This window comes from Enoplosus armatus, chromosome 19, assembly GCF_043641665.1.
Source record: "Enoplosus armatus isolate fEnoArm2 chromosome 19, fEnoArm2.hap1, whole genome shotgun sequence".
NCBI classification, from domain to species: Eukaryota; Metazoa; Chordata; class Actinopteri; order Centrarchiformes; family Enoplosidae; genus Enoplosus; species Enoplosus armatus.
The window spans coordinates 11,687,024-11,809,767 of NC_092198.1; the positions used below are offsets into that span (position 1 = coordinate 11,687,024).

The 122,744-nt window shown below is 40.6% G+C and overlaps 3 protein-coding genes and 1 pseudogene across 3 annotated transcripts; 3 read left to right on the plus strand and 1 right to left on the minus strand.

Moving 5' to 3' along the window:
• Nucleotides 1–33,579: 33,579 nt before the first annotated feature.
• LOC139301937 (steroid hormone receptor ERR2-like) lies at nt 33,580–67,222 on the plus strand. Its single transcript, XM_070925457.1, has 7 exons — nt 33,580–33,629; nt 43,762–44,177; nt 48,472–48,588; nt 57,582–57,692; nt 58,113–58,274; nt 64,080–64,349; nt 66,978–67,222. The coding sequence occupies exons 1-7, from the start codon at nt 33,580–33,582 to the stop codon at nt 67,220–67,222; spliced, it is 1,371 nt and encodes a 456-aa protein (XP_070781558.1).
• Nucleotides 67,223–86,237: 19,015 nt separating this feature from the next.
• Nucleotides 86,238–105,228, plus strand: ylpm1 (YLP motif containing 1). The gene is made up of 22 exons (XM_070925558.1): nt 86,238–86,783; nt 88,400–88,618; nt 89,989–90,177; nt 90,472–90,983; nt 91,226–93,865; nt 94,164–94,281; nt 94,527–94,671; nt 94,751–94,840; nt 94,943–95,123; nt 95,235–95,258; nt 95,369–95,559; nt 95,771–95,925; nt 96,020–96,082; nt 96,280–96,399; nt 96,552–96,728; nt 96,814–96,897; nt 97,001–97,084; nt 97,170–97,244; nt 103,141–103,192; nt 103,890–104,011; nt 104,221–104,402; nt 104,953–105,228. The coding sequence occupies exons 1-21, from the start codon at nt 86,238–86,240 to the stop codon at nt 104,365–104,367; spliced, it is 5,934 nt and encodes a 1,977-aa protein (XP_070781659.1). The 3' UTR covers nt 104,368–104,402; nt 104,953–105,228.
• Nucleotides 105,229–107,634: 2,406 nt separating this feature from the next.
• LOC139302009 (prospero homeobox protein 2-like) lies at nt 107,635–113,550 on the minus strand (annotated as a pseudogene).
• Nucleotides 113,551–114,588: 1,038 nt separating this feature from the next.
• LOC139302066 (dihydrolipoyllysine-residue succinyltransferase component of 2-oxoglutarate dehydrogenase complex, mitochondrial) lies at nt 114,589–121,229 on the plus strand. The gene is made up of 15 exons (XM_070925638.1): nt 114,589–114,696; nt 116,491–116,524; nt 116,823–116,865; nt 117,116–117,180; nt 117,271–117,345; nt 117,494–117,549; nt 117,631–117,739; nt 118,188–118,331; nt 118,481–118,548; nt 118,689–118,786; nt 118,993–119,123; nt 119,231–119,304; nt 119,382–119,465; nt 119,617–119,784; nt 120,111–121,229. Exons 1-15 carry the CDS (start codon nt 114,634–114,636, stop codon nt 120,243–120,245), a joined length of 1,347 nt encoding a protein of 448 aa, XP_070781739.1. The 5' UTR covers nt 114,589–114,633; the 3' UTR covers nt 120,246–121,229.
• The last annotated feature ends 1,515 nt before the right edge of the window (nt 121,230–122,744 follow it).

A 122,744-nucleotide genomic window follows, 5' to 3' on the forward strand; every position in this document is an offset into this window, starting at 1 on the left:
ACACACACAGACAGAAATTATGTCATCCTACAGACACACACACACACACACACACACACACACACACACACACACACTACTATTCCAAACTGTCTGGGGATTCCTAGACATGATCCCAGACATCACCATCAAAGTTCACTTTTACTCCAAGCGTCCTCCAGTGATTACCTCACTGCTGGGTCAGGTTTTAGTGAGTCATTCTCCGGCAATCTCTCCGTCTCGCACAACACACGGAAAAGGAATGCAGCTGCGGACCGGAGGATGAAAACAAAAACACATGCTGGTAGCCATACAGAGGAATATGTCCTGTTTTTTCCTGTAACATAGGTGACATTCCTGCTAACTGTACTTGACAGAGTGGTTGCTGCAACTGCAGTGCTTAACCTCTTCTAGCAGCGTGGCGATGGGGCGACTGTGTTTACAAAACATAAAACAGTTCTCTGGTTTTTCACGATTTTATCGTGATGGAACCACAATAGATGTAGACAGACTTCACCATCTGACCACATACACACAGCCATACTGCTGAAGACTGGCTAGACAGAGTCAGACAAACCAAATACTGAGCAGCATCCTGCCAGATTTCCCTACTACAGCACATTGACAAGCCAGCACAGTAAAGTCTGCTTCATCTGGGGGTAACAAGCCTATGAGTCATACTTGCGAGTCAGTTGGATAGGAATGCTAACAGGAGACCCCTAAAACCCACACCAGCGGAGACAATGATATGTATATGTCATAGCCATACAACTCAAATGACTCATTTGATTCGTCCACCATCTGTGTTAGTCATCGGTTGTCTTAATACATGTACATAGGAAAGGAATATAACGCCGGCTAGACGATGACTTAAGGTGAGATCACGTGGCTCCAGCAACAGCTTGTCTGTCACTTTGTCATTGTTGTGTCTGAGGTTTATGTCTTTAACTTGCTGCAGTCTTCCAGTTAGTAAGTACAATGCTTACATTTATTACATGGCGACTATCTGCAGAGTTAAAGGCTTATCTACAGTATGTGTTGTGCTTAAGTTTGAGGCAGTGAGCAACTTTGCAGCTACAAATGGCTTCAAATTCATTAAAGTCAGTGGTTGATAGACTCAGTCAACTGACTTTTCTGAACTCTCCTCTGAAGTCTGAATAGCAGAGTTACTGCTGTTACTGTTACTAGAGTCACTGATTTCTGATTTTAAAAAAACACTAAACCAAGACTGTAACTTTTGAGAGAAGAAATAACATTTTTCTGACAAATGAAAGGTTTAATTAATAAGTAATAAAACTCACCACTGCCCAATTCAACCCACCCGGGGGTGTTGCTGCTGTCATATGACTCTCCTCCACGGTGTTTTAGCATTTTCCATTATCCTGTCACTTGTGGCAACATGGATACTGTTCAACAAAAGTTACATAGTCTGGCTTTAAGTAATTATACTGCAGCACTTAAAAGTTTTTATGACATCTAGCTCTTGTTCCTGTGGAGGTTGAATGAAGTTATTGGAGGTCACTCTTGACAAAAGCATCTGCTAAATGTAAAATAATGTATTTGCATTTATTTTACATATCATCATTTTTGGCCACTAGGGGGCAGAAGACCTTCAAACCAGCTGAGAGACACACATCCCTGACATGGCCAACTTGTTAGCGAACAGGTGCTGGCTTGCAGGACACATGGAGGGACTTGAACATCCCACTGAAGTCGTGTCTGTGGCTACCTGATGATGAAGGTGAGTCCAATATTCACTTTACTTTTACATCTGTTTAGGTTTCCACCAACTCCTCAGGGAAATATTAGCATGCTAGTTATTTGACTTCTTCACCAGCTAGTTGCTAACTTTGTGTGTCTGCTGTTTAAACAGAGGTTGTTTGCTGTAAACAGGGTTGATGGGAGGAAAAAGACAAATCTATACTATATAAATGTGTTGGCTGTAAAACAAAAAGAAGCTAAAAAAAACTTTTCTTCCCAAATATTTACATTTAGTTGTTTCTGTCATTTGTTCTTCTTTGCTTTTTGGCCGCCGTGGTCACAGCCGCGGTCTTTGGCAGGCCTCTGTGACGGCTTGCTCCCATAAGACGGCACATTGTGGCGGTCTGATGTCACAGAGGTGAAGACTGTTCACTTTACATCTGGCTCTAAAGGGGCGGGGATCTGCTGAGTTAAGGCCTTTTTGGAAAGCAGAGGACAAGGTGTCATTGGGCCTCTGCATGAATATGAAATAGCGACGCCCATGATGTTGATTCACACTCCAGACAAATACTGTCAAAGCTAGGGATAAACACACTTAGCATTTTTTGATTAGCACTCAGTGTGAGTAAGACGGCAGAAAGTTGCTGTGCTCAGTGACGTTTGTTGTGATTACTAATGGCAGGGTTTGTGCAAATGATTGATGGCAAGAGGCTGTCAGCGATTCCAGTTATGATTCAGCTCAGTTTAATCATGTTACCAAACCACGAGGGATTCTTTTTCAGTGACTTAACTTTCTCCATTTTCAGAGCAGTTTTTAGGCTGTTTAGGTTAAAGTATACTGCGTTCACTACCATATTTACTGCAGATCAGCTGTGTTTAGGCCGAACAAAGAATAAGGAAGGAAAACGAGAGTCTTTCAGTCCTTCTCTAGCTCATCCCTCGCTCTTCAAAATAGCAAGAATTTCAGAGAAAACCACATCAGGCCTTTTTTTCCACTTCCCTCCAACTTTAACCCTCCACACCCCCACCTCTGTATTCCCGTAAGTGCTGCAAGTTGGATAATGAGGAAATTGGCTTTTGGAATCGTGGCGGCATTGGCACGCGTGGCAGAGAAAGTGTCAAAAACACAGAGAAAACAAAAAGGAGCTTTACTGGAAAGTGTCCAATTAAAAACAGACATTGGACAGTAGATATGGAAGGCCAGAGGTTAATGTCTGTTTTCTGGTTTGGACGAGTACAATGATGGTGTGCAACTACTCTTTCTGTAAGACACAGACATAATGTAGATTTGTGCTCACACATACATTAGTGAAATGCACACAAACACAATGGTAATGTGCATGTATGCATACACACACATACATACACACACACACACACACACACACACACACACACACACACACAGCATTGGCCAGGTTAGTGCTGGCCTCCTCATGCAGAGTCTAGACAGGAAGCTGGTCCATGCCAGATTAGGGATTTTCTCCCTCACACCCTCACACAATTACACACACACACATACACACACACGCGGTTACACTGCTGACAGTCATCTTCTTTCAATATGTCTGTGTGTATTGTGCGCTTGGATGTGTGTCGGACGGAGGGAAAAAGAGAAAGGGAGGTAAAAACAGAGACTTGGTGACAGAGCCCTGTGTGTACATAGATTTGCGTGTTTATGTGCTTGTCTGTCTTTGTTTGAACAAGTCTCACACAAAATAAAAAAACAACTCAGCCACAAAGAAACTGATTCCGTGTCAAAAGCTTTTTTTAACTCTTACTCATTTTTCCTCGACTTTCCACCCATTGAAATGATGAGTCTGAGGCGCAGTGTGAAAAGTTCAACTTGTCCTTCCCAGGTACAGGGGCGCACTGCATCCTGTAGCGCTTAGCTAAATTAAACCGAGCCCCTACTGTTCTCATCTGCTCACCTGTAGCCCCTGCCAGGCCCGGTCACGACCTTTGAACCCACACAGATGGGTCTGCATAATAAGACACAGGCACACACGGCTAAGTGCCATCTTGGACATGTTTGATGGGTAGCTATATAGGACCTGGAAAGTCTGAATACCGTATGTATTCGAATGCTAATGTGTTGACCTTTCTGAGCAGGTGAGGGCGTGTATGAATGTGTGTGTTTCTATATTTCTCTGTGTGGGTTTGACTGAGCTTTTACTTGTAAATACCAATACTAATAAAAGTGTGTGCTTACAGTAAACAATCTTTGTCTCTCTACGTTGTTGGCCTGAGGCCAATGGCCCCTGTGCCCTGTGTATGGCAGGCTGGGCTGTACTTTTCACTCTTAACTGTATGAATATGCATGGCCTCCTGGCTTGTTAGACATGGCAGTATAGACATGGATTATAAAGAGCTTTCTTTAAAAATGTTCATATAGCTGAAACTGTTGAAAATCCACCTGGCCTCTAAAATGTATTTAAATTTGTCAAAGGAAGAAAATAATGATTTTTCTTTGAGAAATAGTTCAGTTTGGGGTGAATTTTGCTGTTTTTCCTAGATACCTTTTTATGACCCTGTGTTCAGTTTGAATTGTATGTTGAACTGCTGTTTTTAAGAGGAGTTGCTGTTTGATCCCATAGACTTCTATGAATTCAAATGAGCAAATTTACATAGACATGAAAAATGTCTCTATAAGTTGGTCTGAAACAAAGTAAGAAACAAAACAGTGAAATAAACAGCAAATTTTCCCCAAAACTGAACCCCTTCAGTCTGTCAACTCGGAAGATCCCTGCTGTGAAAAAAAAATGTATATTTTTAATCCGCCTGCATTTCACCTCAGGACATGAAATATTTGATGTTGATACAAAGCAATCCAAATACCTTTTTCATTATATAAGGTTTAAAGTGATATTTTTAGATGGAAGTCATCTCCACCCAAGTCCTTCTGTTCGACACCGCCCGAATATATGAGCATATTTACACCTTGTCTCAGAGAATATATGACATATGTGCACTGGCCACTGCTGCATTAACAGTATAATTCATCCCCTTCTTGGTTCAGTCAGTGAAATGGTCCTCTTCATTTCTCACATGAGTGGTTTTCTTATCATCCAGGCCCCCTCTCGCCTGCCCCAGGGGCTGAGTTAAAGTCGATAAAACACCCAAATATTCTGTTAAACATGGGCGGCCTCTGCCATGTGGCCGCTCCCTGCAATGCCTCCTGGGTAATTATGGTAATAACTCAGCCGTCAGAGGCGAGGCCAGAGGCCCTGGGATGACGAGGTCAGACCGGAGAGCCTGAGACGAGAGGAGTGGAAGTGGGGCGGTGGGGTCAAGGTGAAGCGGGCGGGGCTCTTGCGTTGCTATCACATAAACCCTTGCTGTCACATCAGAGGCCGCTGGATGTATGTGGACATTCCCACTGATCTGTCCTCCTCAACAATCCAGATGCTGATGAGGGATGATGACAAGTGTTTGAGTAGCTCGGTTATTTGTGCGGCCTTGACTGGCAGACGCCGGGCCGGGTGGTCGGTACCGTAGGAAGGTCAAAATGTGCCTCTGTTTTGGACTTTCTGGCAGTTGAAACTAGAGATTCCTAATTGTTGTAAGACGTTTTACTGCAATGGCAAATATTGATGTGGTTTTGAAAAACAGATTGGGCAGTCCACCATATTTTTTTGTTTTCTTTATTGAGACGGTCAGAAAATTGAGAAAGGCACAGGACAAAATGTTCTGGCGGAATCTGATCCATTATGGGTAGACATGGTCCCAGAGACGGAGGTGTACACCATCACTTTCAGAAATTAAAATCGACTTCTTTGTATTCTCTGTATTGTCTGACCGCTTGAACACTCTGACGACAATCTCTTGTACGATGAATGACTGAGAAAGAAACAGAACTTTTATATCAATATATTTGATATCTGCTCATGTTAGGCTTTTAAAGATAATTCAAATGTAAACACGTGTAAAAAAAACAGCCATCTATATTTTAAATACTTTAAATACAGTTTTTATACAGACACTGAACTGTTCAGATTATTGAAGTAAAGGTGATTATGGAAGTAATGCCATGTTTAAGTACTTCTAAGTTGGTATTTTCACCTAATTCTTTGTCAATTTATCTGAAATTCTTCGTTATTGTAGAAGGATTAGAATTAGAAACATCATTACAAAGTAGAAGCACACAGTGACTCACTGTGTTTTGTGTGTGTGTTTCTGTGCATGTACACTTGCATGTGTGGCCCGAGCCTTTCTTGCATAACCTATATTTAGACTCAAAGTTATGCTAGACGAACAGCGACAGAAACACAATATTCCCCCATATTCTGTCCAAATTCTGGTCAGGGGGGAGACCACAGGAAAATTTTCCCTTCTTGTCCTACTCCTTTATCCACCGAGCCAAGGCTTTGTCTAGGTCATTCCAGTCTCTTTGCATAGAAATATCCTTTCTAAAGTATAAATTTGACAGGAAGTGGAGGGAAGTGACAAGTGTAATAATTTCCAGCGACACACATCTCCATTCAGACCGACATTTAATGTAAAAGTGATCAGTGCCAGGGCTATTATCACAGGCATCCAGATGTCAGGGAAAATGAGAACGCTGCATTCAGGGAAAGTGTGAGTAAAAATCCAACAGCACATTGCAATGAATAACCCCATAAGGCACCAGGAAGCGCTCCACTTAAGTCATTTCGAAGCCTACCCAGTATTAGTATTGATAGATATGATCTCAACCTTAATTTGCTCCACAGATTATAATTTTCTTGTATTTCTTTCTGTTTTAAAGTATGAGCAAGTGTCAAGCTTTAAATATCTCAGTTCAAGATATCAGTTTATTCCTGTCCTGCTACATACTGTAGTTTATTCACTGCAATCCACCCTGAGGTTCATTGAGACCCCTGACCTGCAAACAACTATAAATATTTATTTGCGTCGGCTTGTCTAAAAATAACTGTATTACAATAGAGTGTCCTGGAAGGGGTCCAGGAGAGTTGTGCAGCAAGCAGTAGTCAGCATTCAGAGTCCGGCCTCCGTGTCCAGAGAGAGATAGGGCAGTGTCAAGAGGCAGACATATTGATAGCTTTGTGGTCAACAGGAAAAAAAGTCACTTAGCCGGAGATCCTTTGGGTCCAAGGATGTATTTCTGGAACACGCAGACGGAAACAAGGAGCAGTTTGGAGTGATGCACAGCGGTTCTCCAGTGACATCCCTAAACACTATCCCTGTCCTTTTTACAACATCAAAGTGCTGAATTTTAAATGAAAGCAGTGATTCCAAGGTTAGAAATATTATAAACCGTGCAACAGTTCAAATGTGGACAAAATAGACTCAAGACACTCCTATATTGATAGCACTGGCAGTTCAACAACACTGGCTTAATAGAAGAGCTCCCATCTAAAGATTTATGTGCACTAGTCATCATGTGAAGGTTTAGATACAGCCAGTGGGACGCAGATGTCAAATGAAGCTGAATTTAGAAAAAATTAATAGAAATAGAATGAAAGCTGATGGGCATGTGGGGAATTGACAACAGAGAGCGTGTTGCTAAATCTTGGCTATTTATTAATCCTCCATTGTCAAAGTATTCCAGTTTTCTATCTCATAAGTCTATAACATGGTCAGAAAACTATACAGCTCACTCTATACCTGTGAACAACTAAAGGTGCTTGTTAAATAAAAGAGTACCAGTAACGCACACAAGTAAAATATAATTGACTTTCTGAGAATAAACATATTGAATTTAATACATGAAGAGTAGAAACTAATGTGATGAATAATATTCAGCTGGCTCCTACAGATTTGATGGTGTTGGAGTGGTAGCACAGGTCAGCTCGGGCTGACGAGCAGCATATGATGTGCAGTGCTGGATACTTCGACATGTGAAGAGTTGTACGATCCCAGAGCCACAGCTCCGACTGAAGCATGGTCGGCTCAGAGACGAGCAGATTCAAACTCAGCTCTGTGGCGGATAATTCTATTGTCTTCGTATTGTCTTCATTCTGTGCGCCAACTTGTATGCCAGTCGATATCAAACTGTCTGCCAGTTTGGTTCAGTATGAGACACAAGTCTCACTCCGCAACTTGTGCCTCTCCTCCCCAATCCCTCCTTCACCCCCAGAATGCAATAAATGTCCGGCCATCATTTATTTTAATTCACTCCCCTCTTGCACAGATGAAATGGATTCGTAACCTTGTAGGACAAGGACGTGCATGCCGTCTGCCGTCAGTTGCTGAGTTATTCTCTATTCTTCTAGCATAGAGAAAAGAGAGAGAGGGAGAGGGAGAATGAGAGAGAGCGAGAAAGAGGCCCAATGATGAAGAGAAATAGTCTGGCATGCAAATTGCCGGCTGCCATGTCCAATGAGGAGGCCTGGTGGAGACTGTCACCGTAGAAACTCTGGACAGGGTTAACGAGGCTGAGGGAGAGACGGAGCTTAAAAAGACAGTGGCGGAGGAAGGGAGGGAAAAGAGTCTGGGAAAAAAAACCTCAGTGTGATTTATTTGCCAAATCAAGGCACGATGAGTGGATTATGGCTAGCCTAATGAGAAAGAGTGTTTAGGGGATAGCTAATTGGACGTGACCAAGGAGGAGAATGCTAAGAGCAGGCAGAGATGAGGATTGGGTGGCGTATGTCATTCAGCTGAGTTTAACTCAGAGCGTAAAACAGTGAAGTGAGCAGTGGGAGAGAAGAAGAGTACAGGTGTGTAGGGCTGCAACTAATGATCAATTAATCATTTAGTCTATGAATGTTAAAGGCCACGGTAATGTCTTCAATTTGCTTCTTTTGTCTGACTAACAGTATAAAACTATATTAAGTTATTAAATTTACTGTCCTATATAACAAAGAAAAACAGTCATCACATCTGGGAATGTTTAGCATTTTTGCTTTAAAAATAAATGAAACACTTATTCAGTTATCAAAATAGTTGACGAATAATTTTCTGTTGATCGACTAATCTATTAATCGACTTAATCGTTGCAGCTCTGTGGGTGTGTTGCCACCATCTCCAGACAACCCTAATTTAAGCAGGTCAGACTTGAATCACAGGAGCTTAAAAAAAGTTGATTATCATTTGCAGCACAGCACATATTATGTGACAGTTCTTCCGTCAGTGGGTTTTTTGCATTTATGTCTCCTAATTCACTTCACCTGTTTGTGTAATCATGTTGGAGTTCTGTGCAGATCGGCGTCATTTGCTTGTGTGCTCTCCTGGAGGATTGAGTGCATTCAGATATTCAGATACAGACAGACTCTTAAACCTTAGCAATGATCATATTTGTGATTTCTGTGTTTCTGTGTGCTGAATTGTTTTTGAGAGAGATAACAAGGAAGTGAAGATAATCTGTAAAGAACAGTCATCCCTTTTTGAGTAATAAATTGCAGCCTCTGCGTCTTCCAGTTGGGTCATGACTAGACATCCAGCAATGTTGTAATGCCCACTAGAGGGTGGTATTTAACTGCAGGCAGCACTTAATATGTATTCATGCTTTCTGCTATATGCTGCATCCATTACTCGTATTTCTTTACGGTGTTGTTGAGTTTAAATTTTGGTCTCCACGAGCCACTTAAAGCGTTCATGCCTGGATTTAAACGCTCAGAGTTGAGGTCATGATTTTTTGAGTGTAAATGATTTGATAAACAGAAGGACCTCAACTTTTTTCTCTTGACTCATCTCTAACGTTTTGAGCAGAGTGACTCCTAATCCAGTCGTAGTTTTTAGCATCTAAGATCAAAATGGTGTCCAGTAAAAAAGAGCAGAAAGTGTGCAGGGTTCGTTGCAGTTTATTTATTTTATTTCCATTTCAAATTAAATGCATGGATTTGGAAAGATTTATTTAATTAGGAATAGGAATTTATTAAGCATTTTAAGAAGTATGTGTCACCACATGATGTTATTACTGTATAATTTTAAGATTTTTGGAAATGATGTGGTCACACTTTTGGCCTATAGGCTCCTGGTTTAGCATTTTGTACAAAATATTACACATTTTATGATTTAATATTTTATGATTTAATCTTCAAATCAACATTTCAGTTCCACATATATGGTTTATTAAATCAACCTTTGCTCAACATTTTAAAGCTGCCAGTTTCTTTTCTTTTTTGTTGAATGCAGATCCTCTGAGTGATGACATTTCCTTTGTGTGTCCACTGAAGTCCTTGGAAAACATTTGTGTTGCATCCATTTGATCGCCGACTCGTCTCTCTCATTTCATGAGTGCAGCGGCATGCACATTTGAAATGGGTTAGGATACAAATGGGATTAATGCTTGCAAGACATCTCCTAAAGCGTTTCCACCTGTAATGTTGTTTGCAGACGCACTAAATGAGATGTCTCAGCGGGAGCGAACGTCGCTGTATGCAGAGCTACTGGAGGGAGGCCTGCACCAGGCTGCACTGTGACCCTCCTCATGCAGCTCCTACGTTCTGGCTCCAATTTCGACAGGACGTAGCATATAGGGAAAGAGACAACATGGGAAATGTGATTACACGGTTGCCTAATGTAAGGGAATCTCATTTGTTTTGTCGGCCGTTTGATTGTTCCTTTCTGCGCTGGCAAATTCAGGAAAATACAATGCAGATGTGGATGAGGGCGAGCAGTCACTGTTACCACCCAATCTGAGGAAGAGTGTTTTGACTTTGAAAACATCAAACTTATGTTACTGTAAGGCACGGGGCATTTAAAATAAAGCTTCTGTAGATTTATATAGGATCTTTCTTGACACGCTGACATATAAACACACATTCGTCTGAAACTGTGGCGAGTCAGGGATTCTTTTTCTTTTTTATACAGTGCAAAAATACACCATCATGCTCTCAACATAAAAATAAAATCTGAAAACTGGTCTTAGAGAGTGCAGACTGTGGCCACAATGCAGGATTATGACGTAAGATGTCTATTAAAGGAAAGACTTTCCTAACCAAGATGAATGAGTGATATCGAGCTCTGGCATGACAAACGAGGGCTGAAGTGTCGCAAGTGTTTTATGACGGTCCCTAGGGTCCTTATCTCCCATAACCCCTGACCCCTCGACCTTTTTAAACCACAAGGGTGATTACAAGTGGCTGGCCAATGGAATAACTGCTTTACTATGGCCAGTAGAATATTGTTTCACACAACCTCGCACTGCGGTGGAGCCAGTCACTACCTCATGCAGAATTATAGTATAGTAGTTATTCCAACCTGTGCATCATATTAAAACACATCAAATAAATGCATGACGTACATTAACAGGGTAACTTGGTCATTATCTGCAGCCCTCCACCACAAATTTTCCAATATAACAAGACCTGATTTCTGCTATCAGTGGACCTGAGGTGTGTATGCGTTCAGCAGTAGAGTAGCATGCATCGCGTACTGTCTGCTGCCTTAACCGGTCAGCAGAGTGATGAGCAGAGGTCTCACTCACTGCTCATCCACAACACTTGTCATGTAACCGACTATGATATCTGTTCCCCATGGGACGCATAACTGTGTGACACTGGCATTTTTCACCGCAGGCTCTGACAGCAACAGCAGCACTGACCGTTAAAACCCCGGGGCAGGTAGCAGCTTATCGAATGCCACTGAGGTGAAAGGGCAGCTGTGTAAAGTAGAGCAGAGGTAAGTAGAATTTTCCAGCCTTCGGGTGTAATTTTTCTATACAGGAAGTAAATGGTTAGCCTGGTAACCAGATGAATCTGCAAGCCCATGTTTTATTTGCTCTGGTAGATGCTTCTGGTCGCCCTCCCGTTCAGACAGACTTCCAGCTGACGTAGCCCGGGTCGGGCTAATCACAACCGTTTAATTTGTGTAATTGTGTAATTTCCCCCCAGGGATCAATAAAGTGTTTCTGACTCTGATTCTAACATGGGACGGGTTGGATAAGGTTTGACACAATGACTGTACAGAGGAGCACTGTTGAGGCCTTTTCGTAATCAACCAAGATGGCTGCCGCTGATGTGGAACGTTCTGTTGATTCCACCATCGTGTCAGTATTAAGCGAACTGAATGGTATATTTTCTCTAAAAGAAGGACAAACAACTGCACTTAAACCTTTGTTGTTAATAAGTCACATGTTTCGTTGCTCTGATTGGTTGTAGCATCCAGAGGCATTTTGGTTTGCATGCGTTGATGACGCCCCTTGGAAATTGAAAATGAACAGAGGTTCCAGACTAGATTCACATTTGCGATTTGGTCTGGTAATGTCAGGTTAGGTGAATGTGCAGCTATGTGTGATCTCATTGCCAGAACAGTACAAGAGATAAATAAGTTGAGTTGACTTTTGCCCTGCTGCAGCGTTTGATTTGTTGTTTGTTTACTGACAGGATGAATTTTGGGCGAGGACAGGTAATTGATGTACACATGTGCTCCCGCGGATGCAAGTGTAACATGGCTACTGGAGATGTTCATCATTTTCCGTAACATTGCAGTCTGAGATTAGTGCGGGGTCCCAGGGGTCTCGCTCGTCACTCCATTTCCTAAATTGACAGCTGGAGAAACTCTATTCCACCGGACGTGATAAACGACACGGGGCGTCGGAGGAGTGTGTCGCAGAAGAGAGAAAGGAGTGATAAATGGGGGAGGTTGGGAGGAATCAGGGCAGATGAAAGTTGTTGGGCACTGAGAAATGACTGACAGCTCATTATGAAAATCCGAGAAGGGAGTCTAACTGGTTCAGCTGAACAGTTTTCTGTATTTTCTTTTTACCAACCTCAAACACACTGAATACGGACACAAACGTCCACTAATATGGAGGCCTTTAATTCTTTGCAGCTGTTGAGAGAAATTCTGATGCAAGAATAACAAAAATTCAAGACGACAACAAAAACTGAAATGCAAATCCATTCCAACAGGCTACAAATCTCACTGATACTGATAATGATGAAGCAGTGGGTCCGTTGAAGTGGTTTCCCTGTTTACAGTATGAACTGTATGTGTCTAGTTTTCTGTTTATTTGTTCCATATATCATGTACACACTGGATGTTGAAGAGAAGTTTTCTAATGCAAATAATGAAGTAATATTTTTTATTTTTTGATGGATCAAACATTCATGTTTTGCACTGTCTGTAACAGTTGTTTGGTTTTGAGTTTGTTGTTTCAATGCCAGGAGCAACTTTACCTTGTGAAGCTGGAGGTTGCCACTTTTGTCAGATGCTTTTCAGTCACACTTATGAGCACAGGCACTTTTGCACTGGACATAGGTTACTATTTTGGCATGACACCGCCTTTTTTGTTCATTTTTTCCTTATTCTCTCCAGTATAACTCATTTGTCATTTACATTTATAGCGTATACCAAGCCATAAGTCACCCATCAGGACATAAAAAAAGCTCAAGGAAACCCTTGAGATTGCCAGTTGGCATTGCTTTATTGGGTATTTTCCCTCAGTACTCTTACTAGCTTCTTGCAACCTCACTCAATTTAGTTGTTTTAGCCCCCTATGGCCGTGTTGCTGATTTTGAATAAGTGCTCAGGGCAAGAGGGGTCAGCTGCAATTTCAGCCGTAGCTAAACTGGTCTATTCTAATGTGAGATCTGAGGTGACTTTGACTTTTGATTAATGACAGTTCTCCAAAGGACACATCACCAGGAAAACTTTCTACAGCATGAAAATCACTTCCAGTAAAAGAAAAAAACATCTATATTTTTATGCATACAGAATTCAGCACTGACAGACTGCAGTCAATGTGAAATAATACCCAGGTGCCGTTACAGGAGGCAAACACTGAAAGTGTTTGTTATTAAAATATTTGTACTTCTTGGGCCCCAAAGGCCCACTATGCTTTTTCTCACTTATGCATATTTCCATTATAGTGACATCAAGCAAACAGAGAAATGCTGCTGCTGCCTCTCTCCTGTTCTCTCGAGTGCTTCTCTCACAGGCTGTGAAAACAGCAGCCCCAGGGAGTATTCGTATCCCATGAGCCCTTGGGGCAGAAGGCCCGAGGACATGCTATGGGGATGTATTGAGGGGTGTTGTGGGGGAAAGGAGAGCTGCACATCTCAATATGAAAACTATAGATAAATGTAAAGCAGATAGCGGTTGAATAGAATTGGCCCATTTGGGATTTTAGCAAAGAGATTTAGAGATAATGAGAAAAGGCGGAAGCCGCTAGTATAAATACTGGGGCCACAAACAGATGAGCTACTGTTAGAGTTTGACTGATGCAGACAACTGAAAATGATGCCAAAGACTAAAGAAAATGAGAAGTCTCTCCTTCATCATCCTTCAAATTTTAATGGTGGTTGGCAAACCACGCTACTACCACCACTATCTGTTGTGAGTAGAGATGAATAGAGTGTTTTTAAACATTTAATTTTTCATGTCATATTCACCATGTAGTGAGCAGTGTACAGCATATTAGAAATGCCAAAACATCCTATGACAAAGATTTATTGGTCACTGAAAATCAAAAGATCAAAAGTTTAAATTCTGCACCAATATTGTATACTGAATGGTATATGCACATGGTCAAATGGTGTTTGCTGTAAAAAGGACATGAAAGGTAGTTACAGGACATGAAACACGGTTGATAATTAATATTACAATAAGATATTTGTCAGGCTTTGACAAAATAGTTTTTACCAGAGTGAGTTCTTTTGCCAATTCAAAAGAAAAAGCTTAGTCTGTGGGAAGTTTCATTCCGAATAAATCAAGAGATATTAAATTCAACAAAAACAAAAGAAAATCTATCAAAGTTCAGCTGAATTCATTTCCTGTCAGATGTGTCCGTGCTGCACTGGCTGTGCGGTGTTTGTGATGCCGACCAGGAGCTTTACCAGAAGTAAGACTGTTGGATTGTGGGACAAAGGTCTCTGTGTCTGTACTCTCCTGTATGATCTTATTATCTGTCAGCCAATTTAACAGAGAGGCCTTTGGGGAGTGACAATGAGATGTAGGGGAGGAGGAGGGGACGCCCTGACACACACACACACACACACACACACACACACACACACACACACACACACACACACACACACACACACACCTCTGCTCTAATTCACACTGACCTCTGCGGCCTCTCCACAATGCCTGTTTTCGTATTTGATAGAAAAATCGATAGCCTTGCTGGCAGAGAACAACCTCCATGAAGAATTAAAACAAGGAAAGTGTTGGTAGCGGTCAATCATTTTTCTGTCCACTAACACCTAACCTACTGATGCGACGATGAATAAATGTCGCTTGCCGTTTAGAAACGTAGTCATCGTGAAGCGGGACGAGAAATGAAGCTCAAATGTGTCAATGATGCAGGAAATATTTGGTTAATTCCAGGAATTCACAGCAAAATTATTGTTATCAAACCTTGTATGATGTGCTGAAATTAGAGGAGCAAATACTTTGATTTAACTCTGCTTTGCGAGTCATGTTGTGTGCTATAGTATGTCATTTAAAATGTCAAGTTCTTACAGAATGCGATTACTATAATATTTCTCTTGTAATGCTGATGATACTCACCTTTACCTCAAACTCTTAATAATGCATTGTGAATTAAATGATGCTGAAACCTAAATCTGAAAATAACCAGCACTCAAAAGTATTGCACAAAAGAAAACAAAGTGATGCAGTTTACAAATCAATAATCAAATTAACCAATAATGTGTTAAGTAGTAGAGTTGTGGTGAACAGTTTGTAATTTTTCTGGGAGAAGAGTTGCAGCAAAATCAGTAAAGGCTGTTGTTTTTCTTTCTTGAATACATCAGCCAGCCATCAGCCTCTCTTAGGAAGAGGAAAATCCTCTTTTAAGTCATCGGGACCTCTGCTGACAAACTCTGTTCTCACCTTCACCATCTGACAGGGCTGGCCAATCAGCAGGGTCAATAGGTGCTGCCTTCGTGGACTCACTTGTTGCAGGCTGTGCTGTTGCTGCTGTACATGATGTAGAGGTGGATGTCTCTCCATCATATCATAATATCTTGACTACACTCACTTGCTGCAGGCAGTGATAGAGTAGCAGAACATTTTGACTCCCTTCCCCAATAGCAGAGTCGCCAGGTTGTGCAGTGTTGGGCTGTGGCGTGAAAAAATGATGTAATAGATAGATTAGCCAAAATAAGCATGAATGCATGTATATACATTAGATTTGTGTAAAACCCACTCTGCATTTAATTGATTCAATCACATTTTCTCTTCTTTCTAAACGATTCCTCAACTCAGAGAGAACTTGGATATCTCTTTCTAAATGGGAAACCACACGCTTCTAATCTTGAACATCAAAAATGATGTTGGTTGTCTGCTAGATCTGGAAAATGATATCCATGTCTTAACTTTTTCTTGTTTAAACTGTTTTAACTCTCTTTACTCAGCCATTAGTTGCACAACTTATTTTGTCTTGTACAGTTTAATCTACGCTGCATTTTTAACTATGAATTATAGCCCAACTGTTACTGGATTTTTCAGGCAGATACTGATTCGATATCTGTGAATTAAAAAAAAAATCCAGTAACAATATATCAGCTGATACATGTTGATACAGATCCCTTAGATTTTATTTTAAGAATTGTGACCAAGATACACACAGAGCGAGACATTTACAGTGTAAAAATCAAGTTGCTCTCTGGTGGACAAATTACGTAATTTCTAAGGCATTTCTGTACTGCTATTTCTTGTTACTTATCTGCAAATGTATACACTGATATGATATCTTTGCTATCAGCTAATATCAGTCTGGATGATTTATCAGTCTAGCTCTACTATGATTATTAATTTTCCCAAATGTCATATCAAATCACCAAACTTAGGCTTCGATCACAGTCAATTTAAAAAACAAAACATGCCATTTTGCCATGTATGGACTTTGTCAGCTAGTCGTAACTGTGGTAACAGTTATTTTTCCAAATGTGGCCGTTGATCCAAGGTCAAGCAGCGTAGACAGGCCTCTCTCATGCCAGTCTTGAGGCCATTCTGAACAGATGTTGGCACAGCCAGCTGGACATGGCGACCTTGAGTAAATCTCAAAGGGGTCTTCCTTGGCAGCATGGGCACCCAACTCCCCCCCTGGCAATGGAGACCCAGTGCAGCAGGGTATAAGCAAGCGATATATATGTGTGTGTGTGTGTGTGTGTGTGTGTGTGTGTGTGTGTGTGTGTGTGTGTGTGCACGAGCGTCTATAAACCAGCATTGTGTGTCATTCAAGCTTCAGTGAAAAAGTACCAGTGAATCAATCACATGCCCTATGTAACACCGCACTAAATGAAATTCAATGGACTGATTGAGTGAGTGATGGATGATTCACATACATACAGCCAGAATTAAGTGATGGAGAAACACTCAGAAGGAGAGTGGAGGAGGTGAGGGTTGGTTAGACCTCTGAGGACTGCATGTGGTGTGTGTGTGTGTGTGTGGAGAGAGAGAAAATGTAGACGTAGAGTGTATAGACTCTGAAGGCAGAGCGCCCTGAGGAGCGGCTGTGTTCGTACCCCACATCTGCCATCCCAGGATGCAGCAGAATGTGTGTGTATGTATTTACTTGTGTGTGTTCAAGGGTGTGTGTGGTTACCATCTGGGCAGAACATCAGGGGCACGCCTGGACTGCACGGTGAGCCAGTCCACTTTTAATCTGCCCAGCGCCCTCTCCCCACCAAGGAAGGTCAACGCCTCGGCAAGGACAGCACTGTCACCCCCGCTACACCAACAGTGGGGGTCGGCACTGGCTATCCATAATAGATGGCAGCTGGCTTTAGTGTACGTCTTCACTTTGCCTGGGGCAGCGGTGTTAGCCCATCTTTCATTCCCACTACTCCGCCGAGCTAATGTGCTGTGTTAATGCTTGTGTGAATCAGGAGGAGTGCTCAGTCGTGTGTCTCCCCTGTAGCTACCGAGCGCTCATGTCATTGCCAAAATAGGACAGAAGGTGCTTCAACAAAGGAAACATTCATCTGGAGGTATCACAGCACGACAACAAAATCAACCTTCATACATTAAGAGTTCACAACACTAGTTAGTAAGAGAAATGGGATGGGATGAACTTTTATGGGACAACATGCCTTTGGTAAACACAGCCATGCAGGTCCAGTTTACAGAACTTCAAATCAGCGAGTCTTTGAGTTATTTTGATGCTGTAATCATCTGAAAGTTCTTGTTTATTCCTCCTCTTTTATATTAAAACCACAAAATATCTTTCCTATGTATAAACTAGTTCATAAAGTACAGTTTTTGGACCACGACATTTCACACAGAATGCATCAACCCCAATTTCACAGGCTTTTATGTTAAGTGGCTGTTCAGTCCGAGTCACCCATCAAGCATGATTTCCAAGAGCGTGTGTTTTTTTTTTTTTCAACTTGCCAGAGAGACGAAAACCATTTTAAATGCAAATGACCTAAATAAGATTAGCGAGGTAGGCAGTCCGCTCCCTGTTAATTATCACACGCAGTAGTCAATTAACAACGCTAACGATGGGACACTTAGTGAGCGTTAACCCAATTTACCACGGCTAAGAGCCGGGTGGACACAGTTGCAAGGGGGTAACTTAAGGTGGGATCTGGGGGGGGGGGTCACATCTTTATTGAGCTCCACCCCCATTACAGAAGCACAGAGGTTAGAGACATCGACGAGAGCTCAGGAGGAGAGTTTAGCACTTTACTATGAAATTCACAAGAAGTAGAAACTGTTCAGTGATGGTGTGTGGTCCTTTTACGCTCTCGCCTGGCATTTTCTCCCCATCACGATGTGTAGTTGGGCACCATATGGGCAGAAGGAGGAGCAGGACTCTTTTTTGGGGGTAATTAGAGTTACCCAGGATGCGTGAGCAGAGATGCTGCTCTACAGTTAACAGCATTAGCCATGGCAGGGATGGCGGCGTGCTCTGATTTAACAGTTGTCACTAGACCTTGGCTGTGAGAGGCATGGGTGACTGACAGGTCGCATCGAGGCCCTCATTTGTGTGTCTGCGTGTGTGCGCATGTGGTACGTGTTCAGCTCTGTGTATGTGCACAGGGATGTGTGTTTTGTTCTAAGAGACATTAGGGGACGTAAGCTACACTTTAAAGCAAGTGAATGACACCAATTCACGCGTGCAGGGATGCACAATTTTTGGTTGATTTTAGCAGTTTGGCTTTAGCTACCAAGTGATATTTACTGTATATAAATATTGTCATACAATGAGATAAAATAAAGTGAATTGATCATTTGGTTTTGGAGATATGGTGGTCGGGGTTGAGGTTGAAAGATGATAAAAAGACTGAATAAAATTTCTGAAAATGCAGAAACGCATCAATACAGCCACATTCTCATTTCTTCCAAGAAAAATGCTTCTACAGTTGAGAAATTCTATAACATAAACTGTGATGAAGATACTACTGTATATTTGTAATCTATAACGATAAAATATCATCCATGTTACTGCAGGGAAATGATCTATTGCCTTGTTCTTGGTTGCCCGGCCTGTTTGATATTGATTTTGATCTTTTTTTGCTATCTTCCCCCTTCAGTTACTGCATCCTCTTCACTGAGTGTAGTGTCTGTAGAGAAGAGAATTTGGCCTGCAACAGCACACTTTGGCTAAATATTAAAAATCACTTGCCATTACTTGTGAGATAGGCCAAATTAAGCATGTAAGCATGCTTCTTTATCTTTGTCAGATATTCAACCACTCTGGTGTCCAATTCTACACTAAAATGATGAATCTTGTTGTATTTTGGATGACAAATTTATTGACTTAATTGTATTTGATCATCCAGTTTAATATTTACAGCACTTACTTATACAGTCACGCTGAAGTCTATAAAGGTTCGCTTGTTCTTACATTTGACTACTTTCAAAAAGAAAACATCACTGTAAAGCTGCTAAAACTACTCCTTCATTTCCTTGTGAGTTTATTCCACTTTCTGAAAGTCATGATTTGTACCAGTAGATTTTATTATCACGTGCAGACCAGCATCAGTCCATCGGCATGAATGTTAAAATACTCACTCACTGTCCCGGGCGGTGACATTCAGGCATCTCTATCAGACAGTCTCTCTCCAAAATGAAACATCTGCCCCGCTAACATAAATCATCATCACACTCCGGCCCTGCCCACCCATTTTCATCTCTGTAACCAGAGCTCTGAGCGTCAGCAGGAAGTGTATTGGTGAGAGCGGCCTATTGATCATTGATCTGGCGCCATCGATCCAAACCTTGCCCGTGTCCCTCCCACCCTAACGCTCCCTCTTTCCCTCACAGTGTAATCTGTTCGGATCCACGGGGACACTCTTGTTCATCTTTTGACTTCAATCTCTCTATGGAATAAACACATAAGCTCAGATAATGAGAATAAATGGCAGTTCTGACTGCCACCTCGCGTTTGATTTTTCACCTTTAATCAATATTTTTGACGTTAGGTGCAGGATTCACCTTGTGATGCTGCAGAAAGGGTCTCTGAGTCAGTTTAAGTCAATAAAAATCTAGAGACAAACACTCAAATACTGGTAGCCTAAACTTTCATTATCATGTACAACAATCTGACTTTCTAGAAGTTTTTTGCTGATATCTTGCTCACAAGATAAATGTCTTAAGTAATCTAATAATAAGGTGCTGTTGATAATAATAATCTACACAAGGAATGAAAATGTTACTTGATTACCTGATGATAATACCTTGTGATGTTGGTAGAAAAAGGCTCGAAATTTATATTAGTCTTCAATCCTGATCTCTTTATCAGTGGCACAAATGGCCGACAGTAAAAGTCGCAGCTGTATGATGAGCAGATCAATATACACGTAATTTACAAACTACAGGGCAGGTAATCAATGAGTATAAAAGTGTATGAAATATACATTACTGGAATTCTGCTATAGCGCTGACCACAGACTTTGATAAATAGTCGGGCCATTTATTTTTGTCAGTATTGATTATTCAATCCGGAGAGTTCACCAGAATCGTCCGTCTTCTCTTCTCCTTTTCACTCGATCTTCCTCTGAAAGCTGATTTATGATCTATCGGGTCAGATGAGCAGCTGTTGGTTAAAACACCTCGGAGATGAATAAAAGTGATCTGAAGTAAAGAGCCTTTAATGTGATTTTAAAAAGTGGCTTGCTGTGATTGAAATATGGCTTTATCTGGGATATGATTTTAATTTCAGCACTCAAAGCGATTGCTTTTGTGTTTTATTTGTGTAGAAGAGTCTAACATTGTACTGCAGCTATATGGGCCCTTATCTGTCATCCTTTCCATTTTTGCGGTAAAATGCTTAAGTTTCAGTCTCCAAGTCATTCCTCCTCCAAACCTTTCCTTGTTTTTACTTTAAGTCTTTGTCTTAGTTTAGTCCTCTCACAGTTTAGGATCTCCCGACTCACACACAGCCCGAACGTGGCTATTGCTTGTCATTAGAATAACAAATGCACTGGAGCTCCTGATTTAGTGTGGCGCTCTGGCCCCTGATGTATATTAATACCACAACACTGCACCTCTTACCCAGGGTTCATCATTCATCCGGGTAAAAGAGGTGGAATTGAAAAGCAGTCCTTGTTTTTGCTGGAACCTGGATCACAGTCATTTATTGTGTCATGAGACAGGGTGGCCCCTCTGCACGTCCTTCACCCCCATGTGCAATGCCAGCTCCTATTAGATACTAAAGTGTGTTTGTGTGTTGTTTTGTGAAACACACAGGTGTTAACATGGGATGAAAAACTTTAAAAAATAAAGGTGGAATAAGAGTCAAATGTAGTTTATCATCTTGAATATTCCTTGTTGTTGTTGTTCTAATTTTGTACACTAGTGATTCCTTTTTTTGTCAAATTGTGCCTGTTGTCCTACATTCAGATTTTTGAGCTCAATACAAAAGTAAAAGAGTGAAGGATTTGCATTTCATTTCATTTCATGCATATTTTTAATCATGTCTCTTTCGGGCTCTGCCCAGCGCTCCCATTTAAGTCTGGTGAGGTTCTCATTGAGTGAGTGGTGCAGCAGCTCTGGGCTCAGTTAAGTGATGACTGCTGGTGACAGATTGTCCTCCACCACACTGCTAGCACTTCTCCCAGACAGACCGTCCGTCCCTCTTTCATCTCTTCCTGAGTGGACGTGAGGGCTCACCCAGCAATGCAAGACAAATAACACTTCTGCCAGGCCATCAGTCTTTACAGCAACGAGGCAGCTTACCTTTCAGTTGACTGTAGACCAGATAGACCATGTAGTACCAGACTCAGCATCACCTCGGCTTCCTCTCTCGTTCCCTGACCGTCCCCACTGGACTGCCATGAGTCCTGGCAGAATGTGCAAGGCTGAAAGAAACGTCTCTATACATTGAATCAAAGCGATGCATTCTGTCTGTTTCTGGTCATTTCTACCTGCAGTGTGTTTACATTCACTAAACTACCTAGATTGTTGTTGTTGTTTTGCAGTAACATGTTTTCTTAGCCTTTTGCGTTGGTGCAGTGTCAATTTCACCCTTAAAACCGTGGCTTTGTTTTAAAGATATTGTGAGGAGAAATCTGATCACTGACCAACTGCATGTAAATGTTGGCTTCATAATAACCAGGTTATTGCTGTGCATGTAAGCACCTCAGCCTGATTCATCCCAATTTTGAGCTTGAACAATTAAAAATGATCCTTGAACAAGGGGAAATGGAAAATCTTTTTTTACAAAAAGGATCTTTTCAGGGCTTTTCGCCTGAACTGAGTAAATGGGTTGTCTGTGTTATGGTGTGTGACGACTCTACCTGCCTATTACTCAGGAGGATGTTGGTGTGAATATGCTTGTATGAAAGAGGAGCTTCGGCTGAGTCTAGACTCATGATTCGTTAACTTCACAGGCGCTCTCAGGGAATCCTGAGGCCACACTCCCCCTGCCACCGCCCTGGGCAATTATGCTCTTTTGAAATGCAAATGGTTGGCATGTACACGTGTTAGTGTGTGTGTGTGTGTGTGTGCATAGCTGTGTGGGTGGGTGGGTATACATGCAGGTTTGCGTGTGTCTCCGTGCACGTCCGTGGGTGTGCGCGCGTGTCCCCGTAACTTATCTTAAAAGCACCTAAATCCACTGGCACCCTGGTGCAGCAGCAGTCAAATACAATCACATCTGAAGGCTTTGCTACCTTGTGCTCGCTCGGTCCATAGAAGGGACTCTCCAAAACGCAGAACCGACAAAGAACATACCTTCAATTAGCCAAACGATTAACATTTTAGAGGAAGTCTGTGTTTGGGTCCCTTGGGCTCCCTGCACTCCCCACCAGTCTCCTTTTCATATTCAAATCCACGACATAAAAGTTAGCCATATCTAATCCTAAAAATGGGTCTTTTACTATTTTGTAAGGAGATAATGCCTGAAGTTTTTGCAAGCGGTATAATTGCCAGGTTATGGAAGAAGGTGTACCATTATGTTTAACAATCATCATGGGCCATAGGTGCTTCTGTGAGTCAGAGCAGACGGAGCTCTTAGAAGCAGCACAAAGCCGTATGATATTGTCTTTTCTAATTTAGTTGGCGATTAGTCAATCACACTAACCTACATTCATTTAAAGAAGCGCCTCTCTGGGGGTAGCATCAACGCTTGAGTGGATTTGTGGTCATTATCATGTTGTGCTGTGGTTTGGTCTTCTCCATAAGAGACGCCACTATTGATTTGTTTCATTTTTGTGTCTGGCTGCTGTCACTTAAGCATGGCATCTTGGTGCTGTGTAGGCAGGGGTTGCCCATCTGCCCGCCTCCATAACAGAGTGTGACAGGGTACAAAATGGCACCGTGTGGTCGCTGTAAACTTTGTGTGAACTTACACCACACTCCTGTGCCATTAGGACTAGATGAAATTCTTCTCAGACGTGTAACCCGGGGTCAGGTGAAGTGGATTTCTCACAAATATGCCACTCACAGGATGCACAGAGGTGTCTGTATAACCTTTTTTGTGAATTTAGAATCAGCTTTTTCAGACTCAAAATTCATGGCAGTGTGCTGTCAATTCTTATTAATGCTCGACCTCACAGTCAGTAGATTCAAATTCCAACTGCATTTGCATTCATCCACTTGAAACTCTTACGACACCACAACAGATAGAGGAAATATAGGGAAATCATTATTTATTAACATTTTCATTGTAAAATATGAAATAAAAATAGGACATTAACTCAAAAAACAACTAACTCACACTGGTGAATTGAGACATTGACTCAGTCGAAGGAAACACTCTCTGAAATGCTGAAATTATGTATTGATTTTCCTCCTGTCTTTCGCCCCGATGCCTCTGGGTAATTGCCTCTTTGCTGCTGCTGAACTGAACCATCGTGGTGTCTCTGTGTCTCTGGCCTGTTCTGTAGTCTCTTACATCAGGAAGACGACACCACTGACTTCTGTTGCATCACGTGTCTCCACCGTCATCAGCTGGGACACTGCAGGGCCGTACTGTACGTTAATAAACAGTTAAACCTTGTTTGTCAACATGTAAATACATCAGTAAGTGAAAGATTCAAAAGACATATAGTTCTGCTGGATGTTAATTTGGCCTTCTGAGATGGGGACATCCACTTGAACTGTTTCTAGGTCAGGTTCTGTCAATTTTGGTGCCTGCAATGAGGAAATCGGACGCAACTTTGGCCAAATTGGACAACAATCTGGGCATTTTGATCAGTTACTCCTTGTCCATTTTGAAGTGTCTTCATGCTCTGTCTTCTCATTTGCACTTGCTGTAACAGTGGTACAAATGGGAGTTAAACTGACTAACAAAATCTAATTTCTGGGTCCACTTTCTAACATTATTTTGCGAGCTCAGAGGTGGTAGAAGTACTCAGAAGTAACAATACCACATTGTAAGAATACTGCATTTACAATTCTTCTTAATTAAAAGTACATTAGTATTATCAGCTAAATGTACTTAAAGTATCAAAAGTAAAAGTAATCCTAGAGTAAACTGTCCCCATGTGAGTGATATAATAATGTGATCACAAACGTAATTGCTGGTTGAATTATATTCAGAGGAAACTTTGTACCATGTAGCACTACATTTATGTGCTGCGCTGGAGTCTTACAAAGCGCCTCTGACCCTAGAGACTGCGATTTGCATCCACACTCTCATCTGTGGTTATGTTTAGGCAATAAATGAGCTTCGGTTAAGATTCAGGAAAGATCGTGTCTTCCGTTAAATGTTGACAATAGCTTTCTATATTAAACCAGACCGTGATCTTCCCCTAACCTTAACCAACTGCTGCCAGTGCCCAAACATAACCATAAAAGATCTTAAATATGCTGTAGTCAGTAAGACCAGATATTGTAATGCAAGATCGTATTTTTGCGGAAAACAACTTTTACTGGTACGTTCAGTATCAACATTCTTGCGACTTGCCAGATACGTAAACTAAAATTTCCTCAGTATTTTAATAGACCCGGTCATCAATGTGTTTCCTGCAAAACATATTTCCTGTTGCATATTAGTTTCATATAAACGTAACTTCTAGGAGACATCGTTGTTTGGATTACCATAAGGGTTGCGTTCCTCTCGGGTTTCAACAGACATGACCAGAGTGTGGAGGTGAAGCCTTGTAATTGTGCCGTGTCAAAGGCTGTTTGACAGGTGTCAACTTTGGTGCCATAGAGGGGTTCAATAAGCAGGACCTTTATCTGAGAGCTGACACGAGTGGGTCACAAATATTTCTACCTTTTGTGTGACAGATTCTGACGAAAGCTTTTGACAGCTGGTACATTATGTTTTGAACTTGGCAGAATAAATGATTATTTTCATACTGGAGGTCTCATCCCAGCACTGCACTTTAATTCTGTCAGGATGCTTGACTGCCTTCTGAAAATGGAAGACAATGAACTGAAATGTCTTTTTTAGGACAATGAGCCTTGTGGGCTTTAGAGAGACATGAAGACAAACTGTTGATGACAGTCCCCAATTCCCAAGATCTAGAATAAATGTTTTCCTCTTTTTTTGGTCCAGAAAAGAACTCTATCCATCAAGTTTTAGGAGCACTCGTACAAAAAAAAACATGCTCTTGTTTCCAGGTCTAGTTTTAGTTCATTTGGATGAAAGGCACCTAGATTAAGGTTTTTTAAGGTTAAACTATCATTTAATGTGATTCAGAGCTGCCTCTTTAAGGTTCACAACAGTTTTCTAAAGTGACACACGTCTTGGCAGAGTCAGCGAGCGTAGCAAATATCAGACACGAAACGGGTAAAAATTGATTGAAATTCCTTTGATGTGGCATTGTCTCACTCACTTGAAAAATCGAATGGAGAAAGAGCTGTGGTAAATTGCTCTGTGGATGTGGCTGCTGAAACCAATACTGTTTTCTTTGCTTTGCTAATTATTAATTACCCATCTCCATGCATATGTGTTTATTCCTAATTGTATTTGATGGATGAGTGGCAGCTTTGACACCTCATTAGACCAGATTAATTGAACGACACAATATTTATGTCTCGGCAATGACCAGTTATCCTACCATCTATCTCCGAGATGATCTCGCTGATTGAAAACCACTGGTCCGTGTAATCCTAATTATTTGGAATTAGAAAAGAATTTATAGCTTCTTGTGGCGTTTTTCTGTGATGACGGCAAATTGGAAACATTAAATGCATAACGAGGGAGAAAATGAGAGGAAGACACAATCATGGAATTAATGGGGGTGAATGTCGGAGAAGGGGGAAGGGCGCATAAAACAAACGAGGTGCATGCCTTATACAGTCGACCCACAGTTTTTCACTGCACAGCACAGTCGTAGACACAGACTGTCATGTTTTCTCGAGACTCTGGCATAACATTTGTTTCTTTCTCATAATTCTGAAAGGGGAATGCCCACAGGATGCCTATTTAGAAGAGGGCTTTCTTTTTTTCACATTTACCTAAACCTGTATATTCTCAAACTCCCCATCCACTCACTTCCAAACATGCTTCTGCAGAACATCTCGATCCATATTCTTGTCTTTTATTAAAAAGTTGGCTGAGTACTCCAAAAACATTTCCACTGAACTTCATATAACCCTCCTCTAACTTCTGCAAAGCTTTGCCCCTCATGGGAGGAGCACAAACTAAAATCCAGCATTTGAGCTCACAGAGAAGCAACAAGGCCCAGAAGAGTGGAGCTTTTACTATCATACAGTATAGGAAAGCCTCAAGGAACAGACTTCTTTCCCAGGTAGTGAGAACTTCCTCAAGCTTATTTTTCCAACTTTTCAAGTTTCTAACACCATTAGCTGGCTCCCTTGTGGTCTTGAAAGCGGTAGCGCTGATTGAATTAAGCTGTTTCCTTCTTTGAGACATTTTGACAAGCTTTCTTATACAGAAGTCAGTCACTGCTATAACTACACATACCAATATGCTCATGTGGCACTCACACACACAAATGCCTGTATATGTATGCACACGCCAAGATGCACACATACAGTACACATCAAGGCTTGCACACATGTGCAAATACAAACTGAATCTGACAAACTATCTATAGAAATCTGCTGACCAGAACCGCTCAATGGGATATAGACCAAAGACATTCTTAGAAGCTGCTCTATAATGCCATTTACACCATAGTATTTTAATCAATTTAACTGGCCTTTTTAGATATACTTGGCTCAAAACGCTCTTTCTAGTTTTAAAAATAGGACAAATGGTCTTTTGGAATCAACTGGGGAGAAGTTTAATCTCATTGAATGGAGCCAAAGCCAGACGTTTAGCTCCACAGTATAGAATACAAGATTATACCAGCCTGATATAGCCCTTCCACCACCCGTTTATTTTTATCCTCTATTAAGGCAGCGATATCCTTAAAGGCTGCCAAAATTATCCTGTAAAAATGCTGACTGGGAAATATGAAAGGTTCCAGGCGGTTCTAGTAAGCAATCTGCGCGCATGGTGGAGCAATGTGACTGCTGTGCTTGCTATACCAACAGGGGTGACCCCAGTTGGATGGAGAGGTGAGACTAAATGAAAGTCATCCCTGGATCTTAGGGGAGCCAAGTCTGGAATACCAAGCCTCTCTTCAAAATGAGATTTGCTGCCAACGGACGCTGCTTTACATAAATGTTTGTTTTTAGTATTATGTTCATCAGCCCCGTTTAAATAGGCTGCAACTCCTGCAGTTTAAAATCCACCGCACCTCGCTTTTCATATAAAGCTACGTTTGATGCTTTCAAATGTGTGTGTTTGTGTTTGTGTTTGTGTGTGTGTGTGTGTGTGTGCATGGTCAGTAGCTATTCAAATTATTCATTGAAATAATTAGCAGTAATAATTCTCATGCTCAGATGAGTATTGTTTCACAGGATACACCACCGACTCTCTAAGTATTTTGGCGATCCTCTCGTCCATGGAGGTAATTTATACAGGAGCAGCCTCTTTTTATCGTGGGATTTGGACAAGCAAAGAGGATAATTTCCTTATCAAACACACTATAAGTCATTTGAAATAGAAAGTTTTGTACTCAAGTTAAGCGTTCCTCAGAGTGAGGCTGGTAATTGAAGAGTTACGAGTGCCCTGTGGGTGTTCTGAGACGTTGAAGTCAGTATGAGCCCAACCGGCAGCTTCGTGACACGAATTGAATGAACATAAAATTTTCCTTCTCAGACATTTTTGGTAAGACTCACTAACGCACACGTTTATCACTACTGTTATTACACAGATCAATGTGCCTACACACATACATGCATAATCCTCAGTGCGTATTCTATGCAGGACTTTTAAACACAAGCTAGCTGTTGCTTATTAAATCGGTCAAAAAGATGCTGTGTTCTTTGATATCAAAAATTTTAATATATTATTCTCTTAGATTAAACAAAACAAAATAAGAATTTTTTATCTGTTTGTCCAGCAGACGCTTGTGTAAAGTTACCTGCTTCTCTTGGCGCTAGCGGTTTTATCCGCAGGGTCTGAACACAGCAGGCTTGCTACGTACGCAGAAGCGTCATAAAGCTGCAAAAAGCTGACACCACGAGGGCCGTTTTTTTGCCAGCTGCCTTATTGGAATGAACTTGAGAGGAATGTATTGATCCTGTTTCTGAATGGCAATGACACAACCTGGCTTCGCCGTAGAGGTGACTCCTTCCAGACCCTCTTGTGTTATGCTGGTGATGTAGACGAGTCGCAGAGGCTTCGACTGGTGTCAAGGAGCTATTTAAAATTAGAGCATGGTGGCGCAATTGATTTTGTTTATAGTTGATGTGATTAAACACAGTGGAGACGATTTGCTGTTGCCGGAATCACAATCATGGCTTTCACTGGAGCACAGATGCAACGCAGGTTAGAAAAATGTCCTCCAGATAATATATGCCATTTGGCGATTACATTTAACCAAAGTGTCGTTATCGTGATGGAAAACATTTTAATAATGAATGGTGCAGTGAGAACAACTGATAGTGTTGGTGCCACGATACATGACGACATCAATGCAAGTAGACAATAAATCAAGAGTTTATAGGAACAGATTTTCCTTTTAAAATTATGATAAAAGTAAAATATTGCTGTCTCTGCACTGAATGTGTAATCAAAAGGTCTGAAGGCTGCTTACCTATGTAAGTGTCAACTCTTCATCTTAATGTAATTATTATACATGTACACACAATATAAACGGCTACAGTTCAAGTCCAAACAGGCAGTTTAGGAGAAGCTATGGACCTGTAGAAGCTGAAAAATAAGCATCATTTCACATAACATTTTGGACATACTCTGCTCGTTGATCAGTGATATCAGACCATACAACCACTATAATAAATGATCAAGTGTGAATTACCTGCGTGAATATTTAACATGATGCACTAGTGTCTATGCTACATATCCCAGCATACATTTCTTTCCTGCATTGTATGAGTCCAGCTCTCTCAATCAAGATATCCGAGTCCTGCTACGAGTCCCTGATTAACACCACTGCTCGTGTAGTTTTGTTTTAACTGTCCTCAGTTAAATGAGAAATTAAGAGGCAAGAGATAGAGGCTAATAGCATTTATTAACCCAGCGTGAACGGGCAGCGGGGCGACCGCGGTCCTCCAGCAGCCCTGTCTAGTCCTGGTGGCTCAGCCAGCAAGGCCCGGAGAGGGGAGTGGAACATAATAAAAATCAACAAATGCACCCAGCTGATTAATGCAGCCCTGTGGCTATAGTAATTATCCCTCTCCACACTCCTCCAGCAGACGAGCCAAACAAGTGCGTGGCAGAGAGAGGGAAATGTGCAAATGATGTATCTGTGGGATTCAGCGTCTGTTTTAGTGCTTCATGTTAGTAGTTGGATAAAGACACATTTTTGTTGATTTGGTCGACTCCGGAGGTGGAGTTGAAGCTTTTACACTTCCATTTTAGAAGTTTAATCTCTGTAGTATTTTGGCCTGGTTTGCAATATCTATGTACAATATTTTTGTTCAAATTCAATATGTGTTTAAGTTGATGAAAATATAATTTGTATCTTCAAAATATAGGATTGATTTAATTTCTTTACGGATTGACATCGATGTTACAATGAGAACACTAATTTTCAACATGGTCCCAAGATGTTAAAAGACACATAAAACATGTAACATTAACCAAAACTGCATTAGTGTAAAGTAAACCAAAAAATAGATACACCTAAATATAGCAAGAACAGATTAATAGCACAAGTAAAATTCATAATGTGTCACCTTGACCTCTGATAGTCCCTCGCTGTTTTGTCAGCATTGTATTTTAAATTGCTACATATATATTGTTGTAGCTGCTTTATAATGAAATGACTTCTAAGGTGCAACACAGAAACTTTATCAGACTCTTAATATCTTAAATCTAACTATGATTCTATGTTTCTACTATATGTTATTATCTCCTATGGAGATGGAGTTGTGCACCTCATATTTCTCTAGTTTCCTCATTGTAAATATATTGTTAGTTAAATAACATGACTATCCAAAGCTAATGAAAATATTTCTATGTCATATTTTGGTTTATGGCTTCTTTGGAGTTTAGGAGAAAATGGTTTCTCTGAGATTAAAGTCATTTGATAAACTTGCATTCAAATACAAAGAAAAAGAAAAACTTCATTCTATAACTGATCATTTCAAGAGAAAAACATCTCTAACTAAATATTTTAGAGAAATTTACTCTTTGGTTCATTTCTTCCCTCATATAGCTTGTATATTTTCCATTTCATTGATTTTTGTTAACTATCAGTAATTTGATTAAAGCAGTGTAAAGTCATGTGATGAGGTCATTAAAACAGAGTTATTTGAGTGGAGTTTGGTTGATGTGAAATATGAGTAAAAGTTTACATCAGATCCTTTGCAAACTACAGCATTTCTTTGTAGGGAAGCTGCTTTAATAGTTTTCTGTTATTATTCTGTTGTCTGGTAATTAATTCAATCATTTTTGGCGTATATTGATGCGGAAACAATTCAGTTAAATCCGTTTCAGTCTAAGAGTTTTTTGTTAAAAGTGCAGCATTGTCACAAGTTATAAGCGCAGCAGGCAGTCAGGAAGGAGCACACAGTGAGCTTCCTGCTGAGCCATCGGCCGCACACGGTACAGTGTCTGTTTGGAGAGGTCAGAAGGTCGGACATAAAAGACCAGTTTGCTCATGAATCAGGAATTTAATTACATGCAGCCAGTGTGACAGGGAGATTTTGTCCCTCAACTCAAGGCAATATGTAATTACTATTTATTGACAGATAACGATTGATTCTTTTTCACTTTTAAGAAACAAGCTGCTGATTGCACAGACGGTTAAATCTCATCTGCTTTTAGAAACGTTTCAATAGATTACAATTCAGGTTTTATGTGTTTATGTTTTATGTTTCAGTTGTGCATACTGTATAAGCTTTAAGTTCGCTCCGAAAATAAAACTCAATTCCCTTTTCTATCCATCTGTTCTCTGTTAAATTAAGGCCATATTCCAGCATTCAGAGGCACTGGAGGTGGGGAATACATCAGAAACAGCAAATGAGAGCAAAACTATTATGAAAACATCAACTGCTGCCTGAAAATGCACAGTGTTTAGATCCCGGACTCGCTGTGATCTGCTTAAAGAAACACACTCTTGGTCGTAGAGCTGAAAATCTGTGTTGCTTAAATACAGACTTAATGATTGGATTACTGTTTCTTCGTTTGGTGATAGCGTGATAGTGGGATTACAGACTGTGCGCTCAATAGATTTCCTGTCAGATGCCATGAAGCCAGGTGTCCCCTCGCTGTGTAAGCTGGCTGGCTGAGAGGGAGGGAGGCAGATGAGCCTTGGACTTACAATATGGCCCACCTCAGAAACACAAACACAAGAGTGAAGCTGCAGAATTAAAGAAGTGAAATAAAACCACCCTATGATAACGTTTCTCCAGTTAAAAATGTGTTTAATCAACCAAATCAGCAGCTTTACCTTTTATAAAGTTGCTATAGCTGAGATATTTTCTCAATTTTGCATAATTTAAATCTTAAAAAACAACAAAGACAACATTTGCACATTTGTTTTATTTAATTAACGTCTACCTCGGTATTCAACCCTAATGTGAAATCATACATGTCATCTAAGCATTAGTCTCTTTCCTTTTCGGTCTTCTCTCTCTGCCTCATTAAAAACATAAACATATCTCCTCTATTGATTATGTCTGGATGTCTTAATCAGATCAGCCGGAATATCCTGGTTTTCCTCCGCAGGAAAGTACATTAAATGCTAAAATATTGATCAAAAATTTAATTGAGAATGCACAGCTCCTTTTATTAAAGCAATCGCCCTTTGCTCCTGTGACTTTGATATGGACTGACATGAAAAGAAAACGTTCAAATGTATAATTCCTTTTTATTTAAAAGACGGTTGGGAAACAGAGTCTGTCCCGAGGCTTCTGGCGACACAGCAACGCTGTGATCAATAAGAGCGTGTGATGGGTTTTGCATCGATCAGGAAAATGTGGGTTGATGAAGTGGGTTGGAGGGCGGGGGTGGTGGGGGGGCTTTGGGTTTCCTCTGATGGCTGCCACATTACACAGACGTGGTAAAGATCCACTCAAACTTGTCTGTCGTTGTCATCGTTATTATCATTCCTGCCGAGGTCATTATCACTCTCAGTTGCCTCTTTGGGATTGGTAGATCAACTCTCTTCGCTGTGTGATTGGTGAAATGCTGTGGGAAGCAGCTGCCATTACTTTAAAGGAGGGCAGGCTGGTGAAAGCCGGCTCCGTGGTGGAAGGGATAAAAGAGTAAAGGGAACAGTTTAGCTCTGTAAGCTGGCACTGAGCCCTTTAAAGCACACTAAACAGACCTGTTTAAATCGCCTTCAGTGAACGTGCTGCTACTTCTGTTGCTTCTCATTAAATACTGTCTGCTTCACTTCTGCAGTTGTAAATACCAACTGTGACTCCAAACAAACTCCTCCCTCATCTATCCATCCATCCATCTATCTGTCTGTTTATCTGTCTATCTGTCTTTCTGGGAGGTCTGCCTGTGTCTCTGTGTTTTGCAGCGCTCCCTTGTGAATGACTGGACACCGACTGGTCCCCCATTAGCCCGTCCCACCTCAGTAATCTTTTATCCCCATTGGCTGCTCTCAGGACAGCCTTCCTGAAACCGACCAATGGCAGCTGCTCCATATGCACCAAACCACTCCTCCCTGCTCTTAAAGAGCCCCCATGTCTTCAATGGAGACTCAATCCCCTCACTGACTTACTCAGCCTGAGTGCGCTCTCACCACTGCTGCTCTCCATCCATCTGTCTCTCTTTTATTCTCTCTTTTTCTATCCATCACTGCTCTTTAGTCTTTCTCCTCTTCTCTACACTTACTTCCTGTTCCCTCTCTTCATCTCTGCCTCAGGTTCTTCCTCCTCTCCTCTTTCTGTATCACCACCACTCTTCCTCTCTCCATACGTACTCCTGAGCTTGAGTGTGCAGCACCTGTGCAGACTGGAGTTTGTCGGGCCGAGGCAGAAGGTTTTTTTTTTTTTTTGTGTGTGTTGAACAGGGGAGGGAGGGGAGACAACACCCAGGAACACCTGACCAACATTTCCTCAAGATATGTGGAGACTTAGGAACTGATCTCCTCCTCCACCGTTTCCCCAGCTGTTTGTTTATCTGTTTTTTATTGCAACACCTGGAATGCTTAACGTGGACTGATGGATGTTTCCGAACTGTGCATCCCTGACCCTCTCTGCTACCACAACCAGTAGGTGCATCTTTTTCCACATTTGTTCCCCTTCTCTGTTTATTTTTCATCCTTACTGTTGTTTCCATTTAAGGTGACAGAACGTAATTTGCTTCTTCATCTCTATTTAAATTTTAAAGAAGAGGAAAAAATACCAAGGAAATTCTGTGTTTAGATAATTTGTGAAATAAATCTCAGGCTAAAGTAAACAATTTCAAAAACCAGGCAGTTCCTCGCGTTATCTCAGCTCCACCTCCACATGTACGGGACAGCAGAGCTCAGTAGTGTCAGTGAGGCTGCAGCAGTGCAGCCCGCAGGGAGTCCAGGTCGGACGGTTGCCCTACAGCTGTCTAGCTCTGCATCAGGATCCAGGGTTTAAATTCAGCCACAGGGAAGATCCAGAGGCAGATTAATGCAAACGACTGTCCTCTGGCAGCCACCGGCATCCGGTGGTGTCCCAGGGAAAGAAAACTGTGACTGTACTGTCGCCCAGTCTGTGTGAGAGTGTGTGTTCTTGAGAGATCGATAAGAGTATATTTGAGGGGGCAGATAACTGCCTGCCTGTGTTTGTTTGCAGCTTTGATCACTTTTATGTGGTTTGGGATTTTGCAATCAACTTAGTTTTGGTACTAACCCTAACCCTATGTTTAAATCATGCTGAAATTATATAGACAAGGAGGGATTTGATCGCCAAAGTGGCCATATATGTAAACAAAATGCAGTTAATTCTATTTAAATAAAGTATAAAAAAGTGCTGCCCACTTTACATATTGTCACTGTGCATTTAGTTCACAAGTGCAAGGATCAAGTAGTTTTACAGAACCTCAGGAAATGAAAAGTCAAAGAAACTCTCAAATCGCAAATGGAGCACCAGCCCTTAGTATTCTGTACTTCACTGGCGTCCCTGGAAAGACGCTCTTCTTTTGACCAAATCGGACGGGGAGACCCTTTACTGGGATCCTCTTAATGTTGAGCTGTAGATGGGATTGGAAAGGTTTAACCTGCTTAGCACTTTTTACAGGACTGCGATTAAGAATATTTCAAACTCCTCCAGACTCTACGAATAAAAGCAAGCGAAATGATGAAATATTTCTGCATTCAAAAGTAACTTCTTTTATTAGAAGGGGTTAACAACAGTTATTTAAAACGTCGATTTTATACACTTTGCAGGAATCTCATGTTACATTAAAAAGTACGTCTTTTTACATACAGATTTGAACTGCCATACAAAATTGCACTCAAGTAATAAATAGACAACATTGACAATTCAAACAGTTTCCACAGTGAAATGTGCAGTACACATAATGTAAGGATGTACATACATTTAATTTAATAACTACAATAGAATTAATCAGTAATTTCTCAGTGAATGGATAGAAATAGTTTCAGGAGAGTAATGTTTAACCACAAGTGTTTAGAGAATTTGTAAGTAGTTTTGATTTCTCACATAAAAGATCTGGGTTTCATGTTGTCTTAATGTGTTTAAATATATCAGTTTCATGTATTGTCTTTTCAGGCTTTGACATTCAATCTTGCAGTTCCTGTGCAGATTGCACAACGCTGAGCTCTTCTTTTTCACACAATCATCAATTTCCAGAATCTGTAAAACAGCATTTAGTTCACATCCATTAAATTAAAACTGTGGGATTAACTTTTCAAGCTGAATTTGAATTATAAATCAAATCAATAATATGACGCTGTTAACCTGTAGTGACCCTGGACCAGGTCTTAGTGTGTACATTGTGTGTGTGTGTGTGTGTGTGTGTGTGTGTGCTGGTGTGTTTGTGGGACTTTATGTTTGTGTACATCTGCATGTGTACCCAGCATACATGGATGGATGCACACAAAAATGTGCATGTGTATGATGGCGAGTCAGGAGCTGCTTTCCTGTGTGCATGCATGTACACATACATGTGTATATGTGAACGTATGCACACAGTGTGCGTGCGTAAACGTGTTTTCAGATTGCCTCCTCTGTTAACTGCAGGACCGTTGGGTCACATTTGACGGCACTTTTTCTGACACACTGGCTTCACACAAAAACCCCACAAAGTCATGTACAAAAACTCACCACTCCACATATTTGGATTGGTTGTAACTGAGTTCTTCCCAGGATTAATGCTGCATTTTCTAAGGGAGTTAGTTTAAGTTGCTATGTTGGTTATGTTTTATTTAAGGAGAGCAAACCATGAAAAAGCTTTTAAATAATACGTGTCTTTAGTATAAACTGTAGGAAAACACTCTCTTTAGCAAAGAGCATCACAACGGATGCTACAGTATGAGATATAAAGTGAATAAATCTAAAAAGTGTCTTTACCTTTAAGTATTGTTAACCATGCTGTCATACAGTTTACCACCTGGAAGTAACTGTAGTTGTAGTTGTATTTGCATACTGTAAATCTGTGGGTTTTAGTGTCACATAAAGCTAGTTAGGTTTGGCTTTGGGGAATGCTATTACAGTAATAACCCCCTTGAGGACTTCTGGCCCGACGACCAACCTATTGGCCAGAGGTGAGAGGTCCCACGACTGTAGTGTCCAACTGTCACGCCACGTCTCTGCTGCAGAGATACCAACAAACTAATATTAGCTTATCAGGCATCGCACATTATTGCTAGAAATAATTAGTAGTTCTATGTACTCTACCTATTCTATCTAGGCACATATTTCGAAATAGATAGTTTGATCTTTTTAAGGATAACATTAAGTGACTCACAGTTCAGAGATGTTTTATACCACAATGTTTCCTCTGCGCAAAATGAAATTAATTGAAAATTTTAATTGTACATACATGTAAATGACTTAATGTTTCAGTGCTTAGAATCCATGATTTAATTTTGATTAAAATGTCCGCATAAGGAGCGTTTTGGTGTTGGGGATTTTTTAACCAAATTTTAATTGGTGTGTAACGAAAATCCAAATAACTTGCAGCGACTGTATAAGTGTGGATTAAAGAACAAAAACTGGACCAGAGTCCATTAAACTGTGTAATCTACTATTAAAATCTGCCTCCTCAGGTACTTTTCATTTTTTCTGTCATTCAAAATTCTGGGGATAAATTATCTGCTGATAAATTGTTTTCATGGTAGACACTCCTTGTCTTTGGCACATAATAGAATTTTATATCTTCATTATGAAACAGACACTTGATTTTCCTCTTTATTAAATGTTTAACAAGTAATTGTTGGTTTTAAAACGGTCAACCTTATTATCTCTCTGTGATTAGCGTGGTTTCAGTATGATTGGCCAGAACAGTTTTGACAACTGCATCATTTACACTTAAAGTCTAAATGTTGTTTATGTTCAGTTTGCTCCAATAAATCAGATCCATTTTTCTCTCATTCCACCTGCTGTCCCCATAGGTGCCCTTCACAAGCAAACCAACAGGAATGTATAAGCACAAGCAGTCACATGTATGCACACACACACACACGAACGAACACAATCATAGACACATACACACACGTGTGTGTGCACATACGGATGAGACCAAAGAATCACACACTGACCTGGGGTCTAATTTTAGCGGTGCATATCATGGAAACACCTGACTGTGTCTGTTAAGAGAAACACATCATCTTATCATGCGTTATTACACTAGTTATGCACATCGTCATATAGTGTTTATAATTGTAGCTGAGAAATTTTTCCATTAGTCATTAATATCTAAATAAATAATATCTATATAAATAGGTAGAAAGTCCATGGTCAAACCTTTGTCTTGTCAAAACTTGACTGCATATTTACACTTCATAGAGAAGAGATTACAAAAAAGCTCAGTTGATATTTAAAATATAACAAATCTTTTATTTTATCATGTTTTTAAATGCAGTATCGGAAGAATTCATCTTAATTAAATTACAGCAGAATATTAAAGACCTAAGCGTAAGCATATTTCCTGGATTGTGTTGTGTTTTTTAACTGGAAACTAAAAAACAAATAAAAGCATTTTTGTGTACATAGTACTACATTTAATTTTAACGTTTAAGTCTTGGTAACATTAGTCGAAAAGTTGTTTTGTTCCTTGTGAAGGCCGGAGTCCCATAATCTGCTTAATCACTGGTGAGTGGACAGAGTTGGCTGCTTCCAGCACACCTTCCTGCACTGCATGGAAACAGCTCTCACTGCACCGGGGTGTGATCAATCCCATCTTTAAGTTTGATAGTTGGCTGAAGGGACCAGTAAAATCTACTGGGAAGCCAACCGAACCGAGCCCACTGACTGATGGAGGGAGCAGGTGGTGGGACAGTGTTGTGTTACATTGTGGGAAAAAATGCTGCCTCCCTCCAACTTTTCTTTTACCACCAGCTTTCCTGAACTTCCTCATGGAAACTCAGAGATGAAAACAATTCAAAACAGCTAAACTCACTGCTGTATTTCCTCGTGACACTGTTTTCCAAGTGTTCGTACTGACGTGTTTATTAATGGCTGTGGCTGCTGCATACAAGGGTACAGCCCAGCTCTATGGTAAAGTGGTCTGTGTGACGGCATGAGAGGAGAAATAACTTCATTACATGTCATGACCCCTCTTGATATAGATATATCCTTTAGGCAGTCTGTCAAGGACTCTGAATTCATCAGGATGTAGATGGACGCCTTTTTTTTGCAGCCGCTATTCAATCAAAACGTGAATGTGGCTTTCATGTGCTCAGGCTGAATGCAAGCAGCAGAGAGGACTTATTAGAATGAGTTTGTTTTATTGATCAAATGAAATTAACACACACACACATACACACACGCACACACACAGAGTGAGAAGAAGCAGTGCATCTAATCATGGAGTGTGGGTCAGCCAGCATGTTTAATTTAATGGGCCTCATCGTAGCTTCACGAGGTCTCACATTGTGAACTTAATTCCTCTTCACCACGTTAATTTGCATTGTGTCAATTGACCGGAGCGCTTACTGTATCAGCTTGAGTCTCACTTGAAATTCAGCCCATGCCCTAATACCATTAGGCAAATGCAAAGTTGTGTCATTTACACATTTGGAGGGAAAAAAAAAAAGAGAGAGAGAGAGAGAGAGAAAAGCCAATTTGCGCCGGACAAGACTCGCTTGTGATTATCAGTGGATGTTATTACTGTGGAGAAGCAGACGTTTGAAGGTTATGTTTCTGGGCAGTAATTGAAATGCAAAATAACATTAGGATCGATGGCCATCTCTGTTTATTTATGAAATCAATATCGTAACTGTCCCTCATGAGTCCCCCTCTGATTCCCAATGAAGGCTTAAGTCGCTGCTCGTTTATTCTTTCTCCCCCATAACCTCCTTCTTCTGTCTCTTTTTAAAAGGCAGTTAGGGGTGTGTTTGACTTTGCAGGGAAAGCAATTTCCTGGAGGTGGTGGACGTGTATGTAGATGGGGGTTGATACTCCAGGTAAGGAGACATCATCCATGTGGGAAATCTATGCAATCTCTCCTCGTGGCAGTGACATTGAAGAGGCCATATGCTGGAAGTTCTGTGTGTGTGTGTGTGTGTGTGTGTGTGTGTGTGTGTGTGTGTGTGTGTGTGTGTGTGTGTGTGTGTGTGTGTGTGTGTGTGTGTGTGTGTGTGTGTGTGTGTGTGTTAGAGAGACAGAGAAGCAGAAACAACTATATTCATACTGCCATGCAGTATAAACGTAGTGCTGGAGCTTATTTACTTGGGCAGGTGTGGTAACTTTAAAGACTTTGTGAGAAAGTTAATATGTAATTGTCAATATTGTTTCACAAACTGTTACACAAAGAGCGTGAAGATTCATTCTCATCCTTCAGGACACAAATCTGTGGTAAATATTCTAAAGTCTACTTACTTATTCTCAGAGATTTCACCAGTATCCCATGGTTAAGCTATGGAGTTGATTAGGTAGCTAAGTAAGTGGACGCTGCGGTTAGAATAATTACCGCAGCACGAAACACAAACTTAAGCTTTAACTCTATTAGAGCTGAAACAATTAGTGAATTAATCAAATAGTCAATTGACTGAATTAAAGCAATAATGGCAAAAAAATTTCAGCATCTCAATTTTGAGTATTTGGTGTTTTTCTTCTTCTATAATAGTAAATAATATGTAAAATTGTAAATTATATATTATTTAATATCTGAGTTTCAGACTGTTAGATAAAACAAGACGTATGAAGACATCACCATGGTCTCTGAGAACTTGTGATGGACATTTTTCACAATTTTCTGACATTTTATAGAGCCAATGATTAATTCAGACAATCGTCAGATTAATCATTAATAAAAATAATCTTCAGTTGCAGCTCATAACTTTTCTCTAGAGGAAAATGTGTCTGGCATTCCAGGTGAAAGACAGAAAGCACACACTTGAACATTAGAAACATAAAATACTTAAAATATATGATATAAATATGTAAAACATATGCTGAAACCTACCACAAACAATACAAAAAAATCTAAATTAGTCCAGGAATAACATTTTAAAAAAGAGCAATTACCTCTGTTCAAAAGAACCAAGTAAATAAGAGTCTTGAGAAGTTTTTTGTTAATTGATTTAGGTTTGAGACAAAGACAGCAAATGCATCCAGTAGACACTGATTAGCAGACCTAAGAGAACTTAAGGTTCAGAAATGTAGGACTTGATATGTAGTAACTAGAATTTTATATGTAATATTTAAGTTTAGGAGTGTTTGCACTTAACTGAAGCTGCGAGGTTTAAGCAAACAGCCAAAGATGATGAAGATATACACAGCTTGCAGACTTTAATAAACATGGCTGTTTATATTGTAAAATTACCTTGAAATGTGCTTTAAAAATGTATTTTGACAAATGTCTTTTCTCTAAAAACCTACGCAGTGTATGAATCATGCATTTAAATATCAGAACGCACACATTTTTTGATGACCTTCATTTGTGCCAAACGCTATGTCGCGCGCATGTTGTTGTTACTACTTAACACTTGGGCGACACACGCTACCCCATTTTCCCGCTCACAGGACCATTCATTTCCCAGACACCCCGGCCGCGGACTAACAGTGTAATCTATGTGTCAGGCAGGAAGGGGCACTCAGTTTAAAGCTGATAGAGTTTGCCCCAAACAAGGACAGCCTATCATAGAAAGATTAATGAACTAATTTCATGCATGGCTCCTTGCCTCTGTCCTTCTGCGCTTCCATGTTCGACTGTGTGTTCAGCACCGTGATTTACGCTGTGTTCCTTGCTACAAGCTTAACCCCAAGCTTAACAATAATATTTCCCCTCAGTGGGAAAATACATAGTAAAATATGGAGAACCGGGTTTTTAACCCTTTGCTTGTCGAGCCAAGGATAGCATGAGGTCATTGTGGAGAACTGCTTTGAATATGCATTTTAGATTTTTTTTTTTTTGTCTGCTGGTAAAAATTTATGGTGCAGAATTTCAGAGGCTGGAAAATATATTTCATGGTTTAGAGAAGAGGTGGATGGATTCGGGATTTATGTAGGGGAGCAGGGGATCTGCAACACTGCCAGCATTAGGAGGCATGCCAGAATACACACAAACATACACACACACACACACATTTGAGATTTTAAGCTGCTCTGGTGGGACATTTTCACACCCATCACACTTTGGCTCCAAAATAAAAAAAAATAAAAATAAAAAAACAGCGGTCACTGATCTGAGCGTGTACAGCATTTCAGGCAGCGTCTCGGTCATATTAAACGTTATGGACAGTCGTGTCTAGACGCTCTTTCTTTCAGTGTGGGGGACAGACTGAAACCTGTGTCTGCTGCTCCGAGGCGTCCATTGTGGGGCCGTCTGGGCCTCTAAGAACAGCAGAGCAGAGAAGGCAGGTGACCTTCACGTCTGTCTGATGAGTCTTGCTTGTCTGCTCGGTTTGTACCATTTTTCTGCGCGGCGGAGCAAACACTACCCCATTAGATATTAGGTGCAATGCGTTTGTGCGTGTTTGAGTGTGTGTGTGTGTGTGTGTGTGTGTGTGTGTGTGTGTGTGTTGCCAAGGGAGCGGGGCAGGTTGAGGAGAGTCAGGCTGCGCTTAGAAAACTCTGTCTCTTTATAATAAGAAGGGGGAACCAAATTATGAAACTATGAAGCTATTTCTGTCCGTGCGAATTGGTGGTTCGTGCCATTATTTCATTTCGACAGATTTGAAAGGACCCATTAGAAATTTCCATTAAACCTAACAAAAAACATCTCCCCAGCGTTACTGTGTGCTAAGTGTGGAATGAACTACTTTTTACATATGCCACAATGTACTATTCCATAGGGAATACCCCTATCTGGCTGCGATGATGTATTAACTGTTACCACACCGCTCTCTCCAATTCCCTCAGATGGGAGAAAATATGCCTTCCAATTGACTATAGGTGCATGCTGATTGCTAACAAGATTTAACATGAGCCCTGTGAATCTTTTATGAACCGCAATAGCCTCAGAATGAAGACTAACATAATGTTGTATCTCTCCATCTCACACTATGTTAACAGTCCTGACTGATTAAAAATGCATAAGGAATGTCTGGGACCCGTAAGAGGAGGGTTTATTTTTTCATGCCTCATCTGGAACAGGAAGGAAGCCGAGGATCAATAGATCTGATCTGGGCCCAGGGGTAGAGGCTATCTCCTCCTCCTCCCTCCAACCGCTACCCGTTAGCAGTTAAAAGGGAGGTTTCATGTTGTTGGGGCCTGATGACTTCATGGCTTTATTTAAACACTTATCCAAAGAGGCAACAGAGGGAAAATACATTCCTAACCACAACACCAAATCTGAAAACAGGGGCAGCCCCCCTGGCAGCACAAAGGCAAGAAGTTCAGAGGAATCTGGTCAGCATTAACTTCCTGTTAGTTTCAGACATTTTTAACATGGCTTTCCACCGTTCTCACCCAATTTGTACAACTCACAAGCATGTAGGGCCGAAGTTGAGTAAAATCAGCACCAACTCTGACAGACAGAGCCAGCAGGTCTAACACAGGCCCAGGCCTCTTTTCGTGGCTTATTTGAGAGGCTATCATTGAAGCTGCTGCAGTACAACAAGTACAAGTACAACAACATAGAGAATGCACTGCCTTGAAGATACATTTTTGTCCTACAATAGCAGTCGTTATTTATTGTGCCATGCACATACAAGCGCCCAGCCCACATGAGCTTCTAAGACAGCATTTTTAAGCAAAGTTCATAATGTCTTACATAAAACTTTACATGGCAAATAAAGATCTTTGTATCCTCTTTAGGCCCTACAAATAAAATCTGCTGTGAAAAAGGTCCCTTTCTAGAATACAACTCAAGTTTTTTAGCAATGCGGGTAGCAATGCAGACAGTCCTTCAAGAATGGTTTGTTTTTGATCGCACCTGATCATACATGGTACTCTCTATCCTTAGACCCTCGATTTGGAAAAACTACCAAATTTTAAAATGAAATTCAGGGTTAGGGAACTTAATCCCAGGTCAGTGCCTCTTCCTCAGCCCTTCCAACCTCTCACTTAAGTCCACCGTAACCCGGCACCGTCCTTTGGCAAACTAACCGGGACTATTGATTGGGTCATGTATTACCCATGATCCTCCATATGCTGAGTGTAACACCTCTCTCTGTCCATTAACGGCCTTCTGAAGTTTCATTCATTCATTTACTTCTGGCAGCCGACCAACTGTGGGCATTGTTTTGCAAGATGTATGGGGCATCTGTTGACATGGTCGTTAGTTACCATTTTGCCTGAGAGAAATAAGCTACTGTAGTAGATCACTTGGCATTCCAGCACATAAATGGTTGTCTGTAACATAATCTATCAAACCAGCGCGCTCCATCACAGCTGATGAATCTCTTGCTGAATGATCAAGCGATGATGGAGGAACGCAACGCTCAGTACATCTTGTCAGACTTTTTAGTGGCGATAATTTCCTTGATACTGCAGTTTTCTGATGTATGTTTACTTTCATGTAAGGTTCTTTATGTCTCTTGAATATCAGTGCTTATTTTCATGTGAGTTAAACAGGCTCCATTTTCATATCGCAGATGTTGTTCCTTCAGTTTTCTTTTTACTTTAATTGAAAGGTTACATGATTCATGACGAGTTAAGAAAATGTTAGCATTTCTCTGACGGTTTTGGCTCATGGAGTCCTTACAGAGTTTATTTGATAGCTCCCTAGTTTGCACTATATTTACTGTAAATATAGCACCAAATCTGACTGCAGCTCTCGCCCTGTGTTTGTTTCGCCAGGTTGCTAACCAGAATGCCCTCCGAGGACCGACACTTATCCTCGAGCTGTGGTTCTTACGTGAAAACCGAACCTTCCAGTCCTTCCTCCTCGCTAGTAGACACCGGCAGTCACCACAGTCCCAGCGGCAACTCTGACGCCAGCGGCGGCTACGTTCACGGCAGCAGCAGACACTCGCATGCCCTGGACTCCCCCCCAATGTTCAACCCGGCCATGCTTGGAGGCGGCGCCGCCTGCCTACGCCGCTACGAGGAGTGCTCCGGCGGTGTGGTGGATGACTCGCCGATCAAGTGCGAGTACATGCTCAATGCCATTCCCAAGAGGGTGTGCCTGGTGTGCGGCGACATTGCCTCAGGCTACCATTATGGGGTGGCCTCCTGTGAGGCCTGCAAAGCCTTTTTCAAAAGGACAATACAAGGTATTTCCCACTTCTTCTTACAACTTTCACTGGCTCACCTGAGCTGATCTCCAATGTTTGTATGCTCTCAGTTAAACCAGAGAATTATTTTTTCTGTAATTTCCAAAAGTGCTATTTTTCATGATGATTCTAAATACTTTTTATCAGCTTTACCTTGATGGTTGTGATTGCCAGGAAAGCATATTGACCTGATGAGGAATCCATTGTCATGTGTTCTACGTGTTCCACAGTGCTGGTATCCAACCCTCTGCTCTTATGGGACTAATACGAGGTAGTGATTACGAGAGTCCACAGCAGGCATTAGGCCCAGACTGTAAATCTGCTCTGGGTTGTGATTTTTTGATGCGTTTGCATGTGATTTGTACATCTGGCATTGACTCTGCCATGTGTGGGAGCGGTTCCAGAATAATCACTTGGGCAGAGATAATATGCCACAAACTGAGATTGAGAATTTTGAATTTTGTGTCTGTAGACATGGAGTTAGACAGCAGGTTAGTGAGGCCACATTGAGGCATGTAAATTTAAAAAGGGAATGGTTTTCTGTCCAGACCATTCTGAATTACTGAAGCAATACAAAACAGTTAAACATCTTCTCCATTCCCATTTTTTATTTTATTGGCAAAAACCATAATAGTGCATTACTGTCAACAGAAAGTAAGAAATGTGGCTGATTTATACACATTGCTGGTTACTTCACTTGGTCTAAAGCTTTGTGACACTCTCTGTAATCACTTTTTGTGTTTCACTGTAGCCAAACACACTTTATGGTTGTTATGTCTTCCTGTTTCTGCTGTTTGAAGCCACAAGTACAAAATAGAGACTTAACTGACAGCGATAATATTTCCTGTTAACCAAATCTAAAAGTGTTTCCTGAGCTGCTGCACAGATAAACTCTTGATAAACTCAATAGTTTGTATTTTTGCAAACACAAATAAATGTCAGTGATAACACCTCCAGCATGATGTGTGACCGGCTGTATGCACATTCAAAATAAGCGATCACAAAGAAAAAATGTGTCCTCCTTATTAATATTGCTGCTAAGCATACGTTGATGAAAGGTTGACAAGCGAAAAGGTCTTTTTGTGGGTTCAGATGTATCAGTTAGTGTGGACATTGTTTGAGACAACAACCGCTCGCTGCCTTTAAGCTACCTGATTACTGGCTGAAGTCAGTGTGTTGAAGGGATTTATTCAACGTGTTGCAATATTAACATAAGAATATTTTATATTTTAAGAATAAGTGATGCTGAAAATGTACCAACATCCCATTCAAAATGTAATAAATGGCTTCATTTTAGCCACATCTTGAATACCAGTTAATGTTTATTTATTTGTATTTTAAAGGCTGCATGTGTCTCAATCTCAATGCAGCAACACAGTGAAGGGCTGTAAATAGTGTTCATGTGTGACTTTGTGCCTCTTCCTCTTCTTCTTCCTCTCGCTCTCCTTCGTGGAGGACAGGCCTATAATGAACCTAATCTGTCCGTCATTCGTCCTGAGCCGCGGGAGTTTCAGTCAATAACAATCAGTGTTGGGTGACTGTAATTAAGAACCAGACATTTCATTGGGAGAGAGTCGAGAAAGGAGGGTGGGAGGTGTGGATCTGTTCTTTGCCCCCGGGCCCCTCCAGCCCACACCCAAGGGGGAGGAGATGGGGGGCCAATTAGAAGCTCAGGCACGTGTTATCGGGGCAATAACAGAGGAAGGGGAGAGAGGAGAGAGATGCTGAGGAGTCCTCCAAATAAAAGGCAGAGGGACAAGGGACAGGGGACGTGGTCATTCACTGAAAGGAGAAGCCGCTTTAATGGAATGGTAATCAGGAAGGGGGGTCCCGGCCTCAGTAAAGGAGGAGGACAAGGAGAGGTCCAGCTTGAGTGGAGACGAGCGCGTGGATAATAGCATAGCATAACAATATATCAAAATTTAGAGGGAAAATAAGAGAGGTTAAGGAAGGATATTAGAGTGGTTGAAATGTCCTTTGAGAAATAAAGGTGGACACAGGACCTGATTAACTAAGAGGGTATGCCGACAGTGAGCTTTTAGAGGTAGGCAATTTAGGACTATTGTGGACCCCTAATGCAACCCCCCCCCTCACACACACACACATAATCATGAACACACACATACACACAGGGGTTATTTTGGATCCATTCAGGTATAAAATGTTTCCTTTAATAAACATAAGAATATAAATGTGACCTTCTATACTGACAAATCCTCCCTATTCTATTATTTTTTTTATTATTCTGTGTTTATGAATAGAAATATTATGATCAAGAACATAAAATGAAATAAGAAACAAGATTATTAAACTTGGTATTAAACGGTGTACAACGGTGTACGATTGCAGAAAGTAGTGTACATGCCACAGGCGCTACTTTGTCCGTTCCGCTGTGGAAAATGTCCGGGGCTCTATATAGTGGATAAATTTCACACTCAAAATTCGGACCGTAACACGAGGAGCATTAGATAAAGTGTATTATATAGTAAACAGGGAGTGATTTAGGACACAGCCTTGATGTCAATGTACACCACTTCACCACAACATGCTCACAGCAGATGTTGGTGAGACAGCTCGAGGAAGATATTAAAAACAAAAAAACAAATCATTAGATCTTTGGAAAATCATTTCATTACTTTATGAAGTTACAGGATCGATTGATGTCCGGCAGCACACACATTGCATCATTTTCTGCTAGTACAAAATAGTACATTAGTTGTGCCTAAATTCTAATTATATACAGTATTAATTTCTTGTAATATACAAGAAATATTTGTACTTTATCGTCTTTTACGATTTTTTCAAAGAATTAATAGACATTTTCTGTTTTCCAACATCTCTCTTGTGTGAATAAGTTTTGTGCACTACATTGTGGGGCATCAGTGTACCTCAAAAATGAAGTGTTCTTTTAGTGTGTACTTCGTTTACATTTTGTCACTTTTCATGTGTGAACTCATTATATATCTAATACCTGTGTAGAATCAGTATGTAGTGTGAAATTGGGACAAAGTCGTTGAATAGTTGTATTTTAACTGCACAAACGGTACGGTATGATAAGTAGTTTATAGTACAGTACTGCATAAATGCATAAATTAGTTTGTAGTATTGAATTGGTCCACAGCATGTGTCTCTGCACATGAGCACTGTGCAGTATTTTCTCTCTTCTAACGCCTCTCAGTTGAAAAGACTTTACCCACCCTGAAACCAGTAGTAGCCTCTGCCAACATCCTGGCATGGTGCCCCGGGCCCCTCACTGTGCATGTGACCCTGCTGGCACCATCGATGCCAGGGATCCTGACAAATGTTGGCACCTTCTCCTTGACCAACAGGGGATTGTGTGTGTGTGTGTGTGTTGAGGAGGAGGAGGGGGGGGGGGGGGGTGTGCAGCTCTGGCAGATCTGCAACAGACAACACCTGGTTTGCTGTTTTTAGGTACCATTAATACATCTCTGGACTTACGGGGCATTGTTTAAACATTCAATCAAGGGATTTGGATACTTGGGAAAGAGGATTTGTCTTTGGATTCTTGGGGTCACGTCAACTTTTGAAGTGGCCGCGTAATGATCCCGAAAGAAAATTGTTAACCGGGAACCTGGTGAGAAAAACAGGCAGCGGTTACATGGCAGCAGGTTCAATAAGTCTGCCTTTATGGCTTTTTTTGAACCGGAGTGATTAAATTGCATAGGAAATATTTCCATAGTGAGCCAACAACCGTCGAGACGGACGTGAATAATACATCGAGCTTTGCTACATGATATGGGAGTCTTGGATTAGAGAGTCTAACGGCAGCTCTACGTCTTTACTGGAGAACATTATGCAGAGCGCTCGGCTGTGCGTCCATCTCTTAGCCCTTGTGTTGTTGAGGGAGGGCAGCTTTCCCATCATCCTTTAGGTGAAGAAGGATGGGCTGGAAGGGGTCGTGGTGAGCGTTGCAGAGAGGACGCTCTGCATTAATGAAGCTAATTTATCAGTGAATCAGAATGGGGGTGGGACTCCAGGGCGGGGAGGTGCTTTTTACATGTCCCATCAAAATGCCACTAAACCCTCCTCTCCTTCAGCAGTGTCACACGGGGTCACCTTGGGACAGGTGTGTGTGTGTGTGTGTGTGTGTGTGTGTGTGTGTGTGTGTGTGTGTGTGTGTGTGTGTGTCTTTTACTGTCTTTCTGTGCCTGATGTTTACCATTTCTGATTTGGTGTCTTTCTTTTCTCTACAATAATTCTTCCTCCTAATTTCTGATGTGCATCTTTTGTGCTCACAGAATGAATGACAGCACGTGTCTCTAATCCTCTACAGGGAACATTGAGTACAGCTGTCCGGCCACCAATGAATGTGAGATCACCAAAAGGAGACGCAAGTCGTGCCAGGCCTGCCGCTTCATGAAATGCCTTAAAGTTGGCATGTTGAAAGAAGGTGAGTGCTGATTTTATTATCTGGTAACTTTTGTTTATTTATGATTTTCTTATTACTTATTTACACTTCAGTTATCTTTTAAGAGATATAGTGCAAAAATAGTCATTTCATCATCATGTGATGTGATCTGCAACTCTTGACAACCATCCTTTAAACATTTAGGTTAAATATCCGCCAAAAATTATCTGGTTCCAGCTTTGCTTTTCTCTGTGTCATATCATGTCATTCAAACAATTCACCTTGGGCACCCTGGAAAACTGGGAGGCATTTTTCACTATTTTGTGATGTTTTATAGATAAATTAATCCATAATTTAAATAATTGTTAGCTGCAGCCCTGGTGAGGTTTTAAACATGGCTTATTGATCTCAACAATAATGATAAAAGTAGCATTGAAAAGGCAAAAAATATTAAGATGAAATCTTCTGATTTCTGTGTTTTTATTATAATTTAAAGAATTAAGATGTCCTGCATGGGACCAAAAAGCCTCATGATCTGCCAGATTTTAACCTATTAGGTGCTGTCATGTCTTTGTTACCAAGCTTAAAACAAGTGTGTTTTTTAGCTCATGAAGAGTTGATAAATACAAGGTTTTAACATTAAAAGCTAATAAGTAAAGGCATATTACTCAGGGTGTTCTGTGTATTTGAATGAAGAAACAATGGGTCAATCTCGAACTTATCAAAACCTCTGAAAGTCTAGGGGCCTAGAGGAATGGTCAGTGATCAGATATTAAAGCCGGCTGAGGCCCCGGGAGACTCCAGTGACATCACCCACAAGCTTTACTTGCCTCTCCTCACACCGCCGAGCCTCTCAGCTCGGACGGGTGGAAAAAGCTGCTGAGTTGGATGTTCCTACCAAGACTGAGTGAGAAGTGTAACAGTACTCTTGAAAAGCACAGGCTGTTCCCCCAAGACTTCCCTCTCCCCTGGGCTCTGGGTGTCTCTCTCCCTCACCCTCTCTCTCTCTCTCTCTCCCTCTCTCTCTCTCTCCCTCTCTCTCTCTCTGTCTGTCTGTCTGTCTCCCTTCCCCTCTCTTGCCTGGCATATTGATCCACTAAATGCTTTCCGAACATCCCACCTCACTTCCTGCATGTGTTGTTTCTCCTCCACTGAGAGACCTTTGGGAGTACAGAGGGAAAATCTAGCCGATAGATTTTGTTTTCCTTTTTTTCCCAAGGAAATGGGGGGTGGGGGGGGGGGTATATAGTCTAGCTATGCTTTTATAGCGAGTATTATAATACCTAATACTGAATTGGGACTTCTCTGTACATACCTCAGCTGATACATTTTTGAATGCAACCAGACCTCAAAATGCCTTTATGTTATGAAAGTATGGTGTCTGTAACACCAAATACAGCAAATGCAGCTATTTGATGAATTTTCCATGTTCCAACTGTTGACGGTATTCCAGAGCTAATTTTTAATATTTTGTAACATTACAGACAGAATAACAATAATGTGGCATGTAAGCGGACTGAAACGGTTGTTCTGCTGGTGAAATCCATGGTTGTCTCGATTTTGTCAAAAGAGGGGGCCCAAAGTCAGACTTTTAAAGCGCCTGCTTTAGATCCACCGTGCCAACACTCCAGAGTTTAGTGGACAAATAGCAGCTTCATAGTGTTCAAGTGTCTTTGTTTTAATACTTATTCAATAGTACATTATTTGAGCTCTGATGGCATTAACATCCCTCCTCAAAGGTAGGACCAGCATGAGACTCCCCTAAGTACAACATTGTATCCCAGTTTGGAGATAAATTACACCAGGTTAAGTTCTGGAGTTCAGCCCGCTGCCATCCGCACTGATTGTACGATAAATCCCAACATAAAAAGGAGCGTTTCGAGAATTTGTTTATAGGCTCCACTTACAGACACAACAGTCATAAATTTCTTAAAATAAAACCATGGTCACACAGTTTTGTTGTGTTCTGCCAGCACCGAACACGTCTCATAATAGAAGCCAGCAGCAGTTAAGTGCAATCTGTGCTGGTAACACAAGATTGTATGTCAGGCTCTTGGTTCACTTCCACTAATAGAGCTTCACCGTGTACAGACGTTGCTGTGTTTGTTCATCTCAGAATGAAGGGTCATCCATTGTACTACCATTACAACACCATTTATACATGCGCCCACTCTTGATGTCTTCATCCCGGCCCAAATATCTCACACCGAGGATTTGACTCTCGGCCAGAGAAAACAACGTTGCTTCAGAAATAAAGCTGAAACTATTAGCGCATGCTTAGAGGAAAAATGGAGGGGTATTGTCTGTGGCGGGCCGAGCTAAGCCGTTGATGTGGACAGTCAGTGTGTGTGTGTGTGTGTGTGTGTGAGAAGGGAAATTTGGCGGCGCCGAATGCACCGCCTGCTGCTCCTGAGACGCAGCATCACAGCCACCGCGACATGTGGCACAGTAGGTGATTCTCTGAAAGTGATGGCATTCAATTAAAAGGAAAAAGGACATTTAATCGTGTCATAGTGCCACGGCGTGGCCTCTTACAGACTTGGGGAGGGGGGTTTGATCATGGAATCAATGGGGGACAGTGGCTTGCCCTACTTCAATGTAATGAGATCACCGTATAACAAGTGGCCATGGGCTGGTCATGGAAAAGGAATAATCACATAGTGTAATATAAATACAGGTGTCATGTATGAATCAGGTCTTGAAAGATCTGCATTACATCACATCACATGTTGCATTGTAAACCTCTTTTTCCTGTTTTCTATCTTAATATTAACTTCTACTTTAGCATACAAAATTGACCAAATTATCAACATTTTATAGTTATTTCCTCATGTATTCTTTTTACCATTGCCCACATTACAAACTTCCCTTGCTCACAACATCTCAAAGTCACGTTTTTACTTGTTACAGTGCGGCCGCATCATAAGAAACGCCTCGCGCTGCATAAGATGTTGAGAGAACTTATGTGATCAGTCGTTCTAAAAGGATCTTAATATTTCCACCAGGACCCTCTAAGCTCCGCTCTAAGCATGCCGTCCTGAATTATAAAGTGCCAGCTGCCACAGTTATAGACCATGCACCATTGGTGGGCAGGGGAAACCCCTCCTCCCTGCAACACCTGCCGCTAATCAGCTGACTTCAGTTCTCAAGCCCGGTTTGATGGCTTCAGGTGTGTTTTAGAGGCCAGTGTAGGTCCAAATAACTCAACTGTTCTGAAGTAGCAGCTCAACACACTTTAGCAAGGAGCAGGGGAAGCAAAATGTGTCAGTAAATTAAATAAACATTGAGCAGTTTATCCCTAAGCAATGCAAGAGGCCATTGACTGTCTTGTCTTAGGTCTGCTTAACAGTCATGTGTGTTTTCCGTGTGGGTGTACAGTACGTGAGTTTGGATGCGAGCGACCGGTTTTTGTGACGAGAAATGGATTTTATATCTTGCATCCGAGAGGAAAATCCAAGAGACTCCTGGAATGACAGGCTTCTTTCCAGATCCGGCTTTACTGCTGTGCCACGGCAGAGTGCCTGCATGAGCTGGGTGGGAGGTAGCGGCAGGCGGCTGTTTGAGGAAACCAGCCTCACTCAGTGACCCCTTAAATGTCCAGCTGAGGCTGATAAAAGGTCACAGGTCCAATGGAAAAACCCTCACGTAATTACAACTCGCGGAAGGTATGGTGTCAGTCGCTACTGCCAGGAGTCAGTGCCCACAGCTAATAGCAGTGCTAATAACCCCATAGCATTACTGTATGGTGTTAAATGATGCAAGAATCTTCTGGACCAAATTAGCATTTTTTTTTTGACTTCGCGATTTGAGGCACTCTTGTTATTTTCTGCTGAAGATGAAAGGGCTATTTTTAGCTTTTTGTAGTTTTAGTGCCGCAACAAAATCTGCAAGTAATCACATCCTCATGTTAGCAAATCAGCATGTTTAAAAAGTATATCTTATTGAAGCAGAAGCATACCACCCCTGTAGGCCCACTGAATCTCTGTCATGACTGAATTTTGTTTTTTAATTTCAATAAAAGACACCTAAGTCTGAAGTCGAGGCTTGCCGGTTTTAGTGTTAGCTCCGTGTTTCTGTGGTGTATTCTTTGCTTGTGGGGATTTTCTGACACCACTGTAATGTGCTGGATGAATACAAGCTGCCAGACTATTTTGGCAACCTACACCGCTGTCTCGCCCTCGCCCGACCACAGATAGGGATCAGCAGTCTTTCCTGAGCGAACGTGGCTACCGGGGTAACGTTACAGCCTTATTTTCCTCCAGCCACATACACAAAAGATTAGCAAAGCCATATCCAATATCACAGACTGTCAGGTCCCTTTCCAATCAATAGGCTTAGATCAGAAACCAATCTATACACTAAGATTACATCATCAAAATAAAAATATAGCATACGTCTATACTGTATGGGTGCCTTTAGCTGGTACATATGAACAGCATACGTCTACAAAGCTAGGTTCAGTTTTGCAGAATGCCCTCTGACCCCTGTGCCACTTTTGTCTCTTGTACGGCAAACTTGTTTATCTAACAGCACATGTATGGGGCCCTGTTTGCGTTTTAGGGTGTCAGAGCTGGCAGGCCGCAGCTGAGAGTCAGCGCCCACCCAGCGGCTCTGAACTGGCCTGTCCTCACTGTCTGGCAGGTGATAGATCAGACACGGAGGCGAACACGTGTTCCTCTGAAGAAGGGGATTTAGCGAAGTGCTGACCTCTTTACAACCCTCCGATACACACACTCGACTCGCAACACATACATTCATGTGCACACATGCCAAATGTATATCACCACTGACAAGTGACATGGGATCGGACCTTGAGGTGCATGTCTCCTGCTTGGCACCCCTCTCCCTCTATGTCTTTGTCTCTTTCACCTCACTCCAACTATTTGTGCGAACGCCACAAACCGAACGCCTGCGACGCCAAATACACCCGGGATCCTGAATCGACCCGGCCATCTCCAGCCGTGCAGATGTTTTCGATTACAGGCGCATTTGTGGTCAGCATGGCTCAGTAATACACAGTAATACCCCTTGTGGACACGCCGGCTCAGATTTATGAAAAGTGTAAAACATGATAAAGAGAGCGGTGCCAGTGTGCGCGGTTATGGGAGAACAACTCCAGCTTTGTCTTGTCAGTCCATCGGGGGTTAGAGCAGGTGGGACGCCATCGTGATATACCCCCCTCCTCCCCTCGTCCCCTACACATTTTCCTCCCTCTCTCTGTCTCTGCAGCCCACCCAGATTCTACACAATCAAACAAAAGCTGTCCGATGCCTTTAGCTCTTTGCAGGCTTTGCAGACTCGGCCCTCAGGAGTAGCTCTGGAAGGGCAAGGTCCCTGTGCCTTGTAAAGGGTGAGCGACGGTGTAGGAGGGGGCGCACGCTGCATCCCTCTGATTTTTCCCAGCTAAAATAGGGAGCTCCTAATCTCCCTTTGGCAGCGTTAGCCAGCCAGCCAATTCTGACACATTCTCTAGAAAGAAGCGCCCCTGACAGGTGAGGGGCTGAAAATAGTTGCGTGAGATACATACAGGCACACATGCACATGTTCATACAGTAACACACAAGCTGGATACACACTGTATGACCCACATGCACATTTGTGTGATGAAATCTGTTCTCTATAGAGCTTCTTCTGCAGAATGAATGAATCTCGCATATACTTGGTGATACTTTTGGTTGGGACTTTTTTAATTCTGGACAGTTTTTTACATGTATTTTGTATTTCTTGCCCTTCTGTCCACTTTATATCTTTTGTTTGTTTGACTTTTCTAGTTTCCTTTACAATATGCCAGTAGCCGTTGAGGACACTGAAGTCATGTTGTCTATACTTTGTTTGGGAATTTCAGGGTTTTGATAATGGCGGGAAGTAACATGCTATAATTTAAACCACAAACGAACACATGATGGGCATTTCATAGGATGATTCTTGTATGTTCAGATTCAATATTTGTAAATGTTTTATTCCTTTTAGGCCAACCAAAAGATAAATAAATAAAAGTTATTTATTTCTCCCCCATAATTTTGTACCTGGCAGCATGGAGAAGGCGCTTTTAGACCATGTTGCATCTTTTTTTATAACTTTTATAGAAAATGCAAATACACCTTAACAAAATGAATAAAATATGACACATCACAAGTAATTTAGCAAACATTTTAATGAATTTCTTTAGTGACTTTATTTTAGTGTTTGTGTTGGTGGGATTTCATTATACCTAAAATCTTGGGTGCAAATCTGGCGGTATGATTTTTAAAATGTTGTTTTTCACGTGGACATAAAAGGAGGATTGGTGAAGTGAATAGGGATCCAAATAAAGAATAAATGATAAACACCATAAAAGAATTCAATAATTCCACATGGCACATACACACAGCGGCCGCCACATAAAGGAAAACACGGCCGCTTCAGTCAGGAATGTGCTTTAAGGTTGCACAAGTCAATAAAGATATTGAATGTGAAAGGGAAGCCGGGGTCAGGTGGCCGTAAAGATTGCTCCTATGCAAACATGCCTCATCGTCTTTCCACACACACACACACACACACACACACACACACAAACACAGAGCAAGGATGGACTGTCAGCCAGTATCTTTGTGTCTCAGGCCGTTTCTCTCGTAGTCATAACTTATGAGCATGCTGTACAGTACTGTATGATCTTACCAAGCTCATAACATTCAGCACACACACTTCTGCCATCTCCCATTCCCCATGCTCTTTTACCCCATAACCTCGCCCCCTGCATCCATATTTTGGCTGCCACACTTTATGAAGGCCTAGCAACCATAAAAAATGGATCTGGATGCTTTTAAGATGATCTGTGCACCCGCCTGGCCCCCATGTCACAGGCCCTCCTCTGGACCCGATTGTCTTGAAGCGTGGAGGCTGCTGTGGTTTTCGGCTTGAGGTGTGGAATGTGGTGCTGACGATGACACAAACCCCCCCACCCCTCTGCAAGGGGCCTCATCCAGCTGTCTTGTTGTGGTCAGATTCTCAGTACTGTGCCGTATCACATGGGGAGGAGATAATCCCGCACTGGTCGGATCAGGCGCTGGCTGGGACAGGCAGGGCTGTCAGGGAGGAGATGTACAGCCGATGCTGAAAGGGAGAGAGAGAAAAAGAGACAGACGGAAGGAAAAGTGAGAGAAAGAAAAGCAGAGATCGTGCTGAAAACTGATACATTCAGCCAAAAACAGCAGCTTGTTCTGTCTTATTCCCCGGCCCCCCTATTCTTCAACATTATCTAACCCTTTTTTTCCCCTCTCTGTCATTCTCTCTGCCCTCCTGCTTTGGGTCTCTGCCGTTTGCAGCGCCGCTAAGCTGTAAACTGAAACTGGTTAGCGCTGAGCTCTTAATTCTTGTCAGCGTCTATTAATTATGGGCCAGTTGGATGTTCCAGTTCAAACAGCCCCCGCGGATCTTGGAATTCTAACTCCGGCTGTTTGGTCACTTGTCGCTTGTCGCAGCCACATGACCCTGCAGCCCGCAGCAGGGAAAACTGTGTGTGTGTGTGTGTGTGTGTGTGTGTGTGTGCGTGTGTGCGTGTGTGCGTGTGTGCGTGCGTGCGTGCGTGCGTGCGTGCGTGCGTGCGTGTGTGTGTGTGTGTGTGTGCGTGCGTGAGTGTGGATGGTGGTAGATGTCAGGGATAAAACCAGCAACAATGCCCTGTCACTTATAGTCTGACAAGTCTCTGTTGAATGTGAATTTAGGGGATACACCTGCTTAATATGTTTTTGCATTACACAAGCTTATTGCTATGAAAGCCTTTACTAACTGCATATCCCTTTATTAGTCCTATGTGTGTCATTAAATAGAGAGAAGCTAGTGAATTGATTTAATATCTGGAGTACATGCACACAGTTTCCTGAAGCTCAATTTATAATTTTAAATTTACCTTAACCAGGAGTAATGGTGAGAACAACTACTAAAGCTCCATCTACCGCAAAACCCAGTTCCTAGCTGCCTAACTGACTAATTAAAACTGCATCCACATGTGTTCAAAGAACAAGAAGTCTATTTGCAAGCCTTATTGATTACTTTAAGGCGTACAAATGGAAAGCTGTGTTAGGAGAGGGGGCTCTCGATTTAGCTTCAATCTGCCAGGCATAAAATGATCTCACTGTGTTTGCTGGGAAGAATGAGCTCCCTCTGGGCACGGTGGGTAATTAGGTTAGTGGATAGTCGGTGTCAGGAAATTGAAAGACCATCCTAATCGGATTCTTTTGTTTCCAGGGGAATCAAAGGAATTTATATGAGTCACTGGGAAATCTCACACGACTCAATTCCACTTGACCATGTAAAATCTGTTTGCTCTCGCTCAATGCTCAAACAACTTTTAATACAGGAGTGTAAATCCAGCACATGAGGTGCATCTGATGCAGCCTGCGTCCTCTGAGATGGCTTTCAAGATAATCCCAGATATGTCTGTTTGTATACTAACTAGATACTTACACTCTTCCATCTGTAACAAGGAGGTATTGAACAGTACCTCTTTTGGTTAAAAGGTCAAAAATAAAGAAAAGAAACTCAGTAGTCCCAATTGTGGTATATGCATATAGAAATACAGTAATAAATTACAGTATTTGAAAGGCTTCCTTAATGTGCTTGATGTACCAGTTAGAATATACTATAACCAAACATTTTTTGGAAAAGCTGCATATGATACTGAAGAAATGCTCCTCAGTTTTTGGTTGTATAGGTCATAGTCATAATGACTGTAAAAATATTACACTGAAATCATTGAGAGAGATTTATGACTCAGCAAAATATATGCAAAGAGTCTATTATCATTACAAGTAGTTGTAGAAGTAGATTTAATAGCATAACATTGGTCATGTGGCATTTTAACTCAATCTAATGATATCTGATTTGGTTGGTTGAGACAGAATTAACTAGCAAACAGAAGATGCATTTATAAATGCTGCAACTGAGCGGGGCTTTTCGCTCAGATTAGTTCTATTTTATTAAATTCTGCTAAATAGTCAGTGAGTTTTATGCACTCTTCAAAGCTGCCATTTGTACACATACGGTATACTTTGCAGGTGTACGTCTGGACCGGGTGAGAGGGGGCAGACAGAAGTACAAACGGAGGTTGGATGCAGAGAACAGCGCCTACCTCGGCCTCACCATCCCCCCTCCAGCCAAAAAGCCATGTGAGTAACTTAGCATTACCTAAAGTCTTCATTTTGCTATCAAAGCACACAAATGGCACCACTTGGGACATTTATAGAAATGATGGGACTTGGAATTCTGCAATTAGAAATGCATTCATTTTAGAAAACATCTCGTGGAGGAATATGTGCACAGCAACATTTTGTAAATGCGTAGATGGATTTTCACTGTCATGGGACTTTGCGCTATATATTGTGACATGCTAGACGATATTTTAAATTAACACTTGTATTATTTATTAATTTATTAGTTGTAATGTTTGTGTCCCAGCATAATCCAGCCTACGTGTTTGTTATCTTCTTCAAAAAAAGAAATCTGTACATGCTGTTGCCTCAAATTGTCTCACACATTTCTCTCTCTCCTCTCTCTCCATTTCTGCCTCCTTCCTTCCCTCCTTTCAGTGACGAAGATCGTTTCCCATCTGTTGGTGGTGGAGCCAGAGAAGATCTATGCCATGCCTGACCCCACCATGCCCGACGGAGACATCAAGGCCCTGACCACGCTGTGCGACCTGGCCGACCGCGAACTGGTCGTCATCATCGGCTGGGCAAAACATATCCCAGGTAGAGAGACACGACTGCTAATGAATGACTGTGTTCTCTGGGATATGAGTTTCAGAACCTATTTATTTCTTAATTTGACATTTTCAACATTTCAGTACTTACTTAAGAAATCTACTTCTAATGTAGTAATCTAAAGTTCTTGTTCTGTTGGTAAAGCGTGGAAGTAACCCCACATTTGTACTTTAATTTGCAGAAACGAATACAGCATGAGATTACTGAAGTAGTTCACCGACACATACATAAACACCCCCCCCCACACACACACACACACACACATTCATGCACACACACAGGATAATTAACATCTGCTACTCATCTGCACCTAAGGGAGAAGCTAGTCCCATATTCTAAAAACTAATCAATAAAGAGCAGCTGAAACCTTTGATTTGACTGGGTAGGGTGGGAGAGTCTGAGGGGGGGGTTGGGGGATCCGCCCCTATGTCAATGTATTCCATTTCAATCCCAGACTTAAAGAAAGCAATCCTCTTACTTACTTAAGGAGACTACACAGGGCCTATTGTGAAATTGATTTATTTAGAAATACTGATGGATTTCCCTGCTCCTTGTTGACAAATTCTTTAAATAAGACTTGTTATGCAAATGTTCTGAGATCTGCTTTTCTTTTCATCTCTATCAGTTGAAACAGACACTTTGGGCCTCAGTATGTTTAAAGGGAGAGCAGGTTGGACTCAAAGCAGATACATCTTATTGATCCAATCAAGAATCAAGTATAGTATGTACAAAATTGCACATGTGGCCAATTCAACTCAATTCAACATGTTTGAATGCCATGTAGCGCTGCAATAAATCAATTAACTGCCAGTTATTTTCTCAATTAATCAATTAAATGTCTATCACAATTTTACAAAGCACAAGACGTCTTCAAGTGCTGTGTTTGGTCCCAATAACAGTACAAAACCCAAAGATATTTAATTTGCAATGATATGAAACAAAGAAAAGCAGCAAATCCTCACATTTGAGGATCTGGAGCCAACAGTTCTTGAAGTTTTTGCTTGAAAAACTACTGAAACGATCAATCAATTATCAAAATAATATAGTCAACCATAACGCAGTGTCAGGTAGTAAATTATTTTCTCCTGCAACTAGACAACTAAACATAGCAGCTGCAGATTTTCCTACAACATTACCTACTTAGCTCTCTGGTCTGTCTAGGATTAGCTGTAATTGCCGATCAGATATACGCTTGACACCATAATTAATGCAATTTGGAGTGGCTGAAGGTGTGTTGATCCCAAACCTGACCTGGGAACCTCAGAGGGTTGACTTTGCAAAGATACTGGGGGGCTGTGTGGTCTGATTCAGAGATTTGGCTTTGAATGGGCGCTAGGGTATGAGGCAAGGGTGCCATCTCACCAGTTTGGAGCTCTGGGGGACAAAAGGAGCATCACTGACCTGATATTTGAGACCAGATGTATCTACAATCAAATTCTTCAATTTAATCATGGCTACAGGGGCGCAGAAATGAATTCAAGAAATTTACATATAGTCATATTTTTGTACCTCAATCTCGTATCTCAGCGTATAACTATTGATCTTGTGTGCTATGAAGATCTAAATCCAGATCTGACAGAGTTATTAAAGGGGCATGTGACACTCTGGGGACATTTTACCCGGGGCCACCGGGTCAGAGTGTCACCAAGTAACGATTAAGACAAAAGGGGTCCCTACAGTTTAACAGTCCACTCCCACCATTACACTCATAGCCCACTGCGCAAATGGCCTTAACGATGAGGTAATAAGAGTCATTACCGCAGATCGCTCCATTAATGTAAAAGTCCTTCAACATCCAGTTGTGGAGACCTGGGGGGAAACATGCAACGCTGAATAGGTTTTCTGTTGTTGTCATTTTGAAGGCTTAAATATTTGTGGAGAGTAGCAGAGCTCAGGACAACCTACTATGATGTACTTTGATGTGCACAAGTTTGCTTTTTATGTAAATATGAAGTAGAAGCTCTAAAAATAAAACACACTTTGCCTTCAAAACCCAAACTGTAAGGAGACATGTTTTCCTGTGCGTTTGTAGCAGAAGTTGAACATGTTTGCGAGGATATAACTCATCACTAGGCAGCCATTGATTGGATGTGACACACACTGTCATGAAAATGGAAACAGAATGGTTGCACGGTTGTCAGAGGGTCAGAGGTGGCCACTAATTTGAGCAGCTGTTATCACACACACACCATTTCAGACATGCAAGTGCACACAACATGTGTAGATTTATATTCCAGCCAACAGCATTCAGCGCCCTCTGGTATTTAACGTTCACCCAGTTCAGCGCATCGCTTTCTTCCTCTTTCCTCTCTTTTTCTCTGCCACTCACACACACACTCGCTCTGCCATCATATCTTTCACACACACTCTGTGGCTTCCTTGTTCTCCCGTTCCCCTGGCTCTCCCCCTCCTACTCCTCCTGCTCATATAGGGCCCTCTAGTCTCATTATTACCTCTGTCTTTTTATTAGGCCCATTAGGGCTCTTAGGAGGCCTGTAATGATACTAAATGAATAGAGAGTGAACTGCTGTCTGTTTTAGACCTGGCTCTCAATGACAGCTTCAAGCTTCACTGCCAGCCACTCAGTCTCTTCATTGTACTGAATAGGGATTCAATTACTTATCTGATCTGTACCTGTACTGTACTGTTGCATAGACTGTTGCCAGAGCACTTCTCTTCTCTGCAAACAATCACTAACATCTAACGGTATGTTACCTTTTATAGAAATAGACACGTGGTGTAATGTTAAATCATGTGGCACAGTGGTTCAGTACGAGCTGTAACATCGTGGGGTGTTACATGTAGATCTACAGTCCTAGTAACTAGAATTGATTTTCAAATTAATCCCTTAATCGTGCGACAAGATGGACCTTGACACTGTAGACAGATTTAGGCAACAAAAACACTTTGCTTAAGGTCGTGCCTCAGTCAATTTTGACTTTTTCAATATTAACCAAGACTATCATCTTTCCCATACCATACCCAAGTGCTATGAGTGCCTAAAAACAATAAAAAAATAATAAAGTTTTAAAAAAAAGTTTATAACATGCGTTGAGTGGAAATATGTTTGAACATTCTGCCAATACGTTCAGTATTAATGTTTTGCAACTTGGCCAATATGTAAATTAACAATGTTTACTCATTAGATTGATAGAAAATGTAATCCAGACTTCTTTACATTTCTTTCTTTCAAATGCTGCTGTGAATTAATGTATATGAACATAATTTCTAGGAGAAAGGGTTGTATTTACTGTATAAAAAAACACCATCCCATTGAAATGCATAATTAGCTGTAAAATCTGGTTTACTTTTTCAGACAAACTAGTTTAAAATGACAAGAGAGCTGAAAAAACACTTTATTTGTAGATTCTGTCCCCATGGCTTTGCTAAAGATTGTCCAGTGTTTTATCTGCATATTTAAGGCATCCTGTAGTATTTCTTTATATTCAGCCTTAAAAGGTATAAAATAAAGGCATTACATACACAGTTTTAAATTCCTTAATTTCTCCTTGACTTCTCTTTGCTTTTGTAGAGCCAAATAGTAGATAATAATTCCTTTTCTTACAGTGCAGTGGAAACCGGTGGTAAACCTTGTCTCTGTTCATGCTTTTTGTCATCACAAAGGGAGAAAACTGCAGAGACAGAAACGTAGACATTCCCCAGTTTGCTCAATATTGTGTCATGTTTGGTCAAACGGCAGTAAATCAGTAGGGTGAAATATTGATATTTCATCAGGGGGAATCACCCTCCACAGCGACACTTAACTCAGCCGCCTCCGGGCGACGCACCTGAAGCTCCGGGGCGACCCCCGGGGAGCCAGGAAGTCACTCCATCGCTTCAGTAAATTGAGTGGAAAGAAAAAAAAAGATACAGGCTGCGGAAAAGAAAAGAATGATGAGCAAAAGGAGGAGACAGCTGAGGAGGGTGACGGTTCTTTCACAAAATGTGTGAAGGAAAGTAGTATTGCAAAAAAAGAAAAAACTGCGCACATGACAAAAGAAACGGTTCCCCAAGCATAAAAGGTGGTATGAAACCGATTTATTAACCTTATGAGACGTTTGATGTGTTAAACACTGGTAATAAGCATTATTTTATGTGTGAGTCAATGCTCCAGTGCAACTCCAACAGCTTTTCCAAGCTCACTCGTTTTTTTCCAGACATGTCACAAGTATAGTCATTGGTCCTCCCTCATTGTTCTAAATACACCTTACAGGATTAAAGCCATTCATTTTCTTGTAAAAGTGTCTTTTGGCGATGGAGAGTAAATTAATGAATTCCTGGTGCAGCCTACAGTATCTACATTCAGCCATAGCCCCCCCCCCCCCCCCCCCCCCCCCCCCAAAAAACAAAACAAAACGTGTACCGGATGTCCTCCATCAGCTGTCTGTTTGTCGGATCTGAGGCTTGGATCGATCTCCCTTTCGCATTTGGTGGACTGATTACAATCTACTAATCAATGACACCCCCAGCACTCTTTTCTCTCTCTCTCTCCCCGTCGTTTCTCTATTTGCTTGATAAGGACCAGAGGACCTCTTTTTAAGTCAACCTGCCCCATTCCTGTCCATTCAACCTCCGATTTAAGTAAGCAGAGTGGTGGGTTCAAGGCCCTGGTCAATACCCCCAATCACCTTCCTATTCACTATAGAGTGGTGAAAGGTATTGTGGTGCTCGAGGTCCTTTCAGATGTCTGCCTGTTTGATGTGGTGTGTGTGAGCGTTAGAGAAGAGAGTTGATGGGTCGACCTCGAGATCTTTGGATGAATTGTTACCCTGAATTCACAAGGTTGCACACAGAAGAGACAAAAGAATCAAGAAGGTGTCTATCAGGTGGAATATGTTCACGTATTTGTTGTCTTGGACCACCTCCCCATCACCTTTTGTTGGAAATATATTCCATCATAAAACCACTAAGTCACTCTGTAATGTCTACGATAAATAATTTCTCACACAATCTACTGGTGACCTCAACATATCCGTCCTTCAACTGAAAATCATTTTAGTAGAATTTCTTGTTTTTTGAGAACAAACTCAACCAAAAATGGCGTCAAATAGAGCTCCTTGTTTAAACCTGTCAGGCTTAAATGATATAATTATGAACCCAAAATGCCTTTTAATTGTGTCCTCCTTGGACATTCCTGTGACTAACTGATTAACCCTGTGTAAAGAAACTACCCCGATGAAGCCAAAAAAGGTTTGAGGAATGAAGCCCACTGTATTTGAGAAGAGTTTTACGTCTCATTTAAGTTTGATGGATATATTCACATTATGACAGATGGTGACACAAACCAGAAATAAGGGTCGAGTGACTGAGGCCACTTTAATTTCAGTCAGTTTTAAAATCCAGAGTACATTTTTTTTGTTATGAGGAAAATTTCATTTTGTGTTCTTTCCATGCGGAGAATTAGGAGGTGGTTAGGTTTAAGAGAGGATTTGTCCTCTCTAAGCGGTGTCTCATGTGCTTATGTACAAGGCTGCAGAAGGACTGACGGTTGATGGTTGAAGCAGCCCTGGCTCATGTTTCAAAGGCCTCTACTCTTGACTGATTTATATTCTCCCCTTAAGCCACCACATACAGTCATCGGCCTCTGTTTCAAGTTGGACTTCTCTGGGGATTATGCAGTGTTATATACACAGCCCATAAAACATATGGAGGACCTGAGACGGCCAATTACAGTGCAGTGAGGTTAATGGGTTGATGTCATGATTTGTCATGTGGTTATACAGTGTGAGTGCACAGCAATACCTGGAGAGAAAACCTCCAAAAAATAACACATTTTGTTTTTTAATTCTGCAGGTTTTTCCACTCTCTCGCTGGCAGACCAGATGAGTCTACTGCAGAGCGCCTGGATGGAGATCCTGGTGCTGAGCATCGTGTTTCGCTCGCTGCCCTGCGAGGACGAGATCGTGTACGCAGAGGACTACGTGGTGGACGAGGAGCAGGCGAGGATCTCGGGCCTGCTGGACCTGCACGTCGCCATCCTGCCGCTGGTCCGACGCTACAAGAAGCTGCGCATGGAGAAGGAGGAGTTTGTCACGCTCAAAGCCATCGCCCTCGCCAACTCAGGTACAGTTAACCTCCTCAATCCCACTGTTAGTCAGCATAAACTCATGCAGTGCAGCCAAACACTGCTCAAACCCACAGACCTTTATTTTAAATTCTAGTGGAGGTTTACAAAGTTTACAAAAAAAATACTTTTGGCTGAATTTTGGGGAAAAGACATCATCATAATCATCATCTTTCCTTTGATTTGTGTCTTGGGTCTTTTCACTCTGTGTAAACTTTATATACAAGATGATACAGGATATAAACAAAATCTTATTCTACTGTCAAACAATGTGGAATAACATTTTTTCAACCGTAAAGCTTCTGAAAGTAGAAATTAAAGAAACCATACAATAGAAGATTTTACAGCTTACACTGTAGAATATTGAGTGGGTACATTAGATTACTTAAAATAAAAAAATGATATATCTAAAGGTATCATCAAGAACTTTGGCCAAATATCCCTTTAGTTTGCCTTTAGTTTGCATCTCTATGTTAAATCTAAAATAAATCTACATAGTTGGCATTTCATTAAAGCAAACAAAGAAATAAAACAAAAAAATGCCAAGTGGTTGTCTGTATCTGGTGAGCCGATCGCTTCCACAATGAAGGATACCTGATAAGAGGGGACAAAAAGGTCAGAGGCATGGTTGTTTAATTTAACACTCCCGAAGTGTGAGTGTGTGTGTGTGTATCTATATTTTAATTTGCGTGCACATACGTGTGTGTGTGTGTGTGTGTGTTGGTGAGTGACTGTCACATTGCGCTCTCATTCTCTCCATCTCCATAACAGTAGCTGCCAGCGCGCCACAGCCGAGGGAGATATATTTAGCATTTCATTAGGAAAACAGGGGCTGTCAATAAAATGTGTTAAGTGGAGTGGAATGAGCGTTGGGGAGCGACGGGCCTCGTTTGTTCCAATGTGAAGATGCTGCGCCCGTATCGACAGTTTGCTTTTCATGAGGCCGGGCCTGTCCCCCACTAATCAATGCCTGTTAGGAGTCTTTTCTCCTGCCTGACTGAAAAATGAAAAATGCTGAGCCCAGAGCTTTAGTCTTCTGATGACAAACTCTCCATGGGGAAGAGAGGGGCGGATAAACGGGAGGGCTGGAGGGAAGGGGCGGGTGATGGAAAGACGGGGATGTAAAGGTAAGGGAGAAGTGTGAGAGTGGAAGGCAGGGGTTGAGGGGGAGGCTCAGGGAGGGCGAGAGGGCAGCTTCGGCTCGTTTGAACACAGTCTCGGAGAGCTTCGGCTCCAGGGGTCCTGTGGGTGTGACAGCTGTGGAAATTCATGGCCATTGATTTTGTAATTAGCGGAGTATCGACGGGATTGACGCCAGGCTGCTGACGGATTACATGGAAATTGTTTCTTCAAAGTTAGTTTTGCATTCCGCCCCTAACCTCCTCCAACACACACACACTGACACACATTTTAAAACATATTCTCTCTTTCCCTCTCCTCCTCCTCTTCTCTCTGCTTCACACACACACACACACACACACACACACACACATACTCGCACAGCCAAACGAGGATCAGATCAGTATTAACATGAAGGTTTCAAATGAAGAGCGCTGGAACACATGTGCGGTCCACATAGCCTAGTTAATTTCCCAAGATAGAAACGCAATTTACACAGAAGGCGACTGGTAAAAGAGACTTAATCAGTCAGTTAGGAACATAATTAGCCTTGTACTTTCCTTTTTTCTGCCTCATTTACATGTTTGTACACGGTCTCACTTCACTCCGCAACTTTCACGACACATAGCAGAGCTGATCTAATTCACTCACACGCTTCAATCAGCAGCCACGTTTGGTTTAGCTTTAGTAATACAGTGCATTTAGGACGAGATGAGTCCATCTTGTTCTGTTAGGTATACCAAGATGAATTGTTTGGATTCAATTATAATGCTGAATTGAATCTACATTTTGTTGTGCACCATTGTATCCATCAGTTAATGAATTGTGGATATGATACACGCAGAGATTAGACCTGACACTAGAAGTCTGTGCAGTGAAATTGGCTGAATGCAAACCACTGCTTGTCCATTAAAACACTCTGTCAGCTTGTCCTTTGGAGGACAAGCCTGTTTTTTTCCTAACTTGTAGACTTACACATAGAGAGCAGTTTTTAATAAGTCTCAACTGGTTTTATTTTAGAGCCTATACATAAGGGGGCCAACTGCTCTTTCTTATGGAAATGAAGGCCATCTGCCGCCATCATTCAGCTGAACGATATGCTAGTAATGCAGCCATCTGAATTCATTAGCAGGGGGGGATGTATGTGGTCCATGATACCAAAAGAAATGAATCTTTTTCCTGTCCCACCATATATTTATACAGACCTACAGTACCTCTCCCTCTCTCTCCCTAGAGTCCTGGCCACGCACAGGCATTTATTTAAGGAGCGTCATTAACCACTAACACGAGAAAACCTCTCTCTAAAATTGCATGTTTGCAAAGACAGGCTGCAGAATTTAAAGCTGCAAAACAGCAAGTGGTTGTTGCAGCTGTAGATATTTTATCATATTGCAGATCAATAGAAAATGTTTGCTTTTAATTGAATACATTTGTCCTTTAATGTGTAGCTTTAAAATATACATTTTCTTTCTTCCTTCCATCCTTCTCCACCACCCTTCTTCCTCCAGACTCCATGCACATAGAGAATATCGAGGCAGTCCAAAGGCTCCAGGATTCTCTCCATGAGGCTCTGCAGGACTTTGAGGGCTCCCAGCATCCAGAGGACCCTCGACGGGCAGGCAAGCTGCTAATGACGCTGCCTCTGCTCCGCCAGACCGCCACCAAGGCCGTTCAGCACTTCTACAGCATCAAAATGCAGGGCAAAGTCCCCATGCACAAACTATTCCTCGAGATGTTGGAGGCCAAGGCTTGACACCTGGGCCAGATGTTTGACAGACAGCTGCATCACCCAATGGGAGGCGAAGGACAGCCCGTAAAAAATAAAAGGTGGTGTGCCAATTGACAGTAAAAAGGATGAAGCTTGGACTACTGAGTCATTTTAACACTTTTAAATGGTAATAAACATAAAAGGAAAAAGGGACTTGAGATGGTTTTAAAAAGGGTGAATATCAACCTGATTGACATGGGATCATGATGATGTATATAAAGATGTTGTGTACAGAAATCAGGCAACCGAGGTCTTGTTATAACCAGAGACCCATTGCTCTATATCACCTGAAGCTTCTGTGAATTTGTTTCTTATCTTATTTTCATCTCCAAATGGAAGTGTGTTAATATAAATGTCCTAAAGAACTGTACGGCTACGTAGCCACATTTCGTGTTTTTGTTTCTTCCTTTCATATTTTCTAATCTCAGTTGTTAAAGCAATAGTCTCTAACTGGTCTACATATAATATGTGTACTGTATATTGTGTGAAATTGCACTGGGCTGGGGGGGAGAATTGTCAGACATATTCTTATATTCGTCATCAAAGAAAGCAAGAAGCTCGATTTCCTCGTAATATTTACCTCGTAGTAGCTTCATCGACTCAGCCGTTTTAGTCAACTCGGTGCTTCCAGAAGGACAATGGTTGGCTGGTGATCATAGTTCACAAAGAGTTTGCACTAAGCATCTATGAATAACATGGCAATAATGGGTATTGCTCTAGCAAGCTCTGTCTGGTAGCGTCTGAGTCTCAGTCGGTGGTTTTTGCTTATAGTGACTAAACCCCCTCCTCACTCCTCTGTGTTCACTGTCATACATGAATATTGGCAACTAAGCATACTGTGAAAAAAACACACGATAAGCTATATTCTGTGCTGAGAATTTTTAACCTAAACTTGTATGGCTTGTTTAAAAAAAGGTTTATTTTTATTTAAATACAGGTAAAGGACACAATAACGGCAACATCTATGCAATTTAATGCAATCTAATCTGCTCCTTAATGCAACCTGATAGCCCGGCAATAAATACTACCTTTGTGAAGTTTATAATTCAGTTTGTGTCAGACATGCTGAGTCAACGCTCTGGTCATTTTTCTATAGTTTGTGATGTATTAGATTGCAATATATTGTATAGGTTTTGCTTTTCCTTGTACCCCCTCCCTTTTTGTTTAGGTTGTATTCTCAAACAACAAGTGTCACTATATTGACAGCTAATGTCATTAGCCCTTTGTTTATTTTTGGTCAAAGTCATATGTGATACCAAAGTCTGTATGCTAGCCTCACGCATCTAAACATTAAACAGTTTTTATGATCCTGTATTTTGTTCAGCGTGGACTACAGGTTTAATATTGTGACTCTGAGAAGAGAAACTTTGACTTTGCTGTCGCTGGGCAATAAAATTGAGATGTTTTACGTTCTGATTTTAAAATAACTCATTAACACATTAACAAAGGCTTCATGTCATCATGGATGGCTTTTAGGACAATTGCCAAATCAGCAAGGCCAAAACTCACCCATACATAGACAGCCAATAGAGATGTTTTCAAGTACACATAACTGCCACAGCTGATACTTGACGGATAATATGATTCCCCTTTTATCCCTGTGGTCTATCAGGGTATCAGTTTCAGGGTGGCAAGTTCAAGTAGAGCTAATGCACTCTCCTTGATCATTTAAATTAAAGTAAATTAATTAAGATGGCCATTTTAAAACATTTAAACCTCTGTTATAGTGTTATATCCAAACAGTTTTTGCGCAACAATATAATGACACTTGTGTTTCGGAAAAGAACTTGAAACCCTCTTAAGTGAAACAACAATAATGACAGAATACATCAGACCTCAGATTAATGAAGGTGCCAATCATTCAGACTGGCGCTGTATGTACATTTCTACAAACTCTGACACACTGAGGTTCACAAACTAAGATAATAATTCTGTATATTGCAGAAGTGATAGTAGACCTTCATAGCATGATATCTATCAAATCATAAACCAGTTGCCAAATTATTAAAAGAAAGAAATCCGAATAACGTGAGACAGTTATGAACATGTTATCATAAGGTCAAAATAATACAATAATAGATAGTAACAGCTGCTCTTAGAGTTTTAGTGAGACAGATATTGTCCCTTATGAACACTTTAAAGCAGTAGTGTCTTTAAAGTGTCAAGTGCCATTAGCTTCTGCCCAAACAAGAAGAAAAACGTAAAGCGACCAGTAACTACAGACATGGGCCAGTTTCTACACTTTAAAAGATCCCCACAGGAGCAGATGCTATTGATTCACTGTAATGTAATGCATAGATAATTATAACCCAGTACAATAGAGAATATAATTCCCATGATGCACTTCCCTAAATGTGTAACCAGCTAATCCATCCCCAATTGAAGTGAGGGATGTATCACCTCTGTACAGTAGCGAACCAAAGCGTAGAGTCTTCAAATACCAGTAACACTGATGACACTGCTGCATTTTGAGCCGGCCAGTGAAATAAGGATGTTATTCACAGTGTATTATTAATTCTGCTATTCATTTAGAGCATCCTCTAAACCCACAATGGTGGCGATAACAGCTGAACAAGAGTAAAATCTTTCATCATTTTTTGTTCAGACAATATGTGCATTGATTAAACATCTCTTTGTCGGTATGAGACTCTGTGAGACACCAGTGTCGCCCTGTAGTCAAACTAAGAGCTGAAACTACCGTGAAAAAGTGACGTTTGTCGTGTTATGATGGTTAAAGGAGAGTGTTTCAATACACTCCACCAGTTCATGTTGTGCTGGCTGTGTGAAAAACTTGACACAACTGACCAGAGTTCCTTCACATACCTCCTCTGTGCACTTTGAAGCCTGATGGCGGATAATTGTTTCCTAACTTTCCCTTCTTCTCAAATTAATATAAGAAAATAAAAGAAAAATGCTTAATTTATTTTCAGAGTTCTAAAACGGTTCTACTGCATCCAATTAATTCTAATTGTCTCCTAAGCTGAAATTCTCAATAGAAATGGAGCAATTAAATCTCTGCTTTGGCTCTACCTTGGGGACAAGAGACGTTTTATTTCGGTTGACAGTGGGGAGGGTTTGTCTAAACCTTTACAAAGGCGATTTCATGGGTGTCTGTAATAGTTTCATAACAGAGCGATCACTGGGCTATGCAAGGCAAATATGGCCACCTATGTTCCTTGTGTTGTGGAGCATCAGACTGACATTTAGTTGTGCTTTGTTTACAACGTGGACATGCTGTACAGTGCCGTACACTGCAAACGTATTGTGCATTTTTCACTGTACTATACTGTAGCTGCTGTGCGTCGATATAACTATGATCATATGTTTAAGTTGCCCGCTGAATTAATTTCCCATGATGTATTAGCAACTTCAACACAAATTTAGAGCCCACCTGAATAGCTGTGTAATATAAATCACTGTACTGAGTCAAATGAGAATAATAAGTGAGTTATATTTGGTCTAAGGTGGGATACTCTCCTATTTGCTTTTGTCTTTGTGTCTCTCACTGCTGAAACGCACATTCTGTGTTATCGTCGATTTTGGTTATCAGCACAGCAGGACGTATAGCGAGTGAAGGAGTCTAGACCCTATACCTCAATTCATATTTTGAAAATTACACTGGGTTTGGAAACGGGCCATGGGTTCCTCCTGGGAATCAGTGGCACAGAAATAAAGTGACATCACTGACTGGGTATTAAAAAAAATGTAGATGAACCTACTGCAATTGGGGAGCACATTCCTCGGAGGAGAAAGCTGCTTATTCGCTGTTCCATTTGCGGACTTATCTTATCTCCGTGCACTCTGAGATGACGAGATTTACATAAAACATGGAGGAACCTCCCTGGCCGCGGCGTATAAAGGACCCTGCTAGGTGTATGCACCGTAGACATGTGATTACCCAAGAGGTTTACTCCCCTCAAAAGGAATATGTTAGCAATTGTGATATATGATCAAGCTAAAAGGGAGCTTTGGTTCATTTTAATTATAAACTTAACACCCATGCTCGGAACAGGACAGGGTAACTATGCACACAAGTTCACAGTCCTGGTGAGAAAAAGGGGGGAAAAAATGTGAAAATGTTGGAGAAGCAAAAAGCCAACAGCTGGGTTTCACTGGACAGTATTGTGTGGCATTTTCTTGTGTTTTCTTTTGTTGTGTTCATGCCAAATGTACCCATGTGTAAATATATGCTTTTTTTGGAGTGAGTCAGATCTAACAGTGCACTGAATGTACAGTGACAATAAAATCACATGGTTTATGTAATCACTGCAAATTATTTCTTTAAATATCTTCAAGTCAACAAGCATGCAGAGGAATCCATCTACAAAGACTCGCTAGGTTCGAATCATATTTACTGACAAGGTTAATTTAATATATTATCTTTTTCTTCGGGATTACTAGGTTGTTTATGGATATCAAAAAAGAGAAAAATAAATACCCACACACTGCTGTGTCGTTTATTCTACACAGTGGTCTTCGTCTGATCCTAACCCCAACCCTCACAAAAAAACAGTTGTCAGGTTAGTTTTAAAATTATAAATTACTTTCTAAACTTTCTATATACTGTAAGGGTTTCAAAAGAAGCAAAGATTTGTCTTTCTCTTTGACAGTAAGTCATTCTCGCCAAAGCAAAACAGGCTGTTAGTTCTCTTGTCCACTTGTATGTAATATAAAGTCACTTTTAAATGATTTTCTGTAATGTGCTGTTGCTTTTAGCTATTCCATATTATCTGAACAGTCCATTTTTTTTATTCAATGGATATCAACAAAATAGTAGTGAATACTAATAGTAATTTCATGCCCTTACTGATCTCAGGATAAGAAATGTACAGTCAAACGGTGCCTGGAATGAGCAATCATGTATGTGTGCGTCTCCTATGCACTTGTATGTTTAGCAAGATGGTGCCTTGGGGTGTAACGGCATCCTCCTGCCCCGACTGTCAGTTGGTTAGCTGTCTACACAATGTCCCGTTTGACCTTGTGTTGGCTGCAACACTGGCTGAATGCACATCTGACACACTCCCTTCCTTTGTGGTGCAATCCTGTGGAAGTCATTTCATTTACTGGGCTTTCAACTTCAGCCAGTGTGGGGGTTGGGGGAGTAAGTCTGTGTTTAATCAGCCTGCCACAAACCATTCCCCTAAACAAAATCAACTATGATGTCCAGTGAAAAGATCTCTCAACAGAAGATTGAATTAAACATATAAATGGGCTTGTCACTTTTTCATTTTTTATTTATTCTCTTGGCACAGCTACGCCCGCCACTCCATATTACTGCTGGAAATAACAACTGTATATTAACTTGTGGATTGTTCTGCACAGTATGTCAGCATTACCAATATGTTAGTGTAGTGAATGTAAGTGTTGTTCATTAAGGAGTGCTGAGAAATAACCTGCAAGGAAAGTAAAAGCTCAAGCTCAAAAACAGAGGAAAACACACAATCACTTGTCTCATGAACTCCTCATCATTGCAGCTTTTCTCTCGTAGGATTGCGACTAGTTTTTTTTCTCTGTTTTCAGTCTTGTAGAAGGGAATTAGGTTATGGCCCACTGTCCTCAGAGTGACTTTCCATCTTGTAAACCATGTTTTATTCTCCTTAAATCGTCACCAGTCATCAGGCCTGTCTGTGCTTAAGAAGGGGCATTGACACTGTCACACTGCAGTGTGTTAATCAGGCAACCTTGTTGCCTTCCTCTTTCAGAAAATCTATGATCACACTGTTAGTGCAACCTTGTACTGTCACCACCGGCTTCGGCTCCACTACCGTACGCTCACACTCCTTCCTTTGCTTCATGCGAGGATTATTCAGCGGCTGAGGTGAGAGTCCACTGAGAATAGGCTGTAAAGTGTCAGTCATGGTTACCCAGAGTGGTGTTGTCTGAGACAATGTAACTAGGTGAAAGTGAGTGAAGGAGATAGGAAACCATCAATATGCTCCCTGTGTAAATTGAAGAAGGTCATGATTTATGGCTCCCGGCTACAGCATACATACATGCTGAATCTACTCTTTTTTTTTTCCCTCTGTCGCCTGGCTCAAGGACAGGTAAGGGTGCCTTTCTCCACAGCTCATCCCCACCACCATGCAGTCTGAGGCAATTTGTGATGGACAGCCCTGAGAAAGGCCAGTGTTTTTCAAAATGAATTGAGCGCCATCTATAGGTGGCCACAGTGACTGAGTGACGGTACCTCTGGTGTACAGAGAGTGCAGGGAAGAAACAAACGCTCACATCATGCGTTAAAATGGTGCACTCTGCTACCTGTGTTACTCCTCATCCACCTGCCTCTTTGGATTTTTCATCACCTCATCAGTCACGTCCGTCTTTCAGTCTCCTTTTACTTGGGGACTCAGACAGAGAGGGGGCAGCTGTGGGTTTTCTAAGGCCTCGCAACAGCTGCAAACCCCGCATGGCATTGCATCTGTTCAAGTCTTGCAGCATTATGGTCTGTATCTCGACTGAAGCAAGTTACATTACAGTTCATAGTGGGGTTCTCTCTGGTCTTACCCTATTAACCAATGAGCAGATGGAAATTATATGGCAGGGCGTTAGGCCTGAAAATGGACTTGCAAGCGTCTTGCTGTCTCAAGCACGCAGCTTAAAATGGGACAATTTAAATAAGGACACATGAGTGAAATCAGGCTGTAAATCCATTCGAGGTGGCACAATGAATACTATGAAGTCTTCTCGGAATCTTAGTTTATAATTTATTTGGATGATTTATTATGTCTGGGTGCCTCTGACGTTGTTACTTTGCCTTTGGAGGGAGCCAGACGTAACAAATGGAGCGCTCATTAGCATTTGACCTCCACATTATGCTTTGTTTACCTGCCTCTCCTCACCTCTACATCTCCTCAGACAAAATCAGGGCTTTCACAGAACGCTCCGAGTGTGACACAGTTTTGTTGCTGGGCGGTAAAGGTAAGTACCACATTTGCATTGCAAGATTTCTCAAACAACTTGAGCATGCAGAAACAGGGGGGAGGGAAAAAAAAAAGAAGATGCTTCGCTCCTCTGGGACGAAGCCACTCCCAGATGCTGTCGTCTAGGCTCTGGAGTCCTGACAGCTGCTGAAATCCCCAGAGATGATAGAAAGAAGTATGTACAAAAGTTGCAGTAAAGAGTCACAGGCACATCCTGTTGTGTCAAGGGAAGAGACGGTTGTGTGTTTGGATTGGAAGTTGTTCACCACTAATTGCTTATGGCCAGAAATGTCATGGATGCCTGATAAAACATGGATTAACACCTCACGCTTGCAAACAGGTTTGCCTTTCTACACCTGTGACAGTGATCACACAATAAGGTTGCAGAGCCATTAAAAAAAAACAGATTCAGCATTTTAAGGTTTCTATAAGAGGTTCATTTTAGTCTATGTAAATATTTTGGTGTGCATCTTGTCATGTCCAATGTTCATTCATACAATGCAACCATACCAGAAAAAAGGGAAAACACTTGTCATAAGGTACAAGTAATATCAAATCAAATGAAAAAATGAATTAAATGTAGCTGAAAAACTCTATAAAAAAATCATTACAATTGCAATTATATGCTCCGTGCAACATTAACATTTCCACATTTCATGGGCAAGCAGGTCATGCATACAGTGTGTGTAAAGAGAATCGTAAGCAACAAGTAATGGCAAACTGGCAAACATCCACAAAAATACACACACACGCACACACACACATTATATTACCAGACCGGGGGGTGTGGCAGGTAGACGTGTGTGCTGTAGTTAATTGCGCAACGAGAAACTGTTCTCTAATTTATTTCTTGCCTGTCCATACAAGAGTGATCATGAAACCCCATTCATTTCACAGAACACAATTTTCATATTTAATGAGCATGACTCCAATACAATTACAGTAATTAGTCAAATCTCACTCACGGCCAATGGAGCTCGCCACCATTATTAGTGGATCTTATTAATGATGTTGCACATGTGGTGCTCATAGGGTAATTGAGGGCATGTGTGGGTATGGGGACAGGGGTACTGGGGATTGGAAAGCAGTGGTGGTGTCAGTCTGTTTTCTGTCTTTGCTGGGCCTCATGTTAAATAGAGGTCTGCTTGATATTAACTTTGAGATGTTTAAACGTGGTGGCAGGCAGTGCTATTGATTTGACAACATGGTCAACTGTAATGGCTTTTGCCTTAAATGGGATAACCTGAATTCTACATAGATTTGGTTCAATCACTGACTTAGGAAAGACGCATCAGTCCGTTGCTCCATTAGTTGAACTGAAAGTTTGTATTTTACAAGCTGCTTTAAATAATTGCATATCAGTTCACAGCATCACCGCCATGCTCCAGACCCAGGAGGATCACAACAAAAAAGACAAAGGGAGACGCTGGGAAAGGAAGCCCATTTACTGTGAGTGATGATACCGCAGTGTCTGACATTTTGGAGGTTTGTAGAGTTTCTCTTTCCAGACTGATCCTTATTAAACCTATGTATCTGCAACAAGAGCATGCAGCAGCAAGTGACACATTTTTCTTTGTGTTGGTATGTTTGGCTGCTGTGATGAGAAGATTTTTCAAATTTAGACAAAACATTTAGACTTTTGATAGACATTTTGCTAATGTCTTTCAGAAAAGTAGAACCAATACAAAAGGCAATATACAGCATTTTGTATATAAACCATGGTGAAAGCTATGTCTTCTGTAGCTTCATGTGCTTTGAACCAGTTAGTGTCAGGGTTCATGTTTATAAGGAAGCAATAATTTTAATCAAAGAAAAGTGACTTAATGGCCTTTTATCCAATTAAGGGCAGTGTCACCGCTGAGTTAATGAGTGTGACGCCGTAACAGAAAAACCTCTATTAACACAACATAATTAGCGGAACATGGTGGAATTAGACAGCAGCAATGACAGTGCTTTGGTGTTTTTATAATTAAACACAGGGAAAAGACAACAATTAAGCCAGATCTTAAAACCCCAGTCTCATTCAAGCCAGAGAGGACGCGTATTGTTTTTGGGAAAGCTCTTGAGACGGGGGCTGCTGTTGTGTGAAGTTTGAATTACAGTTCAAAGACAAGAGCTGAAAGTGAGGGAGGTCACAGCGACAATGTGGGGGATTCTGGGAGACCGGAAGACACACACAGCTACATGAGGTGCCATGTTTGTTATGGAGAACTGAATGACACCTATTGTAAATGTGCTCAAGAGAAAACATGAGGGCTTGGATCTTGGATGGTTTTACTTGGAACAAATTTTCAGCACAGATTAGAGTTCCATATGGCGACATCTTGCTGCCACAAAATCCAAACACTACATCTATTCTTGTTTAACACAAAAGAAAATTTCCTGGTATAAAAAGATAAGTTGGTAGGTTGTTGATGAGGAGAATAACGTCTTGTTATAACAACAGATGTTGTATTACTTATTTTTGCAGCAATATGCAGCTGTAATTCAAAAGACTTTTGTGTCAAGACAAGACAATTGTGGGGGGGGGGGGGGGGGTTATTTACTCTAAAGCAGCTATGAGGAATATTTTTAGCCAAGCAGTGTGATGCTAAGGATGGCGATGTTGGTCAGTCCAATAGCCTAACAAATAGATGGATTGGCAAGAATTTGGTCGACACATTAATGTCCCCCTCAGGATGAACTGCAATAACTTTGATGATCCTCTGACTTTTCATCCAGCGCCATCATCAGGTCAAAATTTAACTTTTTACAGTATTTTAGCTTATGAGCAAATACCTGCAAAACGAATTCCCTTCGGCCTAAGATGTACTTTGTGTTTAGTGCTAATTAGCAAATGTTAACATGCTAACATACTACACTGATGTAGTGGTAAACACGTGTTTTTCCCAGGAGTCCAACAAACAAAGCTACAAGAAGAGTGACTATTGGACTTACATTCGCCAAGTGGCCACACACACAACTTCAAATGAATGTTAATGTTGCTAACACATTCACCATATCAAGTTTATGAGGTGACAGTATGTCAGTGTTGTGACAGCTTGTTGCGCTGCCCCCAAGAGGCCAAAAAATCAATTATTGCAGGTTTAAAAAATATTGTAAAAAGAACTTGACATTGACTTTACAATCCATGTGAATGACCAGTTGACCTGAAAGTGTTTCATTTGTTTGTGGAAATTAATTCTCCTCACACGGCCTTTTCCAGCACTCAGTATCAGCGCTAACAGCGAAGTGTTATTGGGATGCATCTCAGTCTGAACCAACCGATTATTCTCGCTGCAGCATACTGGAGGGCAGGCCTTATTAGTGATGTGCTAATGTGACATTAATTGCTTTTACTTTTTCACTCCATTAAGAGGCTGCTATCTGTTTCAGGAGCCTGGCCAGATGGTTTACCGGCTCTGCTCCGGCAGCGGTGTTGCTAATGGGCTGAAGCGCGGAGCTGTAAAATAACGACAGCAACAGGCGACCACAAGAAATGTCCATAATTGAATGGCGAGTGTGGCGTTACCGAGCACCTGTCACATTTTGAAAGGCAGGGCAACTGAAAACTGGGTTGTTGTTGGATATCGTCTTTCACTCTAATATCGACCTTACAAAAATCGAGAAAAGGAATTTGGAGGAAAAGAACAGCTGAGAAAAAAATGAAACCTTGGACCTCAAATAGATCAAGTCTGTTTGTTTAGAGTATTTTTAAGCTTTTGTTGAAGAGCAGTGACAAGTCTTCATTCAAAATATTGGCAGCCATTGACTATATGCTGAAAATAAGGCAGCCGCATTGAGCAGTAAAGCCAAGACCAGGGTCAAATGCTAAATAAGAAGAAACTGGCACTAGAGACACCCAGGGGAAACCTCCCCCTCTGTGTCCTTATTCTCTTCCTCCTCTGTCCTTAGTCTCCCATCCACCACCCCTCCACCTCTCCCCTACCTTGATGCCAAACCTCCATGACCTAGGCCAAGATCAATAGCACAGTTTAAAGAGGATGGACTGTGTAAATAGAGACGATAGATCCTGCCGATGAGGATGCCTTGACCACTGATGGCCTCTGACGGGTGCGGTAGCATTTGATCAAGTCTAACATTGATGGCTGTCGATACATTTGGCACAGAGAGGTTTGGATCCTGTCAGTGGGACATCAGGAGTGTGAAATGTATAGGGGTTGGGTCTAAAGATGAGTGGTCAATTTTTAGATAATTTTCTGTTTGAGTGTTACAGTCAGAGGATGAAATGGGACCATTAGGGATCTGGAGTTGCCGGCAGCTATTGGCGAATGGGCTTTCAATAACAGCATCCCGTGGGGGTCCAGTGTGCAGATTCACCTTGTTCAGTTCAGAGTGTCTGGAGCACACATTCATTCTGTTAATATGCTTCTTAATATTAAGATTAATCACAGAGTTCAGTCGATTGATCGACAGAAAATGAATCAGCAACTATTTTGATAATTGATTGATCATTTTAATTCCTGTTTTGTATCATTTTGAATTTAATATATTTGGGTTTTGGACTGTTGGTCAGACAAAACAAGACATTTGAAGACATCTCCTTTAGGAAATTGTGTTGAGCATTTTTCATTATATTGACATTTTATGGATAATGGAGAAAATAAGATTAGATTAATCAAAAATAAAAATAACCGTTAGTTGCATCCCTCATCACAGCATGCTTTGTCCAAAATCCCTGTGATTTGCAGAAAAAAAAGAAGGAAATAAAGAAACATTTATAATGCAAGAATTTGCCTTGTTATGACTCCCAGTTGAGAAATGTAATTGGTCTTTCATGTCAAACTCAGGCCAGTGCAGCTGCATGTTGTGACCTGTGGTTTCACACATTTGTCCATTTCAGTTATAATGCAGATTATGGGCTGTACTGGGTGTATAAATCAGTAACTTGTTCTAGGTGAGGACCTCATCACTTTTTGATTACAAGTGTTTTCAGTCTGTTATGAGTGCACACAGTTCCTCATGGAGACTAAATTAGCTGTTTCCGTTTTCCACAATAATATTATGCATCAGGTTGAATTCCCCAAATAAAACCTGGATGGCATTTCAAAAGTGATTTATTATAAATAAAACATTTTTTCTGCATCTTTGAAGACTTACATTACCATATCTCAGGCATCAGCTTTTTTGTGCAATATTCCCCTTTGCAGACGTTTTAATGGACCGTGTGTATGATTATTTATATAGTTTACAGCTTCTCAGTTAGATGTCATAACATTTACCGCGCCCATCCCATGGCAAACATCCTCTAACCTCGAGGTGCATTTGTAAACTGGCACTCAGAGGACCGAAACTGGACGTACAAATGGAAACATTTTAGAGGTTCACAGTAGGCTTTTTGGTTAAGAGCTGTCACCCAGTCTGATGTTTTGACATCAGGAGACGGCGCAGCACAGCATTTTATGTGCCAAACAGCAGCCACATGACAGCAAATTGATTAGACTCTTTTTATATTAAAAAACAAAGTTCTAATTGAGCTCAAATCTGGAATAAATGGTTATACATTACATTCCTCCTGTGATGTAAACATCATTCTAAATCCTTTTAATATTAGTCTGTTTCCAACAAGCCCCAATTATGGAGGCTGCAAGGGGCAAATGTCAATGTAAGATGAATAAAGGATGCAACCACAGCAGTGTATAATCACCGTTGACTACTGAATGAGCATCTGTGTGTCAGGAAATATTATGTGTTGTGGAAAAACTCTCCAAAAGTGTATAAAATACAAAATATAAAGTTTTAAACAAATTTCCCACTTTTTTTCATAAGACTCACAACACAAAAAAACAACAAGATGTCCTTTTTATTTTATACTAAAGGAAGAGTCTGCGGTTTAATTCTGAAGAGTACTTATTTAGCATTGCACCCCCCTCTGACTCATGATGGACAGGTTTAAAGAAAAAAGTATCAAAATTGATGCAGCAGAACAAGAGATATCATCTTTTTTATTCCACACATTCTGCTTCCTTGTCAAAACCTGATGCATACATTACCCACAATGCAACTCAACCACTGACAGTTTGGTTGGAGATTTGGGTGTGTCATGTTAGTAGCAGCTAATGTGGCCTCAAGCCTCAAGCAAGAGATGAGGAGCGGGCTACAGAGGTCTGGTAAACTCACTTCTTTCTAACTTGTAGTCTTCAGACTCAAGTGACATCACACTCCCCAAGACCTCTAAACAGACTTTGATGTGTGAAATCAGTCCCCCTTTTCTTTTACAGAATTCCCTCAGTGTGAATGAATAGGCTAAATATGATATAAGCTACATAAAAATGCTGACCCAATATGTTGATTGAACGGGTGAAGTCATGGTGTAATCCATTCCTGCAGCATAATGATGAGCAAGATGTATATGTTTTCTGAATGTGGAAACCCACCTATTTTACACTTTTGTATAGACCACATGAGCAGATAGCATCTTGCCAGAAGTTAATATTTCTTCTGTGAAAACAAAAACATTACTCACCTACATTTACACAGCATGCATATCCAACATTATACTTTGTAAATGCAGAATGTGTGCAGTCATAATTCTGCTTATCTCACATGTGTGACAGCTCACATTTTAGTATATAAACCAGCCCATTACCGCCTCTGTAAGTTATATGCAACAACACAATCTGTTGAACCTGTATCCTGCCAGCTGCTCATATTAATCAAACAGCCCACTTCCCTTTATGACACAAAGCAAATAGTCATAAATGCTCTTATCAGCCTTGCTAATAGTGTGGATGTTACAATCAGATTCATGGTGGCAAAAACTATTACATTTCATCTTTATCATATCGAACAATCACTTCTTTTTCATGAGCGTCGTTTATAACTGCCGGACAGCTTGTTGCATAATGAAATTCAAAGCAGTCTATCGGCTGGAGGGATCTCACACTCTTTACTCATATTTACATATATTTATGTGGGTTTTGTTTTTCTACAACAGGCAAACAGGCATGATGAATGTATGGCTGCAGTCCCGCTGGGACATGTTGCTCCCTGCAGAACTGATCTGTGGTCAGGCAACTTCCAGCTTTACTGTTAAGTCTAGAGAGTCTGTGTATTACTATAGTGGAGCCTCTTCATCATCTCAACATGTTGTACTGACAAATAAAGACATTATTGCCCCAATGTCCACTACTTAAAGAACTGTTGTCAAGGCATGCAGACATTTTAATCACAATATACTGAAATAAAACTGTGAAAATTCTCTTTTATTTCGATATTCATAGAAAAATCTTCCAAAACGTACTTCACAAATATTTCAGTCAACTGGGAAATCTAAACTACAGCTACATATGTAGTCATACATGTACTGTTTATAGTCAGATGTCAGTAAACAGGTTTGTTTGCATCCTGTGAAAGACACTGCAGCATTCTTCACAATCAAATGTGAGGGAAATTTTCAGACCTCTGCTTTGTATACACCCCCCTTTAATTTGGAGCACTTTGATTAATCAATTAATATTCTTTTCTCAAGGTCTTTTTATAAACCTCATCATTAATAAAAGCAGACATTCAATTAGCAGCCAAATCTTGATTGCCAATTTTGTCATAACAGTCTCCCTTTCTATGCATTTTTTTTTTTTTGGTGCGTTATAGTTGGGAGTATGGTGTGGGTACGAAGAATTAACTAATTTCATTAATCTAATTGTCATCGCTTTCAACCATCCCACTAATAAGTACAAATTAATATGATTAATCAATTTGACGACATAAACTCATTCAATTACAGTTTTTCAAAGGCAAGTGGGTGTGTTGGGGTGATAGGGAGGTGCGGCGAGTGACGGGAGGTGGGCAGCCGAGCAGCTTGCTCTGTGAGGAACCCAGCCCACAAAATTGAAGTCAAGTCAGGCAATTAGTCATTGTGAATGATAAATAAATGGTGATGAATTGTGGAGGGCAGACACGCCACTAACTTCAGTCTTATTTGATTCAGTGAAATTTTGTCCTTTTATGTAGAAAAATAAGTAGAGTATAGACCATAGATTATTGGATGTTGAGCATTTTAGACCAGACTGTCTCCATCTTCTTTTACCCCAAAACAGCTGAATTCAGTATCGGGACCATGACAGGACAAAAAAACGTTGCTTTTAGATGTGATTTAATGCAAAACGGTCTAACTCTCTTTACTATACATAAGAAATACAGAATAAATTATATATAAACAGTATTGTTAGGCTGCATTTGCAGGTATGTACTTCTATTTTTCTTTCCTCTATAATACAAGTGGAGCCTATTGCTATGAATGTATTATGTTCTGTATGTAGTGTATTATACTGTATTGTTTTACATGGAGTCCAAGTAGAGAAGTTGTTGCTTCGTACTAATGGTGATCCAAAAAAGTGCCAGTTCATGTGTTTCCATATTTTATATATGAAGCAGAAGATTTATTACTTTGAATTAAAAGTGGGAGATATTGGTAATATCTTCTGTCACTGTGTATGTCATTTTATATTGCGATATCAGTACTTAATGGAAATTTTTTCGGAAGTTTTTCGAAAAAATCAATTGAAACACAGTTTATAGGTAAGTAATAGGTAAGTAACAAGACAGGGATGTCTGCTTCCACCTACTCCAGTAAATTCAATATCTAAGAACTAAACTTCTTCATCACATTAATGCAAAAATCAAATAAAATCCCAGTTTTCCGGTAAAGTGTTCCTGCACAACACTGCCCACAATGTACAAATGCAACCACAGAAAATAATATATACCACAGCATAAGCGGTATAGAAAAATCTCAGTTGCACAAATTCATATTGTCTCACACTATACAGTACATTTACAGTATAAAGCCCAACTATACTTTTGATTAAATTTTTCACAGCACACATTTTGACTTGTCATTGTTGAGGAAGGTGTTGCTTATAACTCTGCTCTGTTCTATTCAAGTGTCCCCGTGAGCCATGACAGTGTGACAGCGAGCCAGCATGAACACCACCAGGACCCTGAAACTGAAGCAGCCACATGGAATTCAGCCATGATTCATTTTATTATCTGTGCTTTTTCTACAGAGACATGTCAACATGTCTTCTGTGAAAAAGGCCTTTTATAAAAAGGACTTGATTATGTCATAACATATGTAGAAAAACACATTTGAATTCCAAATCTGAGTCTACATGTTTGACTGCATAACCAGCGTTTTCAAGGTCATTGATATAGATGATTTTCCCTTTGTGTTCCTCACCGTAGTTGTGCTAATTCAAATTAGGCTCCTAACTAAGATTCAAATAGTGTGAACTGCTGTAGATTAACGAGTCTGGAGCGTATTTACTTGGAGCAGCAGATTTTATTTGTATATTTCAGATCTACTGTGCTAAGAGGAAGATGTGCTGGCGCAGCACTTTGGGTGATGCCCTTTAATGCGCTCTATCTTATCAGCCCAGCATCACCCCTATTCAAACCAGTCTGATTGAGCAGTGTGATGTTGTTTGGGTCTTACATTGGGAATAGTTTATAGAGGCACTGTCTCTAATTTGTGAAGTGAGGTATTATAGAGGAGACAATTAGACCGAGGTTCGATTGGCGCATAGAGGCTTGGATGCTGACAGTCAAGAGAAGGCTTTCAAATGTCATACCAATTAATCTATCCAGCCATCAAACAATATTCTGGAAACAAAGTCAGGGGGGGCGATCAATCCGCATCACTTTTCTCCTCACCGGGTTATGGGAAAATTGATTTGTCAAACAAAGCATTTTGGAAGCAGTGCATGGACTTGTTCGGGATCCATTAGCCTCCATTGAGCATTTTGTTTAACATAGGATTTTCATCACAGAGAAAATGCAGTGTCCTCAATACTGTGAGCTGTAACTTTACGATTTCTGATCTCTTTGTTCTCGCTTAGAAAGCTTTAGAAAGTGCTGATGAGGATTGAATAGGGCTAACTTCAAATGCATTTGAAAAAATATTAGGCTGTTGTTTTTCTCTTATATATTCCTCAAAATGATGAAGAAACACTTCAAATGGCATTGTTATGAATACACCACACAAGTGAACAATCAGTCCCCTTTCATCCAAAAAGCATCAGGCATTAGTTCCCAGTATCAGTATTATTGTACACTGTGGGGCTATCCTGCCATCCTATACAGCGTGGCTGCCCTAAGCTGTATCATGAATTCCCTGTGCAGTGTATTGTTCTAAGACAGAACTGTATCACATTGTGCCCGTCATGCTGTTTTAGAGGGGAGAGAGCTTCCTCTATGGGATTTCTCCCAGGCCCATCCCCTGATAATGTATCTCTCCCTAAAGGCTAGGCCTCCGTGACCTTGTCTTATTCATCGAGGGCGTCTTAAGCGAAAGAACTGAATTCTGAATGGGCCATTTCCCCTCTTTTAACACCCCTTTAATGTCATCAGTGAAATATGAAGTCATTAGGCGATATTAAAACACTGCTGACAAACTAATTAACGGGAGACATTAAACAGGACGGGCTTGATTAATCCGCTTTAACGATTCTTTTTAAGTGGTTCTGGTCAAAATTAATACAGATTTACTGGTGATCTTAAGAAAAAAAATACTCTTATGTGTATCAGACCTCAAGGGCAACCTAAAGTCACTGGTCTTTTACCTCCCACTGCTCTCCCTCCCACCCTGCCCTCTCTGTTTCTAAACACAGTCTGAACTCACACAGTTGGTCCCTGAGTCTCTGACAACAAACTACTGTAAACTGTATGGACACACATGCTGTAGGCCTATCCAAAAATATTTTTCAGGCTATTTAGATTCATTATTTTATATGGAATCTATTGTAATCAGAGTTGTTTCATATATTATTGTTGATGTTTGAAATCATATTATTTGAATTAGCAGCCTGACAAATTTCCAAGTCCATGAGATATTTTTAGAGCTGAAAATTAGTTGGAATGAATAACTTGAATTATTTTTAGTACTGTCATGATTAATGTTATTTCTGTTGTTTATGTTGTTGTTGTTTCATATGAGGCGTAGACCGTTTTGGGGTGTGTGTTTTTTACAGACAATGGTCCCTTGTTGGGTAGAAATGTCTTTGTAAATGTCTCCCTCTTGTGGTAAAAGTACAGATCCACGCTCGGCTGCTTTGCATTATATATTTATATATTTCCTGTGCAGAGTCGACTGAAATCACCTCTGACCTCGTTTTATCAAAACTTTCTCATTTTATTTTATTTTAAGCCCTGTTTTGCGTTTTGCATTTTCACATTATACAGTTTATGTTTTTTTCTGTCTCGTGATATTAAGATTAAGATTAAGATAGACTTTATTTATCCCACAGCGGGGAAATTTACATGTCATGCATATTCATGCATTTGGTGGGTTTAGTAATAAATATCATTATCATATCAAGCTTTAATATATTAATTGGTACAGTATATGCCCTTTCTTTTTTAATGCTTTATTGGACAACGATCCAAATTTGACATTAGGTAGAAAACATGGATATCAAAGGGAAATGACGCAACTAGTACTGCTACTACTTAGCTGATAATAATATTAATATTAGTAATAATGATGATAATAATATGGGAAATTTCATTAATTTTATTAATCAAAATAAATAAAAGTTAGTAAATAAACAAAATAAAGATTTAGTGTTTTATAAATAAATAGATAATAAAATATATTGAATTAAAAACAGTAGATATGGGTATCCTTTTCGAAAAACAGCATCTGTAAATGCAATTTTCATTAGAACATTTATTTTTGTAATTCATAACATAACATAACATAACATAGCCTACATTCACATGCGCAGTATGAGCGCTACCGGAAGCTGTCACTTCATGACGTGTGGTCTTTTCGTCATCAGTGTGTGCCTTGCACTGTAGCATCAGCCGTTCAACATCACCGTTTCTAAACATTTTTGTACCATATTTTCAAACGGCTAAACGTTCACATTTGTTTCTCAAGTGGATACCTGTTTCTCACTACAGCTGTGGTATTTGTAATGTTTGTTTAATGCGGTCTGGCCCAGTCGGGAAATGAAAATGTAGCAAGCGATTATAACGTTATAGAAGGTGGCTCAGCGTTAGCTGTTAGCTTGTTTAGCCACTCAGGCCCGGCTGTATGTGAGCACAAAGGCCGTGTACACCGCCTCGCTTTTTTAACAATGTATCCCTCCTGGGGAAATTTTGGTGGACCCCAATCTCAAAATTATGGAGGGCCTGGGAGCCGTAACGTTAAGCAGCCTGGTGGCGGCCACCCCGCCCCGGCAGCGGGGTTTGCCGGCTTCGAGGCCCCGTCCAGCGGCTCGCTGTTCTCCAGTCTGCAGGAGCAACACCTCCAACAGATGCAGCAGCTGCAGATGCTGCATCAGAAACAGCTCCAGTCTGTGTTACATCACGGGAACAATGCTAATGCGTACGGTGGTGGACACTCGGGTGGGCATTCAGGGCCATCGTGGCATTCAGAAGGATCGGGACATTCAGACAGCGGTGTTGGAGCTCAGTACTATAAACCAGACGAGACTCCGACTCAGCAGAGTCACCCACAGCCTCCTCCGCCTCCTCCGCAACCCAACGAGCCCCAACCGGTTCCTCCCCCTCCAGAGCCCCCGTCATTAAAGCCACCGGAGAACAACGGTGCTCCCAAAGCCAAAGAGGCCAACAAGAAACTTACATCCCCGACAGAAGACGACAAGTCCTTACCTTTGCAGGTAATGTCTTGTATCTGTTTGTGTTGACATGTTTTAGTGTTATATCACTTTGATAAGTATTTCCTTGGTCTTTGCTCTACCTGCAGCCAGAGCCTACAACCAAAGAACCTCTTAGCCAGCATTTTTATTGATCCTACTAGAAATGACATACCTTTGTAGGCTGCCTGTAAGTGTTAGTGCTATTAAATGGCATTTATCTAACATTAGCCATTACATGTGTTTTGTGATTTGTGACCTGTTTTGGTGGCAGGATATTTCATTCTTGTGCAAACTAATGCTTAAATATATTGCGAGCACACATCATACAGAACATGTCAAATGTGGAAGAGAAGTGGGGAAACATATATTGAAAATCGTGCAACTGATGAAGACATCAAAAGTTATTAAATTAAATAGTACATGTTGTGTGGTATTAATCACATGCAAACTGAACCAGTACAACTAGTATAATATGTTGTGTTCAGAACCATACCATAACTCTTGTTGTTTTTATAGTGTATTAGTATCGATTGGTTTATATGCCAGCTATTAAATATATCAAAATATGAATATTGATTGGACTTGGTGACAGTAGATTCAGTTGATTGGGACATGCCCAAATTTTGTTCCTTCTGATCAAAAACGACCAGCAGATGATTTCAAAATCAAGAAAAAAGAGCAGATAATAATCAATGAAAGTATGTAGTCTTTGGTTGGATGAAAAACAAATTGACATTCTTGGCCTCCACATCACACATTTTGAGAGCTATGACTTGTTCCAGTTAGTCGTGGAGGGAACCAGACAATCCAGTAATCTAAAATCTTGGATGTCATACATACAGCCTCAGGTTGCGTTACTGATAATGAAATAGAGAGATTGAGTCTTTGTTACCACTTTCCAATACATTTCAGCTTGTTTACAAATTGTAACTATTTGTGTTATAACTCCATACAATAGATAATAGATATTATCAATAGATAAAGAACAAGCTATTCTCAGTAATCAGATAAATATTATTAATTTAATTCAGCAGTATAGCCGGGCACTGTAGATGTCTAATGTGGGCAAAGTGAAATGTGCAATGTCAAGCATGTTAACAAGGAAAATATAATCTGTAGGACTGTAAAGTCATTTAATAGTTAGGTCAGTATTTGTGCTTGATGTGAATTTTGCTCCAATTGGGTTTACTAATTTTTTTATGTTTTCAGAAAAGTGAAATATGAGCAGGTAAAAGAGCATTTTATTACTAAGTTGTTTGAGGGTACACTCAGAGGATTCAGGATCTAAATTAAAATAAGTGCAAAGCTAGTGTTTGCTTCAGGTCATTGAAATACAGTTTCATCTTATCACAGTTATCACATCAAGCAAGGAATGGGCAGGTAATACCGGGAAAGCAAGATTCCACAAACACTTTCAGAGTAAAAGTGAGAACAGATATTTGTTAGTACAGCTAACAGGTTTCGGCATGTGTATGTCAGGCTTTGTAAAGGCCATGTGTCAAAATCTAGGCGTTTTTCTATTGAATCTAATCACTTCTACAAGTTCCAACTGAGAGTGTATGAAGTGTATGAATGAAGAGAACAAGGTTCCTTGTGTTATTTTTTCTGACAGATGTCCTTGTAATTGTTTCACCCAGGAGCAACAGCAGCTTTGGTACAAACAACATCTTCAGAATCTACAGAAGTTAAAGCAAGAGAGAGCCAAACAGAACCAGAAGGAGGGTGAGGGTCCTGTGCCACCACAAACCTCAGGCCAAGGAGTTCCTCCTCCTCCTCCATCAGAACCACCAAAAGGCACACCTCCTCCGCCCCCTCCAAAAGAAGAGCCCCCAGCACCACCTCCACCTCCTGAGGATGTAAGGGTCAGTATTCCTAAAATGTTACAGAGGTGTTTTATGTAAGAATTCAAACTCAAATTTGAGTTTCAGTATACTGCTCGTGAATTCAAAATTGGTGTGAACTCAATGGCTGTATGGCAGGTTTGTGACAAAAATATTCTGCATTTGATTACTGTAGTGAGCCTTCTAAATTAGTTTTTTTTTTTAAAGGTAAATAAAAATGAATTTATTTATTTTTCTAAATATAGTGATTGCTGTGTTTCTGTATGCTAAAACTGAACGGTGCTACAGTTAATTTTGTAAAATTGTAAAGGAGAATAGATGAGTCTCATATTTATTGGCCTGGTTTATCGTGGATGTACCTCTTCTGGCACTGATTCATTAAGGAACAATAACAAAAAAGCAGCTAATCAGTACCTGTGCTTTTGAACCATTCAGGTAGCCTAGATTGGGGAAAATTACTTCCATTTAAGTTTAGAATTTACAGTAACCTAATTTTAAAAGTTTTTTGCAGTGGAATAAATGACACCATGTTAATAATTTTGTTACTTTTTATTGCTTTTTTAAATGCCTCATATAGCTTTTTTTGGCATTTGCAAGTGCTTTTGTAAGTGCTGTATTTGACAGCCTTTAAGAACACGCCAAATCCAGTTTTGAACTGAGTGTACCAGAGATATTAGATTATTACTGGATTGTTTATATCATTTGCATGCCTTTACAAAGAGGAAAATGAAGGAAAATCACCTACATTTACAGACACAGTCTGTCAAGTCCCACCACCCACTCACCCATCATCACCATGTCCATAGATATTCAAACTCAATTATTTTGAATTATTTTAAATGCCCTGTCATGAATGTGTGAAATTCATAGGACTCAAGCACATTCATTCATCTTTTCCCTTGTAATGGTGGTAACGATTATAATATCACATGGTCAGTGGACTGGGAATCGGTTGAAATGTATTCACTCTCAGTACCAATACTGAGTTATGGAATCTGTGTCAACTTGTTTAGACAATTGTAAATACATTTATCTCTTTACAAAGTAAGCCTACATTTTTAAATGCATCAGTGTCTAATGACAATATATGATCACACCTGAATTTCGTGCTAGCTTTCTGTGCTTGTGTTTTCGGGTATTTGGTGCTATGGCGACAATGTGAACACTACTCAAAAAGTACTGAGGTTTCATACCCAGGCCTTGGACCAAAGTTATACATTAAATGTTGGTGTAATAAGTTCTCAGTACTGTCAGTAGTGTCTTGCCACCTTATAAAATGTCATCCCTTCTATCACAAACTACCCTCAGTTCAATTATGTAAAATAAATTCTTTGTAAGTTTGAAAAATATGCTTTGGTCCAATCTTGCCTTGTTTATTTTCAAAGGCCGAGGTCCCACAAGACCCAGAGGAGACTGCCCGCCTCCAGCAGTTACAGGCTGCAGCAGCGCAGTGGCAAAAGGTGCAGCAGCAGAGAGCAGGCTTACAATACCAGGCTCTCATGCAACAACACGAAAAGCTTCAGCAGATCCTGGAACAATACCAACAGCTGATTCAGCAACCTGCAAACCTACAGGTAGGCAAATGGTAGTTTCTTTGACAGTTACTATCAGGCCAGTTATTTTCACTGGTCTTAACATGACCTATATAGAAAATGAAAGGTGAAAAGAAAGGATAGTGTGTTTAGTGGAACCAAAAGAGGCTATAAGAGTGTGTAAGAGCTGCAACAACTCAGAATCGCAACCCCAGCAGCATCTTGGAGGCCCATACATTTTCATTTCTACAAGTAATGTTTCTGTGATTTCTTTGCTCTATATTATACTCGGACCAAAGATAAAGAGCATCTTTTCCTCAATGTCCTTTGTTGCAGTCAATGTCTGCTGAAATGCAGCTGAGGCACTATGAAATGCAACAGCAGCAGTTCAACCCTTTGTTCCAAGACTGGGATCGCTCCTTCATCCTGTGGCATGAACAGTTCAAGACCTATCCCCACAAAGACCAACTGCAGGACTATGAGCACCAATGGAAACAGTGGCAGGAGCAGATGAACGCCACCAATGCCCATCTTCAAGAAAGGATGGCTACTCTCACTGCCATGGTGCCATTTGCCTCAAGACAGTATAGTAGTGGCATAATGGGACAACATGGCCAATACCCTGGGCAAGACATGCAAATGCAGCAGCAGCCAGTAAAACCGGGTACGCAGAATTCCCCAGGTGCTGTTGGTCCCAGATCTCAAGGTCCACAGCCTGCTGGCTTTGGGCAACATTCAGAATCACCTGCTGGTCCCCCTGTGAGAGGAGGTGGCCCTGCTGGCATTGTCAGGCCCCCAGGTCCCCCCACCATTCAGCCACCAAGCTTCAACAGCATTAGAGGGCCACGGTTAGTAGGGATTTTTATTAAAATGTTATTATTGAGAATGGGTTTTCAAAAGAAAAATGTTTCAAAATATCAGTTGAGAGTATTTGAATTCAGGTGGGCTATTGAAATTGCATCACAGTACTTTATGCTTACAATTAATATGTCTTGTTTTATATGGTTGGGCTATCACTGAGAGTCTCTAAATGAAAGCTTATCTTAATAACAATGTTTTCTTACAATTTCATTTGTCCTACTGGTCCCAGTGGAAACAACCCAAGATTTGACCAGCCTCAGCAGCGCTTTGATGGTCCCCCGAGGTTCGACCAACCGCAGCAGCGCTTTGATGGTCCCCCGAGGTTCGACCAACCACAGCAGCGCTTTGATGGCCCCCCAAGGTTCGACCAACCACAGCAGCGCTTTGATGGCCCCCCTCGATTTGACCAACCAAGGCACCGCTTTGATGGCCCCCCCAGATTTGACCAACCACGGCAGCGCTTTGATGGTCCCCCCAGATTTGACCAACCTCGATTTGGGCAGCAGTCTAGGTTTGAACAGGCTCCAAGGCACCCTGGCCCCCCGCCTCGTTTTGAGCGCCCACCTGTGCCCCTGCCAAAACAACAGCAAGGTCCCCAACCTAAGGCAGAACCAGCCACTAAACAACCTGCCAGTATAGATTCCAAAACTCCAGGAAAATCAACTGGGCAGCCACAGTCTGAAAAAGAAAAAAGTGAGCCTGAACCAGATAACCCTAAGACCAATGCTGAAGACATGACAGATGACAACTTGCTCGGAAATGAGGGCTTTTTTGTCCAAAATGACCCCATTCCTCAGACATTACAAACAAACACAAAGCCTGAGGAACCTGATGGCAATAATGCTTCTAACAACAGCGAAAAACCCAAAACTGTTAATAACAAGCCCTCTGTTACTGCTTCTTCTACTGTAGCATCAAAAAATACTGCTGCACTAAATTCCATCAAACCAGATGGACCACTGACAAATAACAAACCCCCACTAGTTCCAAAGCCCCCTGGAATCCAGCAGGAGCCACAAGCTTCTGGCCAAATGCAGTCAAGACCAGATCCTCCAAGGCCTCCCCCTGTTAGGGGACGAGGCCAGCCCCAAGTGCATGGACGAGGACGTGGGCAGAGGGGCTGTGGAGAGTTCAGGGGATCAAACACTATACCGATTGGGGAGAAAATGTCTTATGACTATATGCCACCTGAGGAGGACTTGGCGATGCCAGAAGAGCAGGAAGAGTATCACTGGCAAGATCCTTCATACGAGGAGTGTGGTGGTGGGGAATCGGCGGTGCCCCCCGAAGAAATGTGGATGCCAGAGGAACATCACTTCACAACAGAGGAAGAGTATTATGAAGAGCCAATGGGAGGACTCCCTATGGGGAGAGGAGGCCCCCCAATGATGAGAGGAGGGCCCCTTATGGGAAGAGGAGGCCCACCTATGGGCAGAGGCGGTCCTCCTATGGGAAGAGGAGGTCTACCTATGGGTAGAGGGGGACCACCTGTGGGGAGAGGAGGTCCACCTATGGGTAGAGGGGGGCCACCTGTGGGGAGAGGAGGTCCCCCTATGGGTAGAGGAGGTCCCCCTATGGGTAGAGGAGGTCCACCCATGGGAAGAGGAGGACCACCACCCATGGGAAGAGGAGGACCACCACCCATGGGAAGAGGAGGACCACCCATGGGAAGAGGAGGACCACCCATGGGAAGAGGAGAGCCAATAGACAGACACTGGGAAGAACCTGAGTCAGCGGAGTACTTGGAGGAAGAGGACCCTTACTGGGGAGAAAGGAGACCTCCAATGAGGGGCATGAGACCCCCGTTTCCGCCTGGTCGTGGTCATCCCCCACGTGGTCATCCTGGTTTCATGCACCAAGGACGAGGACGCCCCCCTCACCCAGCACATGGGCCAATGGATCATGAGTCATTAGGCCATGAAATGGTCGCTGATGATACCGAAATGGACCCAGCAAGGCATCCCATGTACCATGGACATGACCCTCATACACATCCGATGCATCCTGATGTAGGAAGAGGCAGGCGTCGTGTGCCACTACCACCTCACGAAATGATGGATCCTATGGAGGAACCATTGTACGATGAAGGAATGGAGAGAGAATTAGGCTGGCAACCGCCACATGGCAGAGGCCCTCCTCTGCCTCCACACGAGATAATAGATGCAGGAGGAATGAGGAGGAGACCTATGGGTCGAGGAATGGCTAGACGCATGTGGCGGCCAGGTCAAACACATGAGGAATATGAGGAAGGATATAATGAGGGTTTTGTTGAGGATTATGGTCATGGGGAAGACGGGTATCGTTGGCGGCCACCACAGGACTATCCTCCTGATGACTATCGACATGAGGCCAAGTACTATGAGTCTGAATGGGACAGAGAACATGCTCCTCCTGAGAGGGACTATCCCCCTCGCATGCCACCACCAGAGTCCTACAGAGATGGCCATTGGCTAGAGGAAAGAGAACGAGAAAGAGGTCATCCATATCCTTATGATGAGCATGACAGGGGAAGAGGAGACCTTAGAATCCGTGAATATAGGGACGAGCCACTGTACCGGCAGGAAGAGCCTCCATACCCACCACCACCACCACCACCCTCAGAATGGGATAGGCCTTCAAGACTTCCTCCACCACCAGAGAGAGGGTATCCTGCTGACTATGAGGATCGCAGAGCTCGCTATGAAGAGCACAAGGAAGAGTCTCCTTTGGATAGACCCCCACCTTTACCTCCTGCTGCACCTGCCACAAACTTGCCAGAGAGCTCAGTTGATCCAACAACACAAGGAACAAGCGGAGCAAATGTACTTGCTCTCTCCCAACGCCAACATGAGATCATCTTGAAAGCTGCTCAAGAACTTAAACTAATAAGGTAATTTCTAGACTTTCATCGTTGATTAATACATTATGTGCTTGGTTCACACAAATTATATTCTGACTTATCTATAGAAACTAGCCATGCAGATTGCAGTGTTATTATTTGCCTAGGTTTTGAAATATCCACCTCTAAGATTTCTGCCACCACCCAAAGACTGTGGAGGTGAATGGTTAATTATTTGTGGTGCTTTCTAGTTGCAGCTCTGTGCCATTTCACCATAGTGTATTACCCACTTAACTCTATTGTCAAATGGATTTTGGTGAACTTAACTTCCATTCTTTTGGGTCTACAGGGAATTACAGGAGGGGAAAACACCTGAACCTCAGCCTCCTCTAACTGACATCCTGCCTGAGCTTCCTGCTGGTCTTCTCGGTTTAGAGATCCCACCAGATGTCAGGAATGTTCTGAAGGTAATTTTTTTCACTGACACTTAGCTGTTTTAGCCCCAAGAGTGCATTGCTGTATGAATGGCAAGATCATTCATTATACAAGTTGGTTCAAAGTATGTCGGTGGCATGTAAGGAGCAGCATGTAAAACCACTAAAGGACACAAGCATTAGATTTCAATATATTTTCACAAATTCAGTTTTAATGATATTGTTATATTTAGTTTTTAACTATTAAATCTATGTCATATCAAATCTGTCATCCTTAGGGCATGACTGCAGCTTCACAGACAGCTGTAACTGAACCTGTGTCTTGGGATACCAAGCCTGCTGCCACAGGTTACCAGCCATCTCTCACTCCTGCACCCACACTTCCAGTGATTCCAAAGACTGTGGATTATGGACATGGGCATGGTATGAGCGACACATTTGATCTTTGATCTCAGGTTAAGCTTCAGAACTTTGTTGGTGACATTAACACTCAATGTTTCAGAGCCTGGAGCCACCGTTGAGCGGATCTCTTATGGTGAGAGAATTGTGTTGAGGCCTGACCCAGTGCCATCAGACAGGGGCTATGAAAAAGGTGGGTTTCAGTACTGTAAAGCTCATTTTTCTCTACTCAAACAGAACTTACTGTTGCAAATTTTTAGCCATTGTTCATTAATTAATTATTTGATTCTCCTAGAACCTCTTGGTCCCAGAGATCCTTACAGCCGAGACCCATATTATGAAAGACGATCAGACCCTTACATGGACCGCCGGGATTACAGCAGAGAGAGGGAATTATACAGAGAAAAGCCTCCACCTGAATATGAAAGAGAAAGATTTGAGAGGGAGCGCTATCCCCCAAGAGAGAGAGATGACAGGTAACATGTTTCCTCAGTGGCTCTCACACCCTGTTTTCCCCTACTATGGCGAAGTGTGCTGCTTCCGTCCATATGTAATATTCTTTTCTGTTTGTCTATTTTTGATTCAAGCACACAGTCAATGGTTGAAGAAAGGTACTATATCACATTGTGTCATACTTTGTGATTAGTCATCAGTGTGTCCCAGTTTGAAACAAAGATTCTGTTGACGAAATGAAACGTAATAATGCTCCTCCTCTGTGTAGATCTCCGCTGGCACCTCCTTTGCGCTCAGGCTACAGGGAGAGAGACCGGGATCTTCGAGAGAGGGAGAGAAGTGACAGTCGTGATCGAGATGAACATTATGGAAGGCCTGGTTACGATAGACCTCCATACGAGCGCTCTGGACTCGACCGCAGTGGGCCTGAGCGCTACGGCCATAGCTCCTCACCTTACGGTATGTTCTGTTAACTTTAACTGTGTTTCGTAGAATTTCACTGAAACTCCTCTCATTTAAGTCACAAATGTATTTCACAGTTACTAAAATGAGCTTTGTTGCATGATAGAGGATATTGCTGAATACAATCTGCAACCAGTAAAGTAAATGTATAATAGGAAAAAATAATGCCATCTAGAGAAATACTTGAATTGCAAATAATATCATACAGTGGACAGAAGAAGTTATCCAGAGGACCGAGGGCCTCCAACTGCACCACCCCTCCCACCTCCACCTCAGCCACCCCCACGAGTCGAGAGGAAGCCAGAAATCAAGAATATCGACGATATCCTGAAACCACCTGGCAGATTATCTCGGCCTGAAAGGGTACTAAATACTGCTGCTGTGTTTCTTGATGTAACAATATCACATTTTTAGTTGTATAATATTCAGTTCTCATTTAAGTGACATATTTTAACAGATTGTCATCATAATGAGAGGGCTTCCAGGAAGCGGGAAAAGCCATGTTGCAAAGCTCATTCGGGTGAGTTGAGTCATACCAACAAATCATAGTGTAATGTAATTATAATGTCATGGAACTGAACTTTAATATACAACAACAACAATACTCATAGAGCCTGTTTATATGTCTTTCTCAAAAAGATGTAACAACACATTATTACCTTTTGTAACAAAGCAAATATGAAAACTTTGCTTTTCAATCTTATTGACGTTTTTAAGGATAAGGAAGTCGATTGTGGCGGTGCACCTCCAAGAGTTCTTGTTTTGGACGACTATTTCATGACGGAGGTTGAGAAAGTTGAGAAAGACCCAGACACAGGGAGAAGGGTCAAAACCAAGGTGAGTCTGACATGCAACAATAACAAAGTGGTGTTAAAATATACAGTTGGAAATCAAATTCAGCATCAGTGAGCAGCATCAACTGGCCGATGTATTACAATTATTATTATAAACATTATATAATATGTGGTACAAAAAAATCTCTTTTGCAGGTTCTTGAGTACGAGTATGAGCCGGAGATGGAGGATACCTACCGGAGCAGCATGCTTAAAACATTTAAGAAAACTCTGGATGACGGCTTTTTCCCCTTCATCATTTTAGACACTATTAATGACAGGGTTAAACATTTTGATCAATTCTGGAGTGCAGCCAAAACGAAAGGCTTTGAGGTGAGTTGTGTTCACAAATGAGTCTGAAAATAAAATTCGGCCTACCGGCCCTGTGCTAAAGAGGTTTTGTTTTTCTGACTTCCAGGTGTATCTGGCTGAAATCACTGCAGACACTCAGACGTGTGCAAAGAGAAATGTCCATGCTCGCACGCTGAAGGATATAATGAAGGTCTGTATCAGTTAGCTCTCTCAGATTGACTTGTAGTAAGAATAGTGTTGGCTAAAGCTCATACATATAGCATACACCTCTTAATGGAGCATTCTGTGCACAGATGTCCAACAACTGGGAGCCCTCACCGCGTCATATGGTGCGCTTGGATGTCCGGTCCCTGCTTCAGGATGCTGCTATAGAGGAGGTGAGGTCTTCAACACATGACAGTTCTCATAACATTATAGTCTTTCATCCATGACTGAGCTGAACTAACGTGCTTGTGTTATTAGGTTGAAATGGAAGACTTCAATCCTGATGACGAGCCCAAGGAACCCAAGAGAGAAGAGGAAGAAGAGGGTGATCTGGTAGGACATGAAAAGCTTAAATTTATAGCCACATAGTTTTCAGATTCATTTCCACATATTTGTAGTCCCATCTACCACATAAGGTTTATCCAGTAATTTATTATTAGCTATTCGTCCTTTTAATCATATCGTTTTGTTTTATTGACTAAGTGATAAAATCGACAAAATAGGTTAAATTCATGGAATGTCGTAGGTTAATTTGCTCTAATCTGTTTTATGTAGCTGAAGATTTATGTAGTAACTTATCAGGTTTACAAGAAGACCAGAGCAGAAGAGAGAAAATATGAGGTAGAAAAGTGAATCAGTCCAAAATAAAGTTATAGCTGCAACAGTCCATTAACTAAAGGAGCAGCTACAAAGTTTCCTGTTTGTATAGTTTTTTGTTACTGAGCATTTGCTCAGATTTCATTGTTAGATAGTTCACTTTGAAATATTTTTCATTAAAATTCATAGGGCTGCTACAGTACCACCATCAGGAAAAGTGTTCCTAAACTTTACTTTTATCAAAAGACAGAAAATTAAACCAAACCAAGAAAAAGGATTGAAAAAAAAAACAAGAATTAAAAACATGTACAATGTTGAGGTAAATATTGCCTTTGATATGAAGGAAAATGTTTACAGTAGTATTTCTATTCAGACACAGCTCATATTTTAATAAATTTACTTATCCAGCTCTAAAGATGTTAAACAATTATTCTGGTGAAATTTGAACAAACTAAAGAAAATTAAAAAAGTTGAATTACCTGCACTGTTTGGGTGTGTGAGTGATGGATTTCCTAATATCCACTAGGTTGCAGTGAAAGATTCTCCTCAGTTAAGCCAACACCAAACCTTTTAAAGTTGAAAATCTAAATGTTTCCTGTGGTGCCACCTTCAGGCGGATTGTCCCCATATGACGTATACAAAGCTTGGGACCAAACTTGACTGCTGGGCAAAATTTCCTGTATTTGTGACCATGAAAAAAAATTTTTCATAAGAAGGAAGAAGAAAAAACCCAACAGAAACAATAAGCCACCGGCCTTGGGTGCACAGTTGCCTAATAATCAAACACCTAACAGCAAATCTGCTTCACCTTAAAGCGGCTATAATTGATATTTTTATGAAAACAATGTATTCAATGACAATGGAAAACAGTGTGACAATGTGAAAGGGGTCACTCGTAGTGACGAACCTACAGAGAGTCTGCAGCTGCCCTTGGCTTTACAGAGCTTTATAATGAGTTTCAGCTCATTGTTTAGCTTCTGGCCCACAACTTTACTGTTTTTGGTTTACTCTCAACGCTCTCATAGCGTCATGTTTTTTTTTACATTTTTTTCAGAGAACCAGTTCCTTAAATGTGACAGTTTCTCACAAGCTTTTCCATGCAGAGGGTATCGAATCAGTCTCATTAATTAATCTGTTAGTAGAAACGACTCTTGATACCCTAGTTTAATGTCCTTCAAATCTAAGTGCAAATTAAATGCATAAATAGTAGGAATGGTTTCCCCACGTTAAGCCTATACAGCCCTCAATGACAATGGGCAATGACTCATCTAAAAACAAAAACTTGAACTGCTGCATGCATTTACAAAATATCCTCATAAAAAACTTATGGTAAGAATGCAACTGCATTTATGCTGCATTTATTCTGTCTCAGATTCAGTCAGACAGAAAAAATGTTTCTCAACTAAAATGTTTGTGACACCTTCTTAACCATTTTTTTAAGGTTTTTAATGCATGGTTCAGAATGAATATACCACTGTTGGTGTGGTTAGAGTTTCATAGTAATTTATCAGTGTGGTTTAGCATCTTGAAAAGGCTTCATGTATTAAAATTGTTTGCAGTATTTTATTATGCTATTTAATTAATTTTATTTACATTAGTATAATACAAACATGAGAGCCTTTCCTACCCTTATTAACTGATAGAAGACACATCATCATGGCATAAAAGCTTTCAACAAGCTGCAAGTGCTGTATAAAACTGCACTTTTGCATAGCCTTTGTTCCTCATCCCAAAATACCATCAAAAAATGTATTTTTTTTATGTTTGCTCTTTATAGTTTACGTTAGTGAAAGACAAGATATTCACCCCGTTAAGGTTCCAGCGGTGCCTCAGGGCACCATAAATCTGTTAGTATTGTACAGCACCAACATAATATCCACTGGCACATGTAAATGCTCCAGTGACAAGAGAGATTGCTTTGCAGACCATTCTTGCTTGGAAATCACATACTTGAGCTATGTGCTGACAGTGCAATTTCATGTCTGTCATGTTTATTATATATTATATATATTATTTATAAACCATGCCCTCTGTCTTTACATTTTATAAGCTGACTTTAACATGAATGTAGTGTGTGTAAACAAAATGATAGAAAAAAGTGAATTTTTAGATGTCATTTTTCTTTAATCTGTGGTACTCCTAGGAGCTAGACCTAAGTGCACTCTTTTAGATATGTTCAATGAACACTAAGGACAGAAAATTGAAAATCCAATGTATTAGAGGAATAGTCTGAAACATAGTCAGTTTCTTGTTGGTTTTTAAATATTGTTTGATACTTATCGCTACACCATTGATTTAGCTGAGAAATACCTCTTTGAGGATGGTCCTTCATCAGATAAAAGGATGAAAATATGCTTTGCACAAAATTCAACATGGTGACTGAAATGGTTCAAGATGTGCGCATTAAGCTCAGTTTTTTGGGGGGGCGGGGGTATTTCTGGGGCCTGTGAATGAAAACGTAAAGCTGCTTTGATCATTATTACACTCAGCCAGTTCAGACCTGCAGTGCGCATGCAGGTCGTCTCCCAGTGCTTCTTTTCATTTTGATTGTAGTAGCAGTCAACTGTGAAGTCTTCCAGGTTTGATTGCTGAAGCCGTTACAGTTTCAAATATCCAGATACTGTAAATAATAATTACATTAATGCCTCATAAAGGTTTTCTAACACATCTAGTGTTTGAATCCCTAATAACTCAGCAGTGAGCAATGAATGCTACACAAAATGCAGAGATCTTGTTGTCTGTTGTGAAGGGACAAGAAAAAGTCAACAAATGACTAACTGTAAAACAAGAACTGCCTCAGAGTTGAAAGTAGCTTTCTTCAAACCAAACAGATTTTAAATGTTAAACATGGTCTGATCATGCTTTCTCCTATGAACTTGTATTTTGAACACATGTAGGGACGAGCTCCTAAACGGATTATTTTATTAATAAAATACACTTAAATTGAAACAAACTGCGACATCGTGGTAATGGACTGATTGTTTAAAAAGTTTTGGTTTCTTCTTTTGTTGTAAATCTTTCTTGACATCTTGGATAAAGTATTGTGGAAGAAATCAAGAATCATTTAAAGCAAAAGGAAGTTACAGACATCAGACATGGGATATTTGATATCTCTAACTTCAAGAAGTCATATATTAGCTTCATCTGTAGTTTGATAATGGGTATGGTGGACATGGGAATGAAGGTAGACACACATTTTCATCTTAATTTTAAAAAAAAAAACTCCAAATAGTCCTCAAATTTCACTATAAGTGTCTGAAGTGCTTTGCTGCACAGTGTGTGGACAGAGCTTGCAGCAGCTGCTGTTCGGCAAAACAAACTGGATTTCCAGCAGGAATGTAGTTATTCTTGAATATTTTTCAGTGAAAGTCTGTAGAGAGGCAATGTGTCTTCTATATGTATAATCTATTTATGAGACAGGGTCTGTTGGAGTCTGTTGTCTTGTAAAGCAACAGGTTGCCTCCTTTCTTCAGCTTTAACCATCAAGCCTCAGTTTGTTCGTTAAACTCTGGATTCCAGAGCGCCTGAACTTGGATTAAACCTGAGCAGAAGCTGCTGGAAGTTGAATTTCCAGCAGTGTATCTTTTATCGTTGACCTTCTGTTTTTGTTTTTCGTCCCACGTGTTCATACTCATAACAAACGGAGTAAGACTGGTATATGCAACACAATTTTGTACACTTTGAACATTGTTACATTGCCTTAAATATAACAAATAAGAATATCCAAATGTCTTTAAAGCTCCTCCACACCCAACATCGACCACACAGGTGTTTTCACTTACTATGCCTGACAAGACTTCCTGTCAGAGCTGAGCAGGCATGCACAGACTGTGTTTGATTGACGTCTCTGTGACTCGTGAATGACCCAGCAAAGCTCCGCCCATCTTAAACCTGAGCAGAGGTCTAACCAGGAAGAAAAGTAGAAGACACCTGTGTGAAGTTTTGCACAAAACTAAAAGAAGGTAAAAGAAAATGTGGATGTGGATTGCATCCTTAAAGTTAAAGAAAATCAAATAATAAAATAAACAGCCACAAATGAATGTCAGAAATAAAAAATATAAAACATGTAGATGTATTTTAGAATACATATCTCATGTGGAATTAAACTACTGTCATATATTATTATACTCATTAGCCAGCACTTAACCTAATACTCTGTGGTCCCTCCTTAGTAAACTTAGCCCCATTCTTACCTCAGGTCGCTTGATTGGATCATTGAGTATTTGGCATTTGTCTGGATTTTTCAGTTCTTACAAGCTGGTTAAAACTTAATCCAGAGCTGCTGTCAAAGCAACAAGACCTCATGCTGAAATCTGCCCAAAGTGTTGGACCATTCAAAGAAGGGTTCAACCCATCTGTGAATCGATGCCATAGTTTAGTTCCTTTTCTTAGAGAGGCAGGTGTAGATTAATGTTGTCATAGTAAGACAGCTGTAAGAGATCACCAAGACAAATTTTGGTGTTAAAAAGACACGGCTTTTCACCACAAACATCAGGTATGTCAGGACAAGACCTGTCAATAGAAAATGAATACAAATTTGAACAAAAAGAGATAAGTTGATAACCTATGAAACCAGCAATCATGGTGTTAACTCATGACATTTTGACACTAATTTTATTTCATTACTCGTTGTATAGACTCTTTACTTTTATTTCATTACTTGGGGTAAAGCTTTTGGCAGGGTTTCATTTCATAGTTAAGCTTGTCTAAGACAAAATACTGTACCTGTTAACTTAAATTAACATCCTCTCAGCTGGAATAAAAAGGTGCGATCTCTTCGAGTGATGTACCCTACCAGTCATTGGAGCATGCAGCTATCCAAGATAACTTCCTCCAAGATTAACAAACTATCCTGGAAGCTTTAATTGCACTTATTTTGAGTATATTATAAGTTCCTGAAAAAGACATAATTTGGTGTGCAGTAGTTGACATCTTACCTCTCAAAATGTCAGTTCAGCTCCAATTAGGTGGTCTTAAGAGTAAATGAATAAATATGTCAAAAGAATACAGTAGTGTCTCCTTAATTAGGAACTGGCTAGTGCTGATAGTGGACTGGATTGTTAGCTAGCCAGCCAAATAGCATCAGTGTACTTTGACAGCTGAGGATTGTTAGGGAAAAGTAATGTAATGTCAGAAAAGCACAAATTGCTTTTTGACCATGAGCGTTGTCATGTTAACACTAATTTGTGTTTGAGCAGCGGTACTGCAGACTCGAACACAGGGGCGTCACATGATTAGTAGCTCACACAGGCAAACTACATGACTCAAGATTGAACGACTTGTTTTGCTTGTTTCTCTTCTGATTTCAGAGCAGATAGCCGAGATGTTTGCTTGACACGCACAGCAGTTGCCCACTATGTATTTTTTGCATGCAGCCAAGAACAAAGGCTTAGTATGAACAGAGTAGTTTCTCTCAACTTGCAAGATCAAAATATCTGCATGCCAGTGTTACATTATATGTCCTAACTAGATAAGTCCTCATGCAGTCTCATCCTTCCGTTGTCTTTGTTGTCTTCAACTACTGATGAACCAGTTTCCTCTCTTTTCAGCCAACCCCTGCGTTCTCTCTCCCTCTCTTATCCCTGCATCATGCCGAAGTTTAACCATTGCAGTGTTTCTTTATATAATATAGGGCTACATTCCAAAAAGCAAATGGGAGATGGACACTTCTGAGGCTAAACTCGGTAGGTATTCCTTTTCATTAGTCTTTATTATGACTGACTCTTCAACGGTGCATTTCAAAACTGGCTACATTGGTTTGATTCATGATGTGTATGATGATTTATAGCTGTATATTTTTAGTCTAATTATGTATGCATTATGTATGTCATGGCCATGTCCATGAGGAGAAATGGTCCCATCAGTGAATCACACAGTGATGATTACTGTTGCCATTCTTTACCTCCTGTCTCTGTGCACACAGCATAGGACAACAACCTAAGCTGTTGTGATTGAAAGATGCTTCAAATTCAACACAATTAAATAAAGCCCACTTTTGTTTTCATATAAATAAAACATGTCTTCATATAAAGTGGGAATATACTGAGAGAATAAGGTTCTGCATGTAAGTCCAATAAATGTCTATTATATTGTTGTTTTTCAACCCAATCTGCATGTAAACATTAACATGCTCATCATTTCTACAAATCCCAAACCAGGTGAACGAGGGGGGAAAGTGAATAAGAAACACTCCACTCTCTAAATTTTTGATTGCACTTTGCCAGATGTTATTGTATACGACTGTGAAGCAGAACATTGCTAAAACAAATCATGCTGATTGACTCGCTGGCTTTTCATGGATAAATGACTGTTAGGGTGATGAGGTTAAAGTTTTTGTGGGACGGCAGAGCTGACCTGAACAGTGATCTTCCTTTTATACAGACAAGTTGGACGGCCTGGGGAGCAGTGGGAAGAGGAAACGCGAAGACATGGCAGGCCTGGATGACTACCTTCAGCTGCCGGACGACTATGCCACACGCATGTCCGAACCAGGAAAGAAAAGGGTAAATTGACACGCTTGTGCCACAGAGCCGTTGCCTTAGTCATTTTCAAATGTGTTTAATGCTGAATGTAAAAATCCAAGTTCTCCAAAATACACCATTTTGTATAATATTAAATGTTAAATAATGTAGCTGATTTATCGTAAACGATGCTCATTCATCCGTTTCCTGGTCATAACACAAACTCCCTGGTTGCTCTCCTTTTCGTTAAGGTTCGATGGGCTGATCTTGAAGAACAGAAGGACGCGGATCGAAAGCGCGCCATCGGCTTTGTGGTGGGTCAAACAGACTGGGAGAGAATAACGGATGAGAGTGGCAAGCTGGCACAAAAAGCTCTCAACCGTACCAAGTATTTCTAAGAAGATAAACCTTTTTTTCTTCCCTTCATTTAAAGGTATGTATGTTACTCTTTTGTATAATGTTGTTGGAATGGCAAGGAAAGTTTAAAGAGTAATCATCTGTGTGTTTAGAAAATACAAATGGTGATTAGTGTCCAAATTCTAACACTTTTAATGACTTGATGAGGGCATGTTTGAGGCCTCTTCTTATTACATGCCCTTGAATATTTACTTAATGGATCAATAGTTTCTTGTGAATGGAAATTGTTAGTTCCGATGTATATGATAAAAAAAACATTTTGCAGAATCTTTGTTTAATCCAGTCTTATCTCACCATTGTTCAGCAAGCCATTTCTTCAAAAAGACTGACACATCTTACATTTCCAAGCTTAAGCGCAGTAAATAATGAATAAAATGCTATGAATAATTCAAAAGTAAGTTTGGTTGGGGGCCTATATTTTATTCCATACAAAGGGGTAGTTGTGTGTGTCTGAATATATCTGAATTTACCATTTCTCTAATTATCATATATAAAAGAATAACTTCAATAGCAGAAACAAATCTGTCTTTGGCAAAATTATCAATGATTTCTTTTTCTTCCTGCAGGTCTCCAGAATGTGAAAACACTGAAGCTTAACTTGACTCATCAAGGTGACAGTTATTTCATTGATATGGATACAGTCAGCTTTTCTTGGTCTTATTTTTAAAGACACTCTGGTTATTCACCAATCAATTTCTAGTTCATGATTCTTCTTCTGGTCATGTATCCTGTAATCAGTCATGTTTCTGGCTGTTTTATACTCTTCATGCTTTCTGTACTTTATGCCTGTAGCACTGTTTCTTGGTCCATGCATACTTAACAAAAAGACAATAAAAGTTTCACAAAATTACCAACTTGGGGAGTCTTTCTTGTGTTGTTGTTTGGGCTTCATCAACGAGAAGCCATAAGTGTGTAGCCGAGTGATACCTACAGTGTACAGTAGTTTCTACAGTAAACATTAGAAGCAGAATGTGGTTAATAAGTTAGGCTGAAGAATAATTGTTTACATCTGTCTGACTTCACTTGTTTATCCCCTGTGACATTTTATAAGGATGAAAGTAATCAGCTTCAGCACTGTAAATAGTTACGGTTAGGAGAAGGAAAGTAAGAGTGCACACTGAAACATGACATATTTGTGAGTGTTTTCATGTACATGTAAAATGTCTCTCACAACTATGTTGGCTTGGAGAATTCACGTGACCGTTTCCTAAAGGATAAACTTCGTATGCTAATGTGTCACGTCACATGTCAGCGGCAAAAACAAGCACTTTTAGTGGACGAACTTTGACAGTTACCCCCAATGATTACATTGCAGCCCAAATTCCAAAATATGTAAAAGTAGGTTTAAAAATACTGGAATTACCCTTTAATAGTGGTGTATTTGCCATTTTCTCCTTGTCTTGTCTTAATTCTTAATTAAGTTAATTCTGTTAAATAAAATAATTTTGAATTTAAAATAAACAGCATGAGCCTAGTGCACTGAAGACAAAAGTGGCAATTTTAAATCCTAAGTTGAAATCCGATCAGTTTAGTTTTTAAGTATGTGCTTGTTGCAGTGTTTTCTTTGGCTCAACTTGGTTTCCGAGTGTCCAAAGATAATGTGTAATGTAAGTACTTGATTGCAGGACTGAAAATGACCACCTCACTCTGTGTTTATATCCTGTAAGTATAATAGTCAATCAGAGCATTATAGTAAATACAAAAAAGGTCCAGACGCGACACAGTCCTATAGCACACGGACCCTTTGCAAGGTTCATGGGGTTGTCAAGAACTCTATTACCAAAGATACCAAATTTGTCATGGTGACCGACAGGGGAAGTAAAGCCAGGAGAACTGGGAACATTGGGGTTCAAGTGGCTCTTCAAAAACCAGTCAGAGCCCACATACAGAATAGTATTTTAATTTTTGTCTCATCTGAATTCCATTTTTTAATCTTGCCAATGTATTAGCACATTTTTACATTCAAAGTCAAAATATAGAAATGTTGCTTGTACCATTTAATTACTATATGTGATCATTAATGCACATTAATCAGAGCCCACAATTAACCAGAATGTTAATGCAAGTGAGAAAGAACAATGCAAATTAAGTGCTTTTATTTTTGTTTACAGGTGTAAAAAAAAAAAAAAAGTGTCTCACAAGTCAGTTGAACTTTGAAACAAGCTGAGAACTGGCTGCAAACCTAACTGAGATAAAAAAAAAAAAACTTGGTGTTTTACACAAAATATCTGCTACGACTGCTTAGTGGAATCATTTTTAAATATACAGTGGCACTTAATATATACGAGAGGTTTCCTGTTTAACTCGTTCTCACTCACTGTTGAGAGCAAGATGATTAGAAAGAATATCACGCATTGTATTGTTTTGTCTGGCAGCAGTTGAGTTTTCTGAGGAATTTCATTACAAACTGTGTTCAGTGCAAAGGCCTAAGTGCACATTGTATATTAGTATTCAAATGAACCAAATTCATCTCACTGAGTGGTTATCATGGTTAATATATGGCAAAGTAAGCAGATTTTATTCACTTCTTAAAGTACATTTTACATTTACAAATGTTGTACTTGTGGTCCAGAATTTTCATCTGAATTATGAACAACTGAAGACAAAGTGAGGATCATCAGTTATGACCGAGTACACAGAACCACTGATGAAGACCATGTTTGATTTACCGCCAGACACAGTGGATCATTTGGAAAGTGGAAGGATGGATCTTCATGGTAAGTATGGAAGAGAGACAGAAACACTGCGATTTTAACAACAGAGTTTATAAGTGGCGAGTGAGATAATAGACATCATTTACTGATTCAGTCATTTTAGAATTCATGTAATTTCCATTTTACAAAATGGCAATAATGAGCTCTGCTGATTATTAAACGTCTTTTTTTTTATGTGGTGTGGACCTTATTTTGTGCTTCTTGAAAAAAATACTAAAACTAGAAAATGTGTTCTGTGTTGCACTTTGTGACATTTCACTGATAAAACGGTTTCACAGTCATACAAAATATGTGTTTTCGCTATATAATATGGATGATATAGCAAAATACATATGTCAAATTACCTCATGATGCCTTTGATAAACTCAGTCTGCCACGTGTATGGAGATTGGAGATGTGCAGGCATGTGCTTCACTCACCTATTTTACAGTATACTACGCTCTTCATTTAACAAAATAGTTTGCTGCTCAAGGCACGAGTAAGTCCACATTGTGACAGTAAACACTGTGGCGCATGCTGTCCTCTGGCTGGTTCTCATCCAGAGTGATGATGTTTGAATTCAGCTGGTACATCACTGTCCAGTTTACAGATCACCTTGTAGATTGCTTTCTTCCATGACGGATCACGATCCTTGCCCATTGAAATGGCAATGTAAAATTCTCTCAGTGTAATCTCAGCAACTTCCAGGAACCTGTCGGGGACCTGTGAGAGGGGAGATGTAGTAGACAATTATATTTTAGATGATCAGAATCAGGCCTGGCAAAACAAGGTAAGTAACAAGTCCAAACATAGCAAAGGGACTACGATTCATTAAAAACAATATTAATCCAGTTGAAATGGTCAAGAACAAAACTAATAGTACACACTTTTATGTGTGCTGTTCTGTGTTTTCATGTACTTGAATACAGATTTCTGCTGTCACTCAGTAATTCAGTCTACAAACAACTTCAAGTACATAAGTGTGATTTAGTTGTGATATTGTGTAACTCTCTGTTTGCCAACACAACAACCGTCCCAGAGTAGTAATGCTCAGCTGGAATTTCTGGTCTGGCCACTTTACAAATGAGAGGAGTTAAAGGAGAAACACATGAAATGAAGATGCTTCTGTGCACCAGGGCTCACTGAATGGTTTGGTGAGTTTGAAAATGATGTGAATAAAATGCTTCAGCCTTTACAGTCACCAGATCTCAACCCAGTTGAACACCTATGGAAGATTTTGGACCAACATGTAAGACAATGCTCTCCACCACCATCTCCATAACACCAAATAATATAAACTTTCATCTTCAAATCTCTTTAGTGATGTCTGTGATTGTCTGGCTGTGTTTGTTTTTCTTTCTATCTGCTGTAATCAGGTCTCTCTTGCAAAAGAGATCTTGGTCTCAATGATATTATTTGATTAAATAAAGGTTGTATATATAACAGAGGGAATATCTTGTGGAGGAATAGTGTTCATCCCTCCAATAGAAGGCTGTAGGCTCGAGGTGGCCAGCCTCCATACTGAGACACTTCATGTTGGTTTTTCCTTTAATTTGTCACCCACATTGACATTTTCAGAGCATTTCCGGTAAAAGTTGTGCGAAGGCAACATGTTTGACACAAAGAGGGCAGCCTGTGTTTTTCAATTCCATCTAACATGCATGATTGATTTCACGTGACCACACCCAGCAATCACTGCTGGGTGTATCTCACAGCCCTTCACCCCTCCTGTCCTCTCTCTTCCCTTTTAACTCCTGTCCCTTAATGTCTCTGTCACTCATCAGGAAACAAAAACCAAACCAAGAATTCAATATAAAGTTGCTTATAAATTGCAGGCTGTCTGGAGATGTTATACATCTATAAACTAAAAGCTTAAAAGCACCGAGCAGGAGACTGGAATCTCAGTGACTCATAATGGACAAGTGTTGATTTTAGCAAAAACTAATATTAATTTTCAATCATTTTTAATTGGTTAATCTATCCATCCAATTTATGTCGAGCACATAATTAATTCATTGTATAATTAGGAATTATGGTTACATGCTGCTGGGAACTATTGAAGAAAATAATTCTAGGCCACATCGTCTGTACTGGTTTGCAATCATACTTACAATACATAAAATATGGTCCTAAAATTACCATGTGGATTTTTATTAAATTGAATTCTCTGCTTCAGGGTCATGTCCAGTCATGTCGAACTTGTGACATTGGGTCATGACTGACAATAATATAATGCCCCTTAGAGTTGCCAGTTTCATAGCACATATGCCACTGTGTGAAAGAACTTTGCCTCATTAGAAGTCCATCTCTCATTTTCTGAATATTATCTCCAAAACTGAAATTGTGGTAAATCTTTTAACTTTGCACTAGAAAAACAATCACACAAAATACTCATTGTGAAACGAACTTCACAACATGCTTCTTTAGTTAATAGGCAGTGTCTTGCATTTTAGTTGGCAAGCCTTATTACATATATTAATCAGCTGTCTTCATTATGATAGCATTGACTCTTATAAGTTATAAACTTCATAAATGTTAATTAGCTGTTCATTTTTGCAGCAAATCCTCGTTTAAGCTCATATTAAGTGCTCCATATGAGTCTTTTGTTTCCTTTTCATCAGTCTCACTGTCCTTTGATACTTCTCCCTGCTGTATTATTATGGTGTATATTATTATATTATGGTATATACTAGTCAGGAGAATTAGTATTAAAGCTTTGTTACAATATGTTAAACATGTGGCAGTCTGTGTGGAAGACTACACATGTAGGCTGGTTAATATGTTGACTGACCAGCTGTGGTCAAAGTGCATATAGACAGGTCTACATGATCACTATTTAACTGCGCTATAAATTTCCAGATTAAGGAGAAACAGTGACCTGTATGCGTATGAATACACACCCCATGTGTTCTTCACTGTTAATGCTACATCTCATGGCCTTTTCGTTAATAATAAGATATGATTAGGCCATTTTCTGCCTTGTGTTCACTAATATAGTGGAAACATAGTAACTTAACAATAAGAGGGTTTCTCTTCATTAATATTAATGTGGGTTCATTACTGTTAGAAACTGAGATGTCTTTGCACTTCCTCGCTCTACCTCAGAAACCATTTGATAAAGCACATCAGCCAAAAATAAATGAGCATGAAATCTGCACTCTAAATGTTAAGTCACATCTCAAGCTTAAAAAAGTAAAATACTCCACACGTTGCTCAACCAGATGATTTGTTTTAAACTCTAGACGCTTACTTTGAAAAATGAGTATCTGTATCTGTCTGTTTGTTTTTTTACCTCTGGACTAACAGTAAATAGCATACATCACTAAAGCAATTTAAAATGTACTATCGTGTGTATTATATTACCTGCAAAATATTAGGAATGCTTTTTATATTAAATGAAACTTTTAAAGCAACTGTCCATTGTTGATTTCTTTTAAAATATATACCGATAACAAATGAGGAGCTGCAGATGAAGTAAAGCGGACTGAGGATTTGAGACTATTGAGAAATATAAAGTACAACAAAAGCAAATCATGTGTTGGACTGCACATAATCAAAATTAGACACTAGAACAACCTCACTGAAGGCAAAAAATACATCACAAATAACTGAGTGACAAACCTGTGTGATGTCAGTATTTTCGCCAGTATTTTGTGCATTCAAAACAATAAGAATTATATTGTGTAGTATACCTGGAAGTCGTTGGCTTTGTTGTAGTGCATGTTGAGAGCTCTGAAAAGTTCTGATTCTCTCCCCACAGTCAAACCCCTCACGTCGGCCACTCCGTCTACGAGAGCGTGTCGGGCAAACTTCTCCATCTGGATGTAGTAAAACTCCCTGAAGTTACTGAACCACTTGATGAGCTGAGAGGTGATGCAGCGCGTGAACTGAGGACGAAGCGGAAAAAACAGGTAAGTGAGAGGATCAAAGTGTGTGACTTGATGTACTGTAATGAATTAGTCTTCATGTGAGAGAAGCTGCTAAACATGTTTTACATTTAACAATATAACGCAAATATGAATAAACTATGTTACCACTTGTCTGTGTTGCCATTTTTACATATTTTGTGTTTTACAGAAATGCAATAGTGACGTAAAGTTGTTAATCCTGTTCTGACTATAATGTTGCTGACAAATAAAAAACAAACAAGTATTAACTCCTGTGGAACTGATTCTTTATTCTGCAGAGACAGAGATGCATTTTGAAAGCATAAAACTGGTTTGAAAACGCTTTCATTTCAAACCTTTTGATTTAGATTGAAGATTTTCTTTCTGAAACAGCAAGAAATATGTCTGCTTAAATGCAAAATACGGCAACTTTCCCAAGATTGTAATGAATGCTGTACTGTATATGTATTTTTTTTTACAGTAAAATTAAGTCATGTTCTGTAAATATAATCCATTAAAATGACACAAATGTTAGTGCTCAATATTGGGCAAATATTTTCTCACCTGCACATCATGGAAACACATCTTCAGCACCAGTGAGCTCGGGTAGCGAGTGTAGAAGAATATTAGCTTTGCTTTCTTCAGGTGGTTTGTGGTCAGACCCTCCTAAAAGCACCAGTGTTAAGGATAAAACACAAATCCTAGACATAAGAAACGGTGTGACTTGTCTTTTTTAATGAGGCTGGAAACATTTTTTGTCCAAGAAATCATTACATCTCAGGACAAATGGAGAGACCGCAATTTTCTTCAGAGTTTGGAAGATCAAAGGAAGGACTTGTTGGATTCTTTACGGTGCAAAGCTGTTGAAAATTGTTGTTGATGAAGAGACTCATTTTGGAGCGCATGCCTGGGGTGATGACAAGGTTTGTGACACAGACACAGAATGGGTTTGTTATTTGGACCTCAAATAGGCAAAGGAGGAGAATTATTACTGGTGGCTAAAGGCAGCTGCTTCAGAAGCTACAAAAAGGAACGTATCAGACTGCTGATTGCTCCCGAAAGGTACAAGAGAATGTGATAAAAGATCAAATATTAAACTACATCAATAGAGGAACTTGCAAAGGATACATTCAGCATGTACAGGTTATTCTTCACCAGGCTGTCGGACTCAATCTTGACACGAGGAAGACACAGGCTTTGCAAAAACATGGGATCCACCGACACAGTGTGAGTCTGTGGGCTTCTGACAGGTCTAGAGTTGACCTTCGATCTCACTTTGACCGAATTCCATTGTGCATCAAATGTCTCAAACTTTGCTTGACCAACTTCGGAGCATCCATCTTGCAAGCATCCAAGGGCATGTTGATGGGCAGAGACGTGATTCTTCTCTGACGGCTGATCTTCATGCAGGGAGAAGTCGTGACTGAAGGGGATCGGAGGCTTGGGGCAATGGTGAGCTCTCGATCTGGACTGGAGCGCAAACTTGTCGACTCTTTCCAGTCGAGGCTTTTGCACAACCAGGGACAGAGCTTCGGTTTGAACATCTGGGACATGCACCTCTGCATTCCCAGAGCATGAAAGTCTTAATTTATTATCTTTGCAAACTGACGACTGAAGAGGCATATCAGTCTCTATGTTCCCCTCATCATTTGGCGATGTCTGTAGAAGCGGCATGCTTTTGAAAATAGAGTCAACACTCCTACTGACAGCTCTGGACAGTTCGTACTTTAAAACTGACATTAGCTTTATTCTCTCAGGTGTGGATTGGAAGTAGTTCATCAGTTTCACCTTCTTCCATCCTTGATATTTTCTACATGAGCTGCTCTCAAACTCACTGTATGAATCTGTACATGCGTCCCTTGGAGATGTTTCAGGAGAATTGTTCCAGGTGGGATATTTCTCGTCCTTACTGTCTGTAGTGTCGGTTACTCCATCCACATGGTCGAACCTTGTTCTGAGCTGTCTGAGGTGCTGATGCTGACTCTCGAGCTGCTTTCTTGTCATCTGGCTGTAATTTGCGCTGCCAGATCCACTTCTATCCATGTGCTCCTGATGTAAAGGCAGTTCTTGAATCCTTTCATTTTCCTGCATACCGTCTGACTCCTCAAGCTGATTTGTCGTCACATCTGTGCAGTGCATACCAGGAGAGCCGGTCATGCCTTTGATGATGTTTTCCACTCTGGCACGCTTTGCTTGATGGCCCCTGTTTAAGTTCCAGTCATGGTGGCCGCAAGAACTGGATGCCAGAGATGGGTGCCTTCTCGTGGATAAATGTCCAGTGTCTCTGGACGGATTGAGCTCCAGCTGGCTGGAACAGATCAAACTTGCACCAGCATCACCGCTGCTGTAATAAGCACTCTCTGGTAGCATTTTTGTGCTCTCACTGTCTTTGCGAAAAGTCACAGAAACACCTGACACATCTGAATCTGACGGCATGGAGTCAGACTGAAAAGAGGAGAGATATTCTGCAGTGTGGCCATCAAGGCAAATGTTGCTGGAAGAATACATGCCTTTGCTCCAAACACTTGGATTCATGCTTGATGGGTTAAAAAAAAGACAGCAGTGAATAAAACTCCGCTATCATTATTATATTGTTTCCTGGAATTCTTGGTCCTGTCACAGTAACAAATGTCAATGAAAACTTGGATGGATTTTTGCACAAGCATGGATCTGAGCTGCCTTGCATAATGATAAAATATCAAACAGCTTTTTCTACCTATTTATTTTATGCAAGTAAACTGAAATACGTTTCAACTGTAAATAATAGACCATAATGATAGATATTGTCCCGATGAGAGATAAAGTTATATGTGAATCAATAATTTGGCATATATTTTTGCACAACTAGCAGAGACACCATTTTTCAATTATTTGAAGTTGATTTCTCCTCTCTTTTCTGTTTCCACGTAATGGTGTAGACTGCCGTGCAAGTTTCTCAGTTGCATCTTTTTTATGTTAAACATTTGATATACAGAATTACAGCCTAGTTTGATATGACAGAGTAAAAACTAAAACATGCAGCTTATAAAATAAGGAGCACAGCTACATACAGTATTATACAACCGATGACCCACCTGTTGCCTTTAGAAAAGGACCCGAGGAGGCTGCAGGTCTGGAGCTTGCAGGAGGAGAAGTGACTCAATTATTTGTACTGGTCCAACTCCACAAACCAGGAGGTGTGGTCAAATACTCCAACCTATCCCATCCCGACCTGCACATAATAACGTTAAATATATCATTTTAGACGGACAACCCACCGTTAATGGACTAAGCGAGGGATAAATGTTATTAAAATAGTATAATTTTTCCTTATCTTTTTTTTCGGAACAGTGTCATTTTGCCTGTTGTTTAATTAATTTGAAAGAATTTAGTAATTTAGTATACCTAATGCGGGCAATGGTACAGTCTTGTTACCTTTAAATTAACGTTATTATTTTATCACCTGAAAATGTCACTTTTGTATTCACAATGTCAGTCGGGTTCTAGTTCATTGTGTTGAGTATGATTTTTAACCAGTCCCACTTCCCGCCGCCCGTTACCCCGGTAGCCCCCTCCGGGCCGGCCGCAGTGGTTCCTCCCAGTCGGACCGCCCAGGCTCCTGAGAGCAGCGAGCTTCCGTACCGCTGCTTCAACTGCTGTCAAATACACACAGCCACCAGCTAGCGCTATGTTATCGCGATCCAGCTGTTTATACAGGACGCTTGGCCGTTCTCTGTCAGCGGTGAGCCAGGTATGTTGGAAAAAATCAGTGAACTGAGCCTGTGTATTAAGTCTAACACGGTTTCGACTGATTTAAACAAGACTCAGCTAGCCGTTAGCTAGCGTTCAACAGACGTTAGCTTGTGAAGCAGGGCCTCGCCTATCAAGGGCAGACAGATCCTGACAGCTTCAGAGGAAGCTAGTGAGCTCCAGTTTGAGAGGAAATGAGAACAGTATCGTATTAGCTATCTCACTATTGAAAAGGGGCCTTTATGTCAAGATAAAAGCCGGACTTAGTTGTTGCTTTAGCCAGCGAGTCATAACAAACTGACTAACTTAGCTAACAAGCAAAGAAACTATAACCTCTGTCACCTGCAAGCTATATTATTGTCTACTTTACTTTTGTCTGCTTTTCTACATTTTCTCAATAACTGGTTTGACTCTTGCAGTCTTGACAGGCTAATGTTAGCGTGTTGTGGTGCTGTGTGTTTGTAAGACTGAGATGTGTGCAGCCGACCTGACAGAAATAGCTCATGTCATGTTAGACATGTATGTGCTCTGGGGGATAACATGACTTTGCCCTCACAAGTTCAGCTGTCTTTTCAGTGCTTTGAGCAGGTAATGATACTGAAACATGATCAACGACTGTAATGGCCTGTGTGTCTTGTCGGGGTTGACTTCTACTACTCCCTATACACTTAGTTGTTAGTTTATTAGGTACACTTTGCTAAAAGTACTGCAGTCTAAAACAACAGCTCTGTATAAAAGCCTACCTTATAACACCTCTATATAATGCAATACATTTCAACAGCACCACAAACTTCAAAATGACAGTATAGTACAGTTGAATTAACATTTCTCGAAAACAGTTTCAATAAAAACTTAACATTGTAACCTTCATGATGGGAGGATTTATTGCAGAGCAGTTGTATTAGACTGAATTTGTTTTAGCCAAGTGTACCTAATAAACTGACAACCTTCTCAAGTAGGGAAAAGTAAAAATTCACCCCGACAAGACACACAAGTTATTACCGTCATCCGCCATTGAAATGCTGTACATAATCAATAACCATTCCTGTGAGTAAAAACAATGAAAACTCCAGTGACTTGGCGGCTGCATGCCTGCACATGCTTTGAGTCTACTGTAGATGATTTGGTCCATTTCTGACGACTCCACCCTCCACTGGCATCCCACATCAATAGGTTTAGGTTAAGATCGCATGCAAATCCACCAGACAAACATCCGTGTACAAGCAGCCAGAACTAGGCAGGCTTCTCCACTAGAGGCCCTGCCCTCAAAATGCCAACACACATGACTCATAACGTACAGCAATGCAGTTAACCTCACAGCAGCCTGTTTTTGTTAGCTTTGGAAAATCCAGTGGTTTAAGTGAACGTTAAAGGGTTGTTTGAGAATTATTTTCCATTCAGGAGAAGCTTGTTAAAGTTGTTTATGTTATGAAAGCCTACACATGCTGTTGGTGTCCTCCTCTACATCTGTACAGTAAGTGGTGCATAAGAAAGTTAGTAGTTGTGTGAGTTATTAAGATAATCTTACTGAGATCATTAGTGTGCACAATTGTGCTCTTTGATTCATAACAATGAACCGCTTATTACATATATGGCATTTTCTGTGTGACATAGCACATTTGCTCTTTTTCCTTTTAAAGGTTTATGTTTTATTTTGTGAAAGTGTAAAAGCTGCAAAGATTAATTGATATAAAAAAATCTCTTGTGTCAGTTTCCCCATGTCTCAGATTTTCTGTTTTTCTCTATATTATATATAGATACATGTGAAACAGATTTTTACTTTTTATTTTTTCAGGCCAATAACGTGCTGTTTCGACAAAATGTATCAGGTAAGTGTGCTTCTAACTAAGTAGACTTGACCTTTTAGCTGGATTCGAGAACCTCATCGGTAATGCAACATCTAAGACTGTAATCTTTTATTTCTCATGAATAAACAATCTCTATGAGTGGATCATCCAGAGCAGAATGCGTGGTGCTTGTTGAATGGCTGAGATGCCTTAGGAGCCCACAAGTGGTTAACTGCAGCTTTCAGAGAGCTCCACTCACATCTCACGTTGGAGCCTCGGGAGAAGCAGTAGTTACAGCTTTTGTTGATTTTCTTTCTCTCTTTTCTTTTTCTATCATAAGGCCTCTCTGTCTGCAGCCGGCTAGTTTACAGGAATTCTCAGCCGTAAGTGCTCTCTCCCACTCTGTTGTCCGTCTTTGAATGCCCCTCAGTTAACTGAGCTGTATATCTGTGCAGCATATATTGTATTAAAGGGGATTTATGTGGTTTAGAGTAAACGTAAAAAGATAGTAACGGAGAGGAAGGCGTATTGATCAGTATTGTGTGTGCATGTTTAAACACAGTAATTTGGTTTGTACAATTGTATTTCATGCATTTGTCTAAAAATACATTTGTTTTTTTTCTTGACATTTAGTTGTGAATTTCCGTCATCAGCGAATGTCTTCCACATCAGATACTTCAAGACATCAGCTGTTCACAGTATGTGTTGCAACAGCTCTCAAAGTTATGTATTGAGGTCGACTCTGCTCAGTGTTTAACTTTAAAGCAACTGTGTTTGTTTTTGTACAGGGGATGAGGTAGTCACAGTCAAAACTCCTGCATTCGCAGAATCTGTCACAGAGGGGGATGTGAGGTGGGAGAAAGGTTAGTATAAGTCCACATATCATTGGTAAAATATTGTCAGTGCTTCACAGGTGTCAGTGTCCTATATTGTATTACCAATGAGCCACATGTTGAAGGTAATCATATTTCAGTGCATGAAATACATGCTCTGTTATTGTTCATGTTTTAGCTGTGGGCGACTCAGTGACTGAAGATGAAGTGGTGTGTGAAATTGAGACTGACAAGGTATGAACAAGAAAGACCATCAATGTTTTTGTTTTTTTTACTTAAACAAATATGAGAATCATCTGTATTTTGTATTTCCAGACCTCCGTACAAGTCCCCTCTCCAGCAGCTGGTGTAATTGAGGAACTGCTGGTGCCTGATGGAGGGAAAGTAGAAGGAGGGACACCCCTCTTCAAACTCCGAAAAGGAGGTGTGCTTAGTTATCAGTTATCATTTTATCACTGAAGTAAATAAACGTAAATGTTTTTATATGCTGGTGACAGTGTGTTACCTGAGGTTCAGTACCATTATCAAAAAAAGTACATTTCCAGCATAAGCCAAGCCTCTGTCACTGTCTTACTTTCCCTTCATATTATACAGAATATAATTTCACAATGTGATTTCCTATGCTTGGTGCTATGGACACAATTCAGTTGGTTCTATAAAATGTATATTAATTCAACTGCAGTGCTTTGTTTGTGGAGCTCAGCTGATATCTCTCTTTTTCCCCACCAAGTTATACATTTTAAATGACTGCTGTATATGTGTGTGTTACATACGCTGCTGAGAAGCTACTCTAAAATGTATTGAATTATGACAGCACTGAAACATTTTGTGAATCATTGACCTTTACTACATCTGTCCTTCTGTGTCCTCAGCTGTTGCTGCCAAAGCTGCTCCGTCCCCAGCTGCAGAGGCACCAGCTGCAGCTCCTCCACCGCCTCCATCACCTCCAGCTTCAGCTCCCACTGCCATGCCTCCAGTGCCCCCAGTGCCACCACAGGCTGCCCAAGCCAAACCTGGTGTGTTTCCTTCTCTGGTATATGAATCTACGTAGAAAGCATTATTATTATTGTTGTTGTTGTTGTTGTTATTGTGTAGTATGTAGCTGAGAAGGCCAGCACTGTTTTTGGCTCCTGGTGTTACATTCTGTCTTTCCCTCTTCATGAAGTTTCTGCTGTCAAACCCACTGCTGCAGCTCCAGCTCCTCCAACAGCAGGAGGCAGAGGAGAAAACAGGGTAACACACATGCTGATGATACACTTATTTCATCTATATATTTTTTTTTTTCTTTTATTACACTAATATTGTCATGGCCAACCATAAATGTAAACCACTTTAAAGGAGATTGCTCACAGATGGTCTGTCCTTCTGTCCAGGTGAAGATGAACCGTATGAGGTTGAGGATCGCCCAGAGGCTAAAGGAGGCTCAGAACACCTGCGCCATGTTGACCACCTTCAACGAGGTGGACATGAGGTGAGCCACAGCAGCTCCTACAAAGATTATTCCAACTTTCCTCATGTTATATTATTATTATATATTATTATTTACATAGGGTCTAAACCCTCAAAAGACACAAGAACCCGATTCACATTTCACGGCAGAAGTGTGTAATTTGTCACACTGTGATCATAGGATATATTTGACTTAAATTCTCTATTATGTCCTCGATTTTGCTTCAGCAACATTCAGGAGATGAGGACAGTGCATAAGGATGCTTTCTTAAAGAAGCACAACATCAAACTGGGTTTTATGTCAGCGTTTGTGAAGGCTGCGGCACACGCTCTGACTGACCAACCTGCTGTCAATGCAGGTAAGACAACGCAGACTTACTCCCACTCCCCAAATACATAGCCAAATATTAAACGTATGTTTTGTTTTTGTTGTTTGTTCACCAAACTTGATGTTTTTTAACTACAGTTATTGATGATACAACCAAAGAGATTGTCTACAGGGATTACGTTGACATCAGCGTCGCTGTGGCAACTCCAAAGGTACGACTTTTGGCTCTATAAAACTTTGAAATACATTGAAAACATTGAATACACCTGAATAACATGTATCTGTCTAGGGGCTTGTTGTACCAGTGATCCGTAACGTTGAGACCATGAACTTCACTGGCATCGAGAAAGCCATCAATGCAATGGGAGAAAAGGTAAAAAGCTTTGTGCAATAAGTGATAACAGACATCCTACGATTATTGTATTGTTTTTCAAATATTTCATTGCAATTTTGAATAAAGCCAATATTTATTTACTTTCATAATAATGAGAAAATGAGAAAATAATTTGTGCTGTGTGCCTCAGGCTCGTAAAAATGAGCTTGCTGTTGAAGACATGGATGGAGGCACCTTCACCATCAGCAACGGTGGCGTGTTCGGCTCCTTGTTTGGCACACCCATCATCAACCCCCCACAGTCAGCCATCCTGGGCATGCATGGCATCTTCGAGCGACCTGTGGCCATCAATGGCAAGGTGAGAATTATGTGTCCGTGGATACAGATGGCAAAATTCAAACAAGCTATAACTGTGTGACTCATAAACAGTGAAGCGTGACTTTAGTTTATCTACTGGTTTACGAAAGTGTCACTGCTACAAAAGGCTCAGATGAGGTGTGAAATGAAAGTTTATTTTCATACCCCAATTATTAAATGCCACATCAAGTTGTGTAAGAAGAACAATTACAGCAAGTCTCCAGTAAAACTGAGGTCAGATCTGATCAGACAGTGATCTTGCATACAAATATGGATCTACTGGTTTTTCCCGTGAGTAAACAATAAAACTGCTTTCTGCTTTGGCAGGTCGAGATCCGGCCCATGATGTACGTGGCACTGACATACGACCACCGACTCGTTGACGGCAGAGAAGCGGTCACTTTCTTACGCAAGATCAAAGCGGTGGTTGAAGATCCACGAGTGTTGCTTCTGGACATGTGATGATGTTTCTGCCACCACATTACTCTCATTTAAAGATCGCTCAGCTGCATAGAATGAACTCCACGTCACAAAAAAACGCAGAAGTCGCACAAAATTGCCTACACAAGTCTTTTTAACTGCTCAGTCAGACTGCAGGGGGGGTATTGAGGTTGTGTTCCAACGCTCATCATTAGAGAGTAACTGGAATTATATAAGGAATATGCTTAAAATGGTCCTTGGTTAAATCAACAAAGCGTCTGAGATCGTTGTTTCATTTGCTGCATTTGAATTCAGCAGAAAGACAAGTCACATTTACATTACACGTCTTGGCATAGACGGGCTTAAAATGTTGACGCTAACTCACTTATGGGTGCGTTATTATACCCTTGTGCTCTTCAGATGGACATATAAAGCAGTAGATAAACACTCGCTGCATGTCACAGTTGTGTAATCATGAAACAAAATGGCTCTTCCAGGCGACATTTGGCTGCATGACTTTGTCCGCTGCTCGTTAGTTGGAGCTCCTGACACACTTTTTCCACAGCGGGGCCAAGCAGAGCTCACTCAGATTAGTTCAAGATGTTTTTAATGTCAAGACGGGATTGAAAGGATTCGTTGGTGTGCTGCTAGTCATTGTCACTAGTAACAGTCTGAGAAAAAGAGTTTTTGCTTGGAGGTGATTCAGTTCAGTTATATTCCTGCTTCGTCATCCACGTCCTGTCTAAAAATGTTGATCAAACTGTTGTGAGCTTTTAGTAAAACAGACACACACAGAAACTGTACAAAACACAAACCAAACACTATTTGTTTTTTAATATATATATAGTATATTGTTACTTTATGGGCAGTCTGTTGGGGGTAATGTTCCAAACGCACAATTTGGCAGCAGGATTTTATGTTGAGTTCCTATGTTGGAAGAGATTTTCATTGTGTTCTATATATAAAATACTGGTATCTATTTAAAGAAACAATTTTAAACATTAAACATCTCAAGAGTTTTATGTACTGAAACTTGTCTTTCACATTTACTTTACAAACGTAATTTTTCGCCAATCGACTAATCCATTCATCTGCAAAGTTTGATAATCAGTCAGTCCTCTTAAATTAGGTTTCAAGCAAAAATGGCAGCATTTTCTGGTTGCAGATTCTCACATGTGAAGTTCTCCTGCTTTAGTTAGTCTTATATGATCATAAATTGAATCTTTTGGGGCTTTGAATAGTTGTTTTCACAAAACAAAACATTTGAGCTTGTCATATTGAGCTCCTGGAAATTTGTGATAGCCATTTTTAACTATTATTTAACTATAAGTTGTAAAGGCCGAAGAATCGATTACTTGATTACACATTGATGAACATGATGAACACAACAGTTAGTTGCACCCCACTGATGGCTTATGTAATGCCAAGTGTACACTGCACCAGGGAAACTGTTGACTGCACATTTCACCTTAACTTTCATCTTCTAACAACGGTCTTTTTGAAAGGGACGAAATATGGCAATGGCGAAATAAAAGCACAAGGCTCGGGCAGGGAACGTCTTCGCAGTCGATCTTGACTGAAGCATTTTATCTCGTGCCAAATCTATTTTGCTCCCGAATTCTCTGCTGCGGATGAATTCTGCGCCAAAGACTGATCTTCAAAGCCTCATTAGCCAGCCTACCGCTCGGCTCTTGAGAAGCTCCAAATAATGGGATCATCTCTGACAAAGTCTTAAGGGTTGCTTGGCCCTTTCTCCCACTTCACAAACACAGGCTCAAGTGTGTGCAGCTGTGTATGATACCCCTTCAGTAATTCTGTTTACTTTAATAATCACAGGGGACAATGGGTCCTAATGTACGTCTTTGTTTCTCTGCCAGCACCTACACAAATGTCTGAACAACACTGTTTGGAGGAAAAACACAGAATTCATTATGAGAACACAAAAAACCCAAACATTAGATTACCATGAGAATACTGGAGGTCCTAATGGGCCTGAATACAGCAAACAATGACACAAGGGTTCCTCTAATTTAATTATTTACTTTTATTACCGCTCAAGATTCCATTAGCGCTTTCGAGATCATGTTAATTGGCAGCGTGTGCCAGTGGGTGCATAGATATCTGAAGGGTTTGTTGGCAGGTTTTTGTTTCGTCTTCAAAATTTGGCCAAATCTGTGAATTTCCAATTGGACTGCTCAATAAGATGTGGGTTTTAAGTCTTTGTGTCCATTCAGATGAAAGATGGCCCATTAGAAATTGGCAGCTAGCTGTTTGTTTTCATTAAGCCACATCAGAGAGATAATTTACCTAAATTATTCTGTTATTTTTTTCTGTCTTTTATATAAGCCAATTATATCAATGCCATTATGTAGAGAATTGTATTTTAGTCCAATTGGAAAAAGTGTTTTGAGTTTAAGGTGATACTAATATTAATGACCAATTATATTTTTATTCTAAAACATTTAAATTATTCAGTACACCCTATAAAGTTTTTGAGTATGAAAATGCTTTTAAGAAGTCTTCATTTAGCGGAACATCTTC

Coding starts and splice junctions, on each gene's coding strand:
- LOC139301937 (XM_070925457.1), top strand. CDS start 33,580: ATGGATGTTTCCGAACTGTGCATCCCTGACCCTCTCTGCTACCACAAC. Junction 48,589..57,581: donor AGTTGGCATGTTGAAAGAAG/GTGAGTGCTGAT, acceptor TATACTTTGCAG/GTGTACGTCTGGACCGGGTG. Junction 57,693..58,112: donor CCCTCCAGCCAAAAAGCCAT/GTGAGTAACTTA, acceptor CCCTCCTTTCAG/TGACGAAGATCGTTTCCCAT.
- ylpm1 (XM_070925558.1), top strand. CDS start 86,238: ATGTATCCCTCCTGGGGAAATTTTGGTGGACCCCAATCTCAAAATTAT. Junction 94,282..94,526: donor ATGTCAGGAATGTTCTGAAG/GTAATTTTTTTC, acceptor TGTCATCCTTAG/GGCATGACTGCAGCTTCACA. Junction 96,729..96,813: donor CCAAAACGAAAGGCTTTGAG/GTGAGTTGTGTT, acceptor TCTGACTTCCAG/GTGTATCTGGCTGAAATCAC.
- LOC139302066 (XM_070925638.1), top strand. CDS start 114,634: ATGTTATCGCGATCCAGCTGTTTATACAGGACGCTTGGCCGTTCTCTG. Junction 116,866..117,115: donor GTTTACAGGAATTCTCAGCC/GTAAGTGCTCTC, acceptor CTTGACATTTAG/TTGTGAATTTCCGTCATCAG. Junction 119,124..119,230: donor CCAACCTGCTGTCAATGCAG/GTAAGACAACGC, acceptor TTTTAACTACAG/TTATTGATGATACAACCAAA.